At 42.7% G+C, this 131,366-nt stretch overlaps 8 protein-coding genes across 18 annotated transcripts; 6 read left to right on the top strand and 2 right to left on the bottom strand.

Annotated features, from left to right (window-relative positions):
- The first annotated feature begins 44,603 nt into the window (after positions 1 to 44,603).
- ptger1a (prostaglandin E receptor 1a (subtype EP1)) lies at positions 44,604 to 51,059 on the top strand. Its single transcript, XM_071389385.1, has 5 exons — positions 44,604 to 44,994; positions 47,134 to 47,261; positions 47,477 to 48,037; positions 48,803 to 49,063; positions 49,380 to 51,059. The coding sequence occupies exons 2-5, from the start codon at positions 47,175 to 47,177 to the stop codon at positions 49,656 to 49,658; spliced, it is 1,188 nt and encodes a 395-aa protein (XP_071245486.1). The 5' UTR covers positions 44,604 to 44,994; positions 47,134 to 47,174; the 3' UTR covers positions 49,659 to 51,059.
- Positions 51,060 to 54,455: 3,396 nt separating this feature from the next.
- On the top strand, positions 54,456 to 68,926 carry ilf3a (interleukin enhancer binding factor 3a). 4 transcript variants are annotated; one of them, XM_071389389.1, is made up of 20 exons: positions 54,456 to 54,593; positions 55,180 to 55,340; positions 55,970 to 56,084; positions 57,095 to 57,312; positions 58,330 to 58,504; positions 58,809 to 58,986; positions 60,611 to 60,708; positions 61,339 to 61,434; positions 61,606 to 61,717; positions 61,865 to 61,962; positions 62,233 to 62,326; positions 62,493 to 62,621; positions 62,822 to 63,030; positions 63,451 to 63,570; positions 63,925 to 64,050; positions 64,365 to 64,532; positions 66,013 to 66,130; positions 66,388 to 66,426; positions 67,114 to 67,527; positions 68,154 to 68,926. In XM_071389389.1, exons 2-20 carry the CDS (start codon positions 55,216 to 55,218, stop codon positions 68,285 to 68,287), a joined length of 2,766 nt encoding a protein of 921 aa, XP_071245490.1. In that variant the 5' UTR covers positions 54,456 to 54,593; positions 55,180 to 55,215; the 3' UTR covers positions 68,288 to 68,926. The 4 variants fall into 4 exon arrangements, with proteins under 4 accessions (XP_071245490.1, XP_071245489.1, XP_071245487.1 ...); XM_071389388.1 differs by having other exon boundaries at positions 62,233 to 62,344; positions 67,114 to 67,512; XM_071389386.1 differs by having other exon boundaries at positions 62,233 to 62,344.
- A 2,324-nt stretch (positions 68,927 to 71,250) lies between these two features.
- On the top strand, positions 71,251 to 76,149 carry acp5a (acid phosphatase 5a, tartrate resistant). The gene is made up of 8 exons (XM_071389384.1): positions 71,251 to 71,370; positions 72,183 to 72,273; positions 72,692 to 72,891; positions 73,099 to 73,223; positions 73,670 to 73,832; positions 74,112 to 74,294; positions 75,258 to 75,407; positions 75,630 to 76,149. Exons 2-8 carry the CDS (start codon positions 72,183 to 72,185, stop codon positions 75,747 to 75,749), a joined length of 1,032 nt encoding a protein of 343 aa, XP_071245485.1. The 5' UTR covers positions 71,251 to 71,370; the 3' UTR covers positions 75,750 to 76,149.
- Positions 76,150 to 81,104: 4,955 nt separating this feature from the next.
- Positions 81,105 to 88,056, bottom strand: LOC139567831 (uncharacterized). Of its 3 annotated transcripts, none has more exons than XM_071389380.1 (4): positions 87,876 to 88,056; positions 84,376 to 84,691; positions 83,820 to 84,188; positions 81,105 to 82,837 (listed from the first exon to the last, which is right to left on the bottom strand). In XM_071389380.1, exons 3-4 carry the CDS (start codon positions 84,043 to 84,045, stop codon positions 82,545 to 82,547), a joined length of 519 nt encoding a protein of 172 aa, XP_071245481.1. In that variant the 5' UTR covers positions 84,046 to 84,188; positions 84,376 to 84,691; positions 87,876 to 88,056; the 3' UTR covers positions 81,105 to 82,544. The 3 variants fall into 3 exon arrangements, with proteins under 3 accessions (XP_071245481.1, XP_071245482.1, XP_071245483.1); XM_071389381.1 differs by having other exon boundaries at positions 84,376 to 84,641; XM_071389382.1 differs by lacking the exon at positions 84,376 to 84,691.
- On the top strand, positions 87,244 to 91,339 carry LOC139567832 (synaptonemal complex central element protein 2-like). The gene is made up of 5 exons (XM_071389383.1): positions 87,244 to 87,650; positions 88,150 to 88,232; positions 88,346 to 88,461; positions 88,670 to 88,784; positions 90,760 to 91,339. The coding sequence occupies exons 2-5, from the start codon at positions 88,158 to 88,160 to the stop codon at positions 90,955 to 90,957; spliced, it is 504 nt and encodes a 167-aa protein (XP_071245484.1). The 5' UTR covers positions 87,244 to 87,650; positions 88,150 to 88,157; the 3' UTR covers positions 90,958 to 91,339.
- Positions 91,340 to 91,559: 220 nt separating this feature from the next.
- On the bottom strand, positions 91,560 to 96,847 carry gcdha (glutaryl-CoA dehydrogenase a). Its single transcript, XM_071389379.1, has 12 exons — positions 96,700 to 96,847; positions 96,090 to 96,208; positions 95,923 to 95,958; positions 95,565 to 95,705; positions 95,253 to 95,315; positions 94,951 to 95,121; positions 94,195 to 94,324; positions 93,702 to 93,918; positions 93,354 to 93,457; positions 93,008 to 93,133; positions 92,643 to 92,803; positions 91,560 to 92,147 (listed from the first exon to the last, which is right to left on the bottom strand). The coding sequence occupies exons 2-12, from the start codon at positions 96,196 to 96,198 to the stop codon at positions 92,074 to 92,076; spliced, it is 1,332 nt and encodes a 443-aa protein (XP_071245480.1). The 5' UTR covers positions 96,199 to 96,208; positions 96,700 to 96,847; the 3' UTR covers positions 91,560 to 92,073.
- A 3,418-nt stretch (positions 96,848 to 100,265) lies between these two features.
- slc44a2 (solute carrier family 44 member 2 (CTL2 blood group)) lies at positions 100,266 to 122,099 on the top strand. 4 transcript variants are annotated; one of them, XM_071389374.1, is made up of 20 exons: positions 100,266 to 100,475; positions 107,088 to 107,136; positions 107,262 to 107,335; positions 108,077 to 108,161; positions 109,529 to 109,730; positions 109,821 to 109,881; positions 110,007 to 110,133; positions 112,717 to 112,800; positions 113,173 to 113,285; positions 113,655 to 113,786; positions 114,427 to 114,619; positions 114,955 to 115,039; positions 115,248 to 115,510; positions 115,774 to 115,868; positions 116,063 to 116,166; positions 116,857 to 116,930; positions 117,087 to 117,157; positions 117,284 to 117,372; positions 117,618 to 117,702; positions 120,291 to 122,099. In XM_071389374.1, exons 1-20 carry the CDS (start codon positions 100,433 to 100,435, stop codon positions 120,401 to 120,403), a joined length of 2,142 nt encoding a protein of 713 aa, XP_071245475.1. In that variant the 5' UTR covers positions 100,266 to 100,432; the 3' UTR covers positions 120,404 to 122,099. The 4 variants fall into 4 exon arrangements, with proteins under 4 accessions (XP_071245475.1, XP_071245473.1, XP_071245474.1 ...); XM_071389372.1 differs by lacking the exon at positions 120,291 to 122,099 and adding an exon at positions 117,955 to 118,578; XM_071389373.1 differs by lacking the exons at positions 100,266 to 100,475; positions 120,291 to 122,099 and adding exons at positions 105,426 to 105,588; positions 117,955 to 118,578.
- Positions 122,100 to 122,111: 12 nt separating this feature from the next.
- odad3 (outer dynein arm docking complex subunit 3) lies at positions 122,112 to 129,953 on the top strand. Of its 3 annotated transcripts, XM_071389376.1 has the most exons (14): positions 122,112 to 122,416; positions 122,964 to 123,085; positions 123,318 to 123,395; positions 123,529 to 123,708; positions 123,895 to 123,930; positions 124,086 to 124,187; positions 124,500 to 124,625; positions 125,153 to 125,275; positions 126,050 to 126,196; positions 126,403 to 126,563; positions 126,854 to 127,010; positions 127,167 to 127,316; positions 129,151 to 129,235; positions 129,332 to 129,953. In XM_071389376.1, exons 1-14 carry the CDS (start codon positions 122,338 to 122,340, stop codon positions 129,457 to 129,459), a joined length of 1,674 nt encoding a protein of 557 aa, XP_071245477.1. In that variant the 5' UTR covers positions 122,112 to 122,337; the 3' UTR covers positions 129,460 to 129,953. The 3 variants fall into 3 exon arrangements, with proteins under 3 accessions (XP_071245477.1, XP_071245478.1, XP_071245479.1); XM_071389377.1 differs by lacking the exon at positions 123,895 to 123,930; XM_071389378.1 differs by lacking the exon at positions 127,167 to 127,316 and having other exon boundaries at positions 129,332 to 129,607.
- Positions 129,954 to 131,366: the final 1,413 nt, after the last annotated feature.

Below are 131,366 nucleotides of genomic sequence, written 5' to 3'. Positions count from 1 at the left end.
ATCAGTCCCTGATTAGAGGAGAACAATGAACAAATGCAGTGGAACTGGCTTCGAGGTCCAGAGTTCAGTTTGAGGGCTTTAGAGTCATCTTTCCTTTCTCCTTTGTGAAAAGAAGGAATCCATGGAAAGAGTGTAGTGGGTGAACCAAGTTGACAGCACATGCTGAGTGACAGACAACATGTAATTTGTGTGGCAGTGCTGCTGTGGGATACATTTAGAAGGATCCATTATTTCCCTTTCCCCTCCTTATTTTGGCCATGACAGTACTTTAACTGAAACCTTAGATATGTCTTCAATAGATGATTCATATAAATACTCTGTGACTTGGCAGACAACATGGTTTTCTCACACGACTTGTGGCTTCGCAATCAGTGATCCCAAAGGACCGATTTTCTCCGACTGTGGACTGTGTGTGTGTGTGTTGTGCTTTTCCATATCGTCTTGTAGAGACCGAATTTCTCTTGTTACACAGGGGAAGATGTAAAACAGGGGGAATCTCATCATCTTAAACTCTTGAGGTTGAAATCACATTGTTAGTTTGTTTTTGAGCTCGTTGGCTTGTCAGGCAGTATTATACATAATAGACCATGTCATTTGTCTACATGAAAGTGAATACAGTGCATATGCATTACAGAATACAATACTGTATCAGTCAGTGTGTACCTAGCAAGGCAGCAACATATCCTGTAAGGCTATGTGCACTAGTCAAATCAAATCAAAGTTTAATGGCTGCGTGTACACAGATTAGCAGGTGCAGTGACATGCTTATGTTACTAACTCCAGCAGTGTAGTAGACTGTCTAGCAAATACAATACAGATACACAAAATCTAAACAAGAAATCAAGAAATGTCAGAAGAGTCCAATTACCAATCCAGAGTAGATATATTAGAGTGAGCAGTAAGTAGTTCAGTCATCTCCACCATGTTGGTAAAACGGGTCCTTGTCTGATGGCTTCAGCATTTCACCAGCACAGTTGTGACCGTAGAAATGGAAGCTCTAACCCTGGCAATCTGACTAGTAAACTCACAGGTACACTCGCAATGGCTGCCTGGAATGTTGATGCAATAATTTCCATGTCATTTTGGATTGCCATAGTAATGTAGGATGTAACAGCCAGCAGCAAACCACCCTGCATACCACTACTGGCTTGCTTCTGAAGCTAAGCAGGGTTGGTCCTGGTCAGTCCCTGGATGGGAGACCAGATGCTGCTGGAAGTGGTGTTGGAGGGCCAGTAGGAGGCACTCTTTCCTCTGGTCTAAGAAATATCTCAATGCCAGAGGGCAGTGATTGGGGACACTGCCCTGTGTAGGGTGTCTTTTGGATGGGATGTTAAATGGGTGTGCTGACTCTATGAGATCATTAAGATCCCATGGCACTTATTGTAAGAGTAGGGGTGTTAACACTGGTGTCCTGTCTAAATTCTCAAACCATCACTGTCACCTAATAATCCCCAGTTTACAATTGGCGCATTCACCCCTCTCCCCTGTTAACTATTCACCAGGTTGTTGCTGTAAATGAGAATGTGTTCTCAGTCAATTTACCTGGTAAAATATTCCTTTATGTCAGTTGAGTTGACTCAACACAGCACAGATTGAAGGGTACACATCCTGCTTTTACTTCATGGAATGGGTACACTCAAAATGGCTGCCAGTCCACCCATTATGCCATCACTGACTTGAATGGAGACACCCTTTCTATTCATTCTATTTCTATGGTTGTGACTGGGTCATCTCTGTATGTTCCTAGACTGCATGTAGCCTGATCCCAGATCTATTTGTACTGTCTGGTCAACTCCTATGGTCATTGGTGTGACAGTACAAACAGATCTGGGATCAGGCTATATGTCGTAATGAGGTCATAATAGGGTCACCATGCAGAACACCTTCTGCCTCTCAGGTTACCTGAACTGATGGCTCTCTGCTGTTTCTGGAATCTACTGACACTGGACCCCATAGGGGGGCGAGGGCCATACCCTGCCCAGGAGGCCGTGCTGTGCTGCTGGCGTCATCAGTATCAGGTTCATCCATCATAATTAATGACGACCATGACACATTAATGTACATTAAGACATAACAGAGAACTAAACTTACCTTCGAGTCTGATTATAAACTGTGCATTCCTGTAATGATAACGTACAGCAGTGTTTCTCAACCTGTTTTATACCTGGACCTGGTACGATGTGGCCCTTACATTGAAACTACCACTGACATTAAAACTACTACTTAAGAGAAGTGACTAAATCAGGGTCAAATAAATAACCATCTGAGGGACCGGTTAGCAGCACCCCAGGGGACCAGTTCCACCGAGAACCGGGAGTTGACTGACTTACACTGACCTACAGCATAGCATCGTATAAAGATGACTCATCATATCTCCATGTAAACAGAGACTTATGTTTACCATCTATATAACGTTTCCACTGTGACAGTCAATGATTGATGTGGTGGATCATCTGTTTGTGCCGGTATTTTTAGGGACAAATTTAGCTCCAGACAGGCCATAAGATATGAATTCCGGAATACAACTCTGGGAAAAAATGGTGTTGTACATTTTGTTTTTCTGGATGCTTACTTCTCGCACCCTGGGCTGTGCTGTGCTGGAGCTCGCTGTCTGTGAATTTTCAGGTTAGTTAGTCACCCGTGTGTGTGTGTTTGTATGGGCGTGCCTGCAGATGGCAGGTCAGACATCGTTAAGCGCGTCCTGTCACAGAGTCATCGCGTGCTAGGACAGAATGAAGGAACACACACGATGACATGATGAAGGACAGAGCAGGGGTGGAGAGAAGGAGAGGACGTGTGATATTATTAACAAACGTTAATCAGAATCCGCTGTTGCAGTGTGAAAGTAAACACTAGTGTTACTGAACCTCATATGATACACTCTTAGAAAAAAGGGATCCAAAAGGGTTCTTCGTCTGTTCCCATAGGAGAACCCTTTTTGGTTCCATGTATAATTGTCTGTGAAACGGGTTCTACATGGAACCCAAAGGGGTTTTACCTGGAACCAAAAAGGGTCCTCCAAAGGGTTCTCCTATGGGGACAGCCGAATAATCCTTTTTGGTTCTAGAACACACCTTTTTTTCTAAGAGTGTACCTGTCAATGTCACCTCCAATACTGCATGGTTGTCAATCGGGACAGAAAGTGAGAGGGAGAGGTCATTATTCTTAGGTAGATAGACAGGGAGTCTGATGTAACCTGTTCTCACCAGGTAGAGGAGAGTCTCTCAGTCGTTCTTTATGACCTGGGATCCAAACTGAATCCATGCTTTGTGTCACTATCATGTCACTTCACAGGAGGGACCCCTATCACCTCTAACCCTGTCCGTATTTTCTCTATGCCCCCAAGTTTCAGATGTTGACATTTTGGGGAATAATCATGTCATTGGACATTTAACATACCAGTAATATTCCCACAGGTATTAAGGTATTTGTGACACACCAGTATGTGACATGTAATGATATTGGAACCAGAGAGTGATGCCAGTCCTAGCCTGGAAACGAGACATGAAAGGGGACTCCTTAGGGACACTAGGGGCTCTGTTTTAGGCATTGGGGCTGGGCAGTGAAGGGAGTTGACCATAAAGGGACAGAAAATAATGCATTCCTAACTTTAAAAGTCTGGAGACTTGTTCAGTCTTCAAAGGCCTGTCTGTTGGTTTTAGGGGGTTTATCAGTTCGTTTTTTTTAACGTTTACTTACACATAATTACAAGATTCCATGTAATTACTGGCATAAGTCAAATGAACCCTGGCCTAATTACTCCTTGGAACCATGACATAAAGTTGTTATATGGTAGTTAGTTAAAATATACTACAGTCTATATGTCTATCAGCGATTTGGGAAAACTCGTCAAACAGGACATGGGAGAAATCTCCAGTGACATAATTTCCTCTCACTAAGGAGACTACTGAGTGATTTGAACGGACCAGGATTTCCCTCCACCTTATTACTGTAAATGGTCTGTTATATTTAGGTTCCTGATGCATTTGGGGAAAGTCTCACATTAAATCTTACTCATAGTACAATCTTAGCAGCATCAAACCAAATGTATTCAACATGTCCAATTACGATGTCAAAATATTGCTCCTCATGTCAAAGTTTTTTGTTCCATCAACAATGAATGTGGAAATAGTGAAATTCCTGTAAACAGTGATTCACAATGACGCTTTCGGACAAATAAGAACAAGTTAGGTTGTACATTTAGAGATTTCACCACATTATCATTCGTCTACCTAGAGGATTAAAGTACTTTCCCCTCCATCCCTCTCTCAATGTTCTGCCAGGAAAATAAGTCAAATCTGTGACATTCCGGATTAGATGGAATGCACTTCTTCCAGCCTCCTATACACAACGGTTCCGTCCCAAATGGCTACTTATTTCCTATATAGTGCATTACTTTTGACCAGAGCCCTGATCTAATTTAGTGCACTAAATAGGGAATAGGTTGGCATTTGGGATGCAACCAACATCATATGTCATGTATGATTAACGGCCTGCCTAGAAAATGTAGTATTTTATCCTGGCGTATTTCATGGTGGTTGTGATTCCAGCAAAGTGAAACGGGGGGGGGGGGGGGGGGGGGGTTACATACACTCTGAAATATTCTGTTTGAGTTGGAAAGGAACAGTGGTTCGTAAAACAGTAGGCCCCTCTGTAGTGTGCACAGGGTGTGTCCCAAATGGCATCCTATCCACTATGTAGTGCACTACTTTGAACAAGATCCCAGTGGGCCTTGGTCAAAAGATGTGCACTATAGGGAACAAGGTGCCATTCGAGATAAGAGACCATACAGTATATTTCTAGTTATCCCTAAAAGGATCTCTACACACAAAAATATCTCTCCACTATCACATATCACATATCACATCAAAGATTCCCAAACATTGCCTCTGCACCCTAATATGGCTCTGATAACAAAATATAGAAATATTTATAATCTAGATAGTACATCATTTTTGGACAAACCACACTAGCTGCATATAATAGTGACTGGATGCAGGGTCATAGGTCAAGCAAGAGCATCAGAATGTAGCGCTGTCTTTTGTACATTCGGTACATGTGAGTCAGAAGAACAAGGCTATATTTATAAGTGATTAGGTCAATCCAACTCAGTCGCTTGGAAGATTTTAAAGACTTTAAAAATGGGACCCAATGCCTCGACTTGGAACTCAGCATTCATCTCGTATTAGGTCAATTATGTTTATATGCATGGAGGTGAATGTTAAATGAAGATGGAGATTGGCTATTAAACAAATGGTATTGATTGGCTACTTTAATGTGCCTGGAATTAAAGATATTTACAAGGGGACTAGGTCGTGTGGGGCGTCATACAGCAAGTGTGTATGTGTGTGTGTGTGTGTGTGCGTGTGTGTATGTGTGTGTGTGTGTGTGTGTGTGTGTGTGTGTGTGTGTGTGTGTGTGTGTGTGTGTGTGTGTGTGTGTGTGTGTGTGTGCATGCTTACGCTATGTTTATTTTATCATGCTATCGTCACCTAACAACTATAATTACTTAAATCAATACAATTAACCAACATGGTCCGCTTCTGTTATGGCTCTGCTCTCTTCAACCTTCTGTAGCAGGGTTGTTCCACCAATTCGGTGCCTTTTAAGTAGTGTAACTCTGTTACATTCTGTCATAAAGACCACATGTTCAACTTAATAAAAAACGAGTTTTCTAATTTAAAAAAAATGGCTATAGTAAGTGCCTATTAAGTGCCAAATAAAGTAGCGGGGTTGACCGTAACAGGGTTGACCATAACAGGGTTGACAATTTCTTCTTAAATCAGCCAGAAATCCCCTTGTGACAGGGGGAATGGAAGCTTGTTGTGTGCAGCAGGGAGTGGCAATTGAATGCAAGCTTCACAAAAATGCAAGCTTTTTATTGTAAAAAAGATTCTAGCCTGTCTACAGTATCTCTGGGTAACAGGGTTGACAGGTTAACGCTCAACCCGCTCAGTTTTCCAACACAAAACACCAGAAATTGTCAAAAAGGGTAGAACCAGCTCACCTACTTAGATGTTCAGTGTTTCTTTAGAATTAAAATAAAATGTTTCACCACATTCAAAAGAGAGTTCATTTCACGTGACAGGGTTGGCCTTAAAATGAGGGACAGATGTAAATTAATCACTAATCACATTAAACACATTCTTTGTCAAAGCAACACAATAACTAAGGCTTTATAATGATGGTGAAATTTGAGACATTTTGGGATTAAGTGGGTTAAAGTCTTCCGAGAAGTGACACACGGTTGACAGAGGAATTTTGTGATTAAATGGGTTAAAATCTTCATAGAATTGACACAGGGTTGACAGAGGAATTTCGGGATTAAATGGGTTAAAATCTTCATAGAATTTTGGCACTTTAGCAACCCTTTATTCACATTACAAATCACATTTCTTGAATTCTCCAATTGGTCAAAATTAAAGGGCACTTAATTTAATATAACAGGCTTTAAAATTCAATATTGGTCCACAATTTCTACTTAAAGGCACTCTTTTCGTAGAACGACCCCATAATTGTTCCTTTCAGTCAGCAACCCCATCATTCATTTCATTCAATAGCTTTAATTCTGCTCCTTTTAACTCTTTCCATATAACTGTACTTGATTTGTATTGACTATAGTCCAAAAAGACTTGTCCGTCCCAAACAGCATCCTATTCCCTATATATACGACCCTGGTCAAAAGTAGTGCACTATATAGGGAATAGGGTGCCATTTGGGACGCAGTCGATGAGCATTGAATATAGTCCAGACAGAGTTACTGTTTTCTTGCTGAAAGGAGGAAAGCCAACCCAATTAATCAAACTGTTATATTTAATGAAAGCAGACATTTTTAATGTCATGAACATACGCTCCTTCAACAGACATAGTTGACCTTGTTGGGTGGATGGTGAAATAGATCTACCAGAAAATATTAGTTTTTTCACGCCCTGACCTTAGTATTCTTTGTTTTCTTTATTATTTTGGTTAGGTCAGGGTGTGACGAGGGTGGTATGTGTGTTTTTGTCTTGTCTAGGGGTTTTATATATCTATGGGGTTTTGGTATTGTCTAGGGTTTATGTATGTCTAGGTGTGTGTGTGTGTGTAGTCTAGGCATATGTAGGTCAATGGTGGCCTTGATTGGTTCCCAATCAGAGGCAGCTGTTTATCGTTGTCTCTGATTGGGGATCCTATTTAGGTTACCATTTTCCATGTTGGTTTTGTGGGTTATTGTGTATGTGAAGTTGCATGTCTGCACGCATTGTTTATAGCGGTCACGTTCATTTTGTTTTGTGTTCAGTCGTCTTCTATTAAAAATATGTATTCACATCACGCTGCGCTTTGGTCTCCTCACTACAACGAACGTGACAAGTTTGGGGTTGTGTTCCTTCCTGAGGACCATAATGGAACCTCTAAACTGAAGATCGATTGCCATGGTTATTACACAGAACAGAGGGAAGCTCTGCTACTGAAACATATCTCTTCTTTCTGTCCTAGATACCAATCAAGGAAAGAAATATTCCTATTCTGAAATGATAAAGGCTTTTGGGTGGCTCTCCAATGAAGCTGAATTTGCAATTCAGATCTGATCTTCATCTAATCTTCTCAATCCAGGCCTGGTCTCCCCTTCCCTTCCCAACACTGTATAACGTTACCAATGATCCATTTATAACCTGGGTGGATTTGATGACTCCTCCATGAAATCTCATCCTCCATGCTTCAGTGGAAACCAGATGACCTTGGGCTGGAAGGGAGTGAGAGAGAATGTGTGTGTGTGTGTGCAAGTGTGTGCGCATACAGGTGTGCTTTGTTCATGTGTGTGCATATAGAAACTGGCATGGTCCTCATTGAGGAAGGGCTAAACATCTGTTGTAACTGCAGTGAGCGAGCGGGTGGCTCTCAGTCATTGTGGGAATGGTCCGCTGTCAGGTGTCTCCTTTCCATTTCCAAGAACTTACTCACTCAACCTTCCAATGGGTTTATTATTTTATCCAGACAGATTGGAGTTAGTAGCCAAAGTCCCTTTATTGTTGGTGGTGGTGGGTCTGTGAATACGGTTGAATGTTTTTTTGTTGTTGAGTGCAGCCCGCCTGCAGATATTCAAGGATCTTTAGTTTCTTAGGTTTAGGTTGTCTCGGCTGCTATGGCAACACTTAAACTCTGTAACCAATTAGAGTAGACCAGTATAAAACCAGAAGAGAGGATGAGTAAATGAGCAGGATATTGGCTGTGTACCTCAATGGCAGAATGACATATACTGTACTTCATCTAAGCCTTGATTACAATGCATATAGTGGTGGTATGCTCACCAGGCCTGGGTTCAAATACTTTTTGAAATGTTTCATACTTTGATCGTTTGCTTTAACCGGTGTCTGGAGCGCTAGGTGGGAGGGGTTAGCACTTTTTGGGACTTTTCTATTGGCTCCATTGTAACAGGCAAGCTCAATCAAGAACAGATACAAGTATTTGAAATCATTTCAAATAGTATTTGAACCCAGGTGTGATGCTCACATCCCTTAAAACATGTATCCAGGTGCTGGATTAGAGAGAGTAGTGTCGTGCAGTAGTAGAGCACATGAAACAAGACAGAGCCTGCAATGGATAGGGGTTGATATCTCTTCTCTATCAAGCCAGTGGTGTGGTCTACTGAGTCAACACATGGTCAAATGTATTCCAGGAAAGAAAGGCTTACTGATACAAGGTGGGGGGTCAGCTGGAGGGAAAGTGAGCACTTTATAGGTGTGTCAGCTTGGTGTTGTGTGTGTGTGTGTGTGTGCGTGTGTGTGCGTACATGTGTGTCTGAACCATTGTGTAAACCCTGATGACTTCCCTGCATCACTCAGCAACAGAGCAGGGTCAACTCTCGGCTCCTTATCTGCCGCAGTGCATCTGAGGACACACACACTCTTCCAAAAATGTGACAAAGTCAAACGGCAGGAAGTCACACTCCATGTATTGGGGCGCTGAAGATCAGCGTGGTAGCGGGGTTGAGCAGACATATGCAGTGTTTACCGGGAATGCAGTCTCCGCGAACGTGGATAACGTGGAAACATTGCCTTTACATTTCAATCACGCCACAACGCTGATCCTCGGCACTATTGATTGAATCCAGCCCTTCAACTCAGTGACTCTTCATTGCGTCACACATAAACACATATCCTCCTCGTCTTTGCGGCGCAATAAAAAACCGAAGCCAAATTCCAAACAACGGTCCAGAAAATGTGGTTCTCTTTGACTTCTCGGCGAGAAGTTGATAAGTGGTTGTGCTCCCGGGTTGTTTATATTGACACGTCTAACGTTCAGTAAACGTCTGCTGACTCCTACTCTTGTTCTGGGACTTGGCCGAGGAGAAGGAGAGCCAAGCAAAGTTTGGCTCCTGAATTAGAGATGACTCATGTTCTTTAAGAATCATTTGTTCATCAGTGTTCTCTCCGCTGCTCTGTGATATAACCTTCTTCTTCTTCGGTATAGAAAGGTTTATAGGCCTCCGTCTGTCACGAGGATCGCCACTACCACTTTATAGGGACCATAACTCAGGTAATTTACTGCCATCTACAGGAGATCACTTATAGCCTAAGCCACTGGAGGCTCAGAGACAGTAATTGAGCATTATTAATGCATTTTGTTTACGTTCTTATGTCAGGGCTCTGGCTAGACACGTTTGTTTGGAAAGGTGTAATTTAAAAGGTGCTTAATGGCCGTTGGGGATGAGGAAGGGATCAATTTGAAGCAAAGCAGGAAGTGGATGCAGGGAGAACGAGAGTAGGTGACAATGTAAACATGGGATTTTCTCTTTTTCTCACTCATCATTCTCCAGTTCAGTTACTGTAATTCAGCCCTCATAGCTGCCTTTCCACGTGCCTGCCATAAAGTGTTATAGGCGAACCTGCAAGACAGAGGAATTCATGTGGGCTTAGTAAATATCAAATATGTCACAATTTCAGTGAACACAGTATAGTGGCTGCCTTCCTCTGCATCCCCTCTATCTGTCTCTCTCCCTTCTCTCTCTCCTCTCTGCCTCTGTCTTTCTCTCGCTCCATTTTCCCTCCCTTTATCATATATCTCTCTCTCTCCCCCTCTTTTATGTTCCTCAGCTCTCTCTCTCTCTCTCTCTCCCCCTCTTTTATGTTCCTTATCTCTCTCGCTCACACGCTCTCTCTCTCTGCCCCCCCTCTCTCTCTCTCTGCCCCCCCCTCTCTCTCTCTCACTGCAGAGCAGGGACGTGGGGCTGTGCATAGAATTAGAATGACCAGAGTAATGATGCATCACAACACCATGTCAGCCATATTGAGTGTACCCATGAGTGCACCAGTACCAGACAAATTGCCTTGATCGGAGGGTCTTTATCCAATCTAGTAGGCCTAATTATATTTCTATGGGCTTGTCGTTGACCACTCTTAACTGTCAGCCACCCCGGGGCACTCTGAAAGAACAGAGTGCAGTTTAATTCCTAAGAAATCAAATGTCTTTTGCAAGAGAGACCTGGAGGTTACATCCGGATATCTGAGGTTCCTCCGGGCTAAATGATGGGACTCCGGAGAAGGATTTGGACATCTACTAGATAGCAAAACAAACAGGCCAACAGACACACTGTTGCCAATATTTCATACTTTGTGAACCACTCCTAAAGAGTCCTAAACACTCTCACTCTCTCGCTCTCTACTCGCTCCCCCCCCCTACATTTTTATGCATGATTATTCAGTTAGTGCAGTGGACCTGATCCTAACCCCCTGGGGGGCCTCAACACCAGACCCAGCCTCAGGGCTGCTGGTCTCAACGGTTGTGAAACTGCTGCAGCTCGTGCCAGGGACATGAACTAATGACTGTGATGGCCACCACGGACTAATAACTCTTTACAGCGAACCGCGAGGACAGGGGGAAAGTGTGATTTATGAGCCTGCCTTTCCAAATGGGAGGAAGGTTTACCTAATGCATTAAATACTTCCAGCATCTCTTCAGCATCTCTAATACTTTCAACATCATCTACAGCATCTCACTTTGGGTTTGCAGTCTATGGTCTGAAGGTTGTGTGTGTGTGGCTCTATGGCCCTGTTCTACAGACAGAGGTTAGACAACGAGAGACAAGAACATGAGGGTTTTATTGTTGCTGTCTGGTTGTGTTTAGATACGTGTTCGGTGTATGTTTCCTGGTGGTGAAAACCAAAACAAGGGCTGGACAGAGATGCTGAATGATCAAAATCACGTTTTTCACATCTAGTGGACAAAGAATAAACCCAATTTTGCTTTTACTGTTCGAAAATGATGTAATGTTGGAATATTTTATGAGAATCATTATTATTTTAATGAACTGGTAATGGTTTGAACTCATGTTAGTAATTGATCTCCTGAAATTGTGTATCCATGACCATGACCGTGGGCTAAAAATGGACCAGGTCCATCTCATAATTGGGACTCAATGGTGAAATCCAACAGGTGTTTCATTGGAAACCCAACGAGCTTAATTCCAATACCAGATTTTTTAATAAACCCAGCTAGACAAGAATACATACGAACGTTAGCCGCATAGCTACCTAATTCCCATACAAGCTGAAAATATATTTGGGAAGCATGAGAGACGATTGGTTTACATGCTCCAGAGTTTGGTGGGCGCATTATTCTGATTTTGTACACCCCATATTTCACTTCATTGGCCTTGTAAAGCAGAGAGTGCCAGAGCACTCAGACTGCGGGGCTAGTTCAAAGGAGACAGGCAGGTTCGTATTGGCATCATTCATTATGCAGCTGTGGTGTGTTGATCATCTGGTCTAAAGTCTCTCTCTCTCTCTCTCTCTCTCTCTCTCTCTCTCTCTCTCTCTCTCTCTCTCTCTCTCTCTCTCTCTCTCTCTCTCTCTCTCTCTCTCTCTCTCTCTCTCTCTCTCTCTCTCTCTCTCTCTCTCTCTCTCTCTCTCTCTCTCTCTCTCTCTCTCTCTCTCTCTCTCTCTCTCTCTCTCTCTCTCTCATATATATATATGATCGCTTGAGCCAGAAAAATATTGTGTGTTCAGTAAATTAATTCCTAATGCTTAAGGAATTATAGTCCAAGGAACCGGCCGTTGAAGTTTGAGTGACCCTTGCTAAATCTAATTTCCTCTCCTGGTGAATTGACCAAAGGGAACTTGATTTTTCCTCTTTGCTCTTGGATGCGAAGGTTGGATGATGTGAGGAGTGTTTGGGACTGGGGATGAGGGATAGCGAGTTTATTTTATTTTGGTATAACGCTGATTAAATCAATTCCATGGGCTAATGGTCATTTATGCAGTCAGATTTTCCAGACCCCAGCCAGGTTGGTGACTGTTGTCAAAAACAATCGGACTGTTCTAAAACATGAGATAAAACACTTAAGAGACTCTAACAGTGTCTCTTCAGTCATGAGATAAATATGGCTGATCTCTCTCTGTTTGTTTTTGTCTAAAATATCCAGTTGTCTCCATCTGGTCTAGTAGGCCGTGACCAGACACATATATGGTAACAAAAGGAGCATATCGGCAGACAGACTTCAACCTTTACCCTAGCAGGAAAACAAACAGCGTTGTACCAGAGAATAGTGTTAACTTTATGCAACAGTCTAACATGCTTATTTTTTATTTTCTCTTGCAATGAATCATTCTTCTATCTTTCTTTTTTTGGGACTGTGTGACGGTAAATAGCCCCCCAGCCCATACAGAGTTCTTGGCTTATCATGGAGGATGCAGCTGCAGAGAACCACCCAGTCCTGTCGTCCCCTCTACGCTACTAAGCAACTAACTGTCAGTCTGCATCTAGTACCCTCAAACTCAACTCTGGACCTCAAAGCCAGTTCCACTGCATTTTTTCATTGTTCCCATCTAATCAGAGACGGATTTAGACCTGGGACACCAGGTGTGTGCAATTAATTATCAGGAAGAACAGAAAACCAGCAGGCTCTGGATCTCGTAGGGTAAGAGCTGAGTACCCTTGATCTAGTAGATCAAGTTCAGTCCAGATGCTTCACACGGCCTTTCTTAGTTCAGGATGTGTGCAGGAGTGCAGGGAATCACATAGGCCTATCATTTCCCAATGTCATTGGTCAATAGCTTCTCCATTATGATGCAGTTCAGTGTTGGGGTCAATTCCATTTCAATTCAGACAATCCATAAAGTAAACAACAATTCATTGGACTTTCAATTTACCTCCTGAATTGATTGAATCGAAATGGAATTGACCCCTAACTCTGAACTGTACTTTATGTGAGAAGCTACGTATGTGAGAAGCTACGCACACGTTCACTGACACCACTGGGCTTGCTCAACACAATACCCTCCCCCGTAACTCTATTGTATGAACATCTCATGAAGGGGAATGCTAATGGTATGGAACACTAACAGGGAATATTATCTCATTACAAACCACACCACTTATTCCAGTAAAATCAGAAACTAAGCCAACGCAATAACTATATCCTGGCAGCACATCAGCTTGTTTTCTCCTTCCAGATGTTAACAATGTATCTGGAATAGGGGGCATCTGGTGGAGCGGGAATAAGCAGTGCCATATTGGGACATTGATTTGTCTGACCTAATCAAAAACACTCTTTATGTTCGTTTCTTTATGGAGGGGGCTTTAGACGAAGCGCTCACAAGATGACCTCGTGGAAATCACAATGTGAGTTACGACTTTCAATTTAGGATTTGTTGTTCTACAGAAACCTTCATTCCACTCTGTTACTGAGGGTACATTCAGACAGTGCATGCCCCTCAAATGGCAACCTATTCCCTATGTAGTGCACCTCTTTTGACCAGGGCCCATAAGGCTCCCACAGGGCTCCCACAGGGTGCTAGTCAAAAGTAGTGCACTACATGGCGAAAAGGGTGCCATTTCAGACGTAGTCAGTGTTTCAATTAGAATTAATAGATATATCTGTCCCAGAATGGCTGGCTGTCCCTAACTGTAGGAAACTTACTGAAATGAATACTTATATCTGTCCCAGAATGGCTGGGTGTCCCTAACTGTAGGAAACTTACTGAAATGAATACTTATATATGTCCCAGAATGGCTGGCTGTCCCTAACTGTAGGAAACTTACTGAAATGAATACTTATATCTGTCCCAGAATGGCTGGCTGTCCCTAACTGTAGGAAACTTACTGAAATGAATACTTATATCTGTCCCAGAATGGCTGGCTGTCCCTAACTGTAGGAAACTTACTGAAATGAATACTTATATCTGTCCCAGAATGGCTGGGTGTCCCTAACTGTAGGAAACTTACTGAAATTAATACTTATATCTGTCCCAGAATGGCTGGCTGTCCCTAACTGTAGGAAACTTACTGAAATTAATACTTATATCTGTCCCAGAATGGCTGGGTGTCCCTAACTGTAGGAAACTTACTGAAATTAATACTTATATCTGTCCCAGAATGGCTGGGTGTCCCTAACTGTAGGAAACTTACTGAAATTAATACTTATATCTGTCCCAGAATGGCTGGGTGTCCCTAACTGTAGGAAACTTACTGAAATGAATACTTATATCTGTCCCAGAATGGTTGGGTGTCCCTAACTGTAGGAAACTTACTGAAATGAATACTTATATCTGTCCCAGAATGGCTAACTGTAGGAAACTGACTGAAATTAATACTGTTGTTCAAAAACAACAGATGAATTGTGCAATCTTAAACACCTTCATGTTTTATATACAGAGCTGCCTTGGGCTAATACTTGGATTCAACATCAGCAGATAAATTGTGCAATCTTCATTGATGTTTTATATGCCGAACGTACGTGTTTTATTGATTCTATACTGAATTACATGTAAATTAGATCTATAGACCTACTTGGAGAACAACATTCATGTATTCAATATCCATATCAGACCATCCTGTTTATGTTACTAAACTCTCTGTGGTACTGTGTGTGTGTGTGTGTGTGTGTGTGTGTGTGTGTGTGTGTGTGTGTGTGTGTGTGTGTGTGTGTGTGTGTGTGTGTGTGTGTGTGTGTGTGTGTGTGTGTGTGTGTGTGTGTGTGTGTGTTTGTGCTCGTTTTAGTTTTTTCCTTTCAATTAAGACCTAGACAACCAGGTGAGGGGAGTTCCTTACTAATCAGTGACCTTAATTCTTCAATCAAATACAAGGGAGGAGCGAAAACCTGCAGACACTCAGCCCTCCGTGGAATGAGTTTGACACGTGATTTAAAAAGAAAATAGGTTGATTTTTTCGGGGGGGGGAGGGGGACTGACCACAAATCTTATTATTTTGACATAAGTCTTTTACAAAGTAAGTATTCATATATAAATGCCAATGGATGGCATGGTATAAAAAGAATCACAAAGTTGTGTGTGTGTGCTTGTGTGCATGCATGCATGTCTGCTATAGAGATAAGATGGAAAGCACCCAATCATTGTGGGCGGGAATGCCAACATGGATGAAATGGTTCATGAGAGGAAAATACATGAGCCAAAACAACATAGACAGAGAGTTTATCGGAAAGGAAAAGTTGAAATAGATTTCCTGGTTTCTCTTTGAGAAAGGGCCAATAGATAGGCCTACAGTGTGAGTCATGTTTATAATCAGGCCCGGTTATGAGTAATGATTTAAACAATGCTTCGTTATATTAATGAATCAATACAGGGAGGCAGTCACAATTTAATGTTGTTATAAGTAATATGATATACAATAAATTGTGTTAATGGTGTTTGTAGCCAGCAATGTTTAATTCAATTACAAAACCATGTAATTTGACTGTTTGCAGCGTAAAATGCATGGCATTTTTGTCTATCATGCAACTGTGAAATACTAAGGGTTGAACCTGCCATATTTTCAAAGGCTTGAAGCTTGAAGTTGCCAGACAGTGTTAGAGACTAGAGTTGGGTCGGGTAAGTCGTAATTTTTGCGTGTGAAATGTGAATAATGTCATTTCTGGGCCAGCAATGCTAGAAACACCTTGGATGAATTCATTCGTTACAGTTGTAATGTATCAATGCAATCTGATATCGTGTTTCTCCTGTTTTATGCTTCATACACTCAACAATTTAGCAGCTTAGCCTATTTACAGTTGAAGTCGGAAGTTTACATACACCTTAGCCAAATACATTTAAACTCAGTTTTTCACAATTCCTGACATTTAATCAGAGTAAAAAATCCCTGTCTTAGGTCAGTTAGGATCACCATTTTATTTTAAGAATGTGAAATGTCAGAATAATATTAGAGAGAATGATTTATTTCAGCTTTAATTTATTTCATCACATTCCCAGTGGGTCAGAAGTTTACATACACTCAATTAGTATTTGGTAGTATTGCCTTTAAATTGTTTAACTTGGGTCAAATGTTTCGGGTAGCCTTCCACAAGCTTCCAACAATAAGTTGGGTGAATTTTGGCCCATTCATCCTGACAGAGCTGGTGTAACTGAGTCAGGTTTGCAGGCCTCCTTGCTCACACACGCTTTTTCAGTTCTGCCTACAAATTTTCTATAGGATTGAGGTCAGGGCTTTGTGATGTCCTTAAGCCATTTTGCCAAAACTTTGGAAGTATGCTTGGGGTCATTGTCAATTTGGAAGACCCATTTGCGACCAAGCTTTAACTTCCTGACTGATGTCTTGAAATGTTGCTTGAATATACCCACCTAATTTTCCATCCTCATGATGCCATCTATTTTGCGAAGTGCACCAGTCCCTCCTGCAGCAAAGAACCCCCACAACATGATGCTGCCACCCCCGTGCTTCACGGTTGGGATGGTGTTCTTCGGCTTGCAAGCCTCCCCCTTTTTCCTCCAAACATAACGATGGGGATTATGGCCAAACAGTTCTATTTTTGTTTCATCAGACCAGAGGACATTTCTCCAAAATGTACAATCTTTATCCCCATGTGCAGTTGCAAACCGTAGTCTGGCTTTTTTATGGCGGATTTGGAGCAGTGGCTTCTTCCTTGCTGAGTGGCCTTTCATGTTATGTCGACATAGGACTCGTTTTACTGTGGATATAGATACTGTTGTACCTGTTTCCTCCAGCATCTTCACAAGGTCCTTTGCTGTTGTTCTGAGATTGATTTGCACTTTTCGCACCAAAGTACGTTCATCTCTAGGAAACAGAACGTGTCTCCTTCCTGAGCGGTATGATGACTGCGTGGTCCCATGGTGTTTATACTTGCGTACTATTGTTTGTACAGATGAACGTGGTACCTTCAGGCGTTTGGAAATTGCTCCCAAGGATGAACCAGACTTGTGGAGGTCTACATTTTTTTTCTGAGGTCTTGGCTGATTTCATTTGATTTTCCCATGATGTCAAGCAAAGAGGCACTGAGTTTGAAGGTAGGCCATGAAATACATTCACAGGTACACCTCCAATTGACTCAAATGATGTCAATTAGCCTAGCAGAAGCTTCTAAAGTCATGACATCATTTTCTGGAATTTTCCAAGTTGTTTAAAGGCACAGTCAACTTAGTGTATGTAAACTTCTGACCCACTGGAACAGTGAATTATAAGTGAAATAATCTGTCCGTAAACAATTGTTGAAAATTACTTGTGTCATGCACAAAGTAGATGTCCTAACCGACTTGCCAAAACTATAGTTTGTTAACAAGAAATTGGTGGAGTGATTGAAAAACACGTTTTAATGACTCCAACCTTAGTGTATGTAAACTTCCGACTTCAACTGTATATACACTGAACCTTGAGACCATAAAGGGATTAACAGTTGAGGTCAGTTTAGTGAAATTTGAAAACAATTCTAAGCGCCATTGAGTTGTTTGAGTCAAAGTCTCACCCTGTGTATCTATGTGTTAGCAGCCTAGTGGCAGCCCTGCTGTGGGCCACCCTGACATGGTCTCAATCTCAACAATCGAGAAATAGGCTCTTTTCCAAAATTTACACTACTACAATAGCTTATTTTTTTTATTATTAAATTAAACCTTTATTGAACTAGGCAAGTAAGTTAAGAACAAATTCTTATTTACAATGACAGCCTACCGGGGAACAGTGCGTTAACTGCCTTGTCAGCTCGGGGATTCGATCCAGCAACCTTTCAGTTACTGGCCCAACACTCTAACCAATAGGCTACCTGCCGCCCCATTCTAGTTATTATCTAGAATGAAGCAATATATTGGGCATGCTTTCTAGGTGGTATGCTAGTATGGACATTGGAACATAGCCATAGCTGAATTGCCAATAGACATATGGAAAAACAGAAAAGTAGACCAGAGACCACATTACACCAAGAGTACATCAGTGGAGGCTGCAGAGAGGAGGACGGTTCATAGTAATGAATGGAACGGAATTCATCCATTCCTGGTATTATCATGAGCCGTCCTCCCCTCAGCAGCCTCCAGTGCTGTGGCCAAGCAGAACAGTGTTCTAGTTGTGGCAGTGCCCATCCCACATACTGTACAGTCTCTGCCATCCCAGCGAAGCGCCAGGTGACTCGAAGCCAAGCCATGTGTTTTAGGTTTACACTGTCCCGGGATGCCAAGGAGTGTCGGCCTGGCAACCTGCAACATGGTTGTTATTGTACCGAGACAGACACAGAGACACACCTGAAACAGACTTGCACAAGCATGTGTGCAAGCATGCATGAATTCTCTCTCCTTCTCTCCCCCTCTCTCTCTCTCTCTCGCTGTCTGTCGCAAAAAAAAAGGCAAAAAAAGGCAACAAAAAAAAGCGGAAGAAAAATGCTACATTTAAAAAAAATATTCATTAAAAATAAAGCACCAATATACCTTGATTAGATAAGTATTCACCGCCTATATGTTGGAAACACCTTCGGCAGCAATTCCTTCTGGGTAAGTCCCATAATTTCACGCCCTGACCTTATTTATTTTTTCTTTATTATTTTGGGTTAGGTCAGGGTGTGACGAGGGTGGGTATGCTTGTTTTGTATAGTCTATGGTTTTTTGTATGTCTAGGGGTTTTGGTAGGACTAGGTATATGTATGTCTATGGTGGCCTGAATTGGTTCCCAATCAAAGGCAGCTGTTTATCGTTGTCTCTGATTGGGGATCATATTTAGGTTGCCATTTTCCCTTTTGGTTTTGTGGGTTCTTATTCTATGTTTAGTTGCCTGTCTGCACTAGCCATATTAGCTTCACGGTTCGTTTTGTTTATTTTGTTAGTTCGTTCAGTGTTCGTTCTTTAAATAAAGAAGAATGTACGCTTACCACGCTGCGCCTTGGTCTCCTCCTTACGACGGCCGTGACACATAAGTGCTTTGCACACCTATATTTTACAATATTTGACCATTATTCTTTTCAAAATTCTGTCAAGGTGTTGGAGATCATGGCTAGACAGCAATTTTCAAGTCTTGCCATAGATTTTCAAGCAAATTTAAAACTGTAACTTGGCCACTCAGGAACATCACTGTGTTCTTGGTAAGCAACTCCAGTGTAGATTTTGCCTTGTGTTGTAGGTTATTGTTCTGCTGAAAGGTGAATTCCTCTTCCAGTGTCTGGTGTAAAGCAGACTGAAGGTTTTCCTCTATGATTTTGCCTGTGCTTAGCTCCATCCCATTTATTTTGATCCTGAAAAACTCTCCAGTCGTTGCCGATGTCATGCATACCCAAACCATGATGCAGCCACCACCATGCTTGAAAATAAGTAGGCAGTTACTCTGTGATGTACTGTGTTGGATTTGCCCCAAACATAACACTTTGCATTTAGGCCATCTTTAATGTGTCTGGGTAGTTTAATACATCATCCACAGCATAATGATTAACTTGACCATGCTTAAAGAGATATTCAATGTCTGATTTGTTGTTGTTACCCATCTACCAATCATCTGCCCTTCTTTATGAGGCTCCTGAAAATCTCCCTGGTCTTTGTAGTTGAATCTGTGCTTGAAATTCAATACTTGACTGGGGACCATTTCTTATTTTGTGATTTGTTGAGCAGAATTTGACTTCTGAACTAATTTTGGCTTGCCTAAACAAAGGGGTGAATATTTATGCAACGACTATATTTTAGTTATTGAATTTGTAAAAAATGGTCACATTTTCTTTTCAATTTGACATTATGGAATATTTTGTGTTGATCAATTAAATCTATTTCAATCCCACTTTAATGCAACAAAATGTTATAAAAGTTCCAGAGGGTGTAGAGTTTCTATAGGCCCTGTAGGCCCTTCTATAGGTTCTTACTACAGTAGAACTGTCTTCCCGTCTTGTTATCACTACTGTCAGCTCTATATTTCTTCCTTACACATTAGTCCAGTACTTGTTCCTCTGACTGGTGCCTCTCTCCACCGGGGCCACCTACATGGATGTGTTAGTGCTTTACAAATAAAACACTGAGGCAAGTCTGTAAAGGTTCATCAATAAAGACAGAGAAATTTGACAAATGCCTGGACTGGATTGGAACTGAACCCAATGCAACATGGAGCCCAGAATCAATACAAAATATCAATACAAAGAGAGTTCAGAACTGAATTACAGTTGACTACAAAATATTTGATTTGATTTGAGTTCAGAAAGAAAGAAAGAAAGAAAGAAAGAAAGATGGACAGCAAAAGTTAAAAAATATGTTTTGTCGAGCATGCCAAGAATTTATCAAACAATGTTATGAGGGCCATAAAATGAAGGGAGGCCTAAACCTTTCCAATTACACTTGGCAGATTTTTGTACATTTTGAAACAGTGTTACAAACGTCTCAAAATACAAACATAAAATCAATGTAAAGAGCGCATTTACTTTTGAACCATTTTAGTCAAAAATATCGATAAAATGTAAGACAAAGTGCTGGTAGATGTTAATGTCACATTCCATCGTTGCTGATATAAACGTGGCTCCACAATGTCCTCTGGAAAACAATGTACAACAACTACGCTAACCACTGTATTGACTTCAAACTGCTTTTTACTTTCAAAAAGGTTAGTAGTATTTCTAATCTGGGTAAAATTATCCTTAATTCAGAGCAACTGATTTTGACACTAAATGAGAGAAAAATCATAAATCCTAAATAATTTAGAGAAAGCTCAATTAGATAAAGTGAATTCACTTCTAGATGTATTCATAGAAATTGCAGATATATATGTACATATTCGACATGCCAGGAGATGTGACCTTAATAATAGCAACAGTAACCATGACTATGGTGTAATAATATATGATTTCCATATGTAACCTAATAAAACCACAGACAGTGATTTCCAGTTCAGTGGGGCAATGCCTTGGCTTGGACCCTAGCCTGGCTAAACCAGTCAGAACTCGCCTGCTAGTGAGTCAGAGCAGCATTCAGTCTGGTTCAGCCAGGCTTGGTCCCTGGACAACACTAATGTTTTGGCACAGAGCACAGTGATGATTCAGCTTTGATCCTGTATCAGGGCCTCAAGAGGGTTGAGGAGAGGGCAGATAACCACTGTCTGTGTGTAAGAGACACGCAGTTAGCATGAACACCAGAACCCAGCAGCAGAAGACAAGTGTCATCCTTATCATCAAAGACTTTCTGAAATAGAGATCCCTCCTCACAACAAACAATCCAGAAGCATCTCTGATTGTACAGTACTATGCTTGTTATTAATAATGGTGGTATTACATTCAAGTAATATTATTCCATCACGGGGATCTACTTTGAGTGTCTGAGAACTCCTGCTGGAGTCCTCGATGGGGTTTCCATACTGATTATAATATCAGCTGACATCGACAACAAGGTGCTTGTGTGAACCAAGTCTTTTGAAGATTTTAATCACTGACACCTTTCATCGATAATAGTCCTGATTCCATTAAAACAACATACACTACAATATCTATTTGGCCAGTATCCTAGGAGGCTAATTTACATTCACGTCCCAAATGAATGACAATGTCAAACCTTGACAGTTATACTTGCACAGCATAGCTTTTATTACCGGATTGCCATTCTGTTCAGTGAGTTGTACTCTGTTACAAAGGGTCCACTCCAACACCAGCTTTCTGTTGATGCCAGTTTTATTCAGAGAGGGGGGGGGGGAGAGAGATTGTGTGTAATGTGTGTGTAATGTTGTTTTTTTTGTAAACATTGTGTGTAATGTTTACTGTTAATGTCTGATTGTTTTGTTTAATTTACTTTGTTGGTTTTTGTTGTTTTCTTCACTTGCTTTGCCAATGTAAACATGTTTCCCTTGCCAATAAAGCCACTTTGAATTGAATTGACAGAGAGAGAGAGAGAGAGAGAGAGAGAGAGAGAGAGAGAGAGAGAGAGAGAGAGAGAGAGAGAGAGAGAGAGAGAGAGAGAGAGAGAGAGAATGAACGTGGGCTGAGGTAAGCTCATCACAGCATGATAAATATTGAGAGAGAGAGAGAGAGAATGAACGTGGGCTGAGGTAAGCTCAACAAAGCATGATAAATATTGAGAGAGCGAGAGCAAACCCTGGCCACACTCTATATTGCCCCCCCATATCAGACCTATGCCCCTTCTGCCCACCCCATGCCTCCCGCCCCTGCGTCAAGGACCTCAACATGACAGCAGGACATAATGCCCAGGCCGTGAGCAGAGCAACAGGCCCAACCCCCACTATTACACCCACTCATCCCCCATCCTGCAACCTAAGAGGTATGTATCAGATGCTCAACATGCTCTGCTCACACCTACTGTGATGGTCCGGGCCTAAATCACACAAAAACAACACTAGACACTATCGAACACAAAGCTTTTACTATCTCATCCTGGAATATACAAGGTCTGAGGTCATCTGCCTTTGGTCTAAAGAGTAGGAACACAGACTTCATCAAAGAAATTGGAAATACAGACATTGTCATCCTACAAGAAACATGGTATAAAGGAGACGGACCCACTGGTTGCCCTCTAGGTTACAGAGAGCTGGTAGTCCCATCCACCAAACTACCAGGTGTGAAACAGGGAAGAGACTCAGGGGGTATGCTAATTTGGTATAGAGCAGACCTAAACCACTCTAATAAATTAGTCAAAACAGGAACATTTTACATCTGGCTAGAAAGAATAAGGAAATGATCTCAACAGAGAAAAATGTCCTCATGTGTGCTACCTTAATCCCCCCCAATAGAATCCCCATACTTTAACGATGACAACTTCTCCATCCTAGAGGGGAGATCAACAATTTCCAGGCCCAGGGACTAGTCTGTGACGACCTAAATGCCAGAACTGGACAAGAACCTGACAACCTCAGCACACAGGGGACAAACACCTATCTGCAGGTGACAGCATTCCCTCCCCCATATGCCCCCCTAGACACAACTACGACACATAACCAACAAAAACGGGTCACAACTCCTGCAGCTCTGTCGGATGCTGGGTATGTACATAGTCAATGGTAGGCTTCGAGGGTACTCCTATGGTAGGTACACATATAGCTCATCTATTGGCAGTAGTACTGTGACTACTTTATCACTGACCTCAACCCAGAGTCTCTTAGAGCGTTCACAGTCAGCCCACTGACACCCCTATCAGATCCCAGCAAAATCACAGTCTACTTGAACAGAGCAATACTCAATCATAAGGCATCAAACTCAAAGGAACTGAATAATATTAAGAATGCTATAGATGGAAGGAAAGCAGTGTGGAAATCTACCAAAAAACAATTAGGCAACAACAAATTCGATCCCTTCTAGACAATTTCATGGACAAAATGTTTCACTGTAATAGTGAAGGTGTAAATTTGGCAGTAGAAAACCTAAACAGTATATTTGACCTCTCAGATTCCCTATCAAATCTAAACATTTCAAGCAGACAACCTAAGAAAATTATTGAGAAACCTATACAACCAAAAACATAGAGACCCAGAAAACCTGAGCCTACGCCTTCAATATGGTAAATCACTAAAACATTTGCATCACTGCCTGGTATGGCAACTGCTCGGCCTCTGACCGCAAGGCACTACAGAGGGTAGTGCGTACGGCCCAGTACATCACTGGGGCCAAGCTTCCTGCCATCTAGGACCTCTATACCAGGTGGTGTCAGAGGAAGGCCTTAAACATTTTCAAAGACTCTAGGCACCCTAGTCATAGACTGTTCTCTCTGCTACCGCACGGCAAGCGGTACCGGAGTGCCAAGTCTAGGTCCAAGAGGCTTCTAAGCAGCTTCTACCTCCAAGCCATAAGACTACTGAACATCTAATCAAATGGCTACCCAGACTATTTGCATTGCCCCCCTCTTTAACGCTGCTGCTACTCTCTGTTATTATCTATGCATAGTCACTTTAAAAACTCTACCTACATGCACATATTAACTAAATTATCTTGACTAACTGGTGCCCCCGGACATTGACTCCGTACCGGTACCCCCTGTATATAGCCTCGCTATTGTTATTTTACTGCTGCTCTTTAATTATTTGTTACTTATATTTCATATTTTTCTTTAGGTATTTTTCTTAAAACTGCATTGTTGGTTAAGGGCTTGTAAGTAAGCATTTCACCTGTTGTATGACAAATACAATTTGATTTGATTTGAAATACACTATGGAGGGAAAAAAGGAACAGCACATCAGAAATCAGGTTAATGTAATTGAATAATTCATAGAATCTAACCACTTCTGGGAAAATTGGAAAACTCTAAACAAACAACAACATGAAGAGTTATCTATCCAAAACGGAGATGTATGGATAAACCACTTCTCCAATCTTTTGGCTCCATAACAAAGAACAAACAGCAAAAACATATACATGATCAAATACAAATCTTAGAATCAACTATTAAAGACTCCGAGAACCCACTGGACTCTCCAATTACATTGATTGAACTACAGGACAAAATACAAACCCTCCAACCCAAAAAGGCCTGTGGGGTTGATGGTATCCTAAATGAAATTATAAAATATACAGACCAAAAATTCCAATTGGCTATACTTAACCTCTTTAACATCATCCTCAGCTCTGGCATATTCCCCAATATTTGGAACCAAGGACTGATCACCCCAATCCACAAAAGTGGAGACAAATTTGACCCCAATAACTACCGTGGGATATGCGTCAACAGCAACCTTGGGAAAATCCTCTGCATTATCATTAACAGCAGACTCACACATTTCCTCAGCGAAAACAATGTACTGAGCAAATGTCAAATTGTTTTTTTTAACCAAATTACAGACCATATATTCACCCTGCACACCTTAATTGACAAACAAACAAACCAAAACAAAGGTAAAGTCTTCTCATGCTTTGTTGATTTCAAAAAAGCTTTCGACTTAATTTGGCACGAGGGCTTGCTATAAAAAATAATGGAAAGGGGTGATGGGGGAATAACATACAACGTTATTAAATCCATGTACACAAACAACAAGTGTGCGGTTAAAATTGTCAAAAAACACACATTTCTTTCCACATGGCCGTGGGGTGAGACAGGGATGCAGCTTAAGCCCCACCCTCTTCAACATATATATCAAAGAATTGGCGAGGGCACTAGAACAGTCCGTAGCACCCGGCCTCACCCTACTAGAATCTGAAGTCAGATGTTTACTGTTTGCTGAAATCTGGTGCCTCTGTCACCAACCAAGGAGGGCATACAGCAGCACCTAGATATTCTGCACAGATTCAGCCAGACCTGGGCCCTGACAGTCAATCTCAGTAAGAGAACAATAATGGTGTTCCACAAAAGGTCCAGTTCCCAGGACCACGAATACAAATTCCATATAGACACCGTTGCCCTAGAGCACACAAAAAACGATACATACCTCGGCCTAAACATCAGTGCCACAGGTAACTTCCAAAAAGCTGTGACCGATCTGAGAGACAAGGCAAGAAGGAAGGGTCTTCTATGCCATCAAAAGGAACATAAAATTTGACATACCAATTAGGATCTGGCTAAAAATACTTGAATCGGTTATAGAACCCATTGCCCTTTATTGAGGTGAGGTCTGGGATCCGCTCACCGACCGAGAATTCACAAAATGGGACAAACGCCAAATTGAGACTGCATGCAGAATTCTGCAAAAATATCCTTCATGTACACTTCCTAACCTCCTGCCAAATGTATGACCATATTAGAGACACATATTTCCCTCAGATTACACAGACTCACAAAGAATTCAAAAACAAATCCAATTTTGATAAACTCTCATATCTATTTGGTGAAATACCACAGTGTCCTATCACAGCAGCAAGATTTGTGACCAAGAAAAGGGCAACCAGTGAAGAACAAACACCATTGTAAATATAATCTATTTTTATGTTGATTTAATTTCCCTTTTGTACTTGAACTATTTGCACATCATTACAACACTGTATATAAATGAAGGTTAAATAAAAAATATAAAAAATACAGACATAACATGACATTTGAAATGTCTTTATTCTTCTGGAACTTTTGTAAGTGTAATGTTTACTGAATTTTTTTTATTGTTTATTTCACAAAGTGTTTCTTATCTAGTTCACTTGCTTTGACAATGCAAGCATATGTTTCCCATAAAGCCCTTAAATTGAATTGAGAGAATGAACGTGGGCTGAGGTAAGCTCAACACAGCGTGATAAATGTCAACATACTCTCTGTGTTATTAAAATCAATGAACATTAGTTTAACACAGCTCAGTCTATCTTCAGAGAGAGAGGGAGGGAGAAAGAATGAGAGAGGGGGGGTGGGGGGGGGCTATTTTGAACATGTTCAAAGGGGTGTCCTAAGAGACGCGTGTTACAGCTTGACCTTGGAAGTGGTGGCGAATAGTGAGCTATGCGTTCTCATCTCTATGTGATGATATGGACAATTGCCTGCATCCACATGCAACCTGATCTCAGAGCATTTCGTATTATTCTATACATAAATCCGAGAAACTCCTTTAGCAAATTATATAAAAATAAAAGTATGCTATGTTATGTTTGGTATGGTTACATAAGACAGATGGTTACTTAAGGCAAAAACAAAAAGGAAGATGATTGGTCGGGTGGATGGGTGGGCGTATAACCCAAAGGTTGCAAGTTCGAATCTCATAATGGACAACTTTAGCATTTTAGCTAATTAGCAACTTTTCAACTACTTACTACTTTTTAGCTACTTTGCAACTACTTAGAATGTTAGCTCACCCTTCCCCTAATGCTAACCCTAATCCTTTTAGCTAACTCTTCCCCTAACCCTAACCCTAACACTTTAACTTAACTCCAAAACTTAATCCTAACCCCTAACCCCTAGCCCCGCTAACATTAGCAAGCTACCTAACGTTAGCCACCTAGCTAGAATTCAAATAAAATCAAATTTTATTTGTCACATGTGCCGAATACAACAGGTGTAGGTAGACCTTACCGTGAAATGCTTACTTACAAGCCCTTAACCAACAATGCAGTTCAAGAAATAGAATTAAGAAAATATTTACTAAATTAACTAAAGTAAAAAAATAAAAAGTAGCACAATAAAATTACATAACAATAACGAGGCTATATTCAGGGGGGTACTGGTACCGAGTCAATGTGCGGGGGTACAGGGTAGTCGAGGTAGTTTGTACATGTAGATTGGGGTAAAGTGACTATGCATAGATAATAAACAGCGAGTAGCAGCAGTATAAAAATGGGGGGGGGGTGTGTAAATAGGCCGGGTGGCCGTTTGATTAATTGTTCAGCAGTCATAACATATCATACAATTCGTAACATATCATACGTTTAGCAAATTCGTAACATATTGTATGTTTGTAAATCCGTAACCTCATTTAATATGAATTGTAATTTGCCACATCTACAAATTAATACATACCATACAAAACGTAACATATCATACTAAATTGTTTGTCTTGGATTTACGTACAGAATAATACTAAATGGTCTGAGACCAGGTTGACACATGATACACTTAGCCTGCAGGCACCAATTCTGATACAGCCAATTGCCTGGATCTACTATCATGATCAAACTATTTGTGAGGCAAATTGCCACTCAATTCCAAGTACAGCTGGTGAAGTGGATCAAATGTAGGGAAGTATGATTTCTCGCAGTGCTGGCACTGGTATTAAAGCCACATCAGTGTCAATGGCAGGCTACAAGAGGACATCATCTTCAAGTCACTAGCTTGCCAATGTTATTGTACTGCGGCAATCCTTACAGAATTCTTAGACACATTCTTAGACAGGGTGGGAGACATCTTCCTGTGGTTATTTATGGGAACTCAGGAACGTTATAAGAACATCAGTTTCGGTCTCGGTCGTCAGTTCAGAGGCTATATTATAATGGATCTGGGGATCTGAGCATAGGCTAAATATCTCACCAAAACATGTTGCAGTATCAGAAAGCATAGAAATCAAAGAAATCGAGTGATAGATCTCTCTCTGTATGTGATTTAGTGGCAGGTAACCTGGCGTTTAGGAGCGTTGGGCCAGTAATCCAAAGGTTGCTGGATCAAATCCCTGAGCCGACAACATAAAAATCTGTCATTCTGCCCTTGAGCAAGGCAATTAACCCTTATTGCTCCAGGGTCGCCATCAATAATGGCTGATCCCTGGCTGTGACCCCACTCTCCGAGGGTGTCTCAGGGGGAATGGGATATGCCAAAAACACATTTCAATTTCACACCTCACACTAGTACAGGTTACCCACTTGTACATACAATGAAACTGAACTATATAAGCACCCCCTAATTATTAAATACAATCAAATGGAGATAATCAGAGGACATCGTTAGTCAATCCATACACATAATGCAGTTTAAGACATAAACTGGAAAAAACTAAGTGAAACCAGAACACGAGTGTGTCAAATTAACAAGAGAACCAATAGACACATGTCTACCATTAGGGCTCAACTCAACACTGATTACTGTCAAACTGAGGCAAACACTGTTTCTGGCCCACCACTGCAGACTCATTTTGTCAACAGGGTTCAATTTCAGGGACAGACCAGTGGTGTTGAGCACAGACAGTTCCACAATATGCTACAGGTGTCAGATCCTAATTCGCTGTACAGCAGGAAATGCAAACTTGTAGTGTTTTCAAAGTTTAAAAAGGCTTCTAAAATGTGTAATTTCTAAATAAAAATGTTGGACTTAAATTTGCCCTAACTAAAAATGCATCTTACCCTACATAAATGTCCACTAATTATAATCCACAAAATAATTCAGATTTCCTGTTGCTGCAGGACTATTTTTCCTCAAGTGTAGTGGTCATTCATCTCAAGTATAGTGGTCATTCATCTCAAGTATAGTGGTCATTCATCTCAAGTGTAGTGGTCATTCATCTCATGTATAGTGGTCATTCATCTCAAGTGTAGTGGTCATTCATCTCAAGTGTAGTGGTCATTCATCTCAAGTGTAGTGGTCATTCAAACAAATGGCTTTCTAATAGGGCAAAGGAAAAGATATATGAGTTTTGAAAAAGATAATCAAGTTGAATTGTTAAGTTGCTGAGCAGGCTGTACTAGTGGTTTTCAACCTTTTTGGTATTGAACCCTCAATCACGTTTTGCTCTGCCCAAAGTGCCCCCTCATGAGCAACTGATCATTAGACCCATGTTCTTATGAGTCTTCCTAAGTATCCCCTTGTGACAGTAGTACCCCATGTTGAGAACAACTGAATGACACTACAGACGTAGGAACTTCATTTGAGCCAGTTTGCTACAGCAGGAAAATAATAATGCAGCAACAGGAAATGTGAATTATATTTGTGGATTATAATTCATGGACATTTTTGTATGGGTCGATACATTTTTCATAAGGGAAAATCAAGTCTGAAATGTCAAACTTCAGAAGCCTTTTTGAAACACAAATACATTCCAATTTTTTTCATTTCATGCATTGCAGGAAAGTTCTCCTGCAACAGGGTGATCAAATTAAGATCCTACATTTGTAACTATCTCATTACACCTCCTTCTACCTCTGAGCTCTAATTCTCATCATCTCATTTCTGTCCTGCAGTTTTACGCAATAACCGTTCCACTCGGATTCGGGACACGTTCGATACCGTCTGGCTCTCAGAGTGTTCTTGGCTAATGGTTCCTGTGTTAGTGTGTGTGTTTGTGTGTGTGTGTGTGTCATGGTCATTTCCGGCCAGGTTCAGTCTCTTTGTTTTCATAAGATACTCACAGAGGCTTATTTTAGTAATTATTCTACATTGATGTCTGAGAGCCTCGTCATCGATCTTATTTGTCTCCCCATGGAGCATGGCCTGATGGATAATTAACCAATAAGGCCTGAGGAGGTGTGGTATATGGCCAATATACCACGGCTAAGGGATGTTCTTAGGCCATATATCACAAACCCAGAGGTGCCTTATTGCTATTATAAACTGGTTACCAATGTAATTAGAGCAGTAAAAATAAATGTTTTGTAATATCCGTGGTATACGGTCTGATATACCACGGCTGTCAGCCAATCAGCATTCAGGGTTTGAACCAACCAGTTTATAATTGAGTTTATACTATATTTGAGTCTATACTATATTTGAGGCGATACTATATTTGAGTCTATACTATATTTGAGTCTATACTATATTTGAGTCGATACTATATTTGAGTCTATACTATATTTGAGTCTATACTATATTTGAGTCGATACTATATTTGAGTCTATACTATATTTGCTCTCTGTCGCCTATGTGCATGCCTACGAATGTGTGTGTGTAATATTGTGTGTGTTCGCGCCGTGCATGTAGTGTAGTGTAGGGCAGGTGCATCCCTGTGTGTGTGTGTGTGTGTTTCTACGTGTGTTGGTACCATGGCATCAGTCATTAATTAGCTGAATGTTGACTCTGCTAGCAGGCAGCTTTCAGTTCTTAAAGCTCTCAGTTCTGTAGGTCCACTTTAATCACTGCTTCCTCTACCTTTATATCCCTTGACAGTGTGTGTGTTTGTGTGTGTGTGTCGACAGGGCATTCCTTAGTCACTACCACCTCCTACCTCCCACAGACCGTTACCACCAATGATGTTCTTACCAACGTCAGCAAAGCCACCGATGGAGAATTAAAACACGGCACGACCATGAGGTATAGTGGTGGGGGGTGTCATGCATCAACGCACCCTCTGACATTTACTGCAAAAGCAATTCACTCTTATCTCTGCTGCGAAGGCAGATGGGCAATGTATTCTTAATGTATTTCCTACTTCTGGGCTGTCTTCCTGAATGGGGAAGGAAGATGTGTCAAGACTGCAGAGAAAGACAACAACAAAAAAATCTTTAAACTCCAATTCTTGTCCTACATTCTGACTTCATGTTCCACTTCCAAGTCTCTTTCTACTGGCATGCCGATCCACACATGAACAACGTGTAATAGCCAATAGGTAATCTGTGAAGGATTTTTAAGCAATGCCAGCCAGATCTGGGTTCAAATACTATTTTAAATCGTATTTTAAAGCGTTTGCTTAGCCGTCCTGAAGTGCCAGAAGGGCTGGGTTTGCACTTTGCACTTTTACGACTATTCTATTGGTTCCATTGCGTCAGGCAATCTCAATCAAGTCCAGCTAAAGTCATTTAAATGATTTCGAATAGGATTTGAACCCAGGTCTGCTGCGGGCTAATGCATGGGGCCAAGAAAAGCAAAACAATAATGGTTGCTGCCATATCATGAGCCAAACTGTTCAGTGTGAATAGTAAACATTATGAGAGTCAAGTTCTCATGGAGAAAGGAGAAAGAGAGGCAGAGAGAGATCGATAAAGAGACAGAAAGAAAGAGATAGAGTGAAAGGAAGAGAGAGGGAGGGAGAGAATGAGAGAGCAGGAGAGAGAGAGAAGGATAAAAAGAGAGAGAGTGAGAGAGAGATAGAAAGAGAGAGAGAGGTGGTGTGTTTTTTTAGGGATGCTGGTTAGGTTTTGTTTGGCGGGGGCCAAGATGGCCGACAATAATGAACCAATGTTTGAGGAAGATGGTGCCCATTAGAAGGCTATGGAAGTATGTGGAAAGCTGTCATCGGTTTAGTCTGGAAAGATAAAGAGCCAGTCAGTGACTTTATAAAGCATAGAGAGGAAGTGTGATATTGGCGCACTCCGGTGCTTTAGTGAAGAGGAGGACATTTAGAAAGGGTTCTCTTCTTTGCTAAAAGGGTCCTGGAAATCGCTAAAAGCTAAATAAAAACATTCATTAAAGTGGTTTGTGCTTCTACACCTGCATTGCTTGCTGTTTGCGGTTTTAGGCTGGGTTCCTGTACAGCACTTTGTAAAAATCAGCTGATGTAAGAAGGGCTTTATAAATACATTTGATTTGATTCTTTGTTTAAGTTATACAATATATCTTCCGCACTTTGCCAGTGCGGAAGATATATATATAAATTAAACGTTTATATTATTAAAGCTTTGTAGGGTATTACAAATCACAAATGTGACAAAAGGAGGTTTATTCGATTTCTGTGCTGATGCATAATAGGTCATCCAATTTGTAGTCCAAATCCTTTCTTTAGTACATCTTAAATGGCTGTTAAACTGAAAGTAAAGGTCAATGAAGCTCATCTAAAGATGCCTGGTTTATATGAGACCTGAATAGAAAACCAAAAGCTTGTTAGGTCCTTGTTTACGTCGTTCACATTGGATACGATCTGTTCTGTTCTTATCCTTGAGGATGGGTTTACTTATTATTACAATTCACAGTCACACTCATCTTCAGTGATTGGTGGAGTTATCAACCTACCTATAGGTCAACGTACTGTACTGTATGTCTCAGGAGGGAAGGCAACTGCCAGCAGGAACTGTCTTCATCATGTCAATTAGAGGAACGCAAACACCACACACACACCAGTAACTTATTGATGCCACGGGCTCTGTATCGATTGATCACGTGCCTGCTTTCTGAAAGGACCACATCGCTATAAAGGTCACAGGTCGATCCATGACTAAAGCAATACATGAGTCAACTGCTTGAAGACAAGTGGCTTGATCTAGACATATTATCCAGGATTGCTGTGACGGATTGAGAGCTATTTTTGTCTGTCTGATGTTCTTAGCTACATCTTATTTAGTCTTCATCATCCCACTAGTTTGTTGACCATGTTGTCACCATCCCCATCTCTCTCTCTCTCTCTCTCTCTCTCTCTCTCTCTCTCTCTCTCTCTCTCTCTCTCTCTCTCTCTCTCTCTCTCTCTCTCTCTCTCTTTCACTCTCTCTCTCTCACTCTCACTCTCTCTCTCTCTCTATGCCTCCTACTCTCTCTGTTATTCCAAATAAATATCAACACTTCACAAATGGCCTGGTGGCATGTCACCAATTTCAATCAGTTATTATTCTCTCTGAGGCGCTGGCATTCCATGTTCCAAGCTCCGCTTATCCCACCCCGTCCAAACCCACAAGCCCCACATTGCCTTTCCATCTGGGGGACAGAGATGTGGAAGGAAAAGGGGGAAGAAGGGATGTTTTCTTTTTTCAGAGCCCCTGATATTTTTATGTGCGTGTGGCGTACTAGACAGCGGTTTTCGGATGGAGAGATGAACAGAAAAGAGGAATTTGGGGATGGAAGGATAGAGGGATGAGCTGGGGCTATTGACCTCCCAATCACTCTCGTTTCAGCTTTGACTTTCAGCTTCAACACACACGTGCACACACACACACACACACACACTTTGCACCTTTGACCCCCCCCCCCTCCTTCAGACCCATAATCTGTGGTCTCAACAGTGGAAAGAGCTTAACTGTGAAGAATTCTTCTGAAGACCTCCCAGCTGTGGTCGGTCTGTCTCTCTGGTCGGTCTGTCTCTCTGTGGTCGGTCTGTCTTTCTGGTCGGTCTGTCTCTCTGTTCGGTCTGTCTCTCTGTGGTCGGTCTGTCTCTCTGTGGTCGGTCTGTCTCTCTGGTCGGTCTGTCTCTCTGGTCGGTCTGTCTTTCTGGTCGGTCTGTCTCTCTGTGGTCGGTCTGTCTCTCTGTTCGGTCTGTCTCTCTGTGGTCGGTCTTTCTCTCTGTGGTCGATCTGTCTCTCTGGTCGGTCTGTCTCTCTGGTCGGTCTGTCTCTCCGTGGTCGGTCTGTCTTTATGGTCGGTCTGTCTTTCTGGTCGGTCTGTCTCTCTGTGGTCGGTCTGTCTCTCTGGTCGGTCTGTCTCTCTGTGGTCGGTCTGTCTCTCTGGTCGGTCTGTCTCTCTGTGGTCTGTCTGTCTCTCTGTGGTCGGTCTGTCTCTCTGGTCGGTCTGTCTCTCTGGTCAGTCTGTCTCTCTGGTCAGTCTGTCTCTCTGTGGTCGGTCTTTCTCTCTGGTCGGTCTGTCTCTCTGGTCGGTCTGTCTCTCTGTGGTCGGTCTGTCTCTCTGGTCGGTCTGTCTCTCTGGTCAGTCTGTCTCTCTGTGGTCGGTCTGTCTCTCTGGTCGGTCTGTCTCTCTGGTCGGTCTGTCTCTCTGGTCGGTCTGTCTCTCTGTGGTCGGTCTGTCTCTCTGGTCGGTCTGTTTTTCTGGTCGGTCTGTCTTGGTACAGGATGGGGATGATTTATGCTGGAGTGTGTGTTTGTGTGTGTGTTATTTTAGGTCCCGGCGAAGATAGAAGAACATAATGTGTGTGTGTTTGTGTGTGTGCGTGCGTCCTAGAACAGGATCTAAATCAGGTCTGATTTATGCAGAAGGAGGTAAGTGATACTGCAGACACAGACCTCAAAGCCATACATGCTTCCACTGGATCAACAGGTTTACGGCTTCTCTCATACTGCTGTAGGCCTCATTGCATATGAACTGGGATTAAATTACTGATTGCCATTGTTGATTGACTTAAATACAGAGGTGTCCAACTCATTCATGGAGAACCTAGTCTCTGCTGGTTTTTGTTTTTTCCTTTCAATTAAGACCTAGACAACCAGGTGAGAGGAGTTCCTTACTAATCAGTGACCTTAATTCTTCAATCAAGTACAAGGGAGGAGCGAAAACCTGCAGACACTCAGCCCTCCGTGGAATGAGTTTGACACGTGATTTAAAAGGAAAATAGGTTGCTAAAAAAAAATATATATATATATATTTTTTAATTTTATCCCCTTTTCTCCCCAATTTCCGTGGTATCCAATCGCTAGTAATTACTATCTTGTCTCATCGCTACAACTCCCGTACGGGCTCGGGAGAGACGAAGGTCGAAAGCCATGCGTCCTCCGAAGCACAACCCAACCAAGCCGCACTGCTTCTTAACACAGCGCGCCTCCAACCCGGAAGCCAGCCGCACCAATGTGTCAGAGGAAACACCGTGCACCTGGCCCCCTCGGTTAGCGCGCACTGCGCCCGGCCCGCCACAGGAGTCGCTGGAGCGCGATGAGACAAGGATATCCCTACCGGCCAAACCCTCCCTAACCCGGACGACGCTATGCATATTGTGCGTCGCCCCACGGACCTCCCGGTCGCGGCCGGCTGCTACAGAGCCTGGGCGCGAACCCAGACTCTGGTGGCGCAGCATAGCACTGCGATGCAGTGCTCTAGACCACTGCGCCACCCGGGAGGCCCTAATATATATATATTTTGACATAAGTATTTTACAAAGTAAGTATTCATATATCTAGGCCAATGGATGGCATGGTATAAAATGTATAACAAAGTTAAAGTAGTGTTTAATGGCTGTTTGTCTTGCTTGTTAAATGATAAGTAAATGATAACACTATATACTCACTGTAAAGAATCATCTCTACATGATCTGCTGTGGAACCAAATGGAGGAGAAACAACTGTGGCATCAGCCCAGGTTTCCTTTCCTCTCACTTGAATCTGAAACGTCATTTGTGCAACCCTCGAGGTCAAAGGTACAGTAATTTGACCTCAAACCTTGCCGCCCACACTGAAGCCTTATTGGTAGGCTACAAGGGAGAAACAGGAATTTATTTACATGCTTCCACGCTTACTTTTATGGAATTGTTTATTTATGTTTCACAATAGATAAATGTAACTAATGTTTACTCAGATATGGTACTTTGCCAGAAAAGGGAAAGTGAAGAAGAAGGAGAAATGTGAGACATCATAACAGAATGTGGGAATGACTAGCTTAGCTATCACAACAAAAATCTGATGCAGACTAAGACAATATAATAATGTTTACATTTCACAATAGAATAGACAGATACAGTCCTTGTTTATGTTTCAGGTCTTTGGCCAGGAAAAGGGAGAAGTGATGAAATGTGTTGACAGGCGCATATGGGCATTAGAGAGAGTTAGTCATCACAACACAAATCAGACGCATAATAAGACAGTCTAATGATATTTAGAAAAGACAAGTTCATGGTTTTCCTCAAAACGCTGCTGAGCTGCCAGAAAGGAATTTGCATCCGTTATGAAATGTGTCACTAGAGGGACTACTAGACTGATCCCAGATCTGTTTGTGTTTTCATGTATGACCATGGGAGTTGGCTAGACAGCACAAACAGATCTGGAATCAGTCTAGTAGTCCCTCTAGTGACACATTTCATAACGGATGCAAATTCCTTTCTGGCAGCTCGGCAGTCTGACACTTTAGACCTGTGGTTCTCAATCCTGGTCCTGGGGACCCAAAGGGGGGCACATTTTTGTTTTTGCCCTAGCACTACACACCTGATGCAAATCATCAAAGCATTTTAATGAGTTGATGATTTGAATCAGTTGTGTAGTGCTAGGGCAAAAACTAAAATGTGCTCCCCTTTGGGTCCCCAGGACCAGGATTGAGAACCAGTGCTTTAGACTGATCCCAGATCTGTTTGTGTTTTCATGTATGACCATAGGAGTTGGCTAGACAGCACAAACAGATCTGGAATCAGTCTAGTAGTCCCTCTAGTGACACATTTCATAACGGATGCAAATCCCTTTTTGGCAGCTCGGCAGCCTGACACTTTAGACTGATCCCAGATCTGTTTGTGTTTTCATGTATGACCATGGGAGTTGGCTAAACAGCACAAACAGATCTGGAATCGGGCTAAAGTGTCGGGCTTAAATATTTTAAGCATTTAGGTTGCATACTATTATATCCGTGGAATTTCAGGCTAATTGTTGTTATTGCAAAGAGAGAGAAAAAAAATGCCACACTGACCCACAGCTTAAATCAAACTTGGCCTCTCCTCTCCTCCATCTCGAACCCTCGTTGAAATTCTATTGGGCCTCGTTCAAAGTATGAACCACCAAGAGCGCCAGAGGCTTTGGTCCAAATTCATAAGCAATAAATAATAAAACCGTTTTTCGGAGCCCCATTTCGACAAGCCACAGTGCACACTAAATACAATATTGAGATAGGGTCTTTTATACAAATGTCAGGGATTCCACGTAACAGCTTGTGTTGCTTTGAGCTCATATCCCTCTACTTGGTGACGTTGTGGAGTGGAGAGAGAAACTAGAATCAAGTCGATGCTGCTGAACAGATGCCATATCTTAATTTGAGCCAGTTTGCTACAACAGGAAAATAATCCTGCAGCAACAGGAAATTATAATTATTACGTGGATTATAAATACTGGACATTTTTGAAGAGGTTGATACATTTTTCGTTAGGGTAAATCAAGTCTGATATTTCAACGTGGAAGTTACACATTTCAGAAGCCTTTTTAAACCTCAAATACACTACATGTTTTAAATGTCCTGCAATTTTAAATGTCCTGCAAATGTCCTGCAAAGTTCACCTGCAATTGATCAAATTAAGATCCTACATCTATCGGTTCAAACCTAGAGCTACATCTATTTATCTATATCTATGGGTTCAAACCTCTTGGGATGATGACGACAGCTGTTTCCGGCTTTAGCGAAATACTAAACTGACCCACTAAACAACACATGTCCTCCGCCTGTCCTCAACATCTGGTTTGTACATGAGTATGTTTGTTACCATGTAGGTAATGGTTGCTTTCCAACATAATCATATGGTTTTAAAATATGTTTGATGTTCATTTTGTATTTTTTGTTGTATATTAGCTTAGTATTTGGTCCCATATTCCTAGCCCGCAATGACTACTTCAAGCTGACTCTTCAAACTTGTTGGATGAGATCATACCCCCACCCCCCAAATGCTAACCTCCCCTGTTATTGGTAATGGAGACAGGTCAAAAAAATACATTGTGGTGGGGGTACGATCTTATTATTTAAAAGAAATGTGGGGTGGGGTTGTTGGTTACTGAAATATGAATATACTGATAATTAGTGCAGTGATTTATCAAAAACACATGCATGACCCTTTTCTTTGACAAGATCTAACTAAATTGATTACTGGAAATGTTTGCCCTTGAAAGGAATTTGATTGTGAACTAGACACAAGTGGATTTTTAATTGGCAAGCCTTTCTGTGCTGCACACCTGTGTTGTATCAGTCCATGTCCATTCCTCCGTGTTCAGCTGTGGGAGCCAAGACAATCCATCACTGACAGTGCTGTTCAGAAACTATAAGGCCTACTTCCCAAATGGCACCCTATTCCCTACATAGTGCATAGGGCTCTGGTCAAAAGTAGTGCACTATATAAGGAAAGCCCATTTGGGACGAAGCCTAAGACTACCCAGAGTGCATTTCAGCCCCAAGTGCCCAGAAGATCAATAAACCCCCATTTTCTCCTCTTTGTCTCTGCTCTTGGTTTCAACATGGGATTCTGGTGGAGAGAAGGCCTGGCCACGATAAACACCTATATTAGCATACCCCAGGTCGGGGGATTGAACTGTGTGACTGCTCAGTGCTGGTAGATTAACACCTATATTAGCATACCCCAGGTCGGGGGATTGAAATGTGTGACTGCTCAGTGCTGGTAGATTAACACCTATATTAGCATACCCCAGGTCGGGGGATTGAAATGTGTGACTGCTCAGTGCTGGTAGATTAACACCTATATTAGCATACCCCAGGTCGGGGGATTGAAATGTGTGACTGCTCAGTGCTGGTAGATTAACACCTATATTAGCATACCCCAGGTCGGGGGATTGAAATGTGTGACTGCTCAGTGCTGGTAGATTAACACCTATATTAGCATACCCCAGGTCGGGGGATTGAAATGTGTGACTGCTCAGTGCTGGTAGATTAACACCTATATTAGCATACCCCAGGTCGGGGGATTGAAATGTGTGACTGCTCAGTGCTGGTAGATTAACACCTATATTAGCATACCCCAGGTCGGGGGATTGAAATGTGTGACTGCTCAGTGCTGGTAGATTAACACCTATATTAGCATACCCCAGGTCGGGGGATTGAAATGTGTGACTGCTCAGTGCTGGTAGATTAACACCTATATTAGCATACCCCAGGTCGGGGGATTGAAATGTGTGACTGCTCAGTGCTGGTAGATTAACACCTATATTAGCATACCCCAGGTCGGGGGATTGAAATGTGTGACTGCTCAGTGCTGGTAGATTAACACCTATATTAGCATACCCCAGGTCGGGGGATTGAAATGTGTGACTGCTCAGTGCTGGTAGATTAACACCTATATTAGCATACCCCAGGTCGGGGGATTGAAATGTGTGACTGCTCAGTGCTGGTAGATTAACACCTATATTAGCATACCCCAGGTCGGGGGATTGAAATGTGTGACTGCTCAGTGCTGGTAGATTAACACCTATATTAGCATACCCCAGGTCGGGGGATTGAACTGTGTGACTGCTCAGTGCTGGTAGATTAACACCTATATTAGCATACCCCAGGTCGGGGGATTGAACTGTGTGACTGCTCAGTGCTGGTAGATTAACACCTATATTAGCATACCCCAGGTCGGGGGATTGAAATGTGTGACTGCTCAGTGCTGGTAGATTAACACCTATATTAGCATACCCCAGGTCGGGGGATTGAAATGTGTGAGTGCTCAGTGCTGGTAGATAAACACCGCGTGATGGATAGAAAGTGTGGAATATTCCATGAATCCATCGCTGTGGTAAATCTAAGAACCACTACTGTCTCTGTCTGTCTGAGTGTCTGTCTGTCAGACTGTCACCCCCCTCCCACAGAGAAAAGTAGTGAGGTAGCCTAGCCTGCCAGCGGAACCGAAAGAACTCACCCAACCGTTCCAGAACCAACAAGCTTCCATCTTCCTTCCATTCCACTCGTCATAGTCATCTCTTTATGAATGGACTAAGTGCTTAGAGTCAACGATGCTGATTTGCATATTTTGATGTACTGTAGACATTCCAGTAGGCGTCCAATTGATCCTGTTGATTCTAGAGTGGCTAGATAGCATATGGCTTTCCAATCAGCAAAACATCTCACTGTAAAACGTTTGCGGGACAGATTATGACATGGTCTGTGGTTTCTGTTTGTCTCTGTGAATAAATTGAATGACTGCATTTTGTTTTATTCAAAATAACACTCACGGTGCTGTGTGCATGTGGACAGTTTGGCAAACAAAACTGTTCAAATTATTTAGGACTGCAGCTGCTGTTGCCTGGGCGTCAAGATTTCTGCAGTTGGAGAGGTTGTTCTGGAGGCAAAATACAGACAAAAGAGCACATAATAAAGTCACATTAGACATAGTGTCAGCAGCTACTGCACCGCATCTGATTGGGTTCATTTAATTCATATTAATTCAACATCAGGTGGGTTTATTTTATTGCATAAGATATTGAAGAATTTAGCGCAAATGAAGACTGGAGAGACTGCACAGAAAGAACTCTCACCAGAAACTGATCGGAGAGGCACAACCATCTCTATTCTTGGGTTTGGGGGTGACACTAAAACGCCTGAGACAGGCTGAGATATGGGGTGTTCAGCGATACAGACAGACTGTGTTTTTTTTCTTACCGCACGGGATGCAGATTTGGACGAGCGCAGTGCCGCGCACGCAAGCGGTATGCAGTGACCAAAGAGGACTTAACTCTGTGCTTTTCTTTAGTCTAGCATTTCCAACTTGATATGAACAGACAGAGATCTTTATCCGAAACCTTTTGCCTGGCTTTTCCAACCCTCCATTTCGCTGCTCCATCAGAGAGCGGTTCAAAGGCCGGCAGGTTCACTGTTGAGACAGAAAAGGGGGGAAGAGAGGAAGAGGAGAGCAGTCAGTGGTTTTCAGGACCACTTTGTGGTCAGTGGGGGAGATTGAGGAGCCGAGGGAGCCCGAGGAGGCCTCAAAGCCAGACTGGGTGTTGGAAGGACAACGGGGCCGTGGCACAGGCCAAATGGCAAAGTTTGCGAGCGCAAATTACCAAGAAAATGGGGGAAAGAGATCGGAATGGGGAACATTTTTCATAGAGAAATGGGGCCCGGGGGGGGGGGGACATCTCGTCGGGGCCAAGTGCTTGACTTGACTTCTGCTCTACGGGTCTGACTCTGACAACCCCAGCTGTTAAAAAAAGAACGAAAGTTGTCTTCTTCTTGGTCCTGGATTCCGGATCCAACTTCCAAGATCAATATTCCCACAACTGTGGCCCTCTTTGAGATGAGGTGCATCGCAAAAGGCAACCTATTCCCTATAGAGCCCTATGGGTCCTGGTCAAAAGTAGTGCACTGTGTAGAGAATAGGATGCCATTTGGGACGTAGACATGTTCCTAATGGGGAAGGTTTGAGCCGTTCCAATCCTTTGAACTTCCAACGCTGTTTTGCGCTTCTTGATGATCAAGGTCGTCGGTTGTCACGCAATTCCTGCTTGTGTTATCAGATCCTGGCCTCCTACTGAGGAACGTTGAAAGAGAAACCACCTCCTGCCACTGTTAAGGCCGTTTGGTGCGGATGTGTGAGGTGAAGGTAGTCTGGCTGGTACTGACGTCGTTCTTTTCTGGCCTTAATGGCCATGTACTCTTATAGTCTCCACCCGGCACAGCCAGAAGAGGACTGGCCACCCCTCAGAGCCTGGCTCCTCTCTAGGTTTCTTCCTAGGTTCCTGCCTTTTTTAGGGAGTTTTCTCTAGCCACCGTGCTGTAAAAATGGCTTTATAATTAAATGTCATTGATTGATTGATTTTCAGGAATGTCACGTTAAAATGGGAAAGGAATTAAAGGGAAAGTAGGAAGTGAAATGAAGGAGATGCTTTCATGTTTCTTGCTTCGGAGGTTAATCGTTTTTTAGATCAAAGAGGTGACAACTAATATACCTGTACCTCAATGTTACATTCCATTTACTTTCACACACGGGTTGTTTTTCAGGTCCGATGTCACATTAAAATGGAAAAAGGAATATAAAAAAGGAAATGGGAAGTGAATTTCAGGAGATGTTTTCACCTCTGAGATTGCTTCGGCGATTTTTTTAGATCAGAAGGTCAAAACCTTCCTTTGATGCACCTCGTTAAATTCCCTTTTCAATTTTTAATGCGGCATTCCATTTACTTTTCGCACACAAGTTGTTTCTTGATCGCGCGTTTGATAATTCTCACCGTCTCCCACCTTCTTTCACTCTAACAGATGTTGTGGTTCTTACGTTGTGTTCTGGTTTTGTTGATAGACTACTCTTCAGCCAGACATCTTTCTCGCCATTTCAGCCTTCACAAAGCCTCTCTTTGTGAGAGATGTTTTGAACCATTTGGAAGGCCTAGTAGACCTGGTCCAGTCCAATGGAATACCAAACCAATGTCTCACAGTATTCCCTCAGAACCATACCAAACATGAATGTCCTCTCTCTCTGTCTCTTTCTCTCTCTCTTTCTGTCTCTTTCTCTCTTCCTCGCCCTCTTCTCTCTCTTTCTGTCTCTTTCTCTCTCTCTTTCTGTGTCTTTCTCTCTTCCTCACCCTCCTCTCTTTCTCTCTTTCTGTCTCTTTCTCTCTTCCTCGCCCTCTTCTCTCTCTTTCTGTCTCTTTCTCTCTCTCTTTCTGTGTCTTTCTCTCTTCCTCACCCTCCTCTCTTTCTCTCTTTCTGTCTCTTTCTCTCTTCCTCGCCCTCTTCTCTCTCTTTCTGTCTCTTTCTGTCTCTTTCTTGCTCTCTTTCTGTGTCTTTCACTCTTCCTCACCCTCCTCTCTTTCTGTCTCTTTCTCTCTCTCTTTCTGTGTCTTTCTCTCTTCCTCACCCTCCTCTCTTTCTGTCTCTTTCTCTCTTCCTCACCCTCCTCTCTTTCTGTCTCTTTCTCTCTCTCTTTCTGTCTCTTTCTCTCTTCCTCGCCCTCCTCTCTTTCTCTCTTCCTCACCCTCCTCTCTTTCTCTCTTTCTGTGTCTTTCTCTCTTCCTCACCCTCCTCTCTTTCTCTCTTTCTGTCTCTTTCTCTCTTCCTCGCCCTCCTCTCTTTCTGTCTCTTTCTCTCTTCCTCACCCTCCTCTCTTTCTCTCTTCCTCACCCTCCTCTCTTTCTCTCTTTCTGTGTCTTTCTCTCTTCCTCACCCTCCTCTCTTTCTCTCTTTCTGTGTCTTTCTCTCTTCCTCGCCCTCCTCTCTTTCTCTCTCTCTTTCTGTGTCTTTCTCTCTTCCTCACCCTCCTCTCTTTCTCTCTCTCTGAACTCCTTTCCATCCACTTGTTATTGCTCTTAATCCAATGCCAAGCCACAAGCCTGCGTCTGCCCTGGCGTTGCCAAATAATGATTTAATTAAACAAACACGTGCACCTGTCTCCAGTGGGCAGTACGAGACGAGCGCCACACTTTGGTTGGACCACCTGACACATTCCTCCTATCACCTCTTTTTATACTAAGCTGTCAATCAAAGAGAGAGAAAGACAGACAGTTTCAGCACTAAATTAATAATGTTAGTAGTAGAGGATGGAAAAGAGTTCCCTAACTAAGCTGCATGGTCTCTGGGTAACCATATGAGTGAGTATTAAAATGACATTCAGTATTTAAAACCAGAGTGGGATAAGACACAGGCCTACAGTAAGTAGTATAAATATTAATAATTCTTGGGCTGATCAGAGTGAATTAATTCCCTTGATATCTGGGCTATCTATAGCAGGCTAATAAAGCCTGTCATAATCAATCACTGCATGAATTAAGTGTCTGGTTTAGAATATATTTTCCTAATATTAGCCTACATCATACATTTAGATAGGAGAGTAAAAAGCCACTAGAAAACCAGTCTGCTTACCTCATAGGCCTACAGTATGTCCTCAGCAAAGTATTCAACTTTTACTGGGTCTGGCCTGATAGTTGACACCTCTAGTTATTTATAACATCATGTTTCATATGCAGCGTCAGCGTAGCAAGAGCGAAATGCTATCGCTCGTCTCGGTTTGCACTTTTTCATCAATTTGAAACCAAGCATTGATCCTAGGACCTGGAAAAAGAACACTTGATCTAGAGAAATCAGATAGATCTCACTAGGGCGGCAGGTAGCCTAGCGAATAGAGCGTTGGGCCAGTAACCGAAAGGTCGCTGTTTTGAATACCCGAGCTGACAAGGTGAGAAATCTGTTTATGAGCCCTTGAGCAAGGCAGTTAACCTTCATTTGCTCCAGGGGTGCCATAATACTATGGCTGACCCTGTAAAACAACATATTTCCCTGCACCTATCTGGTGTATGTGACAATAAAACATAGATATTTTTTGCTACAATACCTCAAGGCATACTCTGAGATGCACAAGTTAAAAACACTTGCAACAAATGTATTTTTACAGGAGCACAGAAAATAGCCTGAATTACTGGATACCAGTATTTAATGGTGAATTATAAGTATAAGTATAATTTGACACGTGCCTATACAGGCTGCACTATACTGTCTAATCTACTGCATGTAGTGTTTCACCTCTTATAATGATGGGTTATAGACCATACGTTCATGTCATTTTTACTGAGCAATAATGATCAAATTAATCAATAATGGCTATTTAAAAACAACCACATATTTAAATATTTCTGTTTTAAACTATAGATGTTCGGCAGCTGGTTATTGTAATGCTATTTGAGTTATTATTTCCTGAACCGTGTATATACAAACTGATATTCAAAAGTAATGTGACTCACATTGGCTACAGTAGCCTAGTATAACAGTGACCGTAAAAAGTACATGTAAACATGGACAAATGACATGAAAAAGTGTTCTTCTATGTCTGAAAATAATATGACTTGATTCACGGGGCCGCCCATGGGCTACCTATCCATTAGGACACGGCGCTATATAAAACGCTATTGAGAAGCACGCGTCAGAGAACCTGCGGTACAGCCTATCCGCAGCATTGGAATAATCCTCGCGCTCACTCTCCGGTCATGATACTCCAATCAAACGGATTTAAAAGCGATGAAGGAAATTCTGTTGAAGTTGTTGAACATTTGTTTTCCGAGAACAATGAACTCAATGTCGTCATTCTGCCGAAGATATATCATGGAACAATGGTTGTTCTTTTAGAGTACTTTTATTCTGCACCAGTCGATTTAGGAAGAGTTTGGTGAATGTGTTTCGTTTTCAACGGTTTCTTTGGATTATATAGATACCTGTATATCTTTCTGGAATCTGGATTTAGAATAACACCACGGACTATTACGTTGAAAGGGTGGACATCACAATTGACTGGAATTATTCATCCCTATCTGTAATGGTAATGATTATTCATTAAATATTTTATCATAATTATTATGGCTTTTTATTTTATTTTTGTGTATGGCAACAGTATTAATAAAGGGTAAGCAAATGGACAGCTTTGGAAAAAAATAACTCTCCTCAAAGAAATGATGCTAAGAATGTTTCAGAGCCACAAAGACATGTCAGTGGTATGTTTGGCATGCTAGTGCATATTTAAAATAGCTAAACACACCTTGAACTCAATAATAATTACAGGGTGACTCGATGATAAGGTAATAATTAGTCATTGAGTAGGGGGATTAGGATGATAGTGAAAGGTGACAGGTCAATCTATTTTAGTTTCATTTACAGTAAGGGTGAGCTGTGCCTGGAGAACTGTTTTCCTCAAGTTTAGTGAGTATGTAGGTCTATTCATGACACATATGCATTTATACTGAATGTAAACAGGTGCAAAACCACCTGTTGTGATTTTTTTTTACTATAATAGAACAGAAAATAATAGAATATAATTGAGTAGTATAGAACAGCCTAGTTATTAATTGAGTTGGGTAGAATAATCTTGGCAGCATATATCACCTCTATTAGTGACATTAGACCACTGAATAAAACAGACAAATCTGTATTAGAAACATAGCCTCTAGACTGTCTGCCACATCAATACAATATAGACACACTGCTGAAACACAAACATGTGTGTAGAGTTATCAGAAATGTGTCTTTTTGCTTAAGATGTATTGCTTGAAAGTCTACTTTTAAACCAACGAACACAGACCATTTGAGGCGGTTAAAAAAGAACCATCACCTCAATGTAATGTCCATGTTTCCATGCTTCCCAAAGACAAGTGTTAATGTGAGGAAACCATTTTGTCAAGAGAGAGAGCGAGAGCGTGTGTTGCCTGCTGCCTCCCTGATCTAGAACACAGCCTGAGGGATTGAAGCTGCTCATGGAATGTGTCTCAATAGTTATGTGCTTGTCAACAGGGAACTGTTATAACTTGCCCTTCGTTCTAACCCGTCAGTGGCGTATGACTAATGGACAACAGATTGTGTGATACAACAGAGCGTTTTTCAGCAGAAAAGTCATTACACCAGTGTGTGGAGACACTGCAGAATGGTTGTGTCTATATTTGTGTGCAGACAACCTCTCAGTTGTATCACGGAAATATCAGTTGTGTCACAACTATTGTGTCAAATGCGTTGTACATCAATTGTACAACCTAAGGGTGAATAGAGCAGCTGTTCTGTGGGATTAAGTGGAAGCTGTCTCTAACCGCTGATACAGGATCAGATATTGTTTAATGATTCCTTAATGGTTATGTTTGGGAATTGGGGCAGAATGAGCTGATCCTAGACCTGTGGTTAGGGGTTAGGTGCTATTACCTCAAATAAAAATGTTAAATGAATAAAAATCATTATTCATCATGTACACAGTTTACAGCAGGTATAAAAGTTTAAGTGAAATGCTTGCGTGATAGACGCTCAACATTGCAGTACAATATCAATAAAAATCAAAAGTAAATAAAAAATAATGAGTAATTAGAGGAAGGTAGTATGCATAGTAAAACTAATATGTACACAATAGAATATACAGTGTAGATAATGAATGTGTTATGTCAAGTATGACTGTGTTATAACTGTATATAATAGAACAGCAGTGTTGTGTGTGTGTGTGTGTGTGTGTGTGTGTGTGTGTGTGTGTGTGTGTGTGTGTGTGTGTGTGTGTGTGTGTGTGTGTGTGTGTGTGTGTGTGTGTGTGTGTTTATGTGTGCTTCTGTGTTTGTGCTTGTGTGTAAGGGTTGGATGTGTGGAGAGTCAATGCAAACAGTCTCTGAGGTACAGATAGCTATTTCTGTCAAGTTTAAGTTTAAAGGGGCTTTAAAGCATATTCTATATCTATGTGGGTTAAATAGGATAGAGAACTGTGGTGTCATTCATGAGTTACTCATCCTCATGATATTTTATAGCTAGTAGATAGCTAGATGGGGAAGAAGACATGTGTTGCTGAAACTTGAGAGTCTGAATTCTAGTATTGACTGTGTGTGTTTCCCATCTATATTGCTACCTATACGATGACCCCATTCCCCCATGTTACTTACAGGTCATTGAAGCCTGAAATACCACTATAATCATATTGTCTCTCTCCTTCTCTTCTCAGCCTCTCTCAGTGATGGGGTTCCTGACCTTCAAAGCCCAGTGATGCTAGCCATGAATCACTACAACCTCTCCGGGCCCCCGGGGGCCCTCGACCCCCTCTCCAACCTCAGCCAGTGGGACACGGAGATGGTAGGTAGGCCAGATATTAGAGAAGTGGAACAGTAACCGGAAGGTCACTGGTTAAAGTCCCGGGGGCCAGAACTAGCTAATGGAGGGAGGCTGGTTTCACTTCTGTGTGTGTGTATGTGTGATGTCCGGTGGGTTGGATAACACAAGACAGCAAAAAGACACAGTTCAGATTGTGATTGGACATAAAGTTGTATTGTATATTGCATATTGTATAGGTGGAAATGGAGAGTCTGGCTTACCAGGGGAACCTCACCTCGGACAAGCCTATGTCCGGAGGCCCGATCGCAGCCGCTCTCTCCATGACCCTGGGCGTCATCTCCAACATCGTGGCCTTGTTCATCCTGGCCAACGCCTACTCCCACCAGCGCCGACGCTCCAAAGCCACCTTCCTCCTCTTCGCCAGCTCCCTGGTACTGACAGACTTTTTTGGCCACATCATCCCGGGAGCGCTGGTCCTCCGGCTTTACCTCTCCGGAGGGGTGTTCCCCGAGGCGGCCGCCGCTTCCTCAAACGGCTCCACCGACCCCATGTGCCAGTTCCTGGGTGGATCTATGGTGTTCTTCGGCCTGTGCCCGCTCTTCCTGGGCTGTGCGATGGCCGCCGAGCGCTGTCTGGGTGTTACGCAGCCGCTGCTCCACTCCTCCTTAGTTACCACCACCCGTACCAAGCTGTCCCTCTCTGGTATCTGGCTGGTGGCCCTCTGCGTGGCCCTGCTGCCCTGTTTCCAGCTGGGGACATACACCTACCAGCACCCCAACAGCTGGTGTTTTATCAAGGTCAGTAGCCAGCAGGGCTGGGGTCATACACCTACCAGCACCCCAACAGCTGGTGTTTTATCAAGGTCAGTAGCCAGCAGGGCTGGGGTCATACACCTATCAGCACCCCAACAGCTGGTGTTTTATCAAGGTCAGTAGCCAGCAGGGCTGGGGTCATACACCTACCAGCACCCCAACAGCTGGTGTTTTATCAAGGTCAGTAGCCAGCAGGGCTGGGGTCATACACCTACCAGCACCCCAACAGCTGGTGTTTTATCAAGGTCAGTAGCCAGCAGGGCTGGGGTCATACACCTACCAGCACCCCAACAGCTGGTGTTTTATCAAGGTCAGTAGCCAGCAGGGCTGGGGTCATACACCTACCAGCACCCCAACAGCTGGTGTTTTATCAAGGTCAGTAGCCAGCAGGGCTGGGGTCAATTCGAATTGACATCTGTCAGTTCAGAAAGTGATTTTAATAAAAAATGTAAGAAATGGAAAAACGTTTTTATGTATTATTTATTGATTTAATTCAATTTGAATTGACCCCAGCCCTGGCAGCCAGATACTGAGCTCCCCTAATGCTTCAGGTTGAACATTCTCAAAGGTCAATGGCAGTTATTTAAACAATGTGACGTTTAGTAAATCTGCCTACCACCATTAAAGTGAATGGGATGTTTTTGGAGGCACAAAAAGCTTCATAGAAATAACACTAGTGTACAATATGACAGGATAAAGTACAGAGTTACATACAACAACGACTAAATGTCTGTCTTCTCCTTCATCAAGGTCTTAGCTAACGACACCCAGGAAGCGGACGTAGCCTTCGTTACGCTCTTCTCCGGGCTGGGCCTGACGTCACTGGGGGTGGCCCTGGTGTGTAACACCATCAGCGGGCTGACCCTGGTTCTGGCCAGGCTGAGACGGAGGCCATCGGGCTACTCAACGTCCCACAGCCACCGCTCAGTGGCCAAGAGCCATGATATAGAGATGGTGGTGCAGCTGGTGGGCATCATGGTCACGTCCTGTATCTGCTGGAGCCCTCTGCTGGTGAGTGGGACAATCGCTGCCTAGGACATGAACAAGTGTAGATGCTGATGCCACTGATTCCATCCACCACACCATGCCTATTCCCTACACCCGCTACACATCTAGAAAAAAGTCACCCAACAACAAAGACTGGCCACAAGCCCCTTCAGTTTGATCCATTTGTACACTGAAAATACACAAGATAGTTTATTTTACGCATAATTATACCAAAGAAATCGAATTAGGTCGTCAATGCCCCATCAAAAAAATAGGTTGCATGATGCTTCTGGATCAAAGTATAACAATGAACAATTATATCTCTTCTCTTATGCCCCAGATCTTCGGGCTCATGTCGGTGATGCGCTCCTATAGGGGCTCCATTGATAAAGCTGACATGGCCACCTACGAGACGTTGAATTTGATGGGCGTGAGGCTGGCTTCCTGGAACCAGATCCTGGACCCCTGGGTCTATATCCTGCTGCGCCGGGCCGTCCTCCGCAAGATCTACCTCATCACCAAGCGCCAGGCCGATTTGAACGGGAGTGTGCTCCGACACTGGGGGGGGAACTCGTTTCAGAGCAAGAGCTCAGAAAACAATCCCGTTAACAGGATATGAGATCATAACCAAGCGCCAGGCCGATTTGAACGGGAGTGTGCTCCGACGCTGGGAGTGGAACCCCTTTCAGAGTCAAAGCTTGGAGAAGAATACTGTCAACAGGATATGACTGTGTGACCGACGGTGTTCGAGTGAATGACAGAAGAAGACTGCATTAGCCCGCTAAGCTAAAGCCTAGTATTGACCAGGGAGCCAAAGCAACTCTTTAGGTCTCAGGCAAGGTTACTCATCATGCAGCGAGCGTGGTCCTTGGTACTTTGTGGAGGTCACCGACAGAAAAAGAGGACATTTCTGTTATCACGTATAGTGAAGGATACGATGCTCTGAAAAATGAGGATTACATGTTCTTCAGCCATGGCAGTATCTCTCAATCTTCTTTATCACAGTGACTGGCAAGCTAAGATCATCCTCCTTTGGATATCTCTTAAATTAAAACTAGGAATTGAGTACGGACATACCCGGTGTCCGAGTACGGTCTATTGGACCAGTCAGTCTGCATTATCCCACTGACCGAGAGTTGAGAAACACATTATCCCACAGATGGAGAGTTGAGAAACACATTACCCCACAGATGGAGAGTTGAGAAACACAATACCCCACAGATGGAGAGTTGAGAAACACATTACCCCACAGATGGAGAGTTGAGAAACACATTAGCCCACAGGTGGAGAGTTGAGAAACACATTAGCCCACAGATGGAGAGTTGAGAAACACATTAGCCCACAGGTGGAGAGTTGAGAAACACATTACCCCACAGATGGAGAATTGAGAAACACAATACCCCACAGATGGAGAGTTGAGAAACACATTACCCCACAGATGGAGAGTTGAGAAACACATTACCCCACAGATGGAAAGTTGAGAAACACATTACCCCACAGATGGAGAGTTGAGAAACACACTTGCATAGTGAGTAGGTCAAAGGCTTGAAGCGTATGAAAATGTGCAGCTATATCAGCACAGGTTCATCTGAGAGATCAGAAGGTCAAAGCCAAGCTACATATCTTCATGAATAGAATGTAACGCATAAAAATATCACAATTCATTCAACATATTGGATCTCATTTGTGGAACGTTACATTTGATTATTCTGAAGTCTGTTGGTTAAGGTTTAACAATGACATTTTAACATCATCGATGTCTAACGATTCCAGAACGATTCCGAAAAAACGGAGTTGTATGCTATGTAAATATTATGCTAAGATTAAGATTGCCTGTTAAGTAAAGGGAGAACTATGATTTTTCCTGAGCTTCTGATGTATAAAAATGCTACTTCATGTCAAATATTGTACAAGTTATACATATTTATTGCTTTTCCTCAATTCTCTGGGGACGTGTAAAGAAGTTATGGAATGTAAAGCAATTGAATGTGATGAAATAAAGAAGAATGTTTTGACTGAATTAGATACCGTTGTTGTCCTTCTTTTTCTCCTCTCCGCCAAGGTATTAAATACAGTATTACAATAATACAGTATGTTCAAAGGGTGTACAGTATCCTGAATATATGGTGGGAAAACACACGATGCAAAGAAATCAAATGGTGTAACTGGGTCCATTCTAGTAAACAGTGACTATTATGCTCAAGTGAATATTCTTCAATAGGAAACTGAAGATAAATACCGCAGCCTGCTTACCGCCTACGTAGTTCTCTGAAAACTTTCCTCTCAAATAACTGTATGTTTGACACAGCATTTAAATCATACATTTGGAGAAAGGCCAAAGTCAGCAAAACACCAAATTCCCAAAACACACGCAACAACACAAGCCAACCCAGCAAACCAGGACTGAGGGTCATCATAACACCTCATAAAACATCCCTGTTCAGTTCTGAGTCCAACGCTTGGTTTATTTATTTCTCAGGGCCCTTTACAATCCTTCCTCTATAGTCTCTAGACTTTACAGTCTTGTCTACAATTCATATATTCTGTCTGACTTGGTCTTTTTTTCATTCAAATGATAAGATTCTGGAAACTATGCTGGAAATGTGATTCCCATGGGACAAGAGCAAGAAAGGAATGCTGGTTTAGTGTCAGTAAATTAAATAGCAAATTATATCGACCATGGCAGTCAATAAATAACACTCATAGTTCTTTCCTATAAAGTTTTGGTAGCCACGTATGTGCAATTGCAGTCGGAAGTTTACATACACTTAGGTTGGAGTCATTAAAACTCGTTGTTCAACAACTCCACAAATGTCTTGTTAACAAACTATAGTTTTGGCAAGTCGGTTAGGACATCTACTTTGTGCATGACACAAGTAATATTTCCAACAATTGTTTACAGACAGATTATTTCACTTATAATTCACTGTATCACAATTCCAGTGGGTCAGAAGTTTACATACACTAAGTTGACTGTGCCTTTAAACAGCTTGGAAAATTCCAGAAAATGATGTCATGGCTTAGAAGCTTCTGACAGGCTAATTGACATCATTTGAGTCAATTGGAGATGTACCTATGGAATTATTTCAAGGCCTACCTTCAAACTCAGTGCCTCTTTGCTTGACATCATGGGAAAATCAAATTAAATCAGCCAGCCAAAAAAATGTAGACCTCCACAAGTCTGGTTCATCCTTGGGAGCAATTTCCAAACGCCTGAAGGTACCACGTTCATCTGTACAAACAATAGTACGCAAGTATAAACACCATGGGACCACGCAGCCGTCATACCGCTCAGGAAGGAAGGTTCCCTCTCCTAGAGATGAAGGTACTTTGGTGCGAAAAGTGCAAATCAATCTCAGAACAACAGCAAAGGACCCTGTGAAGATGATGGAGGAAACAGGTACAAAAGTATCTATATCCACAGTAAAACGAGTCCTATGTCGACATAACCTGAAAGGCCGCTCAGGTAGGAAGAAGCCACTGCTCCAAAACCGCCATAAAAAAGCCAGACTACGGTTTGCAACTGCACATGGGGACAAAGATCGTACATTTTGGAGAAATGTCCTCTGCTCTGATGAAACAAAAATAGAACTGTTTGGCCATAATGACCATCGTTATGTTTGGAGGAAAAAGGGGGAGGCTTGCAAGCTGAAAAACACCATCCCAACCGTGAAGCACGGAGGTGGCAGCATCAAGTTGTGGGGGTGCTTTGCTGCAGGAGGGACTGGTACACTTCACAAAATAGATGACATCATGAGGCAGGAAAATTATGTAGATATATTGAAGCAACATCTCAAGACATCAGTCAGGAAGTTAAAGCTTGGTTGCAAATGGGACTTCCAAATGGACAATGACCCCAAGCATACTTCCAAAGTTGTGGCAAAATGGCTTAAGGACAACAAAGTCAAGGTATTGGAGTGGCCATCACAAAGCCCTGATCTAAATCCTTTAAGAGAATGTGTGGGCAGAACGAAAAAAGTGTGTCTGAGCAAGGAGGCCTACAAACCTGACTCAGTTACACCAGCTCTGTCAGGAGGAATGAAACAAAATTCACCCAACATATTGTGGGAAGCTTGTGGAAGGCTACCCAAAATGTTTGACCCAAGTTAAACAATTTAAAGGCAATACTACCAAATACTAATTGAGTGTATGTAAACTTCTGACCCACTGGGAATGTGATGAAATAAATAAAATCTGAAATAAATCATTCTCTCTACTTTATTCTGACATTTCACATTCATAAAATGAAGCGGTGATGCTAACTGACCTAAGACAGGGAATGTTTACTAGGATTAAATGCCAGGCTAAGGTGTATGTAAACTTCCGACTTCAACTGTATCTCCACCAGTTTGGATATCTCAAATAACACCTGGCTGCCACCTACTGTAGGCCTAGATATGGCCTAGATATGGCCTACAGTAGGTGGAAGCCAGGTGTTATTTGAGATATCCAAACTGGTGGAGAGCGTGCTGGGTAAAGTGAAGGCTGTGAGGATCACGAGAGGCGGCTTGTTTAGAGTTGTTGTGCTTCTGCGGATCAGAAGGAACGTGCGTTGCGTCTCACCCGATTTGATAAGTTTGAAGTGTCATGTGTGTCTCTTCAGAACAGGGCACCCCTCAAGGGGGTTATATCTGGCGTCTCGTGAGAAGTCGATTTTGAAGAGATTAAAAATATTCCTGGAGTGATTGATGCACATCGGATGAATGGTGTGATGAATGGTGAAAAAGTGAAGAGTTTATCTGTTCTTTTATTTGTTGAAATGGAATCTCTCCCTACTCAAGCGCAGTTGGGGTATATTAACAACAGAGTCAGAGCATTTATCCCATGACCAATGGAGTGTGACCATTGTAAAGCTTTTGGTCATGTTTCAAGTGTTTGCAGAAGGGAGAAGCCGAGATGTCCAAGTTGTGGAAAAGATCATATCATGTGTTTTAAAAGTGAGGAAAATGTGACATGTTGCAATTGTGGTGGGAACCATGAAGTTACATCTTTCAATTACCCTACAAGGGTGAAAGAGAATGAGGTGGCCAAATTCAGGTCTGTCCAGAGCATTTCATATGCAGCCGCTGTTAAAAGGGTTGAGGGTTTGAAAGGTGCTCCTGAAGAGTTGATGGTGGTAGATAGGCCTTCACGGGTTGCCAAGGTGGAGAGAAGGTCCAGGAAAATAGATATCATTGTGGATGTGGCGGAGCGGTTCCTGCGACTGGAAGACTTCTCAGCGGACGAGTTATATTGAATATTGTCACAAGCCGAGATATGGAGATTTGAAAGAAGGAAGAAGTAGGAGAATTGTTTTGTTTATGTCAATGTACTATTTTTATTTAGGTGTATTAAGTTAGTTTCCCTATCACAAATGGATTTTATTTTTACCTTGGTTTGGTTTTTCAAACCGTCCACTGTGTGGCGGCAATACACCTTTTGGAGCTGTAGTTCGCCACTGTCCCACAGAAGAAGAAGCCAGCAAGGTGTTGCTAAATGACGTCATTATTGCGCGACACCGCGCAGCTCCACGCCCCCAAACAGCGCGACATTACCGTGCCTCCTTCCTTCTCAGGTGAGTGTTTTTAACGATCTAGAAAAGGTTGTTACTTTAGTGTTTGTACATTAATACAGACATTCTGCTAGCGAGGTATTTAATTGCAGTTATGTGCTGAATTAAACGTCAAAAAAGTATTAGCTTACCTTGCTAACTACAGCATCTGGTACGGTCTCTGATCTGGTAGTATCATGCTAGCTATCTTGCCATGAAAATGGCGTCGGCACCGCAGGTTGAAAACAAATTCTGTTAGCACAATAATTATTGGTTTGCAGCGTGTTTTAATTTGTTTAGTTTTTTGTTTTAAAACCAAATTACCAAAAGCGGTATGGACAGCTGCTTACACTTGGTGGTAAACAAACAGTTAGTTAGCATAGTTTACCTGCACGTCGTTGTGCAACTGCCTGGTATGTTTACGAATGTTAGCTAGGTAGTTACCTCGGGGATGTCACGTGATGTACAAGCCTGCCGTACGTCACACTAACTTCAGTTTCACCAAATGTTCTTATACAAACTGTATATAGTTTTCTTTACCTTGTGTTTGTCATGAGGTGGTGCATTGTAGAGAGAGTGATTTTCAGTGTTTCTGTTTCTATGGCTACAGCAGGTGTCACACAGGTGGCAGTAAAAAGACAAGCTCATGGCTATGGCAGCAGAGCCAGTGCCAGATGCAGTCTGGGACGAACGGCAGGCCTATGAAGAGCTCCTGTACTGGGACAGCCTGATACAGCGAGGCCACCGCCTGCTACCACACGACTTTGACAGGTACTGTATCGCTCCAGGGGGAAGTTTCAACAAGGTACAGATCTAGGATCCACATCCCCTCCCCAATCCTAACCTAAAGGAAAACTCCACCTAAAACTATATTTGGATATTTTTTTCATTAGTCCATTGTTGATATAGTCCCAAAATGTATTGCATGTCAGAAATATAGAGTTTTCCAGTCATATAACTTTCAAAATACAAAAATATAGCAGGTATGATGGATTTGCATTATATGGTGCAAAATGCATCATACTGGCTGTATTTATGTATTTTGAAAGTTATATGTCTGGAAAACTCTATTTCTGACATGCAAAATATATTGGGACTATATCAACAATGGATAAAGAGTTTTTGGGTGGAATTTTCCTTTAACCATTAATGGGGGGAAATGCAAGGAACACTGAGCAGTGCCTTCTCTCATCCATGCCTTTTACTCTTACTCCACCTGGTTATAATAATGTTACATTATGACAACTACAATGTAGTATTTCTACACACAAGGCATTTCAATTCTCTCCAAAGGTTGCACTAATCTCTTCCAAAATTGGTCGATGTTGAATCTCCAGAGGTGAACTTAGTACTGTAATTGGTTTCTATTCCAACTACTTTGTGTCTCTCTCCTCTCCCAGATATGAGGAGCTGCGCTACTGGTATGACTGTCTCTGTTACGAGGAGGAGCTGAGGCAGTACGATGAGTACATCGCCGCCATACAGGAGATCGAGGAGAACCGACCCCAAACTGAGGTTCAAACTTCCACCTCGACCGTTTCTCTTCATGTCAATACAAATTCCCTGTGTGTGTGAATGTAGCGCTAGCTAATGCCTGTCACCTCCGCATGAACACAAGGATTGGAGAATCAGAATTATCCCTAGGTGTTGTGTTGAATTCTACTTGAAGAACAATTTGTTTCACCTGTACAGCGCAGAAGGCTGTTGAGGGGAGGATGGCTCATTATAATGGCTGGAATGGAGTGAATGGGATGGTATCAAGCCCTTGGAAACTGTGATGTGTTTAATACCATTCCATTCACTCTGCTCTAGCCATTACTATGAGCCCGTCCTCCCCTCACCAGCCTCCTCTGCTGTGCATACTGTTTATAGGCCAACACGAGAAGCCAACTGCACCTACTTTGATATGTTGGACAAATGGTCCTATGATTTGTTTCCAACATGATGGCCATTAATAAAATATTTTATTTCCCCTCTTGCTAAGAGGCATGTAAATGCAGAAGTTGTAGATGATACAGTAACTATAATTTTCCAGTCACAGTTTTTCCCCTCAGTCTATTTGTACTTACTAGTCATACTGGTTTTCCAGATCATTCATACACATCCTATTCCATTGGAACAAATTAAAGCAGTGCTTAGGGCTGGCATGGTAACTGTATAATCATGTAACCGACAATTATGCATGAAGACCGCCATGAAAATAAAATAACTGTTTTAATACCATAACATTTTTTTTTAAGTTAACAAACTTTCCCCAAAAGCATTAAAATAAATAAGTCTACTTCACATCTAACAGCCAATATAAGGAGAGACTAGAGGATACAAAACTAGACTGTTTTAGAATTTTGTGTTGTGGAACGAACAGCTGTCTAAAGATGGCCGGGCATTTAAAAAGGCAAGACGCACGGTTGATTTTATTACAATAAGAACATAGTTTTCCCTTACAAATAGTTTCCTGCTGTGTGCCCAACTGAACACGACCCACATCTCACTTACCCTTTTCCATCTTACCTTCTCTCTTCCAGGCCCCTCCGGTGCGCACGCCTCCCATGCGTATCTTCGTGAGCGACGACCGCCACATGATGGCGAAGCACGCGGCGGTGTACCCATCGTCTGAGGAGCTGGAGGCGGTGCAGACAGTCATCTCCCACGTAGAGTGTGCCCTCAAGACCGTCTCCGACCTGCTGGATGTGGAGGCCGGAGTCGGGGTGGCGCCTGTACCTGTGGAGGGGGCAGAGGAGAGGTAAGAAAGACTGATCAAAGACCCTGGTACTGCAGGACCTATACCAGGCGGTGTCAGAGGAAAGCCCATAAAATTGTCAGTGACTCCAGTCACCCAAGTCAGACTGTTCTCTCTGCTACCGCACGGCAAGCGGTACCGGAGCACCAAGTCTAGGACCAAAAGGCTCCTCAACAGCTTCTACCCCCCCCCCTTTTGTACACTGCTGCTACTTGCTGTTTATTATCTGTTTATTATCTGTGACTATGCACAGATCTGTGCATCTGTGCATAGTCACTTCATCCCCACCTACGTGTACAAATCACCTACGTGTACAAATTACTAACCTGTACGCCCGCACACTGACTTGGTACCGGTGCCCCCTGTATATAGCCTCCTTATTGTGTTACTTTTTATTATTACTTTTTACTCTAGTCTACTTGGTAAATATTTTCTTAACTTTTCTTGAATTGCACTGTTGGGCTTGTAAGTAAGTATTTCACGGTAAAGTCTACACTTGTTGTATTCGGCGCATGTGTCAAATAAAGTTTGATTTGATTTGTTTGGAAACGCTTCTTTCGTCATTTCCTTGAGTTAAGCACAGCTTGATACATGATTGGATAGCTGAGAGCAGGATTGACATCCTATTACTTTCACTAATCCAAGCAATTAAGATCTGTGACTCTTAGGCTGCAGGTAGCCTAGTGGCTAAGAGCGTTTCGTCAGTAACCGAAAGGTCGCTGGTTCGAATCCCCAAGCCGACTAGGTGAAAAATCTGTTGGTGCTCTTGAGCAAGGCACTTAACCCTAATTGCTCCTGTAAGTCATTCTGGATAAGAGCATCTGCTAAAAGTCTAAAATGTAATGAATACTTCAACATAGGAAGGCAAGATGCATTTTTAGAGAGAGAGAAAGAAAGAAAAAAGTGAAGGATAACAGTACATCTTATCTTGGATATGTGTGGTTCTTCATATCTTGTAGATTTACTTATTGCATTTGTCTCTGAATAAGCCTTTCCTTGGTACTCCCTCCCCTGTCCCAGTGAGGTGGCTCCCCCTCCAGAGCGTATCCTGCGTGGGGTGATGAGGGTGGGCCTGGTGGCCAAGGGCCTGCTGCTGAAGGGAGACATGGACCTGGAGCTGGTGCTGCTCTGCACTGAGAAACCCACCGTCACCCTGCTCAAGAAGGTGGCTGAGAACCTCTCCACCCAGATTGAGGTAGTGTGTCTATTTCATTTAACCTTTACTCAACCAGGAAGTCCCATTGCGCTCAGAAGACCTCTTTCCCAATGGAGACCGATATCCTTCGATGATGTTAACGTCTCTCTTTGGTAATTTTGAAGTGAGAGTATGAGAGTGACCGAGAGAGTTGCAATAGGACCTAAGGTATTTTTGGTTGTGAAAGGTGCTGCCTCTATGCTAATATTGTCTCTCTTTCTGTACTGTACTGTAAGCCAAGCCAACCCTCTGTAAGCCAAAATCCTAACTGATGTATTTTCCCATCATTCCAACTCTACTAAAGCTCGTCACAGAGGACAAGTATGAGGTCACCCAGATCCCAGAGGAGGCGGAGATTGTGATCAAGAGCATCAAGGAGCCCGTCCTGACCCTAACCATTCACCTGACCTCCCCCATGATCCGCATGGAGGCTGAGCCAGAGGGTGCCGAAGCTACCACCCCCCTGGAGGGACCACCTGGAGGTATGACCAGCCTCAAACCAGGCCAGGAGGCTGGGACTGCCCAACACTACCACGGCTGTGTTCAGGGCACAGCGTTGTGGGACGTCTCAGATAGAAATATGATGTAGAGATCTATTTGTGATAGATATGTGCACCAATAGATATTATGTGTGATATTTCTATCTGCAATGTTCCACAACATTGTGCTTTGCTGAATGTAGGCAGCCCTGGACTGTACTTAACAGCAGGCAACTTCAGATCAGCTACAGCAACAGCTGATAATCTGTGTGTTACTATTCACTTAAAGCATGTTACTGTGCAGCTCCCTACTGATCCATACACCGAGACACCATTTAAATACCTGATCAGTCAATATAGAGATTAGTGGAACCTGCACAGTGGCTACTTTAGAACCGATGCCAGTGAACAAACAATCTGATTGGTTCTTCACTGGAGCTCGGAGTTCTTCTATTCGCTGTAATTATGTAACAAAACGGCGACAATCTTCATCGCTACAATGCCTCTTTTAGTCGTTAATAATGCATTGTGTAATAATGTTTTTGGTGATTTTAATAACAGTAATGTACGACTTAATTTACAGTTAATTGTATTGTTCAAGTTAAGAAATGAAGGCTTTTCTGAGAATGCCAGCCAATGCGCGGATATAGATTTGATTGCATGTGTTTTTAATGCAGAACAGTGTAACGTGAGGCTCGTATTGCAGCAAAACTGATCGGCATGACAGGTAATGTTTTTGAACCCTTCCTTTGACCTGCCTGGTTGAATGGGAACACAACCAGTCACAAGCAAAGGATATGGAAGGATATGGAGGGGAAGTGTATGTGAGTGAGTAATGCATGACCCCCATGTATGTGAGAGGCAAAAGGGATGAATGTGATCTAATTAAAAGTCAGGAAAAGGGCATTTTGAGTTCAATCCGCTTTAGTAGCTACGTCCTCCAAGAGAATGGCCTTGTCTTGGATCAAGGCCAGATTTGGTTGCTGGGGGAAGCCAAGCTGAAGCCAAGCAGTCATCAGTTTTGCTGCAGTACCGAGCCGACCACAGATGCATTCTGATTCCAACTGCCTTGTACAGTAATTCCAAACCTGATTGATTCTCTCTTACTAAGCCTTCTAGTGTGTCAGTTTTTAGGGACGCTGGACCTTTGACCAACTGGCCTCTCATTCTGTCTCGGAAAGGGGCAGAGCAGCATGACCCAAACCACTGGGGCGGAGGGAAGGGGTACCAAGACTAGGATTGATTAAGACTAAGAAATCCCCCGAGCAAAACCTTATATTGAGAAATATTATGCTCTGGTACCCACTGTGAATCTGATGGCTAGAGTACACTCTCATCACTTAGACCTAGCATAGGGTTTTGTGCTACAGGGTAGGTGGGTAAGTCCATTCTCTATAAATGCGGGGAGTCCCCTTCAATCAAATTTATTCATAAAGCCCTTTTTACACCAGCCGATGTCACAAAGTGCTGTACAGAAACCCAGTCTAAAACCCCAAACAGCAAGCAATACAGATGTAGAAGTCCTTGTCCTGCCTTGGGAAAAGCTGCCCCCTCCCCGAGCCTCGAGACAGAACCCCCCCTTGGTCAAACCGTACCTTGTCTTCTTGTCCCACCCATCGACCAATAGAAAAGCTAACGGTCGACAGCGATGCGCCGGCGGACGTTCTGGACAGGCAGAAATGCCTAACTGCCTTGGCATCTCTCCGCCACGCCAAGTGGTTCCAGGTTTGCATCCCGTCTTTACTTGTCAAATAAAGTGTTCAAATGTGCCTTTTATTCTGCCTTGTCCCATAATGAGTTGTGAGTTTGTATGCTCTCACAATGCCTCATTGTTTTCTATGATTTCATTCCATCTTCCTTGGAACTATATTGCTGTTATTTGCTAGTACAACTGATATTGTAGCTACGTTGTTTTTAAGGGTCCCTACACACTATGTAACCATCGCTCGTTCAGAGGGGTTGGGTTAAATGCACATTTTGGTTGAATACATTAAGTTGTGCAGCTGACTAGGTATCCCCTTTCCCTCATAATTAAGTGTTTGGCTCCAATGATATATTGGAGGGATACTGCACTAACCTTCCTATGCGACCTCTGGGTGCAATATTCCTGATGACTTACACAATTGGTTGAATTCGACTCGTATCACACTTTTCCTTTGTGCTGTCCAGGAATATTAGCCTCGTGAGCTGCCTGCAGCGCGCATTCATGTAAGCTCGCGGGATCATGCGGCTCGCGAGCCTACTGGAATATTGCACCCCTTTTTTTATTTATTTAATTTGCCAGTGCTCTAGGTAAGGTAGGTTGTTGGATATCGCACCCTCTGACTCGGCTCGGCCCGTGCTTGTTTCTCTCAGGCTAAGGTCAACGACCTGAAGTCGGCCGCCATCGTGATCCGTATTATGAGAGACCTGTGTAACCGCGTACCTACCTGGGCTCCACTCAGAGGATGGGTGAGTCAAGTCAAACTAATATAATACATGTAATATTGACTATAATGATATACATGTCATACAATAAATTATTAAATATGAGAAAATAAATATTATTACATTTGGTGGCAGCGGTGGGATCCAGGCCTGAACTAGATTCATTATCTACTGTTTTCTCTCTGTTCTGTCCAGCCTTTAGAGCTGCTGTGTGAGAAGGCCATTGGAACATGCGATCGGCCAATGGGAGCAGGAGAGTCTTTCCGCAGAGTTCTAGAGTGCTTGGCGTCTGGAATCCTGATGGCCGGTAAGTCTTTTATCCCTAAAGACCTGTATCGGGTAAATAGAGAAAATATAGGGCCTAGAGCATAGCCTTGCGGAACACCTCTCAGAACAATGTAGAAATGACATCCACCAAATTAAACTAATTCAAATGTTCTTCTGTTGTCCAAAGACGGTCCGGGTATCAAGGACCCTTGTGAGAAGGAGAAGGTGGACGCCATCAGCCACCTGGACACTCAGCAACGTGAGGACATTACACAGAGTGCCCAGGTGAAACAGGCTTCAGTTTTATTCGGTTAGGTGAAATATTTATGCCTATAACGTTCCAGGTAGAATTGTAACAAATGGAGCTGACATGATTCCCTACTCTACTTGAAAAACGATAATATCTGTTCTACACAAGATTTTTGTCGCTGAAAGTTCTGTTATGTTGCATCCTAAACACGCCCCAGGTAGAATATCAAATATCAATTGTGTTATCCTCTCCCATGTGCTTCCTTTTGTGATTGACTGTGTTCTATGTTTGTTTTTCCCTGTCAGCATGCCCTAAGGTTGTCTGCGTTCGGACAGCTGTACAAGGTGCTGGGGATGGATTCCCTGCCTGCCAGGGAACCAAGGAGGACCATAGGGCCAGGTCTCAGAAACTACGGTTGTTAGTATCTCCTCAGTTTTTGGCGATCTTCCTGGCCTGTCCCATGCTTCTCAAATGTGACTTTCATATTAGCTGTCTAGTAGTAGTCTTGATGTGTTGTGAATTTGAACTTTTCCTGAACCTTGTCTCTTTTCCATGTCCCTACCAGCTCAGATCCTTGCCAGTTCCACCTACCCTCCCAAGAGACCTCATGATGCCGCGGACAAAGGGGGAGACGACAGCAAGAAGAGGAAGTCTCAGAAGTTCCAGAAATATCCAAAATTTCCTAGGAAGTCGTGTATGTATCCGAAGTGGTCTTCGAATGGGATATTTCGTAGCTATTCTACCATTGAGGCTCTGAGGAGGTTACATTTGTTCCTGTTCTGATATGCTCTTTCTCTCTTTCTCCCCCCTCCCCCATCTCTCTTTCTCCCCCTCCCCCATCTATCTCTTTCTCACTATCTCTCCCTGTCTCTCTTTCACTCTCCCTTCCCCCAGCCACAGAAGAGAAGCCCGGGGACTCTCCTATGGCCATGAACGCCCTGATGCGTCTCAACCAGCACAAGCCTGGTCTGCAGTACCGTCTGACGGGTCAGAGCGGTCCAGTGCACTTCCCGGTGTTCACCATGTCCGTAGACGTGGACGGCGATACATACGAGGCCTCGGGGCCGTCCAAACGCACCGCCAAACTCCACCTAGCTGCCAAGGTAAGGGATTGTATGCCTAGGCGAAAACATGCTAGCTGTACCAGTAGACTTCCAGTCATTGCGCTAACACTAGTTAGCATTAGCGTGCAAAACTACCTGGAAGTTCCTTCATACTGCACGTAGAGACATAAAAATGGTATCCACGACTCTGGGTAACTAGACACATATCGCACTATCCCTTTAAGATGGTGGTTAACTGGTACAACACAAGTTGGTCCCTGAAATCAAATGTTACTCTCTTTGAAAGAAAGAGTAGTGTTTCTCCTCTCTGTAACCTTCGCTTGCTGTCATCAAAGTGTTATGTCATTGTTCTCCAAGAATGTAATCCACTGCTTTTGCATTGAATGCCTTGTCATCTGTATTGACTCTGTCTATAATGGCTGCCGTCCACCAAGTCCTCTCGCTCCCTGTCCGTCTCAGGTCCTGCAGAAGTTGGGCCTGCCCACTGGGGCGGATGTGAAGATTGAACCAGGCGAAGAGGGAGGAGCCAACGTACCATCCACACCTACAGCAAGTGATGCGTCCATGGCATCTGACGAGGTTGTCATTCTCTCTTCATATCTCTTATGTTTTTCTGGCTTACTTTTTAAAATGGTTGACTTAATATACTTTCATAAAGCAGCACAAAGCATTGCTACTGTACCTGTGGACTTCGTCATTGCGCTAACGATAGTTAGCATTAGCTTGCGAAACTACCGCTTCCTTCCTTCCTACTGCATGCAACAACATAAAAATGGTATCCGTGAGTTTATCTGACTCTGGGTACGTAGAACAAGGTCTTAAATGCCAGAATCTCACAGAATACTTTCATAAATCAGTTATAAAGCAGTTATGTTGCAATAGAGTTGATGTTCATTGGACTTGACTGTTCTGCTATGTCTTCCATACTATCAGAACGGTCCCATCCTCACTAAGCACGGGAAGAACCCAGTGATGGAGCTGAACGAGAAGAGACGCAGCCTGAAGTACGAGCTCTCTGCTGAGACCGGGGGCAGCCATGACAAGTGCTTCGTCATGGAGGTCAGTCAGTGGCAGATGGGCGGGGTTTGCACGCTTGGGACAATCCTATCGATTCATTGCGCAAGGATTTGGAAACTACAGTAGATTAATAACCAGTAAGGTTGGGGCTCGTATCAACAAAGCATCTCAGAGTAGAAGTGGTGATCTAGGATCAGGTCCCCCATGTTTATGTAGAATCGTATTCATTACGATCCTAGAACAGCACTACCACTCTGAGACGCTTTATGAATATGGGCCCAGATGTAGTTGACAGAGCAGGATGTGGAAACACAGTAACCAGCATGTCTCTTTGTTACCACCTCCGCCACTCACAGGTGGAGGTAGATGGACAGAAGTTCAAAGGTCGAGGCTCCAACAAGAAGGAGGCCAAAGCCTACGCAGCCTTAGCTGCTTTGGACAAACTTTTCCCAGAGGGGGCGGGGCCCTACTATAACCCTCACTCTGACCCCAAGAAGAAGAAACCAGTCACATACACTTCCATGGTAAGACATGATATAAACTCAGCAAAAAAATAAATGTCCTCTCACTGTCAACTGCGTTTATTTTCAGCAAACTTAACATGTAAATATTTGTATGAACATAACAAGATTCAACAACTGAGATATAAACTGAACAAGTTCCATAGACATGTGACTAACAGAAATGGAATAATGTGTCCCTGAACAAAGGGGGGGTCAAAATTAACATTCAGTATCTGGTGTGGCCACCAGCTGTATTAAGTACTGCAGTGCATCTCCTCATGGACAGCACCAGATTTGCCAGTTCTTGTTGTGAGATGTTACCCCACTCTCCCACCAAGGCACCTGCAAGTTCCCAGACATTTCTGCGGGGAATGGCCCTAGCCCTCACCCTCCGATCCAACAGGTCCCAGACGTGCTCAATGGGATTGAGATCCGGGCTCTTCGCTGGCCATGGCAGAACACGGACATTCCTGTCATGCAGGAAATCACGCACAGAACGAGCAGTATGGCTGGTGGCATTGTCATGCTGGAGGGTCATGTCAGGATGAGCCTGCACGAAGGGTACCACATGAGGGAGGAGGATGTCTTCCCTGTAACGCACAGCGTTGAGATTGCCTGCAATGACAACAAGCACAGTCCAATGATGGTGACACAACGCCCCAGACCATGACGGACCCTCCGCCTCGGTGTAACACTCATTCCTTCGACGATAAACGCGAATCCGACCATCACCCCTGGTGAGACAAAACCGCGACTCATCAGTGAAGAGCAATTTTTGCCAGTCCTGTCTGGTCAAGCGACGGTGGGTTTGCACTGATGGAGGGATTGTGCGTTCCTGGTGTAACTCGGGCAGTTGTTGTTGCCATCCTGTACCTGTCCCGCAGGTGTGATGTTCGGATGTACCGATCCTGTGCAGGTGATGTTACACGTGGTCTGCCACTGCGAGGACGATCAGCTGTCCGTGCTGTCTTAGGCGTCTCACAGTACGGACATTGCAATTTATTGCCCTGTCCACATCTGCAGTCCGCATGCCTCCTTGCAGCATGCCTAAGGCACGTTCACGCAGATGAGCAGGGACCCTGGGCATCTTTCTTTTGGTGTTTTTCAGAGTCCGTAGAAAGGCCTCTTTTTAGTGTCCTAAGTTTTCATAACTGTGACCTTAATTTCTTTAATTTGCCGTCTGTAAGCTGTTAGTGTCTTAACGACCGTTCCACAGATGCATGTTCATTAATTGTTTATGGTTCATTGAACAAGCATGGGAAACAGTGTTTAAAGCCTTTACAATGAAGATCTGTGAAGTTAGTTTGTAAAAATCCAAATATCTTTGAAAGACAGGGTCCTGAAAAAGGGCTGTTTCTTTTTTTGCTGAGTTTATCTTTCGTACACACACTGTAATGCACCTCACAATACTATAGAATCATGACTAGGAATAGCCATTAATTAATCCACACAGACACCATGACTAGGAACCCTTTAGTGACCTCTGACCCTCCCTCAACAGCATATCCCAGGCTTTGGCACTATTCGAGGCATTCCAACCGACACGGAGCCTAACAACCGGGGCCGCGCGCGAGGCAGGGGTCGAGGAAAACCTACGACTGGCAGCAGCTACAACCAAAGTAGGACGCTTCACTTGGACTGTCTATCTCAGGATCTAGACTGGACTTAAAGCCTTTAAGAGCATGTTCTCACAGAGATGAGGTTATCAGAAAATCATTCAAATATGGTTTATTTTAGATTATTTAGTAAATAAGTTAATGACTAGACAATAAGCCTGTAGTCGGACTGTTCTAGAGAGCTTGTTAGGAAATCGTCCAACTCTTTTGGGCTCCTTTGCGTTAAGGTAATAAATGTATATCTCTTTTCTTGTTAACAGCAAACTACCATTATGGAAGCAGTGCTGGCTCTGGTTATCGTAAGTGTCTTCTCTCCACACTGTTGTCAAGGGAACTAATGATTATACTTGAAGGAAGTACTTTTTAAGGAATTCAAATGGGTACCAGTGACTCAATAGACTATAGTGGCTATAGAATAGATAAGGCTAAAGAGATAAGTTACCAAACACAAATGAACACACCTAACCTATCACTCACTAGAAATCCATGAATTGGATAGCCATGTGCCCCCCTTGCATCACCTGTATAATGATTGAATTAGTGATTAGGCCTACTTCAAAGAAGGGAGGAATGGGGCCCCAGAAGTGGGCTAAGGGGGCCCTGACTGCTAGCTTTGCTTTCTGTCCTCCTTGGCCTCTAAGTTGAGTCTTAACACTTACACATTGCTTCTCTTATTTAAACCCTAGCATCTCTCTCCATCATGTTGACTTAAATGCTGAGGCTGGGCTGCAACACAATGTTGAGCATTTGTCATCATAATAATAATAATAATGTATAATAAGACTAATTAAAAGGAAAATAAACCGTATTTTTACTTCCTAGTTGAAGTTGTTTGGCTGAGATACAGAGACAATCACTATACATTTCTCAGTTTTTCTCAAAAAGATCCCCTTCAAAGCATTTGCTAAGTGTTCATCCAACCAATACTAAATGTCCTCCTTTCACCAATCGCACAATCGTAACTTCATTGTCCATTTCTCCCTCAGACAATCTGTACAGTATGGGTGCAACAGAGGCTGCTTCCACTACAACCACCTCCACCGGTGACGCCTCCACAGAGGCAGACGCCAGCGGCAACACCACCGGCTACGGCACCTTCTACCCCGAATCATCCTACACCACACCGGCCATAACCGCCTCCGCCACCTCGGCCGCCATGACTGCCCAAGCCCAGGTCGGTGCGTCTTCCCTGGGTGCCTACCAGTCGGTGCCCCCTCCCCTGGACCAGCAGAGCCCCTATAGTTATGGCTACGGAGGGGATAAGAAGAGTCTGCTGACTGCAGCTCAGGCTCAAGCCCAACAGACCCAGCAACAACAGGTGGACTACTCTATGTACAGTACAGCCTACCCCAGCTCTGTCACCGGGGGCCAAATGTACAGTTATGGTGAGTTGGAATTCGGTGAGTGAAAATCTATATAAGGGGTCAAAGGAGGCCCCTACCGCCACACACACTCATACACGCATTCATACACCGGTAACTGGCTGATGTAACAGTGCCTTCAGAAGTATTCTAACAGAGGATGATGATAATGTGTGGGGTACAGAGATGAGGCAGTCATTCAAAAATCATGTTAAACACCATTATTGCACACAGAGGGAGTCCATGCAACTTATTAAATAATGGAACGTAATTTAGCCTTGTCATAACAAAGGGGTTGAATACTTATTAGCTCAAGACATTTCAGCTTTTCCAATGTTTACATTTCTAAAAACATAATTCCATTTTGACATTATGGGGTATTGTGTATAGGCCAGTGACAAAAAAATCCACATTTATTCAATTTTAAATTCAGGCTGTAACAACAAAATGTGAAAAAGGTCAAGGAGTGGGAATACTTTCTGAAGGCTCTGTATGTGTGTATACCAATATATAGAGAATTCTGGTATTATTTCTGATATTGGTTCTGTCTTTAGTCACTTGATATCCAAATGTGGTCTTAATAATTGTTTAAAGAGTGTTAGTAGAGCATCTGATTGGTTGATTATTTAATGCCTTGTTCTTATTGATGTTTCATTGGTCCGTAGGCTACGGCAACCAATCGAGCTTCAGCATGTACGGGAACGCCTCCGCCCAGGGCTACGGGGCGGCTGCTACTCCCCAGACCCAGCAGACCTCCTACCCCACAGGATATGGAAACATGAACTATCAGTACAAATAGGAGGTACCACACACACCACGTCCCTCTCTCAAGCCCCCCACCAACCCTCTAAAGCCTTCCCCCAGAGGAAAAGAAGACCCTCATGTCTTTCTCTACTTTCATTATATTGATCTAAAATTGATTAATCCTAAACCCTCAGTCATTTTCACCATCACTTTATTTCATAAACCAGACTATTTCTTTATTTACCATGTGGTAAATGTAACCTAAATGTGTCTAACAAGTAGTTCAGTTCTGTATAGGGATTACAAAAAGGAAATAATAATAGTGCTTTCAGAATGATGCTATCTTGGGTCATAGACTTCTTGTTTTGTTCAAGTTTCTTTTTCTTTTTTTAACACTTTTTCTGTTGTCAAGCCACCCGAGGTTGAATGTGAATGTAAAGGGAGAATCTGTTCTTATTTCAAAGACTTGTTTTCTTTACATTTTTTCTTTTCGATTTTAATTTGAATCACTGTTTTATGTTTTAACTGTTATTATATTAACCAGCAGTGTGGTAAAAAAACAAGTTGACAGTAACTTGGATTTTTATGTGAAAGAGCAATGGAAATGTGCTAATTCCTGTTTCATTGTAAGGTTTCGGTAAAAGGCTTGTATCTGGTTGTTTGTAAGAATAAATTACTTTTATTTTGGAGCAAAGTGTCATACTTTACATACACTGACAACTGTTTTTCAGACCTGGGTTTAAATACTATTTGAAATACTTTTCTGTGCTTGATTGAGCTTGCCTGTTGCAATGCAAACAATAGAAAGGTCCCAAATGTACAAACTCAAACTCCAGGCAGCCTAAAGCGAACGCTCAAAGTATTTGAAAGGTATCAAGTAGTTATTGAACCCAGGTTTACTGTGTTTAGGCTTCTTCTCCACATGGCAACTGATCCCCTGACATGTTTTCATGCTGCGGGCCAACTTGTTATTTATTACCTTTAGTTCTGTATTGAATATAGACTGAATCCTATAGTTGACCTGACTGGCGGTGGTTACATTTTAAATGCCTAGAAAGACTATGTAGCTAGCTTATCTTGAGCATCACTTTAAAATACCAGGGATGATCCTCACAAGTAACATTACGATGCAGATCATGGCTCATGCATTGGGAGCCAATGACCCAAAGGCTTTCTCTGAAGGTATGCTATGCTTTAGTTTCTACTCTTAGCCAATAGCCACTGAATGCACTTCCTCATTGTGGTTCTAGAGCCTGGCCTACCATACCCCACTGTCACTGTATGTACTGTAGCTAGAAGAGTTTATTTGCAACTTACAACTATCAGTTAATTGAGAACGTCTGCTTGTTAATCATTCTTCAAAAACCATATGACATAAATGAAGAACATCCATTGTGGTGTAAATTGTACATTTTAAATATAGCCCCATATACATGCAATACTGTTTTATTCACAGCTTTTTCCCACAATTCTGATTAACCTCCATACATATTCTCTGTCCTGTTCTACTACAGGGGTCTCAAACTCATTCCATGAAGGGCCTATTGTCTGCTGTTTTTTTTGTTTAAGACCTGGACAACCAGGTGAGGGGAGTTCCTTACTAATTAGTGACCTTAATTCATCAATCAAGTAAAAGGGAGGAACGAAAGGCTGTGGGTTATCATGGAATAAGTTTGACCAGAGAGGAAGATGCAGCGTTTTTTTTCATTTGCCAAGCTAGTAGTTTTTGTGTGGAGGTCAATGAGTGTCGAAGTTGGTTAACAAAAAATGTAATGGCTTATTTGATCTAATGTACGTTTTGTAATGCTTAGGTTGTTCTGAGTCTACTGATATAAGTAGGACAAGTAACATCCCGGCAAATTTGAGAAAAAACACTATTGGAATTGATCAAACGGATCAATCACTCGCCACCAGCATTTCTATTGAACTGTGATCGTGTCTGCTGCAAACATGGTGACCTCATAAGTCCCTCTGTGTTTCACAGCTGTGATTGGATAAGTTCAAAGTAGCATTGAAAAAGTCATCAATATAGATATCTATCTATACAATGCTGCTATATACGTGTGTGTGTGTGTGTGTGTAGATAGACCGTACCAATCAAAAGTTTGGACCATATTCAAGTGTTTTTCTTTATTTACTATTTTCTACATTGTGGAATAAGACAAAACTATGAAATAACACACAGAATCATGTAGTAACCAAAAAAGTGTTATTCTGTGTTATTCTACAATGTAGAAATAAATAAAGAATACCCTGGAATGAGTAGGTGTGTCCAAACACATTAGCTAGAATGGTCCCACCTGATCCCTTCCATTTGTGAAGACATTTATTTTCATTGTTAGAGCGGCCAATTGAGTACCTGGTCAATATAATGGCTAATCTGTGGTTTGACACGTACTGTTAGATCATTGATGTGCAGCTCCTTTGACCTCAGGACCTCTCAGGTCATGTTTCTCAGAATCTGCCCATACATTGACAGATGAGTGAATATGGCAAGGTCACACAATGCTGCTAGGTGGGGCCTGGTGGGGTCATAGAGGTAAATGTACAGTAGTAAACAGTGAAGTGAAACTAGCTGTGATTTATAAGCACTGATAAGTAAACTACTTATTTTTTTTGCAAACATATGGGGGGGGTGCATTCCAAGAAAAGGAATAAGACCCCTTGCTCAAAAGCAATCCAAGCCTTCAAGATACTGGTGAACAGAGGATAAGGAGAGAGCAAACAGAGGAGAGAAGAAAAAAGTTTGAGAGACAGAAAAGGAGAAACACTGAGGTGGAAAATGTGGAGTCTGACCATTAGCTTTTATAACCAATGTCAGTCACATGCCAGCACTCCTCTGGTCCCAAGACTGACTCGGGGTGAAGAGTGTGAGCAACTGTCATGCTCCAGTGGCGTGGTCGTAGTCTGGGATTGATCACAGACTGGCCTGGGGTTGTGGCTGGGGGTGGGGTTGGGTGTGGCTGGGGGTGGGGTTGGGTGTGGCTGGGGGTGGGGTTGGGTGTGGCTGGGGGTGGCCCTGGGGTTACCTTGGTTCAATCAGGATCTGATAAAAGAGGAGTGGAGACTGAAACTGAATAGACAGACATTGTTGACCCGGCTGCAGTAGGACAGTCAGGACACCTCGCCAACATCACAGTGAGTGTATTTACATAACATTCTTATCAACCTGTAGGGTTTCAGTGTAGGAGAAACAGCACTTTCAGGATTTTTTCATACGGAATATGGCTGGCTATTTGTTTTTTGCTAAATAGATCTGCATTTTCTGTTTTTACTTCATGTAAAGTTGATTGCTCTGTATCTGGGGTTTGGAGAAGTAGTTCTGTAGGTGAGATGTAGGTTATTTGAAATAGTTTGTTAGGTACAAAACTTCTGCTAGATTCATTATTTGATACTTCTAATACAACGGGCATGAGAGAGATGAGATCACGAGTCATGACCCTTCCCTGGTTCATGGTTCGACAGGATACAGCTTATGTCAAATTGAATTCAAAAGTTGAATTTGTTTGCATTTTAGCTAACCCTAACATTAACCTAATTATCAACTCTGACAAGCTGTATTACTATCTTCCCTGCCACAGTGGTACTAGAACTCTGACTGGCAACAGCGAGTCCCAACTGGGATTGGTCAACTCACTTAACAATCAATAAGCAGACATTTTGGACTTGCAAGAAGGGGTGCTTGCTCTGGGGAAGATAGAGAATTGAGTCTGTCAACACATGATGCGAGAGCCTTGGTTACTTGTGGTAGTTTTCTTGCTTAGTTGGTGCAATGTGAGGTTATTGCTTGTGCTGAGTTGGCAGTGTTTGCATGTTTTAGTTTCAATCTGTAGTTTGTGCTTTGTCAGGGAGAATGCTACAATCTGTAGTGCCATATCAGAGTATTTTCAGTTCTTCTATAGTCCTAACATTGGACAAGCAAGTTATCATGAATTGTTTTTGTCCTTCAGATGGCCCTTCCCCTGTTCACCCTCCTGCTGACTGCCCTCACTGTGGTCCACTGCTTTCCCACTGTCTTCCAGGACCTGGAGCAAAGCAGCAGTATGTACATTTTCAACAGTGGTGGCTGGTGGGAGGTGCTATAAGAGGACCGTCTCATGTAATGGCTGGAATGGAATAAATGGAATGGTATCAAACATATGGAAAACCCATGTTTGACTCTGTTCCATTGATTCCATTCCAGACATTACACTGAGCCCATCCTCCTATAGCACCTCCCACCAGCCCACTGCTTTTCAGTTATACTTCCACTGACACATCCCATTTGGCTACAAATCAATCTGTTATAGTAAGTTGTCTATATACACTACCTTGTCCTGAGATGCTATGTGTTTGTTGAAGGATGTAATGGGTTTGATTCCTGCATGGGCCTCATACACTTGAACTGTACATTTCTTTGGTTAAAAGTGTCTGTTAAATGGCTATAATACTACATGTATGGTGGTTGTTTCTCCCCCAGAGAACCAAACGTCCATCCGGTTCCTGGCTCTGGGGGACTGGGGCGGGGTGCCCTACCCTCCCTACATCACACGGGTGGAGAAGGCTACGGCCTGGGAGATGGGCAAGATAGCAGAGCAGATGGGCGCAGACTTTGTTCTGGCCCTGGGTGATAACTTCTACTACTCTGGAGTGAACAGTGCAGATTCTCCAAGATTCCAGGTCAGTTAAGCAGAGTAACTCCAGCTGTACTCCAGCTATGGCAAAAATAACAAATATCTTTACTTTCTTTGCTGTGAATGTTTTTCTGATCCTAATGGTTAGTTGCTGTGTCTGTTACGTCTTAAGGAATTTGAAAGGTGTATGGTTTGCAAACAGAATGGGAATGCGCTTGTTTATCAATCTGTCTAAAATGACCTCTGCCCTCAGGATACCTTTGAGCGCGTGTACACGGCTGACTCTCTCAACATTCCCTGGTACATCCTGGCTGGAAACCACGACCATAAGGGCAACGTCAAGGCTCAGATCGACTACAGCCGCAAGTCTGACAGATGGTAAGAAACGGACACTTAGACCAGAGGCGAGACATCTCACTCACTACTCTTTTCTGGTTCATGAACTAAGCAGACAAGACCCAGCTGATAATGCATTGGTGCCTATGGGACAGCCACTCCTTCAGCAGAACGGAACTGTGACCCTTTTTTTCAATGGTAAACGGCCTGAGTGGGACATCTTCATTTATCCACTGTCTTTGCTTAGAACTTATGCAAGTCTTTGACAGCATAAAACCTTTTTTTCGCATCTCTGTTGATCATGAATGCTGTATTGTGCAGCAGAATCACTTTTCACTGCATAACCCTAGTCTGTATCCCAAATGTCTAAAATAGTGTACACTGTTGGGATTAGCGTGCCATTTGGGATGCAGACCGTTTCACTGAGCTGTTTCTATCTCTACCTTGATCGATCAGTCTTCATTCATTGAGCCTCAATCCTCCCTCAGGCGGTTCCCTCACTACTACTACGAGCTGAACTTCCGTATCCCCAACACCAAGCGCACTCTGAGCATCATGATGCTGGATACAGTGATGCTGTGTGGTAACTCTGACGACTACGTTGATGAGAAGCCCCGCGGACCCCTCAGCACCATTGAGGCCAACCGACAGGTACATAGATTATTCTGAGCTTTGTTAAATAAAATGTTTTTGGCTTGAACTTTTAAAGTCACTTTAGGATTTGAGATTCTATTGACTTTCTTTGTTCCACCGACCCTGTCAACCTGACCATTGTTGCAACTGGATGTACTTTTTACACTTTTGTTATTCTTCTCTTGTCCTTATGGTTAATTAATTGCAACTGCTGACAAATTCTCCATCAAATTCAAAAAACAATAATAGAGGAAATTATCAATAACTAAGTCTTAATTTACTGTATCCACCTACCAGCTGACCTGGCTGCAACAGAGGATGGCCCAGTCCAAGGCTGACTTCCTGCTTGTGGCTGGTCACTACCCGGTGTGGTCAGTGTCCGAGCACGGCCCCACAGAGTGCCTCCTGAAGAGACTACGCCCCCTTCTGGTCAAACACAAGGCCACTGCATACTTCTGTGGTCACGACCACAACCTGCAGGTTTGTGGAGGTTTTGAAACTTAATTTCGCATAGTCTTCTCCTAAACCACTAGTGGTGTAACCAATTATTCTGTCAACTAGAGGGTTGCTGTTCAAGGAAGGCCATATGGAAGATTGTTTACTTTAGCATGTCACTTTAGCATTTTCGATTTATTGATGGATAATGTTAAAACTCCTTCGGGATCGGTGACCATTCCACGGGACGGTTGAGCTAACGTAGGCTAATGCGATTAGCAAGAGATTGTAAGTAACAAGAACATTTCCCAGGACATAGACATATCTGAAATGGGCAGAAAGCTTACATTTTTGTTAATCTAACTGCACTGTCCAATTTACAGTAGCTATTACAGTGAAAGAATACCATGCTATTGTTTGAGAGCACAATTTTGAACATGAAGTTATTAAAAAAACAATTAGGCACATTTAGACAGTCTTGATACAAAACTCTGAACAGAAATGCAATGGTTCATTGGATCAGTCTAAAACTTTGCACATACACTGCTGCCATCTAATGACAAATCTAAATTGCACCTGGGCTGGAAAAATACATTATGGCCTTCTGCATTTCAAAGATGAAGGTACAAAAAAATACAGAAAAGTTTTCTCCTCCTTTGTATTATCTTTTACCAGGTCTATTGTGTTATATTCTCCTACATTCCTTTCACATTTCCACAAATTTCAAAGTGTTTCCTTTCAAATGGTACCAAGAATATGCATATCCTTGCTTCAGGGCCTGCGCTACAGGAGGTTAGATTTGGGTGTCATTTTAGGTGAAAATTGGGAAAAAAAGGGTGGATCCTTAAGAGGTTTTTAAGTTGCATCATGGTATCGTTCGGAATGGCAAACTGTAGAAAAATGTTCAACACAATTAAATCTTTTCAGGTAGTGGCTCTGTTTTAAAATGTTTGAGCTCTGCCAAACATGACCCTGACTGATTTCCCCCTCTCCCTATTCTCTCCTCAGTACCTGAAGGAGTCTGGTGTGGGCTATGTAGTAAGCGGTGCTGGTAACTTCCTGGACCCAGACAGGCGTCACTGGCACCATGTCCCCAAAGACACCCTCAAGTTTTTTACAGGCCAGGCTTCTACCCTGGGAGGCTTTGTCCACGCAGAGGTCAGTCATAAATAGAATTGTCCATTCTAGTGTTTTATTGAATTGTCTTATCTGTATACTGTTTGTGTTTTTGATACTTGTAGACAGACTTTGGATGTGTCACATGGCAGACTCTTCTCAATAGTCTCTGGTCAATAGTGCACTACATGGGGAATAGGGTGCCATTTCAGACGTACATTTGCCGTTCCCTGAGGGGATCAATAAAGTTGTCTTGTATTGAAGGTAACCAAGGACAAGATGACGCTCACCTTCATCCAGGCTAAAGGGACGTCTCTGTACCGCACTGTCTTGCCACGCAGGGACATCGACGATGACCAAAATGGCAGCGACGACAAGGATTAGCCCTAGTGGAAGAGATGACGACGTAAACGGTCACAATTGACGTGTCTGTATATATGACCTAGCCCTTAAATTAAGGACTACATTGATTTATTTTACAATACTTCTACTTTAGCAGTTCAATTCTGTCGAAGTACAATTTACTCAAATGTAGTCCTTCGTAAGGGCTAGATATTGACCATGTACAATAGGTTGGATGGCTGAGGTGTGGATACAGACTGGCAGTTATTATAGCTCATGTTTGGTGGATGAGTTTTTAGAAAACAACCTTGGCAGTGAGTTTGCCCGAATGTAGCATAAAGGAGAATAATGTATTTTAATAAATTAATGAAAGGATGTTTAATTCTTTTTTTAAATGTAAGATTTTTTTGTGTTCGTTTTAAAGAATAAATAACCTTTTGGATTTGTTTTCCTGTAGTTTGTACATATTGATGCCAATCTTTCAGGGCTTGCTATATTGGACCTCAGCATTAGCCCATTACATTGACGTTGATGGACCAAGTCATCTATTTATCCTTGTACATGCTGCCCTCTGGTGATTAAGCTATTTCACTGCACCGCTAGTTAAGAAACAGTGACGAAGCGTATTCCAGTGTCCTAAATTAATTGACTCAAAGGCCAGGCTCTGACAAGGGTTGATTACTGTAATAACTCATTTGAAGGGTGTTCACTTAAGTCCAAACGTCATGATCTAATTGGTCTTAGATAGTTGGACAGCTTGACGTCTGCTCCACTTCTTTTCAAACAACATTTGCTCTATTTAGATATAAAATACATGCCCGTCTCTCCATGAAGCCCTGAACCCACTGGCTGTAGGTAGCAGAGGTGGTCGTGTTGAAGTTAGGGTGAGTGCTGCTGACCATGCTCTTTTTAAAGATGGTGGGTAAATGATGTCCCGCTGTCTTAAAATGGTCAGTTACTGTCCGCTTAAGGGGTGGCGCTCCCATACTGTAGGCACCAATGCATTAGCGTCTGGTCTGCTTTTATTCATTGACTGCATATGAACCAGATAAAATGAGGGAGTAGGCTGTCTCTGGTTGTGCTGCTGACCATGCACTTACGTCCATTGGTGAAGAGAGCCTCTTGGTCTGCTGCCAATAGAAGACCAATAGGGATCAGGGCTGAATGGTGTTGGCACTGTCAAGACCCACCAATAGGATTGGACCTAAACACACTGTACCAGTATTGTCCTAGGTTGATGTCAACGCATGTTGTGTGAGGTAGCCTACAATACCTTGCCAACATCTTATCCTTGGCCACGTTGCACAATCCATTTTTTATTTACCAATGTATGCATTCAAGTCATTTAGTACACTAGAAAATACAAATTGTTAGAGTTGAAATATAAGCCAATTGTGTAGTAGCCAGGCAGGCCCGGATCATCCGGTTGCAATCGTCACGGCCTTGGCAGGTACAGTAGGGAGCTGAGCTTAGTTGACCTGAGAGCAGGACAGGGATAGAACGGGATAGGGCCAGAGACTTACTGAGAACAGGTCATGTAGCCAGATGCCTGAGTCAGTCACACCATGGAGTCAAAACCTTAAAGTGGAATTCCACTCCAAAATGATACTTTGGTATTTTTTTTCATTAGTTCACTTGATTCAGTCCCAAAATGTTTTGCATGTCAGCAGTCAAGTTTAAATACCAAACAAGAGTTGAGTGATATTCCCCTTTCAGGGTCATGGGTAGGGTTGATTACAACATTCTGTTTCAACTAACCTGAGACTATATCGGGATGTCTGAACTGTTAATGTAATTAATGAATAGATATAATTACATATATTTCTACCTGACTTTGTAGCTCTTGTTAAACACTATTAGATACTGTAGCATGTTTTTTGTACCTTTATTTAACCAAGCAAGTCAGTTAAGAACAAATTCTTATTTTCAATGACGGCCTAGGAACAGTGGGTTAACTGCCTGTTCAGGGGCAGAACGACAGATTTTTACCTTGTCAGCTCGGGGATTCGATCTTGCAACCTTTCGGTTACTAGTACAAACCACTAACAACTAGGCTACCTGCCGCCCCTTATATTGTTATATTATATTGACACTGTAGCATGTTTACATTATTAGGTACTGTAGCACGTTTTCACTATTAGACACTGTAGCACGTTTATATTAGGTACTGTAGCATGTTTACATTATTAGGCACTGTAGAATGTTTACATTATTAGGTACTGTAGAATGTTTACATTATTAGACACTGTAGCACGTTTACATTATTAGGTACTGTAGCACGTTTACATGATTAGGTACTGTAGCATGTTTACATGATTAGGTACTGTAGCATGTTTACATTATTAGGTACTGTAGAATGTTTACATTGTTAGACACTGTAGCATGTTTACATTATTAGTTACTGTAGCATGTTTACATGATTAGGTACTGTAGAATGTTTACATGATTAGGTACTGTAGAATGTTTACATGATTAGGTACTGTAGAATGTTTACATGATTAGGTACTGTAGAATGTTTACATTGTTAGACACTGTAGCATCTTTACATTATTAGGTACTGTAGAATGTTTACATTATTAGGTACTGTAGAATGTTTACATTATTATGTACTGTAGAATGTTTACATTATTAGGTACTGTAGAATGTTTACATTATTAGGTACTGTAGAATGTTTACATTGTTAGATACTGTAGCATGTTTACATTAGGTACTGTAACATGTTTACATTGTTAGACACTGTAGCATGTTTACATTAGGTACTGTAACATGTTTACATGATTAGATATTGTAGCATGTTTACATTAGGTACTGTAACATGTTTACATTGTTAGACACTGTAGCATGTTTACATTAGGTACTGTAACATGTTTACATTATTAGATACTGTAACATGTTTACATTATTAGATACTGTAGCATGTTTACATTAGGTACTGTAACATGTTTACATTGTTAGACACTGTAGCATGTTTACATTAGGTACTGTAACATGTTTACATTATTAGATACTGTAACATGTTTACATTATTAGATACTGTAGCATGTTTATTGCAACGCCATGAAACTTTATCTCTTCCAGCATTATGTTAACTGCAACTTTATGAAGACATTTCATTACCCATATAGCTGAGGATGTCAAAAACCAATTGTCTACACACAATGTTCCCCCAAACCAGCTGTGCTTTTTGTATAATTTGGCTGTCTCCCTACAATAGTTAAATCACAGCACGACTTTGCATGCAACATCACAGGTGTTGAAAAATGGGAATCCTTCAGTTTGGCCAAACCTACCAGTCACTACAATGTCCCAAACTGCAGGGATCGGTTATCCACTCGTCACATGTTCCAATCTCCAATCCGTTTTAGGATGATCCCAAAATGCCCTCTACCGCAGTGGTTATACTGTATCTCTACCTAGCAGGCCTATTCTCCCACTGTGGACTGACATCCGGGCCTGATCTTTATTGGATAACCAAGTTAAACATACATTTGCCTTGTATAAACACATTTATGAGTGGTTAAAAATCATCCAGTAAAACTGTCTCTCACACATTGACATTCTAGAAACGTTACATAAAAATTCTAGAATCAGTTCTAGAACATTCAAGTGGAACTCTAGCAGTGTCCCAGTTAGTCTGAGTCAGAACGACCTTTGCGGAGTCCTCATTAGTCCTGCATTAAGCCCTCTTTACCGGTGTGGAGCGATACCTACTCCCAACGCCAACGTGTCTAAAGTGTCACTGCTGGGCTTATGCTTTTTATTAGGCCTAGATCTGCTCTTAATACGGCAGGTAGCTTCAGCCATGTGCTGACTGCCCAAGACAATGTGATATACATCACCACCCCAAGAGGTCTTGCAGGTGTGGTCTTTGATATTTCTTGTCAACTTACACACATTCTCTCATATATAGTTTCCTATTAAAATGTGTACAGAGTAGTTGGTTTACATCCTCTGGTCATGGTCAAACAGTTGAGTCAAGGTTTATAATCCAACCGACAGTAACACTAATAGTTTGATAGGTTTACCCTATATGAGGTTGAGCTTTGTCCTCCAAAGCTGGGGATGAAATTAACTCAGATGAACTTCTGTTCCGTCTCCATAGTAATAGTGTGACGTTCTGCCATCCTAACTGAGCTGCCAGAGAGGAAGGAAACAGCTGTTTTAAATCACCATTGGTCTCATGGTCACATCCCTGAACAGTTAGTTACCTTCCTCTCCGGCAGCTCAGTTAGGATGGCAGACTATGCCAATCTCAACCATCTCAATCAATGGTTGAGATGGGAGAACACTGTGGATGAATCCATCAAAACTAACGTGACAATACATCTCATTTCCCGTTAGTACACTAAACTGCTGCCCTGATAAGATCATTCCATAACAGCTGTCTAAGGTTCTGAGCTTCTGCCTCAGATTAAACTGCTCTCTGAGCCTCTAATTCCCTGTCTGAAAAGTAATAAAAGGAGTCTGTATTAGAGAGGGCTAAGCTGCGTGTGTAATCTTCTCTCTTTAATCCCCCTCTTCTGCTCTCCCAATAAAGGAAGACAGGCACTTGAAAGACCCGCACAGATGGGATGAGCGCAGTCGGCATCAAGTGTGACGATAAAAGCTATAAAATAGCATAACAGTATCAAATCCTACATGCAATATCAGGTAACATCCAGCTTAAATTAGAATTGTTTGTTTTAAGTTGTGTAACATTATGCCTTTCTGGAAAACTGCATCAATTATGGAACATAACTAGCAACAGGATTGAAATATACTACACTGTACTTGAATTCTACTACTGTGTGCTTACCCTCTAGTATTTGTTTGCATAAGGTAGTGTGTTTCCACTTAAAATACTGTTTAGATAGGCCTATCACGAACCTCTTCCCAGGCCACCTGTATGGGAATCACACAGACTCACCTTAACCTAACCTCACCCCTACTAACTGAATTAATTCAACCCTACTAGTTAATTAGTAAATCAACTAAGCTAATCCTGCTGAAGCCTGGAAATAACCTTAGTATCAGGTGTTATCAAACAGAATGAATCTAATACCATATTCGCACAAACATATATTTACACAAAGTCCTCTTTTAGTTGAAGTTTTGAATGTTATCCCACACTCACTTTACCATAACTTTTGACCACAGGAGGCTGGTGAGGGGAGGAGTGCTCATAATAATGGCTGGAATGGAGTCGATGTAATGGTAACAAAAACATGGAAACCATGTGGTTGATACCATTCCATTCATTCTGTTCTAGCCATAGTTATGAGACCGTTCTCCCCAATTAAGACGCCACCAGCTGCCTTTGCTTTTGACACCCATACTGGTAAAGAAAGAAATAATAGACCACATATATATAGGCCTACTGAACAGTCAACATTAGATTCATTATAAAGCACGCAAATGTGGCCATTTTTCTGTGTTTATTGGTAGTTTTAATGTTTCAATGCTCGAGGAGGAAAAGTCACTAGTATGGTGGTGTCAAAGAGAGGAAGGAAGTGTGGTGACTTGGCACAAATCCGATGGAAAGTTCACAGGGGAAGTCCGGCATCCCTCTCCTTGTCCCATCGCCATTAATACACAACTGTCGGTCGATCTTAAGCTATCCCCTCAAGCTTTAAAGAGAGATGATAGGTAACGCTTCCATCACTCCGTTTCCGTCATTGCACTGCTGCCACCAACTTTGGTTTTAAATCAGATTCCCCTTTAGTTTCACCTTTAGTTAACCAGATGGTCCCATTGAGGTCAGAAGACCTCTTTGCCAAGGGAAACCTGGCCAAGTGAGGCAGTATCCCTGCCTGTTCAACTGGGGTTTCCTTGATAGGAAAGATGTGAAGAATATGTCCACTTTGGCCAACTCCAGAAAAGGTCCATCCATATACATTAAGCTTGACGGATATCTGTAACTCTCCAACCAAGTTGGTGAAATTACAAAAGCGGCATAAAACCGTCAATCGATTGTGTGCAGTCCTACGATGTCCCGTGATTTTCTTTTCACCCGGTGAATACACAATGATGTGCCCAAAACATTCAAAAGTCTTTCTTTTGCTCCTCTGACATTTTGGGATGGAATGTGTTGAGGCTAAACAAGGAAGTTTGGTACTGTTAAAGGGATACTTCGGGATTTTGGCAATGAGGCCCTTTATCTACTTCCCCCGAGTTAGATGAACTTGTGGAAACCATTTTTATGTCTCTGTGTCCAGTAAGAGTATGAAGGAAAATAGAGGTAGTTTCACAAGCCAATGCTATGTGCCAATACAATGACTGGACGTCTATGGGGATCTGCTAGCATGCTACAGGTTTGGTACAGCATAGAGATCTGCTAGCATGCTACAGGTTTGGTACTGAAAATGACATGAGCCATATGAATCAAATTAAGATGAACACCAGAATAACCGCTAATGGAATCGCTAACTAAATATGGTTTACCAGTACTGTATTAAAATGTACCTTTATGACTGTAAGCCTACTGTCCTCAAAATAACCTTTAAAATGAGTGTTATTGCACCGTGCCCTGAATGGCGGCTGATTATTCTAGACAAAACACTCATGCTAAACAATCCTCCATCTTCAGAGCAGGTGGGTCACCTTTGATAAAGTATTGCATCATCCCATGGGTGGTCCCTAGGCCTCTTGCTCTCTTTGTGCTTATTTCACCGTATCTTGTGGGTCGGTGCTTATATGTGTCCTATTTCACACATGTACAAGTGTGTGAATTGGAAAATGTGATTTTGCATATCCCACTTTCCCTGAGACACCCTCGGAGACTGGGGTCACGGCCAGAGTTGGCCATTACTAGCGACATTTCTCTCATACCGCTAGGCTACCTGCCTCCAGTGGTCGGCCTTAGGCGTCCGACTCTCTAATCTCTCGGCCAGGTAGGGAATGGCTCAACGCAGGGCTGTTGACGCTGAGCGAGTGCGGGAAGAAGGAGGGTATGTGAGTTATGACATTCAGCAGCGGGCTGGCCAGAGGGCTCCCCTCGATGGGGGTCATGGGGATGATGACGTTGTCTGTGTCCCAGACGTGGAAGGCGTTGTGGTGGGAGTTGGTCATGATGGGGGGCATGTGGGAAGGACCGCAGGGCTTCAGGTCACCATCCTTCAGGGGGTCAGGCTCCACGGGACCCAGCAGGCAGTCTGTGTGGAGAGAGAGAGAGAAGTGGGGATAGATGGTGTGATTAGTAGCATAGAAATTAATGGTGGTTAGAGATATGACTCCTTTCTCCTAGGTTTCCCCAGTTCATAAAATGTAGGCTATTATCACATCCAAATCTTTCACAGAGGCCTGCTAAACAATAGAAACACAATGGGTACAACATGTCTTCTGCAGGCAGTCTGTGGATAGAGAGAGGTGGATGGTGTGATTTACGGCCTACTTTGTACCTACTTAGGCCGATCATGCCTCAAGGAGCATAGGCTATCCGCGGCTCTTCGGTGATTAGTAGGATAGAAACGAATGGGGGCCGGTATTACACAATCCCTTCTATACAGTAGATTCTCCCACAAAAGCATTACATTTGCTTTAAGTCAAAATTGTTTTCCACAGAGACCTGCTAACATAAAGTCAATGGGTCAAAATTATCTTCTCTAAGAAATTCTGCAATTGCAATGATCTATTAATACTCCACTCTAGCCTAGAGTGCTGATGAAGTTATACATAATCATGTGTGCAGTCAACATGTTAGTCTGAATCTCATTCCTTATCCCCTAGGTAACCCCCCTCTAACCTTTCAACTGCTGTACAGTCTTTAACCTAATAGGCTAAAACATATCTCAAATGTACAATTATCCATCAATAGATTGATACACTCCAGTGTACACTACATACAGTATGTTCTTTCTACTTAAAACTCTGATCAATATAGTACTGGAACTTTAAACTAGAACACTATTACAGTATGTGCAGGTTACCTATTAAGCTAATCACAATCTCGAGTAACATTCCTTGTCCTTAAATTCCCCCCAAGAGATTAACTATCTGCTATATTTCCAGGGCCAGGTCCTTGATTTTCTTTAAAACTCTGATCTATATAGTACTGAGTACTGAGCGCAGGTAACCCGTTAGGTTAATCACAATCTCAAGTAACATCCCTTGTCCTTAAAGTCCCCCCCCAACTACCTGCTATGTCCAGGGCCAGGTCCTTGATGAGGTGACCGACGATAGCGTAAGCCACAGCCACCACCACGACAGCTGCCATCAGCAGATATAGCATGGATTTAGGCAGCTGGATAATGTCCCTAGGAGGAGGCTTATATTCCTTATAGAGAATATCCTCATCATTAATAAAGATTTTTATCAAATGTCCTGCTTTGTCTGTTAAGTTGAAACTTTTCACGACGTCCATGTTGGCGGTGTTCCGCTGCTTTGTAATGCAGGATGTTTTCTGCGATGAGTTCCTTCACAACGTTCACAAAGTTACTCCACAATGTCCCGGGGTTGTAGGATTCTCTTATCCAAGCCTTTCAATGAGTCAATGCTGCATGCAGACTTAAATACACAGAATAAGAAGTACATTAACTGACTGTGTATTAATTTCAACAAATGGACACAAAAACAAATGTGTGGCATATTATTCACTCAAGATCATGAAAAGAAAATGAGTCATTGATAGAGACTGATTTCAAGTACCATCTCTAAACACAAATAGGCTGGTGGAAAAACATAAAACGCTCACCTTGGAATTTCAGTTATTCAATTGTAAAGTGAATGCTGTCCGCCAAAATCCTCAACTTTGATCATGTCTTCACAACCACCCGTTCTTTTATGTTTCGATTATATTGGGATATGTGATCACGCATAACCCTTTGAAAAAGTGTTCCAGTGTTGCCTAGGTGAGCAAGCAGGGGAGGTTCCTTAGCAGGAGAGCTTGATCTAGCGTAGGTCGGAGAGCACGTGCGGTGGCCACTGTCCAGGGTGCTGAAGGCGCTCTGGCAGTACCCTCTGGTAACAGCGATGAGAGAATAGCGCACCGAGACAGGATTGGCAGATTACTGTGAGAGAACAAGAAACCTTGGGTAGTCCCGCCCCCTAATCCACGCCCCCATGATCAAACCAGAGGATCAGAACAGAAGTCAACGCAAAAGAAGGTAGTGTCGGTTGACAATCAGCTAATCTCTCGTGGACAGATGAAACGGCGAGAATCTGTCAAGGCTCACGTGGAATTGTGATAACGAGCAGCAGTAGTTCCTGGTTTTGGGTTTTGGGCATTTATTATTCACTGAAGGCGGTGCTTAAAATGGTGCAGTGATTTTAAAGCCTGTGTGCAGATGATAAAAGGTTTCCACTAGATTCCACAGCTACAAAGTCAAAATTGGCTATATTTGCTTCCTTCCTTTGCACAAAGGTAATGACTGAATCCCAAATCACCCTCTTCCCCATGCCCCTCGGCCCTCCATTTGCGTTCACACGCGCCTCTGCCATATGCACAAGTGTCCCTCAAAGCTGAGGGAGTGAAAATGATGTAGGGAGTACGGTAGGGACTAATTAGACTAGAGCTGGTACGATAAACCGAAAAGGATTAACATTGACCATACCGATAACTTATCGCAGCTATTTTGCTGATAACGTTCATTATGATAAGTAGCATATACTAAAATGTGAAGTTTGAAATGAAATATGTTTGCTAATATGTGTGATTGTTAATGGGACAATGGCTACAACCATCAAACTAGTAGTAGTAGTTTAAAGGATGATAAAAAAAAACTGGTGCACATCGTTATAAACTTATTGTTCTATGTATCGTTATCGCATCAATTTAGTCAATTTTTTGCAATATGGATTTTTATCCATATTTCGCCCAGCTCTAAATTAGAACCTCCAATAACCACTTTGACCAGGCCAGCAACACCGCTGGCCTCAGAGCGAAGTGGAATCCCATAACAGGCTGACTACACCGCTCGTTGCAAAATAAATTTAGAAATCTATGTTATTCAATTATTGCACCCACACTGCTCGCTTGCGCCAACGAGTGTCTGCGTTGCCAAGGGCTAAAATAGAAGTCCGTTCTATTTCTGACGCAGATCGCGCTGCAAGTCCTGCCTCTCCCATCTCCTCATTGGTTTATAGAAGCAGGTACCCACGTGCCATCTCCACATTTGTTATACCCACGTGGGTGACTGAAAGACGAACGAAGTCAGTGGCGGTAATGCACCTAATTTATGAACGTTGCCAATCGCAATATAAAGTCAAGAGAAGAAAAGGCCTGGAAGGAGGAGAGATGACTAGAAACGATTCGGTTGACCGTTTTATGTGTGCATTAATTGGCAGAGTAGAGGACCTTGTGCATTTCAGGTAAAATAACAACTCAATGTTTATATCCCAGGACAAATTAGCTAGCAACAGCAGACAAATTAGTGCAAGCTAGCTAGCTAAACTGCCATAAATGTTTAATGCTTTTCGACCTGTCCCCAAATTAATATAATTGGTTCAGAGTTTGTTTTGATATTTTAACCTGCGTGTTGTGATCGCTTTTGGCGTGGGGGGACAAAATACGGTTATGCACGATGGCGCACGCGCGCAACCGGTTTGGGTTCCGTGTTAGGCACCGCATTATTTTTGAGTTTGCGCAATGTCACACCAAAAAATTGAGAGGTGTGCCTAATTATATGCCTTGTGCATTTGACTGCCCGATTTCTAGATTTTACATGTGTAAAATATTAAATACCTCCCAAATTAAATGTTGAACTATGGGCCTCCCGGGTGGCGCAGTGGTCTAGAGCACTGCATCACAGTGCTAGCTGCGCCACCAGAGTCTCTGGGTTCGCGCCCAGGCTCTGTCGCAGCCGGCCGCGACCGGGAGGTCCGTGGGGCGACGCACAATTGGCTTAGCGTCGTCCGGGTTAGGGAGGGTTTGGCCGGTAGGGATATCCTTGTCTCATCGCGCTCCAGCGACTCCTGTGGCGGGCCGGGCGCAGTGCGCACTAACCAAGTGGGCCAGGTGCACGGTGTTTCCTCCGACACATTGGTGCGGCTGGCTTCCGGGTTGGAGGCGCGCTGTGTTAAGAAGCAGTGCGGCTTGGTTGGGTTGTGCTTCGGAGGACGCATGGCTTTCGACCTTCGTCTCTCCCGAGCCCGTACGGGAGTTATATTGACCTTGGGCATATCGATGTAGTCTGAGCTAGATTCCACAAAGCCTGGTCTCTGCTCCACTCCGTTGGTGGAATCTACATAAACCCCCTTCACCATGGAGTGGAGTCCACTAGACCAGCGGTTCCCAAACTGTGGGGTACTCAGTCCGGCTTTCAACTTACTCTGGAAAGTTGTAATAGTAGTCACCTTGTCCTACACGGTTATCAAAACATCATGCCAGGGTAAGCCCGAGTGGCGCAGAGGTTTAAGGCACTGCATCTCAGTGCAAGAGGTTTCACTACAATCCCTGGTTTGAATCCAGGCTGTATCACATCTGGATGTAATTTGGAGTCCTATAGGGTGGTGTACAATTGGCCCAGTGTTGTCCGGGGTAGGCTGTCATTGTAAATAAGAATTTGTTCTTAACTGACTTGCCTAGTTAAATAGAGGTTCAATTTAAACAAATATCAAAAATATTTAAGCCTACACAAAACACAGCCCACATTTTAAGTGTTTGGAAATAATGTAATGGTGGAAAAACGATTGGAACCATTTCCGTGTTTGACTGTCAGGTTTTATGGGTATTAGGGCTCATACTATGGACATGTTTTACTTCATTCACTAGAGAATTGTACTTCTAAGTAACCTAGATTAACAATCAGCAGCATTAGCAGAATTGTATAATGTCCGACTGTGGTTGTGTTAACTCAAATCAAATGTTATTCCCTCAAAATAAATAGTTGACCCTGAAAGGCTCTCAATATTGCCCCACTAGCGCTCGAGGCTAATGTTAGTTAGCTATTTTCCCGGGAAACTAACAGGCGCGCAATTTGACGTTCCATCTCAAAATCAAAGGCTTATTTTCTTTACACAACGCTTGTAGTAAGTAGCTAGCTATTTTGGAAACATTATACTCAGAGAATTGTAAAAATGTCGTACCATTATTAACTAGCTTGCAAGCCAGGATATATTACCAAAACTAGCTAGCTAACGTTAGCTTGTAAACAAGCCGCATCGTCGGTGTAAGCGAGCTACGGGTTTTAATTAATGTAACGGCAGTACTAGACAAAATGCAATAACGTAAGCTAGCCAACTAGGTAATGTTACCTGTAGAAGCAGACTTTTCAAATAGCTGTCTTCTATAAGGTTCGTCGTTTTTCATTCCAGTGCAGTTAGTAAAATGTTTCCTGTCCAACCTACTGTCACAGCTGGCTAGTTAATTTCTTATCCACCCACTAACGTTACCTACCTAACAGTTAGTTAACGTTAGCTGAAACAGAGACCCCCACTGTTCTGTCACGCGAAGTGCATTGCCATTGTACCTCTAGATATAAGGCGAAAATCTGAACATTCACATTTATTTCTCATATGTAATCTGAAGATCTGCAAATGGATGCCTTTTTCTTTGACAAGCTGCCTTCCACCTCACAATCAACTCCTAAACCCAGACATGAGACTTCCCAGGTACAGCTATTGATTGACCTTTTCTGACATTATATATCTAGTTACAGTAGATAGTTAAATCCGATTTACATCGTTGATTCTAATAGTTCCGCTGTATGTTCTTGTGATTGCAGATGGATGTATCCTGCCCCCAGATGGACCCTGATGAAGGTCTTGGCACTGACCACGACTCAACCAGTGAGAGATCTTCATCCATGAGCACGGATGAGAGTCAGGAACACCAGATAAGGTATTTAAGTCCCTAGTCAAGACTCTTTATTTTTTCGTGAATAGTTCAAGTCCTACTCCGGTCTCCGTTTCAGCTCATTTATCGCGCGATTTGGAGACACATAGTAAAGGAAGAAACTCAACGGAAAGTCACGTCATCTGTGGAAAGTCAACCAATGCGTTCATGTTGATTTAAGATGAATGAAATAAATGTACTTTCTTGCTTTAAGTTCCAGGATAGATGACATTGGCAAGAAGGTCCAGGACCTGGTTGGGAAGATAAACGACAGCCGCACCATGGACCAGACGATTATGGACAACTTTCAGGACAAGCTAGTGGAAAAGGTATGTACAGTGGGGCAAAAAAGTATTTAGTCAGCCACCAATTGTGCAAGTTGGCTCCTCTGTCCTCCACTCGTTACCTGTATTAATGGCACCTGTTTGAACTTGTTATCAGTATAAAAGACACCTGTCCACAACCTCAAACAGTCACACTCCAAACTCCACTATGGCCAAGACCAAAGAGCTGTCAAAGGACACCAGAAACAAAATTGTAGACCTGCACCAGGCTGGGAAGACTGAATTTGCAATAGCTAAGCAGCTTGGTTTGAAGAAATCAACTGTGGGAGCAATTATTAGGAAATGGAAGACATACAAGACCACTGATAATCTCCCTCGATCTGGGGCTCCACGCAAGATCTCACCCCGTGGGGTCAAAATGATCACAAGAACGGTGAGCAAAAATCCCAGAACCACACAGGGGGACCTAGTGAATGACCTGCAGAGAGCTGGGACCAAAGTAACAAAGCCTACCATCAGTAACACACTACGCCACCAGGGACTCAAATCCTGCAGTGCCAGACGTGTCCAGGCCCGTCTGAAGTTTGCTAGAGAGCATTTGGATGATCCAGAAGAAGATTGGGAGAATGTCAGATGAAACCAAAATAGAACTTTTTGGTAAAAACTCAACTCGTCGTGTTTGGAGGACAAAGAATGCTGAGTTGCATCCAAAGAACACCATACCTACTGTGAAGCATGGGGGTGGAAACATCATGCTTTGGGGCTGTTTTTCTGCAAAGGGACCAGGACGACTGATCCGTGTAAAGGAAAGAATGAATGGGGCCATGTATCGTGAGATTTTGAGTGAAAACCTCCTTCCATCAGCAAGGGCATTGAAGATGAAATGTGGCTGGGTCTTTCAGCATGACAATGATCCCAAACACACCGCCCGGGCAACGAAGGAGTGGCTTCGTAAGAAGCATTTCAAGGTCCTGGAGTGGCCTAGCCAGTCTCCAGATCTCAACCCCATAGAAAATCTTTGGAGGGAATTGAAAGTCTGTGTTGCCCAGCAACAGCCCCAAAACATCACTGCTCTAGAGGAGATCTGCATGGAGGAATGGGCCAAAATACCAGCAACAGTGTGTGAAAACCTTGTGAAGACTTACAGAAAACGTTTGACCTCTGTCATTGCCAACAAAGGGTATATAACAAAGTATTGAGATAAACTTTTGTTATTGACCAAATACTTATTTTCCACCATAATTTGCAAATAAATTCATTACAAATCCTACAATGTGATTTTCAGGATTTTTTTTTCTCATTTTGTCTGTCATAGTTGAAGTGTACCTATGACGAAAATTACAGGCCTCTCTCATCTTTTTAAGTGGGAGAACTTGCACAATTGGTGGCTGACTAAATACTTTTTTGCCCCACTGTAGCTAACTGCCAATATCACGGTTTATCAAACCACATTTTATTGGTCGTGTACACATATTTAACAGGTGTTATTGCGGGTGTAGCAAAATGCTTATGTTCCTAGCTCCAACCGTGCAGTAATACCTAACAATACAAGCAAATCCCAAATATAAAAAAGGAATTAAGAAATATAAAAATATTAGAACGAGCAATGTCAGAGTCCAGAATATAAATATATATGATGGTGTGTAAAGGCATTATGGACAGTATATGAATAGAAAATGTGTGTACAGCAGTAGTTATATAGGAAAAGCCTTGACTAGAATACAGTATATACATATGAAGTGGGTAAAACAGTATGTAAACATTAAAGTGACCAGTGTTCAATGACTATGTACATAGGGCATAGTTATCACACCAGTTGCTCAACAATTCAAAATGTACTTTCCCAATGTGTATTTACTAAATAAACCAAATATATGTATATGTATGTATATATATGTATATGTATAAATGGGTATGTTATATTTGTTGGCCATTGTGTTGTACTACATTGTCATAGACTGTCCAACAGTTTCATTATAGCGTACTCTACATACTATTCCATGTCAATGCTCTCCATCAGGTGGGTGAGATCTGCGGGCAGATGAAGGAGCACATGTACACTGCCTATGAGGAAAACAGCCATGCCATGCAGGCCACGCTCCAGGAGCTGACTCTGGTGCTGGAGAGCTGCAGTAGGCTCAACACGGAGCTACACGCCGTCTCCCAGGCCCTGGCAGGACTCAACAGGGGCCTGACTCTGCACCGGAGTACTGAGTGACTACACTAAAGGGTTCCAAAGGGGTTCTTTGGCTGTCCCCATAGGAGAACCCTTCTTGGTTCCAGGTAGTATCCTTTTGGGTTCCATAAAGAACCCTTTACACAGAGGGTTCTACATGGAAACCAAAAATGGTTCTCCTGTGGGGACAGCCGAAGAACCCTTTTGGAACCCTTTTTTCTAAGTGTAGTTTGACAGCCTTTGGACAGCCATTGATGACCCCACTGTACTGTGCCAGCCCCATGCGGTGGTTGGTTATAGTATAACTGTACTGGTTCAAGTGTTAACTAGCTGATTAAATATACCTGCTCTGCAGTTTTAAGTCTGGTGCTTTTGTAAGTGCTGTTTTGGTTAATAAACCTGAGTGTGTTGTTACAAAGCCATGGCTCGCTTCTTTGTCATTTCAGTTAGTGTGATTGCGTGTCAATGGCTTTTTTGACCAGACAATGTGAAATAATGAGAGAAAAAAATCATTTGCAAATGAGTCCCTAATCCTATGACTATTTCGATACGGCAGATCATTGAATTTGGACATTCTCTGTCCTCAAAAAGGATACTGATTTAGGTCAGCCGTCGGTATCACAATTACGAAATTATACAATTCATAATTTCAAAATATGCTTTATGTACAGTTCATTTCTTTCACCTAGAAATAAATCAAATAGACCAGTTGTGAACAAATCTCTAAAGATACACATACATACTGTACAACCTCTCACCAATTAAGTTAACTTATTCCATAACACATCTTTCTAATCTATACAGATCCCTTATCAACATGCTACATACCATTGTGACATCCCTTCGTAGTAGGAGACTGAAGCTACTGTATCAACATTCAAGCTGACATTGTATTTCAATCGTCGATTGATTGAGTACAGGTACATAAGCAAAACAAAACCGTCTCATATTTGGACCCGGTGTTTCTTTCAGGTTGACTTTTACTTTAATATACTCTCACCAAACAGAGGCACTTGGGGATGGAAGTCCATCAGCAGTCAGGCACACACCCTCAGTGATTACTTCTCAGAAGACAGATAGATGGGTAGCTCAAGGCTTTCCCAGTCTACTTTAAGTCCGTTATTCAGTCCGTTGTAATATGAGGACAAGGAGGAGAGTTTACTTCTCAACAGTGAATGACTGCAGTCCAGTGATGGCTCGGCCCAGGATCAAGGCATGGATGTCATGGGTACCTAGAAGAACAAGCAAACACAACGGCATTGTGGGTTGATTATTTGATAAGAGAAATGTGCAAGTGAGGCTAAACTTTTGATTTAAATTACATTAGATATTGTAGGGATATATAATACATACATACTGAGCGCACAGGAGGTTGGTGGCATCTTAATTGGGGAGGATGGGCTCGTGGTAATGGCTGGAGCTGTATAAGTGGAATGGTATCAAATACATCAAACACATGGTTTCCATGTGTTTGATGCCATTCCATTTACTCCGTTCCAGACATTATGAACCGTCCTTCTCTCAGCAGCCTCCACTGACTGAGAATTATACCACCAAACCAACAAGTAACCATAACACTTAATCTGTACACTACTGACCTCTGCTGGTCATCCAGTCTCATTGTCTCTCTCCAATCCAGACTACTTTCTGCTCATGTTCCAATCACCTGTTCTTCTATCCAACCTTTCCATCCTTTAAATACCATATTCAATCAATCTTCTCCTCACCTTCGTATGTGTTGACGGCCTCCAGGTTCATGACGTGTCTGATAATGTGGTACTCGTCTGCGATGCCGTTGCCTCCCAACATGTCTCGGGCCTGCCTGGCGATGTCCAGGGACTTCCCACAGCTGTTCCTCTTCAGCATGGAGATCATCTCAGGGGCCGCTCTGAGGGAGGGAAGACAGACAGGATAGAGGTCCGTGTTTAATATAATGAAGAAAGATGGACACATACAGTACACACACAGAGATAGTCTCTCTTCACATATTCAAAATGAAACTAGTACACAGACCAATGCATAAACACACACTGCAGTCTCTCCTCACATCCAAAAGCAAACATTTCGCTCACTCAGTAGGGACTCCACTCACTTCTTGTCGTCGATGAGTCTGCCTAGGGCCAGACAGGACTGCAGGCCGATGGTGATCTCTGTCAGCATGTCAGCCATCTTCTTCTGCATCAGCTGGTTCCTGGCCAGGGGCACGCCAAACTGGATCCTGAATGGACCAAAACAAAAGAGAACGAATCAGATGTCAGCAACATATAATAGGGTCTTAAAATGCTGAAAGAAGAGCCAGGATGGCAGCTTGACTCCCTTCAATACTCTTTACTACTGAGCTAACGTCTTCCTGAACAAGCTACTTCATCCGTTCATACCAAAAAGTGCTCTGAATTAATAGAGTTGATGACATAATGAGTAGGGAGGGAGGTATTTACCTGTCCAGTGTGTACTGGCGGGCAGCGTGGAAGCAGAACTCGGCAGCACCCAGAGCTCCCCAGGCGATACCGTAGCGGGCGTTATTCAGGCAGCCGAAGGGACCCTGACCAGAAATGAGACATATACAGTATGTTCAGTTCAATATATTATATTTTAACAGAACACCTTTTCTTCATCTTTAGAGAACTGACTTTGTTTTCCAGATCACATCTCAAGAGTTCTCTAAACATACAGTATCTCGGCCAGCAACTTTGATTCAGTCAGAATTGTTCCGATAGTAAATCATTCCATTTACATAATTTCTAAACAGCATTATGTGTTTGAGTCCAACAGTTAGGCTTACTCACAGCCAGTCCAGAGACGTTGGGCAACATATTCTCTTGGGGCACCTCCACCTCGTCCATCAGGATCATGCCCGTGGCCGACGCCCGCAGAGAGAACTTGCCCTCGATCTTAGGCGTTGCCAGGCCCTTCATGCCACGCTCCAGGATGAAACCTCTGATCCTGCCATCCTCACACTTGGCCCAGACCACCGCGATGTCCGCCACGGGTGAGTTGGTGATCCTGGGGGATAGGGGAGAGAATGCGCTAAGTTAGTTACCCATAGTGAGAGTTAGGGTATTATAGGTTCAACTACATCATATGCGAGGGTAAGGGCATATAATATGGTGGGGGACATTTTATAGTTGACTCATAACTACTCTACCTACCTAGCCTGGTCTTTCAAAGAAGTGAACTAAAGCAGAAACGTATGGTAACCCAGACTAGAACCTACCCAGTCAGACATACATGCGGACTGGTCAGATAGATAGACTGGTACCCAGGTTAGAAGAACCTTACCATGTCTTGGCTCCGCTGATGGTGAAGGTGCTACTGGAGGGGTTGTACTTGGCCTTGGTCTCCATGCCCGCGGGGTCACTGCCGTGGTTGGGCTCAGTCAGGCCGAAACAGCCCAAGATCTCCCCACGAGCTGCAGCATTACACAGAGAGAGATGGGATTATGAAGAGGCCTTATCTAACTGGACTATGAGCTCTGCTTCAGTCTGCATTCGTTTCATTCTCAATTTCACACCACATTTACTTTGTACAACAACTTAGACTTTTGTCTATGTGCCAATATTAACTATGTGTAAACACCTGTTGTTTGTTCATCTACGTTATTTTTTTTCATACTTATGAACTGAAACCCAACATAGTTTCTGAACCTAAAATTGTTGATACTGACCGAACCAAGCATTTATTGAGGACATTGATATCGATAATAACGATAAGTAGCCTTTACTAGAGGAATGTGAAGTTTGAAATGAAGTAAGTCTGCTAATATGGGCTATTGTTAATGGGACAATTGATAGCTGAGTGAGTCCGGGTTTTTCCTTTCTTCAATCGATAGCTACAACATCTAAAGTAGTAGTCGTTTTAAGGGTAATGTAAAAAAGTAACTGCCGCACATTAATGTTATGAATTTATCGTTCAATTTATCGTTATCGTGATACTTCAGTCAATTTATCAGGATATGGATTTTTTTCCATATCGCCCAGCTCTAGTTTCTATACTATGTGTAATTTTACTATGTAATATATAGTAGTTATTGCTTACCTAGCCTGGGTAGCCACTTCTCCTTCTGTTCCTCTGTGCCGTAGGCGTTGATGGGGTGCATCACCAGTGAGGACTGGACACTCATGACTGATCGGTAGCCACTGTCCACCCTCTCCACCTCCCTGGCAATGAGCCCGTAGGCCACATAGCTGGTGCCGGCACAACCATAACCTGGGTGAAGAAGAGACAATGTAACAGGAAGAAGAGGAAGAAGGACAATTAGTGGACTAATCGAGTTGAGCATGAAGATTGAATATGAACACATCAATAACAGAATGATGCATGTTTCATATGTTATTTACCTTGGATGGTTGGCCCCAAGACACCCAGCTCTCCCATCTCTGAGACAATCTCACGATGGAAATCTGTGGGGGGGAACAAACAAACAGAAAGTGAGCATGAATAAATAGTTTACAGAGAAGTTCATTGTGCAACATGAGAAGTCTTCTCTCCAGGAATAGCACCTCAGCCTGTGTTTACATTTGTGTCTGTTGGCCAAATGTCAGTGCTGACGTTCGTGTCCGCTGGCCATTTGTCAGTGCCTCAGCTTGTCGCTGTTGGCCATGACCATGCCTCAGCCTGTGTCTGTGCTTACACACTGTGCCAGTGCTTACGTTCGTGTCTGTTGGCCATGATGATGCGTGGCATTAGTTTCTCCTGGCAGTAGGTCCTGAAAGAGTCTCTGATCATCACCTCCTCCTCTGTCAGCAGGCCGTCCAGCTCCAGGGCGTCACGCCAGTTAAACTGCACCTTGGCTGTAGAGGGCCATGGGAATTAGAACATGAGACGACACAAACATGGTGATGTCATACTGTCCACCACCACGTTTCATAATATACTACACCATGTCTGTATGTGTAGCCAGTGGCATCTAGCGGTTAAGTTTACATATGTAATACATTGGTAATGTACACATGATACGGTTTGTCCAATACTGTAGCTTTACGAGTTTAACTTGTATAAATGACTTACGTGCTTTTACTGTCTTCTTGGCGACCACTTCGGCTTCTGAAAGAGTCAACGGCACAATAAGTCATCAACCAAACCAACAAAAAAGCAGCAATACATTCTAGACACTTAAAAATGTCACTTTAATACAATCCCATTCTATGTTATTATATGCTCACATGTAAACTCACCGTTTTGGGCTCGTGAAGCTGCTGCTGTGCCCTGTGCCTGGGAGGCTGAGACTGCAGCACATTTCTTAGCGTTGGAGAGCAAACAAGTCACAGCACCTCTGAGAGCCATGGTACACAGTCTGAAAGAGATTACAACACAGGACACATTTAATGGTACACTAAGGAGAGTAAAGATTATACATTTACAAAACATGATATTATCATATTATCAAGTGAATGATTTATTTTGAGAAAAATGTATGACATTTAAAACAATGTGATGGTCAAAAATCACATTTGAAGCATTTTAGTGACAATACTGTAACATACTGTACCAATAATGGCAGTTAAAATCAAAAGGGAAAAAATCCTATGGTACAGATTCTTGTTTTAATATCATTTTCCTGGTGTTCCATAGCTCTATTTGAACGAATAAGGTAAGAAATGTCATGTTTTATGGTAGCTGTCCTTCATTACACAAGCCTGTTACAAAACATTGTATAACACATGTTGAACAGCAGGTAAAAAAAAAAAAACGTTCTAAACAGAGGCAGTAAAAACAAGTCTTCCTCCGCAACATTGTAACATTGCAGTGAGGAACTTCATGCACAACATAGTATCATTACTGTACCTGTTCTTGTCTGATAATTATTTCCGATGATCTGAAAACGTCGGATGATGATGGCCTTATCTCATGCAATGCTGGTTGTTTTGTAATCGCTGGGGTGTGACGTCAAATGGCTGCGTGGGGACAGTTTTCTCCATCATAAGCGAGTCAAGCCAATAGAGACGACACCTGTGAAGTAGAAGATTATGCAACAGTTCGTTATGAAACTTTGATTTTGTTAACCTTGAATTAAAGCATAAAAACAAATGCATATATATTTGCATTATAAAACTATTTAGAGTGTAATGATTCATAAAGTTATGTGTGGGTTAAATACTTTTTGTCATTGATTTTTCTTTTTGGACCTTTTTCCAAAAGTGAAGAATGCCACACTCAAAATGGCGCTAATGTATAGCCATCTGACCGAGGGCATGTCGTGGGCGTTGGCACACTTCCTTCCCATCTCATTGGCTGTGAGTATATAAATGCTGCATTCAAATACTAGTCGGAACTAGGAACTAGGAATTTTTTGATTTGCCAATTCGTTAAATATGTTCGTCATATGCCGCATTCAAAACAACTGGGAACTCGGAAATCTCCGACTTCAGTGTGGTCAAGACAACTGGAAACTCGGAAAAAACGAGCTCCGACTGGGAAATATTATTTTGAACGGTCATCCAACTCGGAATACCAACTCGGGAACTCGGGTCTAGAGGGCCGACTTTCCGATTTGAAGATCACTGACGTCATAATTTGATCTCGTATATTTCCGAGTTCCCAGTTGTCTTGAATGCACCACTAGATTGTAAAAAATAGGTCCAGGTGGCAAATGGCCAAATGGCCATGTGCTTCTGAAGACTAGGTTCAAAATACTGTATCTTAAACCAAGCCCGAAGAGACCACAATTGTATAGGAGTGTAGTATTAAAAGTATTATGCAATTATAGTGTTTATTTACCATAACCATACACATATTTGTTAAAAAACAAAACAAAAAACATATTTGTTGAACGTTTTCAATTAAACATTGAGAAGTGAAATGTAGGCTTTATATTAGGTAGTGGTGGAAAAAGTACACAATTGTCATACTTGAGTAAAAGTAATGATATCTTTAATAGAAAATTACTCAAGTAAAAGTGAAAGTCACCCAGTAAAATACTACTTGAGTAAAGTCTAAAAGTATTTGGTTATAAATATACTTAAGTATCAAAAGTACATGTAATTGCAAAAATATAAGTATCAAAAAGAAAAGAAAAAGTATAAATCGTTTCAAATTCCCTACATTAAGCAAACCAGACAGCACGATGTTCTTGTTTTTTTTAATTTATGGATAGCCAGGGGAACACTCGAACACTTAGACAATAATTTACAAACAAAGCATTTGTGTTTAAAGAGTCCTCTAGATAATAGGCAATAGGGATGACCTGGGATGTTCTCTTGATAAGTGTGTGAATTTAACAATTTTCCTGTCCTGCTAAGCATTCCAAATGTAATGAGTACTTTTGGGTGTCCGGGAAAATGTATGGAGTAAAAATTATATACTTTTCTTTAGGAATGTAGTGAAGTAAAAGTAAAAGTTGTCCAAAATATAAATAGTAAATTACAGATACCCACAAAAACGATTTAAGTAGTACTTTAAAGTATTTTTACTTAAGTACTTTACGCCACTGATATTAGGCTATGTGGCATTAATCAGAATTTAATGAGATAAGCCTAAATTTGTTTGTTTGGTGAACAACATGTGTGGTTGGGATATTTTCATATAGAAAAAGTAAATAGATCAACACGATACTTTGAATAGATCAGTTTGCTGAATGAAATGTGTGTATAATGATTACAGTTGTCAATGCAAATTAACAACAACATAAAATGCATTATGCAGAAATGATTAATTAGGCAAACATGATTACTTCCAAGCATTCAAAGGCCAGGAAACTAAATATAAGAAGCGTAACCTCATTCATTATTCATGGTATGTTATGTTAGACGAATCTTGGCATAGTTCATCCACATGACACCCCTGAAAGCAAGGATAGGGTTGTCAGGGCTGACCACAATAGCCTCTATTTGCTATGTCACCCGGCCTACACGGTTGCTGAGGTAGGATCTCTCTCTATCTTAATTCAATTGAAAGGGGCTTTATTGGCATGAGAAACATGTGTTTACATTGCCAAAACAAGTGAAATAAACAATAAACAAAAGTGAGAAGATACAAAACAACATCAACAAAAAACGATTTGAATTTAACAGTAAATATTGCACTGAAAAAGGTTTAAAAAAAGATAAAGACATTTCAAGTGTTATATTATCAGCTATGTACAGTGTTTTAGCAATGTGCAAAATAATTGTAGTACGAATAGTAGGGCAAGATAAATATGAAATTGGTGGTATTTACAATGTTGTTTGTGCTCCACTGGTTGCCCTTTTCTCAAGGCAACGGGCCACAAATCGTGCTGCTATGAATGCACACTGCGGTATTTCACCTATCAAATATGGGAGTTTATCAATGTTTGATTGTTTTCAAATTCTTTGTGGGTCTGTGTGATCTGTGGGAAATATGTATCTCTAATGTGGTCATTCATTTGGAAGGTTAGGAAGTGCAGCTTAGTTTCCACCTCATTTTGTGGGCAGTGGGCACATAGCCTGTCCTCTCTCTCTCTCTCTCTGACGTGGAGTACAGGGAGAACACTGTAAGAACGGCCCATGTTCTGAATTCTGTCACTGTACATTTCAAAAGTGCTTAAAAAATTGTTATATTGACTAGGTCCGTCCTAGCTCGCTCATTAATGTCTTCATCAAAATTACTGATTGCCTTTTATCCACCTAGGAACAGTGTAGTTCTGCCTTCTTCAGGGGCAGAACTACAGATTTTTACCTTGTGAGCTCGGGGATTCGATCTGGCAAACTTTCGGTTACTGGCCCAACGCTCTAACCACTAGGCTACCTGCCGCACCAAATTAATCCTGATTAATTCAATGGAGTGGGTTAAGTAAGATCTATACCAAATTAGCATACCCCCTGAGTCTCTTCCCCGTGTAACACCTAGAGGCCAACCAGTAGGTCCATCTCCTTTATACCATGTTTCTTGCAGGATGACAATGTCTAAATTTCTGATATCTTTGGTGAAGTCTGGGTTCCTGCTCTTTAGGCTAAAAGCCTCAGACCCCCTTATCTCTCTCTCTCTCTCTCTCTCTCTCTCTCTCTCTCTCTCTCTCCAACTCTGTTATTTTAACACAAGTGCTCTCTTTCTTCCTCTCTTCACTGCATGCACCTTTTTTACTGTTTGCATTCTTTTCGATTTTGTTGATCTCAAGTGAATTTTTCCACTCAAAGCTATGAGAGATTTCCTTTAAGTTTAAACAACTTAGTCTCTACATTTTATTTGCATGTTGTAAAGAATAATGTTGCCTGATGATTTTTAAATTAAAATAGGCTATTCATAGTGTCTGGCAGCACAACCCCTCTTCACATTCCTTTGAAGTGGCAGCAAGAAATACATCGTTTTGGTCAGGCCTTCAGGGTTATTTAATTGGCCGAGCACGCTGTCAGTTGTTAGTTTTTATATCTGATTGGCCACGGTCTCTCTCTCTCGTGGTATGGAATGTATCATATGATTTGGTATGGTCTTGCCACAGTGCGTTCGGTTTTGACGGCGAATCGCTCACTGTGTTATTGATGTTTTTTTTCTTCGACATTTCCATGGTAACTGTCCAAAATTTGATCAGCAGCTAGCAGCGAGAACACCCAAGTATTCAACCATGGAGCCAAACGAGAAGAATCCGACTCCGGACTCGAAATATGGTAAGAAATGTTCCCTTTCTTCGCATTCTCTTCGCACAGTTATTTTTGAAAAAAGGGGTGTGGGTGGAAAAAAATGGAAACAATGACTCGTGAATGATGGGTGGGGACCGGCCGCGTGTGTCCCACTCCCAAACAGATTTACATCGCAACAACATTATCCTAATCAGCGTGCAGAATAATAGTTTACGTTTCCCATTTAAAAATACCCTTTACAAAGAATCAATCCTGCATTTATCAAAGGCTTGCAGCTGTGCTGCTCCAGCCTACATCTATCTAGCGATGCGCTGTTTATGTTCAATTTAAGGACTAAGTGATATTCATTGTTGCCCTATTATGTACACTGATCATATGGAAATGAATAACCCCCTATGGCCTAGGCCTATATGTCTCCCACATGGTCCATTGTTCCCACTAATTGGAATCAGAAGAATCAGATAGCAAAGTCGGATAGTCTATTCTACAGCCTTTGTCCACTTGACTTGAACAAGTATATTAGACAACGCTATTAGTCAAATGTTGCCTTGCAGGCAATGTATAATTCATTACCAATTCATTTCTATAACAGAATAATCAGCACAATGAATGAGTGTTGACAGCTTGGGCGGCAGGGAGCCTAGTGGTTAGAGTGTTAGACCAGTAACCGAAAGGTTGCCGGATCAAATCCCCGAGCTCACAAGGTACACATCTGTTGTTCTGCCCCTGAACAAGCAGTTAACCCACTGTTCCCTGGTAGGCTGTCATTGTAAATAAGAATGTGTTCTTAACTGACTTGCCTAGTTAAATCAAGGTACAATTTTAAAATGCTCAGTCTGCTCTCTTACAGAAGTTGTTTGGGTGACAACACCCATGTGGTGATATCTAGAATGCCATATGGTTATTACTCACACACACACACACACACACACACACACCACCGCAGCGGAAACAATTGGCCCTCAGCTACAGTGCATCATTAACACTGATTTATTTCAGTTTTGCCATAACGACTATCTAAAACGTCACTCATTGCGTGGCATGTCACATGTCTCTCAAGAGGTAGACTGATAGTCAGCCTGTCCTTCGCTGCAGTTGCACTTCCAAATGGTGGTTGGACTTTGGGTTGAGTTGTTGTTCAGAAGATCTGTTGAGTCATCGAGGTCCTCCGTCCTGTTTAGCCTTAATCCCTCCAGTCAATGTCATCACATGTTGGAATAAACCTGCACTTCAAACCTCAACTGATTACCAACATAGCAGGCTTACAATACGTTGTCGGTAATTCAGCATTTAGGCACCACCCTAGTCATATTATGATGAAGATAGAGGCCTAGGTTTGTAATAATATATATAATATATATGCCATTTAACAGACACTTGTATCCAAAGCGACTTACAGTCATTAATTCCAATTCCAATTAATTCTAAGTCATGTTAAATTGGATTCACTGATATCCCTTCAGTATGACTAGTTTGTAAGAAAGGGAGTGAGAGACGGACAATAGTTGACTTATAGGCACATTCTCTATGGCAGGGTTCCCCAACTGGCAGGTGATTTTATTTGCCCCCCCAAGTTATCTGAGCCAAACAAAAATGTATTTGAATAATCATAATTTCTTGTTGGAATTTTCATTGGTGGACATAAGACTGTAAAAACACCAGAAAATCAGCTCCAAGTGATTTTAATTTTGGAAATCTGTCCCAAAGTATTCCCATGCATAATAGAGAGACATGATCGTATACAAATGTAAACAAGGTTTGAAATTATTATGTTATGATCTGTTTGGGCTTCTTGCAGTCAATTTGCAGTCTACAAATTATTTGTAACGATGTTCCGGCCCACCGACCATCCACTCAAGAAAAATTGTCCTCAATCTAGTTGATGATCCCTGCTCCATGGTTTATCTAAGGAGCCACTGATGTCAGTACAGTATCCTTGTGACTTTCCTGTTGCCATGTAAACAGGCCTAGTCCTCAGTCAGCTCCCTGCCCCCACATCACACATCAGCCAGAAAGGTCATAAACTGAACGGAAGGCCTTTAAACCAATGTTTCAGGTACCTATAGAGAGTAAAAGCCCGGATCCCAGCTTTCTGTTAGCCAGGGCCTCTATTCATAAAGTGTCTCAGAGTAGGAGTGCTGATCTAGGAGGTAGGAGTGCTGATCTAGGAGGTAGGAGTGCTGATCTAGGAGGTAGGAGTGCTGATCTAGGAGGTAGGAGTGCTGATCTAGGAGGTAGGAGTGCTGATCTAGGAGGTAGGAGTGCTGATCTAGGAGGTAGGAGTGCTGATCTAGGAGGTAGGAGTGCTGATCTAGGAGGTAGGAGTGCTGATCTAGGAGGTAGGAGTGCTGATCTAGGAGGTAGGAGTGCTGATCTAGGAGGTAGGAGTGCTGATCTAGGAGGTAGGAGTGCTGATCTAGGAGGTAGGAGTGCTGATCTAGGAGGTAGGAGTGCTGATCTAGGAGGTAGGAGTGCTGATCTAGGAGGTAGGAGTGCTGATCTAGGAGGTAGGAGTGCTGATCTAGGAGGTAGGAGTGCTGATCTAGGAGGTAGGAGTGCTGATCTAGGAGGTAGGAGTGCTGATCTAGGAGGTAGGAGTGCTGATCTAGGAGGTAGGAGTGCTGATCTAGGAGGTAGGAGTGCTGATCTAGGAGGTAGGAGTGCTGATCTAGGAGGTAGGAGTGCTGATCTAGGAGGTAGGAGTGCTGATCTAGGAGGTAGGAGTGCTGATCTAGGAGGTAGGAGTGCTGATCTAGGAGGTAGGAGTGCTGATCTAGGAGGTAGGAGTGCTGATCTAGGAGGTAGGAGTGCTGATCTAGGAGGTAGGAGTGCTGATCTAGGAGGTAGGAGTGCTGATCTAGGAGGTAGGAGTGCTGATCTAGGAGGAGGAGTGTTTATCTTGGAGTAGGAGTATTGAAACTGATCCTAGATCAGCACTATGAGACACATACAGGCCCTGGTATCATTGTGCTGTTTTGCCAACAACCTGGAGACAGCAAACAGCCCAAACAGCCCAGGGACCAGGCTAGTTTCCTGCCATGTTGTCTGTCTATATAAATATCCTCTGACTGTGTATGAGTGGGCTAGTGTGCCGGCTGGATGTCTTGTCTAGTCTAAAGCACCAGCCGGTAGCAGCATGCACAGGCCCACTGCTGAGTGTCTGATGTACCCACTCAACACACTGAGAGTAGGGGCACTGAGTCAACTCATGAACTCAAGTGACACACACACATACACACACACACACACACACACACACACACACAGCATATGAGTGAGTGTGTTGTTTCACAATGATCCTTTGTCATGCTGTCTCTGGCTGTCAGGTCACAGCCAAACTGTTAGACAGAGTTGCTTAGTGTGATCGTAGTGAGCCATGTAGGGGAATGAGAGGGGAGCGGCAGGCAGGATTTGGGCTGAATTTATTTGGCAACCAGCGGCAAGTTTAGACACTTCAGAAAAGGGAATTGGACATGCAACAAACCAGCAGACACTAAACCATTAGATCACTAGACCACAACCCCATTAAGAGTGTCTAGGTAGTGGACATTCAATAGTCCCACTTGGTCTGGAAGTGGAACATGTCCATCATGACAGCACGGTGTGGCTCAGCTGGTAAGGGCATTGCGACCAGCAACGTCAGGGTCGTGGGTTCGATTCCCGCTGGGGTCACATAGTGAAAGGACTCACTAAACTGGTTGTTTTGGATAAAAACTTCTGCTAGCCTGGTCCCAGATCTGTTTGAAATCTATTGCTTTCGTCATTGTCTACTCCCACTCTAGGTCCCATTGTCAGACTGAAATCTGTCGATACACACTAGCCAGTATTGTCTATACCATGCTGTCTGTCTATCACATGGCCTTGGAGGTTGGAAGGCGGGAAGGTGTCATGGCCAGACCAGGGAGAATATGTAGGAGGGCGTATAATCCTTCCAGAACAGACACAGTCTGTATCAGATATGTATGGTGGTCTATGCAGGCTGCATTTTCATTTTTGATTGAACCTTTATTTTGACTGGGAAGACTCTCTTTTCCAAATGCGCCCTGTCTAATGCAATATAAAATACACATTAAAATACACATTAAAATACAATACAGTACAAAAGAAAATGCTGGGTAGACTACAAACATTGTCAGGGTTTTGTTGAAAACTCATTTATAGACTTATAGATCATATATTTGATAGTTAATCAATTTTTTGTAAATCATATGTAGCCTAGTTATAGATACTTTCAGCACGGTTGTGAAGGCAATCAGGACTGAAAAGTTGAAAAATACGTCTTAACTTAAGAAGTTAGAAAGTTCAGAGAAGTCCCATCAAGTCCCATCATCGCTGGCTAGCGAGAGAACTGCCAAATCATATGAAGGATCCTCTTCCTGTAGGCTTTTTACAGATATAAGGTTGCATATGTTATTTGAAGGAACATTTTGTATGAACCACTAGACCTAACTAAGTCATGCACAGTGCACCACATACTGTGTGTGTTTGCAGTCGACCCAGTTAGGTGCATAGCCTGTTGCTATCCCCTGAATAGGAAGGGAACTGCAGTTCAGTTTTACGAATGATCATATTATATCAGTGTCTACATACTTGACCTACATGAGAGTGATAGATGTTTAGCTTCGTTTCTAGTCACCCTGACTTTTGCATCCACACCCATCTATATTAGGATAGATGCAAGTCCTGTATAGCTTTTAAAATCCACTCTATTAGGGTGAACTCACCAAAGTAATTTTAGGAGTGAAAAAGGTTAAGTAATGGCGTCGAGGGAAAAGAAAAGCACTGTTACCTCTCTCTCCTCTCCAACCCTCCTGTGTGCCACCCATTCCCATGATAAGAGCCCAGTAAAAGAGGCAAAGAGAGGGAGAAATGAAGAGAGCGAGGGAAAGGAGGGAGCGTAACGTTACAGGAAGGCAGAACTCTGCGAGATACAAGATTTGACTCGTTCTTTATTTCGCAATACACAGGAAGAAGGAAGTGAGGTCTAAGGTGGTGGTCTAGAGTCGAGACAACACTTAACGCAGTAAAAGTGTACTGAAAGAAATATAGGCAACGCAACAAAACACATGAATAGAGCCAACCTGTTGATGAAACAGACAGAGAAGGAGTGACTGAGGAGTGAGAATGGCAAAGAATAAAGGTATTGTAAATATTCAGGACAGCGGTGTAACGGTTTTTGTTGTGTCTGTTGTTTCTTTCACTTCCCACTGAGGGCATGATGGGAGTAGCCTTTTCAGTTGTTGTCTGTGACGTTGTTTATGTTTTGAACTGAACATTATGGACTGTAATTAAAGACAGTAAATGAATGTGGTCGAGATTGAGGCAACTCACTTTGGTTTATTAACCAATATGGTTTATTCTATGGGACACTGGGTGTTCGATGGTTGCAACGTGCCTGATCTGATGACACAGTGAAATAGTGTACACTCTTAGAACCAAAAAGGGTTCTACCTGGAACCAAAAAGGGTTCTCCTATGGGGACAGCCGAAGAACCATTTTGGAACCCTTTTTTCTAGGAGTGTAGGCTACAGTGTGTCATCACATTGCAGCCGTTGTGTACAATGGGATTTCCAACACTCATACAATAATGTTCTTAAATACTGTACAGTCAAACTAATTGTTCTGCCATCCGAAGAAAAGGGGTGTTTCCTATTTTTTTGTTGAGCAGGATGGGAAGCCTGACTCACCGTTATATCTCACGTTGACAGAACAGTATATCATGTCCACAAGAAGCTGCAACAATGTTCTCAGTCACACTGTACTCTATGTTCAGAAAATAATGTGACACGTTCATTAACAAGACACATGGCCATATGTCATAACAGGATAAGGGTCAAGATCTTAGGTGCAAAACAGGAAATACAATGTTGCCCCACATCATTTGCGTATTGTGGAACTGTGTGGCTCAGTTAGTAGAGCATGGCGTTGGCAATGCCAGGGTTGTGGGTTTGATTCCCACGGGGGGGAAAGAACGACAATGTGTGCACTCAGTACTGTAAGTCACTCTGGATAAGTCACTCTGGAACTAAAAATGTTCTTGGATGATTGGGCTTTTTGTGTTGGTTTCTAGATGTATGTAGAATACATTGTATCAACACCATTCAGACTGTATACACAACATTATAATTGTCTTGCTCTGCTACCAGACTATGGTGAATTGAATAGATGCACTGTCTGATGTGGCGCCTGCCTAGTCTCTGAGGTGTTACCATAACGTTACTATGGCGCCTAAGAATGTCCACCGGGAGCTCTGAGTCACCGGGGAGCCATTTTGTGGGTTGCTAGGCATGTCAGTCTTGCGGGAGAATCCTTTTGTTATGGAAAATACGTCTCAGCTTTGTTAATGTGTACACACACGTACAGATATACTGATACACAGATATAAACACACACACACACACACACATTGTTTATTGTTTACTCCATGTGTAACTCTGTGTTGTCTGTTCACACTGCTATGCTTTATCTTGGCCAGGTCGCAGTTGCAAATGAGAACTTGTTCTCAACTAGCCTACCTGGTTAAATAAAGGTGAAATAAAAAATAAAATAAAAAACACACACACACACACACACACACACACACACACACATCTGTGTATAAATGTAAAGAAAAATATTAAACTCTTTGCTTGTTCACAGGTGAAGCACGGAAGTTTGACCCTACCTTCAAAGGACCCATCCACAACAGGTAATCATCTCATTATCAGCTTTGACAGCCAATTACTCACATAGCAAAGCTCAATAAAGCTCAACGTCAAAAAACTAGCAGTCAAACCATCTCTCTCTCTCCCTCTCTGCTCCTGTGGTTGCCAGGGGCTGCACAGATGTGTTCTGCTGTATTCTCTTCATCTTGGCCATACTGGGATACTTTGCTGTGGGGATCCTGGGTCAGTGTCTCCACAACTACACTATTACTGGCCATTACATCGGTTCTAGTGCCCTGGGTTTTGGTTAATCATGTCACATGACCTGTATTTTAGCTTTTATTTTAAGCCTTTTCCAGAAATGGTAATTGGACCAAAAATGTAAGCAATTGTCTGAGGATGGTGCTGGGCCGACTGTGACGCCCTGACCGTAGAGGTCCTTTTTATGTCTCTATTTTGGTTGGTCAGGGCGTGAGTTTGGGTGGGCATTCTATGTCTGGTGTTCTATGTCATCCTTGTTTTGTATTTCTATGTGTTTGGCCTGGTATGGTTCTCAATCAGAGGCAGCTGTCTATCGTTGTCTCTGATTGAGAATCATACTTAGGTAGCCTGTTCCCACCCGTGTTTGTGGGTGGTTGTTTTCTGTTTTGTGTGTTCACCTTACAGGACTGTTCGTTTGTCGTTTTTGTTGTTTTGTTCAGTGTTCAGTTGTTTAATTAAAATAATGAACACTTACCACGCTGTACCTTGGTCCTCCTCTCCTTCTCCCTACACCGACGGACATAAAAAGAAAAGGGGACAGTTTGATGAAAAAGCTTTAAATAAAGTTTAAAATCCAGGTCATGATTAACCAAAACACAAGGCCCTAACAAGACACAGTAAAGTGATATTCTATTCTATTTGAAGTGATTCTATTCCATTGTGTGTCGTTATGATAACTGGACAGTATCTGAACTACAGTTGTTGTACTTCCTCCTACTCCAGCCTGGTCTCAGGGGGACCCCAGGAAGGTTATCTACCCGACTGACAGCAGAGGACAGTTCTGTGGCCAGGCCGGGACCCCCCTGGAGTAAGCCCCTTCCATTACCCCCCTATTTATTCTGCCTTTGAACATCTCTCTTCAATACTGATCCTTTAGAATTCCTCTTGTCCATTCACATGTCAAGATATTATCTGTCTCTTTCTGTTAATATGTCTTTTGTGGTATCAGCCAAGACCTCAGATTTAGACCTCCACAAGTCTGGTTCATCCCTGGGAGCAATTTCCTAACGCCTGAATGTACCACGTTCATCTGTACAAACAATAGTACGCAAGTATAAACACCATGGGACCACGCAGCCGTCATACCGCTCAGGAAGGAGATGTGTTCTGTCTCCTAGGGATGAACGTACTTTGGTGCGAAAAGTGAAAATCAATCCCAGAACAACAGCAAAGGACCTTGTGAAGATGCTGGAGGAAACAGGTACAAAAGTATCTATATCCACAGTAAAACGAGTCCTATATCGACATAACCTGAAAGGCTGCTCAGCAAGGAAGAAGCCACTGCTCCAAAACCGCCATAAAAAAGGCCAGACTACTGTTTGCAACTGCACATGGGGACAAATATCGTACTTTTGGAGAAATATCCTCTGGTCTGATGAAACAAAAATGGAACTGTTTGGCCATAATGACCATAATTATGTTTGGAAAACAAAGGTTGGACGCTTGCAAGCCGAAGAACACCATCCCAACCGTGAAGCACGGGGGTGGCAGAATCATGTGGTGTGGGTGCTTTGCTGCAGGAGGGACTGGTGCACTTAACAAAATAGATGGCATCATGAGGGAGAAAAATGATGTGGATCTATTGACGCAACATCTCAAGACATGTCAGGAAGTTAAAGCTTGGTCGCAAATGGGTCTTCCAAATGGACAATGACCCCAAGCATACTTCCAAAGTTGTGGCAAAATGGCTTAAGGACAACAAAGTCAAGGTATTGAAGTGGCAATCACAAAGCTCTGACCTCAATCCCATAGAAAAGTTGCGGGCAGAACTGAAAAATCGTGTGCGAGCAAGGAAGCCTACAAACCTGACTCAGTTACACAAGCTCTGTCTGGAGGAATGGGCCAAAATTCACCCAAGTTATTGTGGGAAGCTTGTGGAAGGCTTCCTGAAATGTTTGACCCAAGTTAAACAATTTAAAACCAAATGCTAATTGAGTTTATGTAAAGTTCTGACCCATTGGGAATGTGATGAAAGAAATAAAAGCTGAAATAAATCATTCTCTCTACTACTATTCTGACATTTCATATTCTTAAAATAAAGTGGTGATCCTAACTGACCTAAGACAGGGAATTATTACTGGGATTAAATGTCAGGAATTGTGAAAAACGGATTTTAAATGTATTTGGGTAAGGTGTATGTAAGCTTCCGACTTCAACTGTAACTGTCTCTAACAGGAAGAAACCTCTCCTGTTCTACTTCAACATCCTGAAGTGTGCCAGTCCCCTGACCCTGCTGGAGTTCCAGTGCCCCACCACTCAGTTATGTGTGGAAAGCTGTCCTACCAAACACATGACGTTGCTGAAAGCTTACCTGAACAAAGGAGAGCAGGAGTACTACAAGCAGTTCTGCAAGGAAGGAGTGGACTTCTCCAAAATGGTGGGTGACAGAGGAGATACATTTGCAGCGGCAAAGTAGGTAGTTAGGGAAATAATGTGTAACTAAGGGTGATTTTGTTGTGTTTCGCAGAGTGCTCCCGAGATCCTGAGGGATGGCCTGTGTCCTTCCATGCTCATGTCCAGCAAACCATGTAAGTCTTCTCACGGCCATAGCGTGCACTGTATGTGTGTGTGTATTTTTATAAAGACTTAGTAAATGTATAGTGACCACACAGCTAGTGATTCTTGATCTCCACTCTCTCTCCTCTCCCTCCAGTCACTCGTCGGTGCCTTCCAGCTCTCAGTACCATGAAAGGTGGTGTGGTTGTTGTTGGCAACGAGACTATTTTTGACAACGGGGAGGGAGAGAAGGTGAACGCCACGGATTTTCTGGACGCTTCAAAGTGAGTCCTCATGCCTCAACCTGAAACACCGTCAATATACAGTACCAGTCAAAAGTTTGGACACACCTACTCATTCAAGGGTTTTCTTTATTTTTACTATTTTCTACATTGTAGAGTAATAGTGAAGACATCAAAACTATGAAATAACACATAAGGAATCATGTAGTAAACAAAAAAGTGTTAAACAAATTAGATTCTTCAAAGTAGCCACCCTTTGCCTTGAGGACATATCAAATTTTATTTCAAATCAAATCAAATGTTATTTGTCACATACACATGGTTAGCAGATGTTAATGCGAGTGTAGCGAAATGCTTGTGCTTCTAGTTCCGACAATGCAGTAATAACCAACAAGTAATCTAACCTAACAATTCCACAACTACTACCTTATACACACAAGTGTAAAGGGATAAAGAATATGTACATAAAGATATATGAATGAGTGATGGTACAGAACGGCATAGGCAAGATGCAGTAGATGGTATAGAGTACAGTATATACATATGAGATGAGTAATGTAGGGTATGTAAACATAAAGTGGCATAGTTTAAAGTGGCTAGTGATACATGTATTACATAAAGATGGCAAGATGCAGTAGATGATATAGAGTACGGTATATACATATACATATGAGATGAGTAATGTAGGGTATGTAAACATTATATTAAGTGGCATTGTTTAAAGTGGCTAGTGGTACATTTTTACATAATTTCCATCAATTCCCATTATTAAAGTGGCTGGAGTTGAGTCAGTATGTTGGCAGCGGCCACTAAATGTTAGTGGTGGCTGTTTAGCAGTCTGATGGCCTTGAGATAGAAGCTGTTTTTCAGTCTCTCGGTCCCTGCTTTGATGCACCTGTACTGACCTCGCCTTCTGGATGATAGCGGGGTGAACAGGCAGTGGCTTGGGTGGTTGTTGTCCTTGATGATCTTTATGGCCTTCCTGTGACATCGGGTGGTGTAGGTGTCCTGGAGGGCAGGTAGTTTGCCCCCGGTGATGCGTTGTGCAGACCTCACTACCCTCTGGAGAGCCTTACGGTTGTGGGCGGAGCAGTTGCCGTACCAGGCGGTGATACAGCCCGACAGGATGCTCTCGATTGTGCATCTGTAGAAGTTTGTGAGTGCTTTTGGTGACAAGCCGAATCTTTGCGCACTCTTGGCATTCTCTTAACCAGGTTCACCTGCAATGCTTTTCCAACAGTCTTGAAGGAGTTCCCACATATGCTGAGCATTTGTTGGCTGCTTTTACTTCACTCTGCGGTCCTACTCATCCCAAACCATCTCAATTGGGTTTAGGTCTGGTGATTGTGGAGGCCAGGTCATCTAATGCAGCACTCCATCACTCTCCTCGATCAAATAGCCCTTACGCAGCCTAGAGGTGTATTGGGTCATTGTCCTGTTGAAAAACAAACGATAGTCCCACTAAGTGCAAATCAGATGGGATGGTGAATCGCTGCAGAATGCTATGGTAGCCATGCTGGATAAGTGTGCCTTTGAATTCTAAATAAATCACTGATAGTGACACCAGCAAAGCACACCCACAACATCACACCTCCTCCTCCATGCTTCACAGTGGGAACCACACATGTGGAAATCATTCGTTCACCTACTCTGCGTCTCACAAAGACACAGAGGTTGGAACCAAAAACCTCAAAATTGGACTCATCAGACCAAAGGAGAGATTTCCACTGGTCTAATGTCCATTGCTTGTGTTTCTTGGCCCAAGCAAGTCTTTTCTTATTATTGGTGTCTTTTAGTAGTGGTTTCTTTGCAGCAATTTGACCATGAAGACCTAATTCACACAGTCTCCTCTGAACAGTTGATGTTAAGATGTGTCTGTTACTTGAACTCTGTGAAGCATTTATTTGGGCTGCAATCTGAGGTGCAGTTAACTCTAATGAACTTATCCTCTGCAGCAGAGGTAACTCTGAGTCTTCCTTTCTTGTGGCGGTCCTCATGAGAGCCAGTTTCATCATAGCGCTTGATGGTTTTTTACACTTGAAGAAACGTTCAAAGTTCTTGAAATGTTCCTGATTGACTGACCTTCATGTCTTAAAGTAATGATGGACTGTCGTTTCACTTTGCTTATTTACTGCTGTTCTTGCCATAATATGGATTTGGTCTTCTGTATACCACCCCTATCTTGTCACAACACAACTGATTGGTTCAAATGCATAAAGAAGGAAAGAAATTCCACAAATTAACTTTTAACTTGGCACACCTGTTCATTGAAATACATTCCAGGTGACTACCTCATGAAGCTGGTTGAGAGAATGCCAAGAGTGTGCAAAGCTGTCATCAAGGGAAAGTGTGGCTACTTTGAATTTTTTTGGGGGTTACTACATGATTCCATATGTGTTATTACATAGTTTTGATGTCTTCACTATTATTCTGCAATGTAGAAAATAGTCAAAACAAAGAAAAACCCTTGAATGAGTAGGTGTGTCCAAACGTTTGACTGGTACTGTATGAATTAATCAATCAATCAACCTACCTACCAACCAACCAACCTATCAATCTGTGTCTGCCCGCCTGTCTATTTGTCAATTGTTAGCAAAGTGTTAAGTGGACTTGTTGTTCTTACAGGAAGTCCAATGTGGTTGTTGAGGCTCGCCAGGTAGCCATGAGGATCTTTGAGGACTACACTGTGTCCTGGTACTGGATACTGATGTGAGTGTCTCTCTGTGGTAAACACACTCATGACACAAGACAATAAAGAAAGTTGCACACTCTATAGGCCAGTTACCCGTATTATCCCAATAATGTATTGCTGAGCCAACATTTCCCCATAGAGATAAATGTTCCCTCACAGGAACAACAAAGTTCTGTACATTTGAATGTTATTATCTGTATTCCTCCAGTGGTCTGGTGATAGTGGGGAGGGGGTGGGGTGGGTGGGGGTCAGTCTCATCTTAATAAAGTTCTGTGAATGTGAATGTTATTTCCTGTCTCTCCTCCAGTGGTCTGGTGATAGCCATGGTGGTCAGTCTCATCTTAATAAAGTTCTGTGAATGTGAATGTTATTTCCTGTCTCTCCTCCAGTGGTCTGGTGATAGCCATGGTGGTCAGTCTCATCTTCATCGTCCTCCTGCGCTACCTGGCCGGGATCATGATCTGGGTCATGATCGTCATGGTGATACTGGTCATCGGTTATGGTATTATATTCCCCTTTCCTGAAACCTATCTAACTGAAAACATACTGTTGTTTTACCTATTTAAAGTACAATTAAAAATAATAAAATCAACATTGTGCATTATCAAGTTAGCCATTAAGAAATGTTAGAGGTAGGCTTAGTGATATGACGTAGGTGCACTAAGTAAACTGCATAGTCGGTCAATTTCCGTTGAAGTGCAAGGCTAAACTTCTCGGCTGATTTGGTCCCATGGCTACCAGGCTGTAACGGTGTGAAGAAAACCCCGTACACGTGGACAGATACTATGTGTCACTGTGTGAGAGCGAAGTATTTCATCTTGCTCATCGCTGCTCGTGCAACGTCATTTCTCTGACTCTTTAAAATGTTTAGGGATCTTCCATTGTGCCATGGAGTACCGCAACCTGAGGGGAGAGCCGGGTTCTGACGTCACTATCCGTGATCTGGGACTGCAAACAGACTTCTCTGTTTACCTGCAGATCAGACAGACCTGGCTGGCTTTCAGTGAGTACATGCACTCATTCTCCTTCTTTCTCTCTCTCTCTTTCTCTGTCTCTCTTTCTCTCCCTCCATCTCTCCCTCTCTATTTATGTTTCTCTCTCTTCCGCTCTCTCACTTTTTCTTTCTCTCTCAATTCATTTGAATTTGCTTTATTGGCATGATGTGACAATGTACATATTGCCAAAGCTTACTTTGGAGATTTACAATGTTAACATAATTAAAATAATAATAATCAATATAGTCAACAGGACAACAGTAACAACAATAATCAACGGTCAAAATAACCATACATTGAACAATAACAATAAGCATAGAGGACATGTGCAGGTTGGTTGGTCTGTCAGACACTGTCCCTCATGTTATGGCAGGTAGCAATGTAGTGCGCTGCCAACCCACAGCTCTCTGCGTCCTCCCCCAACAGGACGGGCAGCCTACTCTCATCAGAGAGGTCTTTGAAACCTTGAATAAGGATTTCAAATTTGGGGAAATGACACTCTCTCTCTCCCTATCTCTCCCTCTCTATACTCTTTCTCCCACTCTCTCTCTCTCTCTCTCCCTCGCTCTCTCACATCAACTCATTCAACTCAAGTTGAGACACACACACACACACAAACACTCTAACTGCGCTCCGCTCCTCCGTCAGTGATCATCCTGTCCATCGTGGAGGTTGTTGTCATCCTGCTGCTCATCTTCCTCAGGAAGAGAGTCCTCATCGCCATCGCCCTCATCAAGGAGGCCAGCAGGGCTGTTGGCCATGTGATGTCATCACTGTTCTACCCTCTGTTGACATTTGCCCTGCTGGCCCTGGTCATAGCCTACTGGGCTATCACCGCTGTGTATCCTTCAGCTGTCAATCATGTTATTCATGTTTACATGTCTGTCAAGGGAAAGAAGTGTTCTTGTAATGGTGTGAAATGTACTAGATGACTTTTAGTTATAGGTTTTCTTGTAGCTCTAGCCTAGATAGCTGTAGATGGTGTAGGGAACCGTGCAGATTGAAATGTGGACAGACTGAGACCGTCAAGGAAAATAACTGTGACGACTCCTCCACAAGTCATCGCTGCAGAAACTAAATGTATCAAGAAAGTTTCCATGCAGATGGTCACGTCTGTATGACATGTCTCAGTATCTACTTCCTTAGTGATGGAACCTCCTTGACTGCCTTTCCCAGCTTCCTGTCCACCTCCAATGAGCAGGTGTACAAAGTGTTCAACACCACTGAGTGTGAGTACTCCAGAGACACCTGCAATCCCGAGGTGAGCCACAAGATGTCTCTGTTCTTCCATATCTGCCTGTTTACATATCAGGCTTATTTTTTGTAAACTTTTATATGTTCCTTCTATTCTATCTGTATATAGTGTTCAAAAAGGGCTTTTTTTTCTCATTTATTGAATATAAGTGGACTACTCCTTTAATACCAGCAGAAATGCTAATATCACAGAGATTTCCCTTCTCTTTCCTCAGACGTTCAACACCACCAACATCACAGCCCGGTGCCCGGACGCCGAGTGCCTGTTTGCCTTCTACGGAGGCGAGAGCTACTACCATAAATACCTCATCATGTTCCAGTTCTACAACGTGTTCCTCTTCTTCTGGTGTGCAAACTTTGTGACGGCGCTGGGTCAGGTGACCCTGGCTGGGGCCTTCGCATCCTACTACTGGGCCTTCAAGAAGCCTGACGACATCCCAGCCAACCCCATCTGCTCCTCACTTGGTCGAGCCCTCAGGTAGGAGGGGTAGTGTGTGGGATGGGGGGTTTGGATGCATGTGTATGTGGTGTGTGTGTGTGTAAGCAGTGCACGTGGGTGGGGGGGGTGACTGAGTTAGTGTGTGAGTGAGTGATAGGGTGAAAGAAAGAAAGAAAGAAAGAAAGAAAGAAAGAAAGAAAGAAAGAAAGAAAGAAAGAAAGAAAGAAAGAAAGGGTTGCATGGAGAGTTAGTGAGAGACCAATAATTTGGACACAATCTTTTACCTTCTTCCCCCTGTCTAGATACCATACAGGCTCCCTTGCCTTCGGTTCCCTCATCCTGTCTCTGGTTCAGGTCATCAGGGTTCTGCTGGAGTACCTGGACCAGAAGCTGAAAGGTGAGGTGGTGTTCTCACATGTCCTGTTCCATTCTCAGACGTGAATAACTGGGATACTTCCTCATTGACATCATACAGTGGGAAATGGACAAAAAAATGTCACTACTAATTATTGCATTTTAATAGATGGTTGTTATCTAAATGAACAGGAACAGATGTCATTATCTCCTGTTTGTTGTTATGTACCCCACTAGCTGCCCAGAATCGCTTTGCCAAGTTCCTGCTCAGCTGCCTGAAGTGCTGCTTCTGGTGCCTGGAGAAATTCATCAAGTTCCTCAACAGAAACGCCTACATCATGGTGAGTTCATCAACCTAACTGTGCGAATGTAAGTTCTTTGTGTAAAGAAAGAAGGCAGTGTGAACTGTGTGAATTGAAGACAGTGTGAACTGTGTGAATTGAAGACAGTGTGAACTGTGTGAATTGAAGACAGTGTGAACTGTGTGTATTAAAGGCAGTGTGAACTGTGTGTATTAAAGGCAGTGTGAACTGTGTGTATTAAAGGCAGTGTGAACTGTGTGTATTAAAGGCAGTGTGAACTGTGTGTATTAAAGGCAGTGTGAACTGTGTGTATTAAAGGCAGTGTGAACTGTGTGTATTAAAGGCAGTGTGAACTGTGTGTATTAAAGGCAGTGTGAACTGTGTGTATTAAAGGCAGTGTGAACTGTGTGTATTAAAGGCAGTGTGAACTGTGTGTATTAAAGGCAGTGTGAACTGTGTGTATTAAAGGCAGTGTGAACTGTGTGTATTAAAGGCAGTGTGAACTGTGTGTATTAAAGGCAGTGTGAACTGTGTGTATTAAAGGCAGTGTGAACTGTGTGTATTAAAGACTGTGTGAACTGTGTGTATTAAAGACTGTGTGAATTGAAGACAGTGTGAACTGTGTGAATTGAAGACAGTGTGAACTGTGTGAATTGAAGACAGTGTGAACTGTGTGAATTGAAGACAGTGTGAATTGACACTGTATGTAACACCACATGTTTCCCCTAGGTGGCAATATATGGTAAAAGCTTCTGTACCTCAGCCAGAGATGCCTTCTTCCTCCTCATGAGAAATATAATCAGGTGAGTGTTGTTGACTACTGAGACGCCCTTCATAAACCCTCCATAAACCCTTCACAACTCCTTCTCAAACCCCAGTCTCTGGGACCTTTTCTGAAGAGCAATAGCATCTTTTTGGTTTTCTGTCTCTTTTGATTCATTTCTCTGTTGGCTTCTCAGGGTGGCTGTCTTGGACAAGGTGACCGACTTCCTATTGTTTTTGGGGAAGCTCCTCATCGTTGGAATTGTGGGTAAGTGATCCTCAGAAACACAAGCAGAGAGACTTGATTTACACCTTGTACAGTTTCCCACCATCTGTGATACTTTTCAGTGAGCCCTCATATCCTAATAATATGCATATCTTCTTCTCTTGCTAGGAATCTGTTCTTTCTTCTTCTTCTCTGGGAGGATTAAGGCTGTGGAGCAGACTGCCCCCTCTCTCAACTACTACTGGGTTCCCATTCTGGTGAGAGACAGGCCTGAACGAACTCTTATACTGTTACTTCAATCCATGTTTCTCAATGTTTTTTGTGCTAGGGATTGGTAAGCTAAGGGTCATACTTATCTATAGGACCCTTACATTAAAACTGGTCAACATTATCCCAGGGCCGGTCTACTGACTCAAGGCTGAGAAATACTGCCTTAAAGAGTCTGTAAGTGTTGTTTGTATTGATTCCAACACTGTGTGTGTGCCTGTTTCTCTCTTCCTAGACGGTGGTGGTGGGATCCTACCTGATTGCCCATGGATTCTTCAGTGTGTACGCTATGTGTGTGGACACACTCTTCCTCTGCTTCTGTGAGTAATATCCTATTTTATTGGTATACTCTTTAGTCACTCACACAACTTTCCAAATCTGAAATGCTCTTTTTACCTGAGATTCCTCTTTTGCCTGCCATGTTTCTGACTTTTCCTTCTCTTTGTCTTCTCTTCCCTCCTTCTTCCACACTTCACTATTTCTTATTCCACACTTTTTGCTTCTGTTCTTTTTTTCCACTAACCCGAACAAACATAACCCCATAATACACATCAAACACACACACAACGAAGGCGAAGACCTGGAGAGAAACGACGGCTCTCCAGAAAGGCCGTACTTCATGTCTCCGGAGCTTCACGAGATTCTCTCCAAAACCAAAATGGCGGAGGAAGAGGACAACAAAGATGGTACGGAACAGCCAGACGCTGACCCAAGTGAACCTACACTGATGGACGAAGTTCGCCTGGAGGAGGAAGTACCGCTGAAAGAACAAGATGGAGAGATACAACTGAAACGCCAAGATGTGTTCATGCAGGCCAACGAAGAGGAGCAACCTCTGAAGGAGAAGACCGAAGAGGAGGAAGTGGAAGAACCACAAGAGGAGAAATCTGAAGTGAAGGAGGAGAAGGAAGAGAAGGGACCAGAAGAGGAGGCAGGAGTGGAAGAAAAGGGATCAAAGGAGGACAAGCCTGAAGAGAAGGATCACCAGTCGACAGAACCTAAAAAAGAAGAGACGGAGGAAAAGAAACCTCAAGAGGCGGAGCCTAAAGACCCTCCTTCTACACCCCAGGAGTAGTAGTTTACGTTGTCATGGAGACGTGGAGCTTGGTAAACCTCATAACTAGGTCAGGAAATGCCCCTGGCCCTACTCATATAACATGTGCCGTATGGAGCCAGTATACAGTACCTGTTACTAACGACGTAATATGTAATTCTATGCTAATATGTAATTCTATGCTAACGACTGTGTGATTTGAACCAGTTAAATGTATGACCAGCTTTTAAATGCAAGACTTTTCACAGTGCTAATGTATTGTATTCACACATAGGGTTGTTTTAACGTAAAGGTAGATGGTTTTAACAAGGTCCTGTGGTTGTAAAAGGCTGGTCAAAAACCCAGTGTATCTCTGTAGCTTGAAAATATTATGTTTATTTATTGACTATTAATTTATTGTGTTGGTTTGGTTTTAGACAGTGATGGTTTTTTACCGTGAGGATCTGTAGATTTGTGAGTGCTGAACCTGTGCCTGACTACTACAATTGTTATTATGAATATTTAATTGTCTTAATATCATGAAGTAATGACTAATGAATGCACTATGAATTCACTATTACAATGTTTACAGTCAATCAAAACAAAACTTCAACTAACGATGAAAATGAACAATGTTTACATTGATACCAGCTGACACCAAATGGTAAATCCTTTGATATCCTTTGATATGAAAATGTGATTTCCAATGGAATCAATGTGTATGTACAGTATGTATTTATTAATTAGTATGCTTATTATGTCTTATTACATCTGTGTGTAATTATTTATTTTGCTTATTAAGTTCTGTATCAATTATATAGATGATCCCTCCAGCCAGGAACACGTTTTTGGACTTAATGTATTGTATTGAAATTCCACAAACTACTTGCCTTGGAATTTCGGACTGGCTTAACTGCTGTGATTGTGTTGCTGTGATGCAATCGTTTTAACCTCTCAGATCTGGGTCGTATTAACCACAGGAGGTTGGTGGCACCTTAATTGGGGAGGACAGGCTCTTGGTAATAGCTGGAGCAGAATCAGTGGAATAGTATCAAATACATCGAAAACATGGTTTCCATGTGTTTGATGCCATTCCATTTACTCCATTCCGGCCTTATTATGAGGCGTACCTGAACTTGTTTTTGTTTTCCGTTGCAAAATGTTTTTAAACGTTTTCCGCTGCATGGCCTAATGAATACGACCCTGCAAGCCCTGTTCAATGTTTACTGACCCAATTTGCCTTTGTTTTCGTCTTTCTCTCGATCTGTCTCTCTTTCTGTCTCGCTCTTTATCTGTCTCTCTTTCTGTCTGTCTCTCTCTCTTTCTCTCTCTCTTCTTCCTATCTATGTGCTGCATGGTGTTTCAGTAACATTGCCTATTGAGTGCTTTATCAAAACTAACCTTGCAACCTTCTGTCAATGTTTTCTATCTGTTTCTGTCAGTGTGTGTCACATTGTAAACATGTTAGCTGATGTAGTATTTCACTTATATATGATACATTCCACTCAGTTTGCTTCTGTTGGATGCAGCTGTCGATTAAAGTTTGTTGTATTGATCAATACATAGTTTTTTTTTCATGTAAATGACAAATGTAATCATATTGAATGACGATAGGACAGTGGGAGAATGACACAATGGTGAGTTTCTATTCACTTTGGGACAGTTTCCCAGATACAGACTTAATAAGTTTAGTCCTGGACTATACAAGCACTTTCATCAACGCATGCTTTTCAGTACAGGATTAAGCTTAGACGGTGTCTGGGAAACCGGCCCTTTATGTTGTTAGGAATAGGATACTGTTTTACCTGAAGAGATGTTGAGTTTGACAATGGTTGGTTCTCTTATTGTTGTCTCATCAATTCATTGATTTTCCAGTGGAAGACCTGGAACGCAATGACGGAACTGCAGAGAGACCCTACTTCATGTCTCAGAACCTTCTCACCATTCTGAAGAAGTCCAACGAGGATCAGGCCAAGACTGTAGACTAGCTGTGTGTGTGTGTGTGTGTGTGTGCGTGCGTGTATGTGTGAGGAGAACAGAGAAAGATGAGGTCAAGCCGCCTTGCCTGCGCAGTGTGCTGTGTGTATCGAATGTGCCTTAAGATCATGATACTGTATGGCTACAGAAGGATGCCATCGTCACAAACAGAGAGGTCTGAATGAGTAGCCAACATATTCCGTTGTGTTTCCCACAGAAGGTGTCTATGACAGAGCTTATAATTTTTTTTTTTTTTAGAGATGTAAATCTGTTCTTGTTTTATTATCATTTTTGTTGTTGCTTTTTGTTGTGCCTTTTGTTTGGCTAGGCTGTTTTACTTTGGCTAGGCTGTTTTACTTTTACTTTTTTTTACTTTTTGCAGTCCTCTTGAAACTCTGAACATACAAAACTTTGATACCTTTTTTTTTGTGGCTGACTATAATGTGTTCAATTTGAACACATGTTTTACATGAGAATTCTCCAAGTTTTTGTCAGTTTTCTCAAATGTATAATGAATTACATAGATTTTCTCACAATTAATTTACAAAAATGTTTTGCTTAAATGCTAAATAATTTTTGCATCAGGTTTGTTAATAGTATTATTTTTCACTATTGCTGCTGTTGATCTTTGTATAATGGCTGCATATTGCAGTGTACATTTACTGTAACTTACCAAAGTAAAGAAAACATGTTCTAATGCAGTATTAGTTTTGGGACTGAAGGTTTGTTAAGTAGTCCATGGGCCAGTGAAAAACATAGTCCACTTTGGGGTGGTAAAGGTTTAATAGTCTCATCTTATTCCCCCCATTCCTATGAACAAATATATATGATACCCACTCCAAAAGAGGAGCTTTCTATGCTTTTCACACCTTTATATGTCTTGTTGTATGGGAGTCTATGCAATAGAATGTTTGCAGGCTGATAATTACATTTTAAAGCAAGTTTGAATGTTCACATGCTCATTGAAAATGACTGTATCAAACAACAATGGAACATTCTATTGGGTGGATCTCATCGTAAAAACATGGTATTTGGTACATTTTTGCCATCTCTTCGAAATGATTTACCTAGACTGACTCATCGTTGAAACAACACTGTTACAAATAGCGGAACTAGATATTTCTATACTTCCCATTCTGTCTTGATATACCCCAAAATGCATACATTTATGACCTTTGACCCCCGAAAGATGGGACCAGATGGGACCATAGAGACGTCATTACCATTCCAGTTGTTTCATACCTTAATATGTTGTATTATGAAGTTAATAACATATAAAATTCCCTTCGTTTGAAAAGATTGTTCCCAGATAATACAACATTATTTCATACCATCAACCCTGTGGGCTCAATTAACCACATAGGGGTCAAAACACAAAATGCACACATTTATCTACCGCAGCATCATGGGTATCATACCAACATGTAACCCACTGACATGGACCTAAATGAAAATCATGATTAGACTTTGCCACCCCAAAGTAGACAAATATGTGAAATTTGGCCTGCTGGCCCATGGACTATTTACTTAACCTCAAATGCAAGCTTTTGTATATTTCATTTTCAAGAGAAGGATTGTGTAAACGTGTGTTTTTGGAGCAGGATGTGTTGTAAATAACCCAAAACATTTTTTTTATGCTACATACTAAATTAGTATTTCAAGTTATTGTATCTAGAAAAATACATAATTAAAGTGAGCTGAAGTCAAGTTGGTGCTGCTTTGTTGCTCGGTTTGCTCTAGGTTTGTGTTCGGTCTCGAGCCTCGACCTGATAGGAAAGTCAGTGTACATGTTGCTAGGCAACGAGAAGCTATCTGAACGACGGTGTTTTCACGCGAATTCCGCTCATACAAGGACAAAACGACCTAAAAGTGCGTCAGTTTGCATCTAATGCTAGCTAGCTACTTCTAAAGTCAACTATTAGTTTGTGATTGGTGCACACTGAAAATGCCGTTCAGCGCCGAGGCCATTAAGCCGCCCCTTCATGAACAAATAACAGAACTGCAGAGGAAAATTCAACTTCTTGGTAGGTTAAGACTTGCAGCAGGCTAGCTAGGACCGGTAACTTATGCTAGTTAACTAGCTAGGCCTAGTTGTGTGTGTAAACGCCATGTTGAATAGCAAATTCAGACTTTGCATTAGCGCTATCTTGCTAACATTATACTAACGATTCTTAGCTAACGTTACCTCCATCTGTGAGGTTACTTACAGGTTAATTTACTCTCGCTGGGAAATGTATGGCCACATGAAGCTATGATGAAAGTTAGAACGTTAACTACTAGCTACTTTCTACTTTGTTGCAATCATTTTGCAAGGTCAGGTGATGTGTAGGCTATGTTGCCAGCAAAATGGGCTTAGCTAGAAATAGTAAAATGCTTGTTGAGATATTTAGCCTACCTTCCTAGCCATTAACATTCCCTGAGTAATGGGGAACAGTTTGGGACACAAAAATATAAATGGCATTCAACTTTTTATGTAATTGCTAGTTCCCTGTTTCTTTGAATAAGACTAAGAGAAGGCCAAAAGTCAGTCAAAGGATGCTGAAATAACGAAATTGTGAATTCGCCCAACAGAGGGCGACAGAAGTGCATACTATGAAATGTCTCAGTCAAGCATCAAGAAAAACAGGAATTCTATCCTTCAGCTGAGGCAGGAGAACAAGAGACTACACAAGAAGTTGGCAAACGCTCTTGCTGTAAGTAAAACTGGTTATTATATCACAAATGTTTTGGTTTCAATGCTCAGCTTGTACTTCCCAGGTTGTTTTTCCCTGTTAGAACTTTGGAGTGCAGGGTCATATTCATTAGGGCACATCGTAAGTCGTAACAAAACATTTTTTTTGAACTGAAAATGAAAAGGAGCATTTATTATTGGAAAAGTTGAGGTAGTCCTTCCCTGTTACAGCCTGTTTTCTTTCTCTCTTCCAGGGGGACGAGCAGGTGATAAAGGAGGCCTTCCAAAGCCGAGGCATGGAGAAAGCTGCCTTCAGAAACATGTCAGGGAAGGTGGGGACATCGCAAACACATAGCTATGTTTGTTTGATGTATGTGTATTTTTCTGTATTATTGACTATCATCTGTAATGCAAATTGCCCATTGGGGATAATCAAGATGATCTACTTTGCATCATGGTGAGCAGGCTGCTCTCAAGGTGCTGGACCAGAAGTTGTGTGACAAGATGAAGAAGCTGAACGCTCTAAAGCACACCACCCAGACGTACCGTCGTCGCCTGGAGGACCTAAAGACACTGTACCAGAGTATGAAGCTAGAGAACAGGGGACCAGAGAGAGACACGGAGAGACGCAACGAGGAGGCCAAGGTACTATATAGAGACAAACAGTGCAGCAGAGGGTACGACTGGAATGGAACTCTATTCTCTATGTAGTGCAGGACCGACTGATTAACTGACAGACTGACTGACAGACACACACACACACACACAAAATAGTGAATATAGTGGTGTGAATATAGTGGAGGTGACTGATGTGTTGCCCTTGGTCCGCAGAGTGAAGGAGAGGCGGCTGAGGAGCATCCCCAAAAGGTTACGCTCTTTCCTTCCACGCTGCCTCACCCCTCTGATTCTAGCCAGTCTTATCCACAATAAGAAACTTTTCAAACACTTAGCATGCCCAGCTCAGGATCAATCAACCGTCTATAAGTGTGTGTGTGTGTGGATGTGGGTGTGTCGTCTTCCAGAACTTGCGGGTGCTGGAGAATCGTCTGGAGAAAGCCCAGCTGAAGTGCCAGGAGGCTGAACACATCATGAGGGGCTATCTGAAACTAAAGGCCCACCTACAGGTTAGTCCTAGCCTGGTCCCAGATCTCTTTGTGCTGTTTCGCCAACTCGCCCCACATTTCACTTTATGCAACCAAGCCATGCCTACACACCCTCTCCAATGTGCTCTTTGGGTAGTTGAATCCTTTTCCATGACCTACTCTAATTTCCTAACAGATGATAAAGTACCCTACCTCGCTCTTTGTCCTGTGTGGCTCAGTGGCTAAGTCGTGGGTTCAATTCCCGCTGGGGCTATCCATACGGAAACGTATGTACTCACTGACGTAAGTAGCTTTGGAGAAAGGCATGTGCTAATTGACATATATTATAATTAGGAGGAGAGCCTGACCTTCCAGTCCCAGCTGGATAAACTAGAGGCTGAGATCCTGAGACAGAGACAGGAGCTGAAGGACCTGCAGGTCATGAACAGTGACGCACTGCTCTCCAAAGACACTGCCAAGGTGACCAGCACACATACACACTCCTCTCCAAAGACACTGCCAAGGTGACCAGCACACATACACACTCCTCTCCAAAGACACTGCCAAGGTGACCAGCACACACACACACACACTCCTCTCCAAAGACACTGCCAAGGTGACCAGCATACATACACACTCCTCTCCAAAGACACTGCCAAGGTGACCAGCACACATACACACTCCTCTCCAAAGACACTGCCAAGGTGACCAGCACACATACACACTCCTCTCCAAAGACACTGCCAAGGTGACCAGCACACATACACACTCCTCTCCAAAGACACTGCCAAGGTGACCAGCATGGGTATTATTATTGTAACTGAGGACTGTCCCGTACCTCTCCCCCTCATGCATCACCTTACAGTCATTGATGTGTCCATCATGTAAAGTCCAGCTGTCTGCGTTTACAGCTATTTGTTGTGAGTTGAATGCTTTTCTTTGCTGTTTTTAATTAAGAGTAGTTAATTGACTCTCTCGGTCTCTCTCTTTCGCTCTCTCTCTCGCAGGCAGAGCTGCAGCGTCAAGAAGAACAGATGTACAGGGAGAGGAAGGACAGAGAGTGTATCCTCACCCGTTACAAGAAAGAGGCAGAGGACCGTAAGGCCCAGGCTGAGAGAGTGGAGAGAAGGGTTGGTCCCCACCACTTTACACTTACATCCATAGAATAACAATGACAAGAAGGGATATTCCTATTCAAGTCAACGTTCCATGATGGCTAGACCAGCTGCCATATTGGGTGTACCCAGGGCCATTTCTAGCATTTTGGGGACCCTATGCGAGATTTGGTTGGGGACTTCCCCCACCTAGCGGGCAAAACATTTCAGTGGCCACCCTCTTGGTAAATTGTCAAGTTAATGACCTACAATTCTACATGTTTTTCCATGGGGCAGAGAGAACATTTAGCAGTTTTAAAACATATGTGATTCTATTAATTTTGGCCCCTGGGCAGGTGCCTTGCGTGCTCGGTCAGTAATTCGGCCAGGAATTCTACAAGGTTTAGATAGCAACTTACCTAGCAATCTTAAACATGTTAGCTGACATGGCTAATTGAGTGACTGTCAGTGACTGACATAACAAGATAAAAACTGCTGATGCACAACCACATTTCAAAATTGCACCTTGTGTGTTCTACTATTGTAACTAACAGTAAGTTAAGATCCCGACTGACTTCCTAAAACAAATCTAAATAAATGTTGTTTTCATGGTGGAGGGGGGGGGGGTGTTCGCAGGGCCCTAAGAGTCCGCTTATATCGCTTATGCCTAGACACGGCACTGGGTGTACCCATATCAAGGGATATAACATGAGGTGCTGTGTCCATTCTATTTAGCTATATATCTACACTTCTTAAATATCACTTAGTCTACAGAGTAAATGTCCTGATGTCTGCACCCCTTCCCTCCAGGCCCAGCGGGCAGCCTTGCAGCCTGACGAGCTGAGTAGCGACGCCCAGCGCAGTGCCACCGGGCTGGGGGAGGAGGAGAGGGCCATCTCCACCTTCGAAGAGGCCTTCAGACGCATCAAGGAGGCCACGGGGGTCACTGACACACGGGTACGGAGAGGAGGTCATTTTATATGATTCTTTCGTTTTGTGTGCGGTTTGTGTGTCTTTGTATGCAAGTGTGTGCGTGGTACATGTGTGTTAGTTTGTTTATGCACCTACTGTATCCATGTGTGTGTATGCAAGTGTTGTGTGTTTTTCAGCTATTTGTGCCTGTGTGTGTGTGTGTGTTCATCCATCTCCATGTCCCTATGCAGGAGGTGGTGGAGAGGTTCATCTCCCAGGGAGACACCCAGCAGCACCTGGAGGATCTGAAGAAGGAGAACCAGAGAACCCTGCTACAGCTGAAGGAGGACAGGGACCGTCTGCAGGAACACTTCCAGGACATCAAGTACTCCGGGGAGACCAAGCTCTCCAGGTCAGTGGGCAGGGGTTAGAGGTCAAGGGTTAGGGATTACACAGAAAACGTAGCAGACCAGAGAAGTTGTAAGCGGATGCTGACACCTTCAATGGAAGGTATTATTTATTAAAACAGTGACCCTCAGAACAGATCCTTGAGGATTGTAAATTGTGGGAGAACTTGTGGGAGAAGACCAATCAAGCAACTTGTTGTGGTACAGAAGTTGGTCTGAAAGGTTCCTCTCCTAGTGTTGAGTTGAGTGTGTCTGTAAGGTCATTCTGATGGATATTTCTTACTGTCTTCTACAGTGGTCAGCAGATGCTGGAGGACTGTAAGCGCCACCTGCAGGCGGAGCAGGGGAGGCGCGACGCCGCCAAGGAGCGTCTGGACTGGCTGACCCGTACCCTGAACACGGTCCGGGCCGGGGTGGAACACCTATCTGACAAACTGCAGCACATCAAGCTGGTACAGAGAAGACCCCATTAACAATATAATGAACACTGACCTGAGACCTGTCAGATTCTTTAGATCAAGTTGCATTGGGAAACCTTGTAAAAAAAAATGTGAAGGTGCTCAGAAACATTATGTCAATTGTGTCCTGAAACACCTCCCCTCCTCCAGGGTGAGGGCCCGGAGCCCCAGCTGCCCCCCGGCTCAGAGGAGTACGTGGTGGAGCTGCTGTCCCAGTCAGAGCAGAAGCTGCTGTTACTGCAAGAGGAGCTCCAGGGGAAGGACCTGGCCGCCACCATGAAGGAGATGGAGGAAGAGGAGGTGAGGAGGGGGAGGAGGAGAGGTGGGGGTAAGGGGAGGAGGTGAGGAGGGGGAGGAGGAGAGGTGGGGCTAAGGGGAGGGAGAGGGGAAGGACATGGCCGCCGCCATGAAGGAGATGGAGGAAGAGGAGGTGAGGAGGGGGAGGAGGAGAGGTGGGGGTAAGGGGAGGGAGAGGGGAAGGACCTGGCCGCCGCCATGAAGGAGATGGAGGTGAGGAGGGGGAGGAGGAGAGGTGGGGCTAAGGGGAGGGAGAGGGGAAGGACATGGCCGCCGCCATGAAGGAGATGGAGGAGGTGAGGAGGGGGAGGAGGAGAGGTGGGGGTAAGGGGAGGGAGAGGGGAAGGACCTGGCCGCCGCCATGAAGGAGATGGAGGAAGAGGAGGTGAGGAGGAGGAGGAGGAGAGGTGGGGTAAGGGGAGGGAGAGGGGAAGGACCTGGCCGCCACCATGAAGGAGATGGAGGAGAGGAGGTGAGGAGGGGGAGGGTAAGGGGAGGGAGAGGGAGAGGACCTGGCTGCCATCATGAAGGAGATGGAGGAAGAGGAGGTGAGGAGGAGAGGTGGGGGTAAGGGGAGGGAGAGGGAGAGGGGAAGGACATGGCCGCCACCATGAAGGAGAGGAGGGGGAGGAGGTGAGGAGGAGAGGTGGGGGTAAGGGGAGGGAGAGGGGAAGGACATGGCTGCCATCATGAAGGAGATGGAGGAGAGGATCAGAGATGGGACTCTTCCTTATTCGTTAAACATTGACTGTTGTTGCCATAGAAATTGAATGAATGGAAAAGCCCCTTAGACCAGGGCAATTTGACAGTACACGTGTACACTCATTAGTTTTCGGTGGTTGCTGCTCCCAACAGTGAATTGGGTATTGTAGAGACGGACAGGTGTTTCAGACAGTACATGGAGCATCTACTCAAATAGGTCCTGCCAGGGTAAAGCTTTATGACCTGAAACCATCTGCTTATTTTCCATCCATTTGCTACTGTACTCCCAAGGTTTTCTCCAGCCACGCCAGCCAGACTAGATGCTACATACAGACCATGTTCTTTAATCTGTGCACTGGTGCTTGAATAGCTTATCTGTTCCTGGATGGAAATACGGCCATTAGGTGTTTGATCTTGATTATTAACGAGTCACAGCCAGCCAGCCACCTTGAAGTCACCCCCTGGTGTGTGTTTGAGAACAGTGTGTTCAGGAGTCAGAGGGTACGGGTTGTTCAGGAGTCAGAGGGTACGGGTTGTTCAGGAGTCAGAGGGTACGGGTTGTTCAGGAGTCAGAGGGTACGGGTTGTTCAGGAGTCAGAGGGTACGGGTTGTTCAGGAGTCAGAGGGTACGGGTTGTTCAGGAGTCAGAGGGTACGGGTTGTTCAGGAGTCAGAGGGTACGGGTTGTTCAGGAGTCAGAGGGTACGGGTTGTTCAGGAGTCAGAGGGTACGGGTTGTTCAGGAGTCAGAGGGTACGGGTTGTTCAGGAGTCAGAGGGTACGGGTTGTTCAGGAGTCAGAGGGTACGGGTTGTTCAGGAGTCAGAGGGTACAGGTTGTTCAGGAGTCAGAGGGTACGGGTTGTTCAGGAGTCAGAGGGTACGGGTAGTGGTACACCGTTAGCGCTTATGATGTAGCATTGTCTGTCTGGGATTCTCTAATGATGTTGGCTTTGACTGGTCTCAAGTTGTATGCCTTTACATTTTGAAGGCATAAGCCCTGGTCCCAGATCTTTGTGCTTTATAGCCAACTCCTATGGTTGAATAAACAGATCTCCTTGACTAACATGTTCCCTTTGACATCTTATTATGATGAGAACAACTGTCTCTCTGTGTCTGTGGTTTTGTGTCTGTGTCAGTTCCATGCCAGCATCGAGGGGAAACTGCCCCATTGCAACACCCGCATCAAGCTGCCTGAGGCTCAGAGACAGGACCCATATGATGGTGAGATGGGATCAGACGCATAATTGCATGCACACACACACATACACACAGACACACTCTATCTCGCAATCCCTCTCTCTTTTCCCTCTCTTTCAGAAGAGGAGAGCGGGGACGATGAGGGTGACATTATCACCAGGGCGATACTGAAGCACCAGTCTCAGCTCATCATCGACTCCAAGACTAAGAGGAAGACCAGGACCAAGAAGAAAAAGGGCAAGCTCTGATCCTAGATGAGTTAGGCTGGCTAGATGTCACAAGAGCCATAGAAATATCATTGCTAGAATGGGCATGTCAGCTTTGGTAATTATATTTCTATGACGAGAGCAGCCATGAGTTTGTGTTTAGTGTGAGGTCATAGGTCATATTTGTGCCCTGAATTGAGTGAAAATACCTTTGCTTAGATGGCATAGGGGACTTGAGTGAAATCTTACTCCTCACATATAATTATTCAGTTAGCTAAATAATTATTTCCTTATTAACTAATGGAATGCACAGTAAATGTATATTTGGGATGATACTGTAGCTAGGGGAACGTGGTGGTGGCAGATCATATAGTACCTTGCAGTCATCACATTAGCTACTTTGTGGATGCAAGACTTGATTTTATCACAAAGCAGTTCAACACAAAATAATTGATTTCCCACTATCACCACTGATTTGTATATTATAAAATTGTAATCAAAATAGGAATGAAAATCAATAAAAAGCTTGATTTGAAGAATTACTCAATCTTTTGATAGGTAAGATCGCTCTAATGCAGGGGTGTCAAACACACAGCCCGTGGGACATTTTCTTTTGTATAATATTTTTTTTTTTTAATCTGCATTGAAATGACTTAAATATTGAAACTGTGTAGAAATCAGGGCTTGACATGAACCTTTTTAGCCTTTGGACAAGTAGGACAGATGTTTTACTTGTTTACTGAAGTCACTTGTCCCCCCCAAAAAAGGTCTGTAACACAGGCCAAAAGGGTGACTGAAAATGAGTGAAGTACACATATCCATGGGAATTAGGGGTGCTGAGGGTGCAGCAGCACCCCCTAATAAATCACAATTAGTGATTAAATTAGTGCACTAGGCCTTTATTACTCCTGTATCATTACTCCTGTATCATTACTGCTGTATGATTACTCCTGTATGATTACGGCTGCATGATTACGGCTGTATGATTACTGCTGTATGATTACTGCTGTATGATTACTCCTGTATGATTACTGCTGTATGATTACTGCTGTATGATTACTCCTGTATGATTACTCCTGTATGATTACTCCTGTATGATTACTGCTGTATGACCCTGTGTGTGCGGAAGTGTGCAGATGGAGCAGTGACACAGTCAAGGATCGCTGGCTGTGGGTCTTGTGATGGGTTGTCAATCATCATGACCTGCAGAGCAACTCTGCTCTCCTCACAACTGGATAACTACACACTGATTCACATCTAGGCTACTTACTATATGCCAGTATGTGTTGTAGGTAGGTTTCACATTGCTAGAATAACATGGAAATAGGTCTAGGCCAGCTACGCATCATTTCTTTCACAAGCTTTCCTCAGCTGAAGCCTAAGTTTTCTTTTGACTCCTCATTATATTTGTCCATCTTTGTATTGCTCAATTTGAGTTCTTGTGGCCTAAAATATATGTAATTCAAAATAAATCCAAGAATGAGAATAGCATAGACTCCGAATTTCATAATTATTCCCATTTGAAAGCTGCAACTTTAGGACATTAAACACTTCATTAGAATCGTTTGGAAAATACTCTTCATAACTTTAATTTGTCAATGCTTTTATGATATTTCAGTTAGTAGGATTAGGCTTTTGGTCGTTCGGTGCATGCATCATTTCTGTCTTATAATGCGTTGGTCAACTGTCAAGGTTTGTTCAAAATTCTCATGAGATTTTTATATCTTTCTATTGTATCTTATATCTCTCTCATTATTACCTTAGGCCTCCCACATGTTTGGGTTATTCAAAAACAACTTAAAACTTTCTGAGATAGCCTAGAACTCCGTTAGATTAATTAAATGTTTGATCATGAAATTGCGCGGCAGGAGAAACCTAGCATGCATTTAGCTGAAAGAATGGTGTACTAGGCCAAGTCATATTCATATAAAATGGAGAAGAAATAGAAC

This window comes from Salvelinus alpinus, chromosome 2 (assembly GCF_045679555.1).
Source record: "Salvelinus alpinus chromosome 2, SLU_Salpinus.1, whole genome shotgun sequence".
In the NCBI taxonomy this organism is placed as follows: Eukaryota; Metazoa; Chordata; class Actinopteri; order Salmoniformes; family Salmonidae; genus Salvelinus; species Salvelinus alpinus.
Note: the sequence above shows the minus strand (reverse complement) of the source record. Positions and strands in the feature narration are given on the sequence as shown.

Coding starts and splice junctions, on each gene's coding strand:
- ptger1a (XM_071389385.1), top strand. CDS start 47,175: ATGCTAGCCATGAATCACTACAACCTCTCCGGGCCCCCGGGGGCCCTC. Junction 47,262..47,476: donor GCCAGTGGGACACGGAGATG/GTAGGTAGGCCA, acceptor CATATTGTATAG/GTGGAAATGGAGAGTCTGGC. Junction 49,064..49,379: donor TCTGCTGGAGCCCTCTGCTG/GTGAGTGGGACA, acceptor CTTATGCCCCAG/ATCTTCGGGCTCATGTCGGT.
- ilf3a (XM_071389386.1), top strand. CDS start 55,216: ATGGCTATGGCAGCAGAGCCAGTGCCAGATGCAGTCTGGGACGAACGG. Junction 57,313..58,329: donor GTGGAGGGGGCAGAGGAGAG/GTAAGAAAGACT, acceptor CCCCTGTCCCAG/TGAGGTGGCTCCCCCTCCAG. Junction 62,345..62,492: donor AGGTCTCAGAAACTACGGTT/GTTAGTATCTCC, acceptor TGTCCCTACCAG/CTCAGATCCTTGCCAGTTCC.
- acp5a (XM_071389384.1), top strand. CDS start 72,183: ATGGCCCTTCCCCTGTTCACCCTCCTGCTGACTGCCCTCACTGTGGTC. Junction 72,892..73,098: donor CAGATTCTCCAAGATTCCAG/GTCAGTTAAGCA, acceptor CTCTGCCCTCAG/GATACCTTTGAGCGCGTGTA. Junction 74,295..75,257: donor GTCACGACCACAACCTGCAG/GTTTGTGGAGGT, acceptor TTCTCTCCTCAG/TACCTGAAGGAGTCTGGTGT.
- LOC139567831 (XM_071389380.1), bottom strand. CDS start 84,045: ATGGACGTCGTGAAAAGTTTCAACTTAACAGACAAAGCAGGACATTTG. Junction 82,838..83,819: donor CCTGGCCCTGGACATAGCAG/GTAGTTGGGGGG, acceptor CTCTCCACACAG/ACTGCCTGCTGGGTCCCGTG.
- LOC139567832 (XM_071389383.1), top strand. CDS start 88,158: ATGGATGCCTTTTTCTTTGACAAGCTGCCTTCCACCTCACAATCAACT. Junction 88,462..88,669: donor AGTCAGGAACACCAGATAAG/GTATTTAAGTCC, acceptor TCTTGCTTTAAG/TTCCAGGATAGATGACATTG. Junction 88,785..90,759: donor AGGACAAGCTAGTGGAAAAG/GTATGTACAGTG, acceptor GCTCTCCATCAG/GTGGGTGAGATCTGCGGGCA.
- gcdha (XM_071389379.1), bottom strand. CDS start 96,198: ATGGCTCTCAGAGGTGCTGTGACTTGTTTGCTCTCCAACGCTAAGAAA. Junction 95,959..96,089: donor AGCTTCACGAGCCCAAAACG/GTGAGTTTACAT, acceptor TGACTCTTTCAG/AAGCCGAAGTGGTCGCCAAG. Junction 95,316..95,564: donor CATGGCCAACAGACACGAAC/GTAAGCACTGGC, acceptor TCCCCCCCACAG/ATTTCCATCGTGAGATTGTC.
- slc44a2 (XM_071389372.1), top strand. CDS start 100,433: ATGGAGCCAAACGAGAAGAATCCGACTCCGGACTCGAAATATG. Junction 107,137..107,261: donor AAAGGACCCATCCACAACAG/GTAATCATCTCA, acceptor TGTGGTTGCCAG/GGGCTGCACAGATGTGTTCT. Junction 117,373..117,617: donor ACTACTGGGTTCCCATTCTG/GTGAGAGACAGG, acceptor CTCTCTTCCTAG/ACGGTGGTGGTGGGATCCTA.
- odad3 (XM_071389376.1), top strand. CDS start 122,338: ATGCCGTTCAGCGCCGAGGCCATTAAGCCGCCCCTTCATGAACAAATA. Junction 124,188..124,499: donor AACTAAAGGCCCACCTACAG/GTTAGTCCTAGC, acceptor TATTATAATTAG/GAGGAGAGCCTGACCTTCCA. Junction 124,626..125,152: donor TCTCCAAAGACACTGCCAAG/GTGACCAGCACA, acceptor TCTCTCTCGCAG/GCAGAGCTGCAGCGTCAAGA.